The 144,179-nt window shown below is 33.7% G+C and overlaps 8 protein-coding genes across 28 annotated transcripts in view; 2 read left to right on the top strand and 6 right to left on the bottom strand.

The window, feature by feature from the left end:
* LOC105337166 (uncharacterized) overlaps positions 1 to 619 on the bottom strand; it is a 12,061-nt gene extending 11,442 nt beyond the window's left edge. Inside the window, exon 1 of the mRNA XM_011441793.4 lies at positions 212 to 619. The gene's annotated coding sequence lies outside the window, so the exon portion shown is untranslated. The remainder of the gene's footprint in view (positions 1 to 211) is intronic.
* Positions 620 to 17,499: 16,880 nt separating this feature from the next.
* On the top strand, positions 17,500 to 29,879 carry LOC105337163 (uncharacterized). 4 transcript variants are annotated; one of them, XM_011441788.4, is made up of 4 exons: positions 17,500 to 18,273; positions 27,216 to 27,556; positions 28,022 to 28,067; positions 28,433 to 29,879. In XM_011441788.4, the coding sequence occupies exons 1-4, from the start codon at positions 18,187 to 18,189 to the stop codon at positions 29,594 to 29,596; spliced, it is 1,638 nt and encodes a 545-aa protein (XP_011440090.3). In that variant the 5' UTR covers positions 17,500 to 18,186; the 3' UTR covers positions 29,597 to 29,879. The 4 variants fall into 4 exon arrangements, with proteins under 4 accessions (XP_011440090.3, XP_034326318.2, XP_065943594.1 ...); XM_034470427.2 differs by lacking the exon at positions 17,500 to 18,273 and adding an exon at positions 19,997 to 20,065; XM_066087522.1 differs by lacking the exon at positions 17,500 to 18,273 and adding an exon at positions 22,701 to 22,837.
* A 4,606-nt stretch (positions 29,880 to 34,485) lies between these two features.
* Positions 34,486 to 54,313, bottom strand: LOC105337162 (uncharacterized). 3 transcript variants are annotated; one of them, XM_011441787.4, is made up of 5 exons: positions 54,148 to 54,313; positions 43,360 to 43,439; positions 37,114 to 37,479; positions 36,500 to 36,602; positions 34,486 to 35,485 (listed from the first exon to the last, which is right to left on the bottom strand). In XM_011441787.4, the coding sequence occupies exons 3-5, from the start codon at positions 37,452 to 37,454 to the stop codon at positions 34,685 to 34,687; spliced, it is 1,245 nt and encodes a 414-aa protein (XP_011440089.3). In that variant the 5' UTR covers positions 37,455 to 37,479; positions 43,360 to 43,439; positions 54,148 to 54,313; the 3' UTR covers positions 34,486 to 34,684. The 3 variants fall into 3 exon arrangements, with proteins under 3 accessions (XP_011440089.3, XP_011440088.3, XP_065944672.1); XM_011441786.4 differs by lacking the exon at positions 54,148 to 54,313 and adding an exon at positions 48,845 to 49,300; XM_066088600.1 differs by lacking the exon at positions 54,148 to 54,313 and adding an exon at positions 46,070 to 46,218.
* Positions 54,314 to 58,871: 4,558 nt separating this feature from the next.
* Positions 58,872 to 82,746, bottom strand: LOC117689403 (serine/threonine-protein phosphatase 2A 56 kDa regulatory subunit delta isoform). Of its 10 annotated transcripts, none has more exons than XM_034470406.2 (17): positions 82,601 to 82,746; positions 82,358 to 82,426; positions 81,975 to 82,146; positions 78,378 to 78,577; positions 76,604 to 76,714; positions 74,376 to 74,468; positions 72,466 to 72,596; positions 72,293 to 72,352; positions 71,191 to 71,353; positions 70,900 to 70,950; positions 70,537 to 70,656; positions 70,093 to 70,217; positions 67,765 to 67,866; positions 66,593 to 66,665; positions 66,204 to 66,326; positions 65,025 to 65,033; positions 58,872 to 60,790 (listed from the first exon to the last, which is right to left on the bottom strand). In XM_034470406.2, exons 1-17 carry the CDS (start codon positions 82,628 to 82,630, stop codon positions 60,644 to 60,646), a joined length of 1,779 nt encoding a protein of 592 aa, XP_034326297.1. In that variant the 5' UTR covers positions 82,631 to 82,746; the 3' UTR covers positions 58,872 to 60,643. The 10 variants fall into 10 exon arrangements, with proteins under 10 accessions (XP_034326297.1, XP_034326296.1, XP_034326307.1 ...); XM_034470405.2 differs by lacking the exon at positions 70,093 to 70,217 and adding an exon at positions 69,603 to 69,727; XM_034470418.2 differs by lacking the exons at positions 65,025 to 65,033; positions 70,093 to 70,217 and adding exons at positions 65,352 to 65,381; positions 69,603 to 69,727 and having other exon boundaries at positions 60,576 to 60,790.
* An 8,300-nt stretch (positions 82,747 to 91,046) lies between these two features.
* Positions 91,047 to 109,308, bottom strand: LOC105344326 (atlastin-2). Of its 2 annotated transcripts, XM_066088764.1 has the most exons (14): positions 109,167 to 109,247; positions 107,131 to 107,142; positions 103,964 to 104,199; positions 103,547 to 103,681; positions 103,043 to 103,147; positions 102,701 to 102,751; positions 99,914 to 99,976; positions 98,609 to 98,701; positions 97,980 to 98,118; positions 97,511 to 97,638; positions 96,683 to 96,739; positions 95,850 to 95,921; positions 95,110 to 95,541; positions 91,047 to 94,690 (listed from the first exon to the last, which is right to left on the bottom strand). In XM_066088764.1, exons 1-14 carry the CDS (start codon positions 109,189 to 109,191, stop codon positions 94,592 to 94,594), a joined length of 1,647 nt encoding a protein of 548 aa, XP_065944836.1. In that variant the 5' UTR covers positions 109,192 to 109,247; the 3' UTR covers positions 91,047 to 94,591. The 2 variants fall into 2 exon arrangements, with proteins under 2 accessions (XP_065944836.1, XP_065944837.1); XM_066088765.1 differs by lacking the exon at positions 107,131 to 107,142 and having other exon boundaries at positions 109,167 to 109,308.
* A 197-nt stretch (positions 109,309 to 109,505) lies between these two features.
* On the top strand, positions 109,506 to 126,095 carry LOC105329522 (transcriptional-regulating factor 1). 5 transcript variants are annotated; one of them, XM_034470401.2, is made up of 20 exons: positions 109,506 to 109,634; positions 111,305 to 111,787; positions 112,007 to 112,232; positions 112,483 to 113,389; positions 113,513 to 113,590; positions 114,506 to 114,711; positions 115,009 to 115,111; positions 115,505 to 115,649; positions 119,110 to 119,207; positions 119,462 to 119,566; positions 119,657 to 121,245; positions 122,025 to 122,074; positions 122,196 to 122,282; positions 122,530 to 122,633; positions 123,292 to 123,367; positions 123,678 to 123,766; positions 124,123 to 124,386; positions 124,681 to 124,767; positions 125,127 to 125,347; positions 125,782 to 126,095. In XM_034470401.2, the coding sequence occupies exons 2-20, from the start codon at positions 111,361 to 111,363 to the stop codon at positions 125,915 to 125,917; spliced, it is 4,998 nt and encodes a 1,665-aa protein (XP_034326292.2). In that variant the 5' UTR covers positions 109,506 to 109,634; positions 111,305 to 111,360; the 3' UTR covers positions 125,918 to 126,095. The 5 variants fall into 5 exon arrangements, with proteins under 5 accessions (XP_034326292.2, XP_034326290.2, XP_034326288.2 ...); XM_034470399.2 differs by having other exon boundaries at positions 109,526 to 109,634; positions 111,050 to 111,781; XM_034470397.2 differs by having other exon boundaries at positions 109,526 to 109,634; positions 111,050 to 111,787.
* Positions 126,096 to 130,472: 4,377 nt separating this feature from the next.
* LOC136276353 (uncharacterized) lies at positions 130,473 to 132,106 on the bottom strand. Its single transcript, XM_066088226.1, has 3 exons — positions 131,963 to 132,106; positions 131,085 to 131,777; positions 130,473 to 130,550 (listed from the first exon to the last, which is right to left on the bottom strand). Exons 1-3 carry the CDS (start codon positions 132,104 to 132,106, stop codon positions 130,473 to 130,475), a joined length of 915 nt encoding a protein of 304 aa, XP_065944298.1.
* Positions 132,107 to 132,471: 365 nt separating this feature from the next.
* Positions 132,472 to 137,135, bottom strand: LOC105329521 (uncharacterized). Of its 2 annotated transcripts, none has more exons than XM_066088051.1 (12): positions 136,942 to 137,129; positions 136,608 to 136,719; positions 136,251 to 136,298; positions 135,611 to 135,819; positions 135,364 to 135,444; positions 135,062 to 135,117; positions 134,831 to 134,896; positions 134,388 to 134,550; positions 133,489 to 133,624; positions 132,982 to 133,101; positions 132,764 to 132,891; positions 132,472 to 132,612 (listed from the first exon to the last, which is right to left on the bottom strand). In XM_066088051.1, the coding sequence occupies exons 1-12, from the start codon at positions 136,990 to 136,992 to the stop codon at positions 132,472 to 132,474; spliced, it is 1,311 nt and encodes a 436-aa protein (XP_065944123.1). In that variant the 5' UTR covers positions 136,993 to 137,129. The 2 variants fall into 2 exon arrangements, with proteins under 2 accessions (XP_065944123.1, XP_065944124.1); XM_066088052.1 differs by having other exon boundaries at positions 132,485 to 132,607; positions 136,942 to 137,135.
* Positions 137,136 to 144,179: the final 7,044 nt, after the last annotated feature.

Raw genomic sequence — 144,179 nt, 5'->3', positions numbered from 1 at the left:
ACATTACAAGCATTACTTTGAAAACATGTAATGCATTGCAATGCATTACCATTACATTTAGCATTACCCCAAGCCTGGTCTGTAGTATAATTTTGTTGCATTAATACGCAATCTTCAGTATTAAATCAACGAATTGGTTATGAAAGATAATAAACTATTAAGAATTAAAATAGTTTACTATGATTTTCAAGGATTCGAATTTATATTATACCTGTGGTTTATCCAGCCAGTCTGCCCTTGAAACTAAAACGATTGGAAGAATAAAATGATCTTCCACTCTGGCCTGTTTTAAAGCCTCCTCTGCATCCGAAATATGAAGTCTAGTTCCTTCTCCATAGGATTCTGGCAAACTCCACTCTAAAAAGGCATCAATGTCTTCGTCACTTTTTGAAACAATAAACAGTTTCATTTTCGATTGTATCTTCCAACATCTTTCAGGTAAAGTTCTCGGGAAATTTATCTCCTTCATTTGTCCTCTGAATGCAGTAATTTCATTTGACAATTTTCTATTAATTTCGGTGATTGTTTTATCCACACAGTCAGGGATATCGAACTCCCTGCACACGCCTTCCATTCCAGCCATTTTCAAATCGGCTATTTTTAATCTGGGTTTTCCGAAAATCAAAAATAGTTCCACGTCATTGAAAATGCTGCAACTAGTACGACAGCATTTCCGTGCCGAATTTTTTTTAAATAAATTCTTTTATATTTTAATTCATTGTACAATTTAGTTTACTTTTAAATCGCTTGTTATGGAAGCAGTACGCTGACAGTGTCACATTGACACTTTTTTGATTTCACACTTTAATGTGTAGTCTAGAATACCACATTTTGCACATTAATCTATAAATTTTGCTCAAACACGCTTTCGTAGTTTTTACTATTATTGATTTTTTGTTCACGTCTACGATTTAGAGGTGAGGATTTCCCAAGTGGCATGTGTTAAAGGGGCATGGTCACGATTTTGGTGAAATATTTCTATGTTTTACAGGGCTCACAATTCTTTGTCATGTAAACAAGGCTCGGTCCTGTTTTTGTTTACATAGGTTCAATATACCAGTAAAAATCTTTTTCCAGCTTATTTATCTATCTTTTTATTTATTTTAAGCATAGATAAACAGTTCCTTACGTTTAACACGGTTTAAAACTGAAATTTTTACTTTTAACATTCAAAATGTAAACAAGCGCTTTGTTTACATAGCGAAGAATTTCAAGCTCTGTAACTCGCTTATAACTCAACAAATGACACTCAAATTTCGGTTGCCTATTTAAAATGCCTTTCTGAAGCATTGTAAATATTAAAATCGGAAATATAATTTTTGACCAAAATCGTGACCATGCCCCTTTAAAGAGTTGGTGAACCCATGAGTATTTGCCAGACCCAGACTAAATTGAGGAAGAAATTACAAATCATTTATAATTAGTATTTGTTAAAAAAAAAAAAATATTCTTACCTGTAAAACCTTAAAAAAAATAAAGTTTTACAATGGATTTTAAAAGTTATACAAACGATTTAACGTTAGATTCTATTCTTTAAAAAGTACGAGTGATTGTCTTCGTTTTACACACGACTTTATGAATTGTAAAAACTTAACGAGTTTGAAATCACACAATTGAATTTTTTAAATTTTACAAACCCTTTTTCATATTTTTTTTTTCCTGCTACAGGATACATTTCCTCCTTTTTTTTTTTTAAAAAAGTGTAGGATTTTTAAAACAAATTAAATGGAATAAACAACATTATTTTGACATCCTACATTTTTTTGTATATTTTGTCCATGTATGCCATTCAATGACAAACCACGTTGATGATTTTTCAAAACCTTTGCATAATTTTTTTCTTGAATAATTTTTTTTCACATAATTGGATTTAGGGAGATCAACAAGTAAATAGTTGATGCTGTGTTTGCATTATATAAACGTTAATAAGACGTCTGAAGATTAAATGAAAACATATATATATATATATATATATATATATATATATATATATATATATATATATATATATATATATATATATATATATATATATATATAAAAGAAAAAAAGCAACACTAACTGCTTTTTTTCTTTTATTATATTTTTACCGGACACTGAGAAAATACTTTTGTGATTTGGATATATATATATATATATATATATATATATATATATATATATATATATATATATATATATATATATATATATATATATATATATATATATATATTTGGCCGGAGGAGGATCGGAAATCGTATTTTTAATGCGTTCGCGTTGGAAAGAGCATGGGTTCACCAATGCAGCAAACTCTCTACCATAGTGTAGAAAAAAAGAAATGGGCTAGTAATATATGGTATAAGTACATTATTATCAGAACTCGTGACAATGTTCTTGTAATCCCTAATGGAGGAAACATGTATCGTGTTTTACGCTTGGCCATGATGTGACAAATCTCTCGGGTTCGGACTTCTCGACACAGGACGACGGAGGTAGGTATGCAGAAGAAACTTAAGACAAAATTTACGGTGAATTAATTTTTCCGACACCGCGCGAAAATTCTTAATCACCGATGAAACACATTTGCGCAGTAATGTTAAAAACATTTGTCTTATCCCTGGCTTTGTATTTATTACCAAAGGGGACAGTTTACTAATTAATTAGTTTTTACAAATGTTGTAACAAGAACAGGATTTGTGTTTGATAGCTGTAATTTTTCATCAAACAACATTTTTAAATAAAAACAAAAATTTTGAAGAAAAAAAAAATCGTTAATTACAAAATCCTTGTTTTCTAATAAAAATCGTCATATGTTTAGCAGTCTATTTGGTGCGAGGTTGACAGAAGAAGATTATGAAATTCCTGTTTATTTTATCCGGATTGGTTCTAACGGTCTGGGCCCAAACGGATATTTTCGGATGGATTCAAGGATATAATCTACTACCAGGTAAAAATATATATATATTACGAAATATTACCTTTATATGTATATGATTCTCTAAGGGTTTCTTTAAAAAGCTTGTTTAATAAGGGTTTTTTAGCATGTACAAATGTAAAATGTGCGTTTTGTGAGAGGATAATTTATTAAAAATAACATAGATGTTTTAGTAATAATTTCATAAGGAGATAGAAGCTGAATGATTACGATAAATGTTAATATGATTACACAGAAGTGGAAAATAAAATAAAACGATCAAATGTTGATATCAATGGAAATTTTCAATTCAATTTTTACATGATTGAAAATAAAGTTTTCCTATTTTATTGAAATAAAAGAAGCGAATTACAAATTACCTTTGATTGAAAGAATACAAATTTCATCTAAAAATATTTGAACTAATCAGGAGATACCTAGGAATGTTGAATTTATTTTTTGGCGTTCGGATGCAAGTAAACATCTCAAAAAATTGTCTGCATTATTGATTTTTTTACGGATGGGGATCTTATGTTTTTGGGCGGAAGTTTGGGGCTATTGTTGTGGTACATATTAGTGTCTCTTATAAGATTAATTAGGGGTCACTGATGCCAAAAGCACCTAACCCTGATTTTACATGTATATTTTGTCAAGAGACTTGAAAAAAAGCTTAACACATTGATGCAATTAAGGCTTGACAAAAAGAAGTTAATCTTTACATCCATAGTACTCTTTTCCATTGAATTTGTTTCGATGGTTTATGATAATAGTGCTTTAAAAATGCTGAAATTAAAGGTGTTATTTAATTGTTTTTTTTTTAATTTCAAAATTAATGTAATCAACAAACAGCTTTGCTAGAACCATTTTAACAAGAGCTTGGACTTTGGGTAATTGTGTTAAACAGCAAAGTGACGTAGGCCTGTCTATTTCATTATCAGCCGCTCAGCCATGGCTCTCTGAAATCAACAAGATTTGTCTGGCTTTTGAGCTAAGACTACGCAATCGGTGCATATGACGCTTGAAACCGCGTCATTTTTAACTTATTTTGACGCAAGAATTAGATAGCTACGTCCTACTGAAAGTCCAAGGTCTTGTTAGAATGGTTCTAATTTTCTATACCTTTTTAGCACGAATAAAGTTGCATAACTCTTTCTAGTATTATGTAATTCAAAATGAATATTCAAGAGATGATTTTCATTTGCAAAATACTTAAATAGCATTATTTTAGCTAGACATCTAATATTGATCATTTAATCTTTTTGAATCAACAAAAATTAAGAAAATTCATGATATTTACAAATTCCTAGGGAAAAAAAATGAAAAATTAATGAAAACAATGAAATTTTCTTTTCTTATTCTTTTTTAGGCGACTGTAGGCTACCAATGCGACCAGGATATTCTAAACTAAAATTCCAACAAGGAGAGACCAAGTGGTTCTTCAATATGACTTCCAAACAATGCGAACCGTTCGAATACTTCGGAAGAGGAGGTAACGGCAATCGCTTCCGGACCCCAATACATTGTCTGCGCAGGTGCGGTTGCAGGCAACAGCAAGATCCTGGTCACTGCACCAATTTTACTTTTCCTGTGATCCGATACGCCTACAACAGCATGTGGCGATTTTGCTCGGAGTTTGAGTACTATGGTTGCGGAGGCAACATGAACAATTTTGCAACTTTCTTTGAATGCCAGTTGGGTTGCGGAGGTGGATTTGAATTCTAAAACTTTTAATTTACTAAATATTTTGAGTTTCACATTTTGGAATTTGGTCCAAGACCGTTACGTTCTTTGTGAATTGTCCTTATTCTCTACAGTATTTGCCATGTTTTTGGAAATAAACAACGTTCTTTCTATTGCCCAAGAAGGTTAACTCGAGCATGAACCTAATACAAAAAAGAAAATATTGAAAATGTTTACAGTTGTCTTTCTTTAATTCACTTCAAATGCATTATTTATTAAGATAGGCGGACCAAAAAAAAACCGAAGATTTTTATATATGTGTTCTTGCGTCGCTTGGCTAGTGAGAGCGACTCATCGCTTTGTCAGATCTCTCTAAGTTGCCAAGTCTGTAATTTGATACTTGTATATTACTAAATCCGATTTGGTTTGACTTTACCGATCGCGTTGCGTTCAACTCTTTCAGCTACGTCATACATAAACAATACCCTATTGGTGGATTCAGCTTACCGCTGATTGGCTGCTGGTTAACTAAGACTAAATTATGCACGGACAGAACAACAACATATCTGAGAATGAAAATTTCACATGGGTACTCGTGACTGTCCAAATTGGGCTATTTTTCGAAAGTGTACACGTGATAAAACAATACATACGGTACATAACATATATAGCTGTAGCTCTATGTATAAATTTTGGGTTAGAAAATATAAAGCTACAGTGCATACAATACTTTATCTTACATGTACAAAAAAAACTTTACGGCAATTTGCCGCATATAAAAATAACGCTATTTGAAAAAAATAATAATTCTTCATTTAGTTTACTACTGTTAATAATTGTGTTTTATTTGCCCCAGACTTTCTCCTATTAAACAACCTTCTTCCGTACTCGGAGGCGGATCAAGAACTGTATTTTTTATGTATGTAAACAAACCATTGTTCACGTATGGAGCTGGTGATCGGCGGTTCAGAGACAGGTAAAATAAAGAAATCTGCAGTAAATGGTTTGTGGATATTTTAGTGTATATATATTACACCGAAAGTGATAGGGCAACAGAAGCGAAACGAATCGGACACTTGTCTAACGAAGACGCACATGTACAAACCCCCTTGCACTCTCCACTTCCGTCTCGTTCTTTCACACCATCGTTCAATTCTTTTATTGACTGTCGATTGCCGATCGAAAGGTGTAGAAATCGAGGAATTCATATCTATCACTTCGACTGGCAAGTTAGTAGGTAATACATGTGCATATTACACATTTACGGTATTTACATGAATTGAACGCTTAGCACATGCAACTTCTAAATATCATATTTTTTATAACGCCGTACTCTGGACCGTAGCTTGAGTTGAGGCTATGGTTTAACGCCCGTTTACAGAGACAGAGAGAGAGAGAGAGAGAGTTTTGCGCAGAATTTAAACATAGGGGATAGTCGATTTTGAATGAATAATATTGGGGGGAAATGAACTGTTCTGAGAAATCCTTCAGCTCTGGCATTGCATAAGCATGTACTGATAACTCCGCCTAACTCAACCAATCATAAAGTTTTCACAACGGCGGCGTGTATAATTTATGCATGACGTAGCTGACAGAAATGATCGTGACGCTATAGGAAAAGTCAAACCAAATCGGTTTTGATAATAACTTATTGAACAGTTCTTTATGTAAATTAAGTTTCAAAGTAATTGACACAAAGTGCTTTCTGAAAACAGAATGTTTCAAGTTAATATTTCTAACTAAAATTTGATTTCCATATTTGAATAATTCGTACGGAAGCCCATTTAGGACCTATCAAAAAATATTTTTGAATTTGATATAACGAATTCTTGAATTTGTTAAAACGAATTTAAATCGTTATAACGAATTGTTGAATCCGTTATAACGAATTAAATTTGTTATAACAAATTTTAGGAATTCGTTATAACGAATTTAATCTGTTATAACAAATTCGCTGAATTCGTTATTTCAAATTTTGAAATCTGTTTTAACAAATTAAATTTGAAATAACAAATTCTTGAATTCGTTATTTCAATGTTTTAATTCGTTATTTCGGTTTTTAAAATCGGTTATAACATATTTTCATCCAATTTGTGGTAACAAATTTCATGTTTTGGGGAACAAATTAAACGGGGCGGACTTCATTTGTCCCATATCGGCGTACGACGAAATGTGCCGATCAATTGATCGGCGATAAACGGCGAAATGGTAAATGAAGTGAACTGGCGTAAAAACAAAAGTGGAGGGACATATTGTCAAAGCTGTTGCTGTAACCATGGTAACAGATGTAACAAACCCAAAAGACACCTTACTTTATCGGCTTTGCTAGAATTCCTACATTGATAGAAACACAATATTTAAGAACTGCTATGTATTTTCACAAAAAATACCATGCAGGATATACAGATTTGTTTCGACGGGTTTCTGCTAAAAATTCCCCAAAATTGTTTAGTTAACGCGTTTAATCAATGAGTATGTTGATTTATTAAAGGGTACCTGCAGCCCAGCCAATGTTGAACTTATATGTCATAGAATTTATTTACCAGATTTAAATGCAAAAAACGCATCGAAATCGATGCAAAAATAATGGAGTTACGCCGCTTCAAAGTGCCTATTTTTACCTGCTTTTAGAAATAAAAACAAGAGAAAATGAAATTAGGCGATAACGAGGCTTCAGTGACGTCACGAGGTCAGCACGAGGGAAATTTCCGTATAAAGCTATGCAAAATAAATTCGATTTTACAGCAAAAATGATTGATAGAGGTCTGATGTTTTGACGTATCTAGTTATTTAATTTCTTTTTAAACGATTTTAAATTTGCTATTCTAATCGCCTTCTACCGATGAATACAATATCTTTAAACGCTTGCATGGGCAGATTTATGTTTGTTATTCATATTCATTTTGGTCAGTGCGTGTTCAAATCCAATAAAGCTTAAAGGGCTTTATGATAGATTTGATATGCACGCTCCGACAAAAATTATCATCTCATAATATTCAAAGAATTATGTCTTTTTGCTTATAAATCTTCATATTATTTTCAATTTTTACACTTCAAAACAACATTTTAAAACCAGGGTTTTTTTTTCATGCATAGCACATGTTATGTATTATTGCAGCAAATACTGTTTCACAGTTATGATGTAGGACACGCCCATTTTGTGTCGCTCATATTTTATGAAATTATTGGGCTATAGTTATCAAAATTGATTTGTAATGTTATCGCAGTAAAGGACACTTGAAAAATATAAATATGATATTTCATATGACAAAGCCAGGTATTATAACCAGGATGTGCGCATGGGAGAACCAACTTTCCATCGGGATTGGTAAACGTTTGGGAGGAAATCCGATAGCTTTCTGGAGGAACTTCGAACTGATGATAGGTGCCCCCCCCCCCCCCCCAAAAAAAAAACAAAATAACAACAAAACAAAAAAACCAACAAAACAAACCAAAAAACAAACAAAAAATCGCGTTTTTTATATCATATAGTCATTAAAAGTGATAGGAATCTTATGTACCTTTGGTTTACACTAAAAAAAGTTAGTTAAATATTTGCGAGGACAATAAAGGCAATGTTACAGGAACACAATAGACACGTAGCTTCAAACGGGTTGGAGGGTGGGGGTGGCAGGGAGGGGCCTGTCCCTATGCAGTTGCCTCCCTCCTTTCATAGCATTTTCGGAGCATGTAAAAAATTGAAAGTGACTGGGAGGAAATAAACAGTGAAAATTAAGTTAAAGGTAAACTTAGCATTTCTATAGTTACCCCCACGGTGTTCAATTTTCACGGTTTCAAAATATCACGGTTTCCTTAATATACCAGTAAGAAAGAATTGGGTTTATAGAAAAACCAATATTACTGTATCTCATACAAACACCTACGCTTAGATTCAATATGAAAAAATCCAAGGTTAGGAGGAGAGGGATAATTTATTTTGTTTTTCTTTTCTTTTCAGGGGTTATTGGGGAGGGGTAAGGGTGGTCAAACACCGACCCCATGTAGCTCTATCCATAACCCCTCTCCAAGGTCGATCTGTGTGCCCATCACCAGGGTCTGTATACCCATCACAATGGTAAGAATACATAATACCAGAGTCGGTGTACGTATCACCCGGTTCTGTATACACATAACCAGATTCATAATACCCATCATCAGGACACCAGGGTCTAAATACCTAACCCGAGGGTCAATGTGTCTTTGTGCTCATCACCAGGGTCTGTTTACCCATAGCCAGAAATCAACGAAACCATCACCAGGGTCCCAATGCCTATCAACAGGGTCAGTGTACGTTTCACCAGGGTCTTTATGCCTTACATCAGGGTCTGTATACCAGTATTTATTATTAGGGTCAGAGTGCACATTAGTAGCGTCTGTATACCCATATCCAGAATCAGTATACCCATCACCAGGGTCAGTTTACCTATAACCAAGGTTAGTGTACCCAATTACAAGTGTCTGTACATGTATACGCGTAACCAGAGTCAGCATACCCATCACCTGGGTCTCAAAACCTATAACAATATAAGTTTTGAGACCCTGGTAATGAGGACCAAGCCCCTGGTGATATGTATACTGACCTTGGTGATATGCATTAAGACCCTGGTGATGGGTCTACTACCTTGGTGATGGGCACACAGACCCTGGTGATACGTTCACTGACCCTGGTAATAGATATAGACATCCTGATAATCGTAATACTGACCCAGGTTATGGGTATACAAGCCCCGGTGATACGAACACTGACCCTGGTGATACGTACACTGACCCTGATGATACGTACACTGACCAAGGTTATTTGTATGCAGACCCAGGTGATGGGCACCCAGACACTGGTAATACGAACACTGACCCTGGTAAAAGATACAGACATTCTGATAATCGTAATACTGGCCCAGGTTATGGGTAAACAGACCCTAGTGATAGGAACACTGACCCTGGTGATATGTACACTATGCTATTAACACATTTAAAAATCCTGATCCGTGGGGGTAGGGGGTTTGGTGAACCTTTCACTTCAATTTTATAGTTTATATCCTCCCTTTCATTTCAGTTTTTACCTGGTCCCAAAAACATTTTGGGGGGAGGCAACTCTTTGTTAATTCACATTTTATATGTAAATTTAAGAAAAATGTTTGCTGCGAGAAAACGTGTGCTGAATGGGGTAGTCTCCCCTTGCCCCTGCTCCACTCCACACCCCCTCCCCCACTCCGATGCTAAGTGCCTGTTGTTTTCCTGTGACATTGCTCTTTATTGTTATCTCAAATACTAATATTTATTCAACATTTTGGTGTAAATCTAACGTACACAACATTCCTATCACTTTTAATGAACATTTATAATGTAAAAATCGAATTTTCCTATAGTTTTTTAAAATGTGCAAATATCACTTCCAAGTTCTTCCAAACAGCTTTCGAATTTTCTCCCAAACGTTTACCGAAAAGTTGGTACACGAATGCACACATCCTGGTTATATTGCCTGGTTATGTGTATCAATCAAAGTACTAAAGTACTGCCAGGAGTTGATTTTATCGATTATTATTTATTCTAATATCAACGATATGTTATTTTGCATGGCACGTAAATTCCTATAAGTATTTGAATTACGCACATTTTTTTAAAATATGAATTCTCTTACAGGAATTTCGTGAAAACCCAATATCAATCAAGTTGTGTAATATTCAAAGAATTATTCCATCAAATTACGTATCAGTAATCGAAATAGTTATGAGAAATTGTATGGATCCAAGCAAAATTGAACTCTAGCCTCGTTCAACCCGACTCTCAACTGTATCCGTTAATCTCCGACAAGCAAGAGAGATTCTCCGCATTCCGGAGATTTACGGAGACAGCCGAGCGTCTGGTTGGACGAAACTATATTGAACTCTGACGTAGGAATACATAAAATGGACGACTTCAAAAAATATCTAAATTGTTAGTACCATTTAAAATCTTACTATCTACAAGGTATCTCTAAATGATTTCCTTTAAAAACAGTGCTTATAAACTCATTACATCGAATTTATTGATTAGAACTAAACGTTGTAAGCGGTGTTGATTTGTGCTTAGGTCCAAACACTGTTTCACTTTCGGTTTGCCTGAATATCCTTTACTTTGATATCCCTGCACAATAATTTCATAAAAAAAAGCGACAAAAAATGGGCGTACTAGTAACCGAAAAACAGTATTGGCTGCGCTGCGTAATAATACATAGCATGTGTTTTGCATTAAAAAACATTGGTTTTAGAATGCTGTTTTAAAGTCTAGAAATTGGAAATAATATAAATATAAGTATTAAAGTAAAAAGGAATCATTCTTTAAACATTAGGAGTTGATAATTTCGGTCAGAGCGTGGTCAAATCTATCATAAAGCCCTTCGAGCTTTATTTGATTTGAACATGTCCCGGCCAAAATCACCTTAGACTAGTAATACACAAAGACTGATTCTCTATTCTTCAATTAATTCTATTCCAAACCGGTATTTCTTTTAAGTATGGCGTTATCTCACGGTTTGGTGATGAAATGAGATGAAAAATGCAGATATATGTTAATAAATCACCATGCTCATTGATTGATAGCATTAGTAAAACAAATTTTGGGAATTTTGCGCAGAAACCCGTCGAAACAAATCTGTATATCCTGCATGGTATTTTTTGTGAAAATACATAGTAGTTCTTAAATATTGTGTTTCTATCAATGTAGGAATTCTAGCAAAGCCGATAAAGTAAGGTGTCTTTTGGATTTGTTACATCTGTGACCATGGTTACAGCAACAGCTGTGACAATATCGGCACATTTCGTCGTACGCCGATATGGGAAAAATGAAGTCCGCCCCGTTTAATTTGTTTCCCAAAACATGAAATTTGTTACCACAAATTGGATGAAAATATGTTATAACCGATTTTAAAAACCGAAATAACGAATTAAAACATTGAAATAACGAATTCAAGAATTTGTTATTTCAAATTTAATTTGTTAAAACAGATTTCAAAATTTAAAATAACGAATTCAGCGAATTTGTTATAACAGATTAAATTCGTTATAACGAATTCCTAAAATTTGTTATAACAAATTTAATTCGTTATAACGGATTCAACAATTCGTTATAACGATTTAAATTCGTTTTAACAAATTCAAGAATTCGTTATATCAAATTCAAAAATATTTTTTGATAGGTCCTAAATGGGCTTCCGTAAATTCGCCTTTATTGTATAGTTTTGTGTATTTATACGAAAGCCTAGTGAGGTCAAATATGAATGTTAAAAAAAATAATAAAATGTCGTTATAACGAGATAAAAAGTCGTTATAACGAGATAAAAAGTCGTTATTACGAGATAAAATGTCGTTATAACGAGATAAAAAGTCGTTATAACGAGATAAAAAGTCGTTATTACGACTTTTTAAGTCGTTATAACGAGATAAAAAGTCGTATTAACGAGATAAAAAGTCGTTATTACGACTTTTAAAAGTCGTTATAACGAGTTAAAAAGTCGTTATTACGAGATAAAAAGTCGTTATAACGAGATAAAAAGTCGTTATTACGACTTTTTAAAATCGTTATAACGAGATAAAAAGTCGTATTAACGAGATAAAAAGTCGTTATTACGACTTTTTTTAAGTCGTTATAACGAGATAAAAAGTCGTTATAACGAGATAAAATGTCGTTATAACGAGATAAAAAGTCGTTATTACGACTTTTTTAAGTCGTTATAACGAGATTAAAAAGTCGTTATAACGAGATAAAATGTCGTTATAACAAGATTAAAAGTCGTTATTACGACTTTGAAAAGTCGTAATAACGAGTTAAAAAGTCGTAATAACGACTTTTTTTGTATATAATATGACAATTTGTGTATTTTATCCTCTTTATAAAGTAACGACTTTTATCTCGTTAAAACGACTTTTAAAAGTCGTAATAACGACTTTTTATCTCGTTATAACGACTTTTTATCTCGTAATAATGACTTTTAAACTCGTTATAACGACTTTTAAAAGTCGTAATAACGACTTTTTATCTCGTTATAACGACATTTTATCTCGTTATAACGACTTTTTATCTCGTAATAACGACTTAAAAAAGTCGTAATAACGACTTTTTATCTCGTTATAACGACCTTTTATCTCGTTATAACGACTTTTTATCTCGTTAAAACGACTTAAAAAGTCGTAATAACGACTTTTTATCTCGTTAATACGACTTTTTATCTCGTTATAACGACTTTAAAAAGTCGTAATAACGACTTTTTATCTCGTTATAACGACTTTTTAACTCGTTATAACGACTTTTTATCTCGTTATAACGACTTTTATCTCGTTATAACGACATTTTATTATTTTTTTTAACATTCATATTTGACCTCACTAGGCTTTCGTATATTTACACCCACCCAGTAAAAATTAAAGATATATAATATGACCCAGATCGCACCTTTAATCGACTTGTTTTGATTTTTTTTAAGGCGGTATTTCTGAAACAAGTAAAACATATTTAACATCAAATTGTAGGTGATGTCCGGAACAAACCTCTTGGTTTTTATTTTACATAGACTCTGCTGCCAATGAAAACCAACTAAACCGTTAATAAAAAAAGAGTATAAATACTTTGGACATTTTGTTTATGATAAAAATTATATACCATTTATTTAGAACAAATTGCTTAACGCACATGAATATGTGTTTTAGAATAGTTCAGATATTTTCTTGTTCTCTTTCAAATTTTATCATCAAGGCTGATAAATTTTTTAAATCGTATCTTAAAATTCGGATAAAATCGTAAAATGATGATGAAAAGAGTTTTTCACCGTTTAAAATTGTGCTGATGTGAAAAAGAAGTTTCGAAAATACAATTTTTCATGTTTCCAAAACAAATTTACTTTGCAACTTAGATTTGTTTAACGGATTAAATTACAAAACAAATTTTAAAGCTAGATCTCATTTTTAGATAGAACAGGTACATGCGTTGAATGCTTAAACTCAGTTAATAAAACGGGTTGAAAGCAGTCTTTTTAATATGTGCACTTTACATTACAATATTCAAATCAAGCAACGAGTTTTTATTTCTAGTTGGGTTTTTTTTTTTAAACAAACTGATAAGGTGCAAAGCAAAACTTTAAAAACAAAAAAAAAAATACACACACACATACACATATGTATTATTATATATCTTGAAACAATGCCTTGAATTGCCTTTGCGCAGTTCATCGGTACGGAAAGAAAAAACTTAAATATACTTTGCCTCGGTGTTTAACTATAATAATTAGAACCGGATATCGGGTTGCCCCGGAAAATGTCATTTTTAATTTTCGATTGATTTTATTTACAGCAGGCAATCTGCCTATTTGAGCCCTCTCCTTTATCAGTCAATTTGACAAACATTGATGGTACAATGTAACAATAGAATATAGTAGAGAAAAATAAAGGAAAAAATAAGTGGAATCAAAATGCTTGGTACCGGGTATTATTTATGTACAAAATGAAAAATAGTTGTAGAAAGCTAGCAGTTCAGCTGTTTGAGTGACACTGTGAATAATGCATTAAAACTTAAATCTTTTGGTAGCTAATATATAATTGATAATGGATATCATATCATGTATCAAGCATTCACACGTTAATGGATAGGATTTAAGATTATTCTATCTACATAAGATACATTCTTACGATTAAATTACACTCCAAGCTGAAATACTCAAGTTAAATTATGTGCATGTCTAAAATTTTGGAATTGAAATTTAAGAACCGATGCGTCTAGTTAAGGGAGGAATTAATGTAAAATAAAAATCTGGGCCATTTCGAAATTATTTTCTTAATATGACTCCTATATCTTCAAATGTCTTGCTATACACAGTGTGGCAGTAAGATTTTGTAACCTAAGTATATTTCGTGCTTACTAATTTTTTTTTTAATTTTCATTTTTAATTTTCATTTTTAACTTTCATTTTTTACAGATTTTGAAGCCAATCGTTACTTACGTTCCTTAGTATTGTCTCCGCAAGAAGACAGCGGGTCATATATATTAGTATTAAATAAAAAAATGAAGAACATAAAACACAGGACACAGGCACATAGAACCCTGGGTGGGGGGGGGGTGACAAGTGTATAAAAAAGCTATAGGGAAATGAACATAACAGAATCAAAGTTAAAATAAAGATAGAATTAAAATAGAACTGTGAGATACGAGATTTCTGCTACCCCCCCCCCCCCCCCGCTCCCCCAACGTTAAAAAAGCGACAACATTTCTATTCAACAAAAATATAATAAATAAGTAATTATATTTCTAAACGTCTATAACCCATAATGGGATCACCGCTGTAGCTCGTATTCTGTGTATCTGTAATGCATATCACACTGAATTATAGACTGGGTTTTTTTTTTTACTTTTGATAATTTCTGACGTCACACACTGCAAAATGTATAGGTAGGCCATAGGTGTCCTTTTTTGTGGGTGGGAGGGGAGGGGTCACATATGCTAATACAATCGGAATTTCTTGGGTCAGGAGAACATTCACTGCGCCCTACATGGGTCGTGTTATTGAGTATACACCGTGTCAGACGATTCCCAGTAGTAAAACATGCTATACATTTACTGTATCGCTAATTATATTACTCCGCCAATAAATGGATAAATGCGTCCATTAATTAATCATTCATGTCCATAACTACGCTAGTAATACACAATTCATTGCTGGATTACACCTATATAAAACTAGGTGTCAATGAATAAAATGGATGTAGGGTGTGTGAAGGCATCCGAAACACCTTCAGGTTTTTCCATGTACATTGTATTTTCGTTATAAACGTCCGAGGTATTCCAGAGTTTGTGAAGGCTCCAGGATCATGAATCTGTCTTGGACTTGCCTCAAAACTTGTACACTCTCTTATTTCTTTGTGGTTGAATACATTGAAAAAATAAAATGCTTTTAAAGTGTGTCTCTATATTATGTCGAAAGTTATGAATTCCAAACATAATTTTATGAGAAGCATTCATTTTATTAATGATTGAAATTTGGACTTAAGTCTGAAAATGCTTCATGATCCTGGGGCAAGGTCGTTAAGGGGTTATGACGTTAGATTTCTTAACAGTTAAAAAATGTCACAGACACAAGAGGCTTGTGACTATACATGCGATTTGCCTCATTAGATATTAAAACGGATTATCTGTCTGTCTGCAGGGTCAGACGAATATTGATTCTCTTGTCTGTCTTAATACTTAAACTTGGGATCGAAGAAAAATCGGAATTTTCATCTCTAAAGGGAAAAATAAAGAAACTCGTCTTTTACAAATTGGAAATCGATGAAAAATAAAAGAATAATAAAGATCTAGAAAACTTTCTCAGTATAAAAGGGATGAACATGCAGGTGTCGCATTACATTTCACTGAACCTTTTCCAATATCATTTTCCGTCGGTCCATAAAAAAAAAATTGGGATTTTTTTTCATCACTAGGAAAATGTGTATATGCATACAGTATAAATATCGATCTCTCTGTCTCGGTATGTGAATGCATACTGTATCCTAGGCTTATATATATGTTACTATTAACTTCAATGGTGATTCGATTTTGTTTGATGGTGAATAAAATATCAAAAGAATGCATTTCCCAGTAGAATTGGAACGCGTGACTCCGGAGTCAGGATATATGTACAAATTGTAGGTTCCAATATCAAGATGGAGTATTATTGCAATGGACGAATATAAATATGATTCGTGCATCAGTTACCACAGATGGCAAATATCAATTATGTTAGATTATGAAGGTTAAAAATACCAGCACATAAGACCAAAAAAATTGCGGGGCTCTGAATTATGAATGTTTCAGTGTACAGAGTAACTTTCTTCAGTATTTATTTTCAATACTTATAATTATTTAAAAGCTTGAGAATCGTTTTTTGTTTTAAATCTTAACCAAGGGCATTTTCCCCACTAAGTAAAAGTAATTCCAATATCCAGTTTTTAATTAATGTAAAATGCACGACAACGGCGGATCAAAGGGTCATTATGCTTAACACCTTACCCCCCCCCCCCCCGACATCACCCCCACCCCCATGTAGGTCAATTGAGAAGCAAGAGCGTCAGGTCAGAATGAAGAATATCACTAAAATCACATGTTCTTCAATATGAAATTTATATGATGGTCAACTAAACCATTTTTATCTCCGGCTCCACAAAGTTTTATTCTTTTAATGACCGAACGAGATGAAGAAATCTTCGACCGAAGCTTTTCACGTGTATTTGCTATTTTGATTTTTAACTTCATACGCTTGACCAAGCATTAATGATTTTGCTGTTCATTCAGAGATAGAAAAGCAACTGTCGGAGTCAGGATTAATAGAAAAAAGGAGGCATATGTTGTTTAATCTTTTGCACCGGATACCCCTTCTATGCCATGATGAAACCCAATTCCGAGACCATGCATTCTTGACTAGTTCCTTAAAATAGAGGTAATAAAAACCCATGACAAATATAACATCGTACGATCCCATAATGTCGCTCCTTACAAGCGGAAACCCAACCCTTTACATCGATTTCAGCTATTGTTACATTTCATTGAAAAATGTCATTTACAACGTGTAAGAGTCATATTTAAGTGCAAATCTTTAAACAGTGTGTGCACATGTTCGTCGTTGATAATTTTAAAAATTCACATCCCATTCACACCTTGAACTTCCGGGGGCACCTGTTCTTCTCCGAGACAGACGACAAACGTTCGTTGTATCGATTTTGATGAAAAGGTCGTGTGTGTGTGAGAATGCAGGTAAATGCCCTCGGGGAGCTTGTACCAACTTATAGATTGTCAAGATCAAAAAACCCCGACCATCATTACAGCTCTTACCTTAATTAATCGCATCTCTTGTCGTAATGTAATGCTTAAATATATATATCATTATACAGATTCGGGAGTGAGCCTCGTTTCCTAGGATTTTCTCGCTTCACACACTGTAGGATTTTTTAAATCGCTACATTTCTGTCCTCATCTTTGATCAAATTAAGAACAGTAACATATTTTGCTTTGAAGAATATGTTTTTAATATCAAATCTGGGATTAGATATGAATTATCTTACCACGCCCCAGTTATTGCGCTGTTTTGAGTGTTCCACGGCCGATAGGAAATTAGTTCGATAATCGGTAGTAGATAGCGGTCTTTCGCTGCAGTTGCAACATACGCGCTTGCAGAGAGCATCGCAGAAGACAGGGTGCAAATGACAGCGTCCGGATGAAATTGGAATTTGTACCCAGCCTAGAACAATCTGTGCATTATCGATCCGATTTGGAAAAAAACTAATTTATATGATTTTTTTTCGCCCGCTTCAAGTTAGGAGTGTCGCGTGTTCTGTGATTGGCGGAGGGAGGTTACTCTTTCACAAAGCGGGTATGTGTTGGCTTGTTCAGTAAATCCAGCAGAGAAGCGTTAATGGGAAACATAACATTAGCAAGTTTTTGTTTGGATTAAGCGTTCAAAGCAGGAATTGGGGAGAATGGAGGACTAATATTTTGTTAGCTTAAAGAACCTGCGCCTCCCGCCAAGAAAATCTGTGAATGAAAAAACCCGGGGAGCGTGCGTACAGCTCGTGAACGCGGGACCTTTATTTACATGCATTTCAAACAGTGATCTGATGGGATTCGATGACTTCATTTGTTCCATATGGACGTTATTAACCGTTGGATATTTCGTTCAAATCGTGGAATGCACACAAAACAGGGTATGTTATCATTTACTCCAAAAACCTCTGTTTACATTGGAGGCCATTTGGGGAATTTGTTTGCATTTGAGCTTTTATTGTTATCGAGATTAAATGATGTTGCTACCAAAGTTTATAATATTCGTACACACGCGCTTCCTTTTGCTGTGAAATTAAGGTGTTAAATTCACATCCACTTTTAGTCATATGATACCATGGTTTGAGTAAAAAAATCAATGTAGGTTTTTTATTTTGTAATTTGACCCCGTGATCCTATGTTAATTATGCAATATCATTAATAGGTAGAATTTTATCGTGGTTGAGAGAAAAACCCTTGTTCTCTGAAAGAAAGCTTTCATGTCGTAAATGTTTATTTTTAGCAACTTAATGGCTAGAAAAGGACTTTCAATTTTCCTCAAGCAATTTTATGTCGTTCTGCAATTATTTGACATCCGACCCATCCAGCTTAGTTATCTCGATGAACACACGAAGACACGATGTCGTAACGATGACATGCAGAAATTGCTCTGGTGAAGAAAAAAATTGCTCGATCGTTAATTGTAATTAACCATGGCTCATTAAATTTCACCTGTCTTTGTTGGGCGAACCAGGGTATCTATGCTGAAGTCAATTGATTGACTGATTGACTAGATAGGATAGACCCCCAAGTGGAAACTGGCATCGTCTATTATATTAAGTCAGTCGGAGGATTTGAAATTCTACAGAAAAGTCTCGTCAAACACTGACAGCAGGCGATGAAATCTCTTTCCCAAAAACATTCATATCTAGAGAAAGAAAGTCAAATCTTCCACGGCATTTTATTTTTATTCTGACGAGCATGTCATTTTAATTTTTTCTGCTCAAGAATAGAAATGCAATTTTTCTCACACTTTCAAACTTTTGTAATATTGTGTACGTTTACAAACAAATAGGATAGTGTGTTCTATTTTTTCTTCACACACACTTAATATTGTAGTCGGTGAACCTAGACCTCGACAAATGCGGATATTAATATGTGTGTGCATGAAGCATAGCTTTTGAAGAGTTCATCTTGGGGTTTAATTACAATGGACACAGTTCTGCGAACTTTTTAAGACGAAGTTTCACAGCCGGACTCTAAAATGAATGGCTACGTGCTGTTGTTGAAGATAGCAATCATTCTACGCGCATACTTTGTCGAAATCCCATCTTATCTTCCTCGTTTGAAAAGATTAACCTTTTGTGTTTGACTTGTTACTGGGGGTCATAAAAAGATACTACAGTTGCAGATAACGGCAAAGAGGTTTTATTTTAATTGTAACCGGGTTAATCCCAACCTCACCCTGACGTTTATCGAAAGGTTTAATAAGTAAATTTGTCTTACCATGTTTCAATTGTGTACCCAAATTTCGAGGCTAAAGGAAAATAAAAAGATGGGAGTATCAATTTATATGGCGAAAATCCTTATACATATATCCTAAGTATTGGTCAGAACTCATAGATGGACCAACCAATTTATTTGACTTTTATTGGAATATATATGTACTTCAAGTATGTAAACCGAAATGCTCCATGGCTTTGCGCCCCCCCCCCCTCGCCCCTCTCTCTCTCTCTCTCTCTCTCTCTCTCTCTCTCTCTCTCTCTCTCTCTCTCCAACAAATCTTTCTTGCATCCATAACTTTTCTTATCAAGTTCTGGCGACATAGTGATGGCCTCAATTCGGTTGCCAAGGTCACAATAACGCGCCATACTGTACAGCCATATACACATACACACCTTGTCTGACCCCGTTGGCAGCGTACGAAGCCCCGAGTGACCGAGCCGCCGAATGCCAGTAAGTAGCCTAGATAGAGTTATAAAACTAACCCTCCCCCATCGCTAGACAACGCTTGTTTTTGCCAGGTCACGTCTCTTATAATTGTCCAGAATTTTAATATTAGGCAAGAGGACAATGTAAGATCCTTGTAACAAAAAAAAAGGCCGGGGGGGGGGGGGTCCGGATCCAGCGGAAAAATAAAACCTATTAAATTCACTTCAAGATGAAAAGACCCCTCCCCTACAGGCAAACAAAATCATTCCTTGAATCTGCGAATGGGAGGGGAGGGGGTTGATTTTTTTATATACAATATATCAGAATTTTGGTCATGTTTACGGTTTCTTTTAGGAGACAAACATTGTGATTTGAAATACATGTATGTCAAGTGTCTGATAATGCGCCATTCATAGTCGAATCTCAGTTGTTCGTGTACATTTTTTTAAAAGAAGTTATCCTGATTCAATGACATCGCCGTTTCTCTCTTTTTTCGTTTTGATTCCGAAATGATCATTCCCGGTACGACGTGCAGTGGAATCAGCGTAGTAACTGGATCGCATGGGGAAAACTAATTAAATATTTTGTTACCCAGTAACTTATTTATTGCTCCCAGCCATAGGGGCTGCCCTTCATGGATATGGGCCGATTTCCTCCAAGTCTGATGTATAAAATTGGCATTCCGTTCCTGTTCTCTGTTATCGTTTCTTTTGTTTATTTAAAAGGCCAGCTGGATACGTCTGTCGATTTGTGCCTGAATACAATACAAAACCCCCAACTCCCCTTCCAACACCCCCCACCCCCCCCCCCCCCCCACCCCCACCACCACCACCACCAAAAAGATATGTATACACCAAAATCAAGGTTTGTCTTTTGACAGTCTCAACCCGCTCCACCCTTCAAAAAAGTAGTGCTGACAAAACTTGCAGAAGGGAATTGTCTATTGACAATCTCATTAGACATGCTTTGTTGATCGACAACGAAACGGTTTATGCATAGAAGCTTCAATCTTATCGTCGCACGTGCATTTTTATGTATGCATGCAGTGCACCACTAATGCAGAATGTGTTTGATATGACCCACATGTTAGATTGCAAGAATACAATGAATGCGAATGAACAGAGGGGGGGGGGGTGCAGCCAGTTTTCCAGCAGGTACAGCCTCGTCTTGCCATAATTTGCCAAGATAACATGTCGAAGGAATTGTCTTTTATGAATATACACATGTCTATTTTATTGATTCAGTGTGTCGGAAACATGATCAAAGGTAAAAGTAGCTTCGGGTCAGGTTTGACTTAATAACGATGCTTTTTCCACACGTGGTCCGTTTTATATTTGTATATCTGGCACTTATTTAGAGTTATTAGTACAGAGATAATATACTTAGTGTATAAGTCTGGGGTTAAAAGAGCTGTATAATTAACAACTCATCAACGCTCAATATCTTACATGTACTTCGTTTCTCCAGACATGCTTTACGAAAACGTCTCCTCATAATTTCCCATTTTCCACGTTTGGCTTTGAATTTCTATACGATTTTTGGAGCATGTGGTTATCTCTTACCGAATACATACCCAAAAATTTAAGAATCTCCATCCAGATCGATCAATATTTAGGGGACAATTATAAATTAAATTCAGGATAAGATGGAGGGAGCACCAGGCATGTCTAAATGCCAACGATGAAAACGTCCAAAGGATTTTAATGTCATAAAGACAAAGATAGTTCTAAATCTGTGCTTCTCGATTGATGCAAAATCATGTATGAATGGACTTTCTTCATGGAATTTTTTGGGTTTTTCTACCACGAATTCTGTCTGTACGTGAGTTTGGTCTGTATGATGATAGTATGATTATTGATTGGATGTTGTCTGCCGCAGTGATGATAAAGGATTTTTCCGAGATAGCATTTCGTGTATATGAAATGACATCACTGCTTTTGATCCGTGTTGCAATGATGCATACATAATTATATAGAAGACACTATATTGAATGTATGGAAACATACATAATTATACATATATATATATACATATATACTATTTAATTGTTCATGTCTGTCATAGTTCTTTAAATCATCCAGCTCTTTCCCTCTTGTATATGTTTATTGAATGTTTTATGTTCATTGGATGTTGTATGTCAACAGTCTTCATGTTGCCCCTTGAGGGCCCTTAATTGGTTAATAAAGAAATTGAAATATTATCAAAAAGAACCATCTCAATATCGAACGAACTATGAATATTCTTTCTTGTTCTTGATCTTATATCCTATAGATTCAATATATATTTCACAATTTTCTAATAGTGGAGCTGAGGGAATTCATGGTAAAAGAGAAGCAATTCAAATTATCTGATCTATTTTCCTCTTAATATTAACACAATTATAAATGTTAATTTTGTTGAAAATGATTGTAATTGATGTCCGCCGAAATGCAGACGACATGTACACTACAACAGACACAGGCGGCAGACGACATGTGTCTAGATGTTAGGACGACGTCCTGTCGTATGTTAGTCCTCATGAATCCTCGACAGCCACTACATCTGAATCAAAACGTTTCTTGGCCGCCAAACCCTAAGGCTTAATTTCAGCGAAGAACATCTGTTACCGGCGATGAAACATTGTAGAAATTTTTGCTTTCATGTCGTCATTGAATTACGAAAGATCAGCTCTTTTTGATCTGTGATGATACACTTGAATCTTGTCAGCATTGCGCTCTCCTTTTGATACATGTAATAACAATGGTTTTTACTATTTTCTCATGGAAATGAAGAGGACATGTACCTAGGATGCCAGAAGTAAGGGTTTTTTAATACGTTGAAGAGGAGTACCTTTAAAAAAAAACTATGGTACTTAAAAAAAACTTTGAAGATATTTGTAAAGAGCTCGAGCCATTTGAAGCTTCCTGGGAAAAACTTAATCTTCTTTTTGACGGGTTGTCTTTAACGGTCAGTGACTGGTCCAAATAATCAAGTGTTGGGTGCTTCTTCAATTTTTGCTGCCAAGTACATGTTTATGTAATGACGACTATAGTATATAAATAGTGCCTGTTTGGGAGGGTAACAGTTGAAATTGACACCCCGAGAAAACCATTGTCAACCGACGCGAAGCGGAGGTTGACAATGGTTTTCGAGGGGTGTCAATTTCAACTGTTATCCTCCCAAACAGGCACTATTTATTTTGTTATACTGAATGTCTTTTTTAAAATTTTTAAGAAAATTTTACTGCTTTTATATAGGAATAACGTGAATTCTACAGCGAACCGTACGCGCATAATTTTCGCGCATGTAACATTTTTTAATGTTACCCGTTGCCAAGTGCGTTGCTAACGCTGAGGGTAATAGTAAATATTATTAACTGCGTCTTAACCAATCAGATTTCAGTATTTAACATGAAAGTATAACAATACACTTTGCATCCCCTACGTGAACTCATTACAGGCTTGTTAACGTTAGGTTTGACAGACGATAAGCGTCAGACGTAATCTTCTTTTATCATGACGTATATACGCGTGTTATTGAGATTCCCTGGGATTAGACACGGTCTCTGTGAAATGTTAAAGCTTCTGCCGTCTGTCCCTATCCATCAACTGAGTGAAACATAGAGGAAATTCTGGTGAAATGTAACTGCCGAGGTGTCCGTTGGCATGCTCTGTAGAATTGCTTTTGTTTTGACAGCCATTGAGTCAGACGGTTGCTCTCTCTCTCTCTCTCTCTCTCTCTCTCTCTCTCATCATACTGCAGTAGTTATCTTTTATCTTTACTTCAATATGCTTCTCAGTGCACAGCATGATCTTCTTTAAGAAACCTGCATTATTTGAGAACTTATCTCATTTCATCGAATTCCAAGGAATTGAAAAACAACATAAACCTGTTGATTTTTGAAATGTACTCATCATCAATGCCGTATATCGGATTAGGTTTTGGCAATCGGTGCATTTCTGTATATATCTCCTACAGAAACCGCTTTGTATTGATAACACGAACTGCATGGTTTAACATCTTTTAATAAATAGGAATATATTACTTTTATCAAGAGAGAGAGAGAGAGAACAAGAGAGAGAGAGAGAGAGAGAGAGAGAACAAGAGAGAGAGAGAGAGAGAGGGGCAGGCTTGAAATGCACGGTACTTTTTTTTGCATATCACGATTGTGCATCTATGTTCTAATTAACGATAGATCTAAAGAATCTCTCCCAGCGTGTAATTCTAAATAGACCGGTTTCAAGTCGGCGATAAGGATTGAACTGGACCTACTTTATCACTGGCAGAAGTCATTAAGACGAGCAGGTGGGCACGATTCCATCTCAGCCTCTGTAAATATTTACACAAACCTCAACGTTATGATCGTGTGCCGAGTACAGCCGTGGCCCCGCATAACATGCGTGTCAAGACAGGATAATCCGTTATCTTGATACAGAGAAAATTCGGATAAGATATTTATAGCAACACTAAAAGATTCAGGGTTGATCTCAACTAATTTTGTATTTACACCCACATAGTAAATTTGATATTAAGGATATATGACATTAGGGTTTGGCTTGTATGCTAACGTTAGCGACGAATCTCGGGGTATAGATTTTAATTCACGCACGAATGTCAATGATATGAAAAAATATTAATAAATCATAGACATTTTCATTGAAGTGCGATCATAGTAGTGTTATATATGAGCACAGGGGAAATCTAAGAGCATTGACAAATCGAATCCGACTCGTTTAACATCCATTCAAACTTTTCATAATTTATCGATTATAAATATCTAAGGTGCGGGTAATCAATAGAAGGGCCGATGATTTCTGCAGATTAACACCTTAAATTTTCTGGTTGCACGTATGTAGGAAGACGACAAAGATTCATCTATTGTATCTCCTTTTTTTTTATGGTACAAAAAATTCGTACATCTGTCTGAAATATTGATCTATAAAAATAACACGTGATGTATTTCATATGTATGTGTTTAAGAGGGGTTTTGTGACTTATGAAACATATATTTTACTCAATTGCAGTTAAGTGAAATTGATGGTTTAGAGTAAACATATAAATTATTTAAAATGAAATTAGATTAAAGCCAATCCTCGTTTCTCAGAGAGAGAGAGAGAGAGAGAGAGAGAGAGAGAGAGAGAGAGAGAGAAAGAGAGAGAGACTAGGGAGAGAGAGAGAGAAAAAAAACTAGGATCAGAGAGAGAGAGAGAGAACTAGGGTCAGCAAACTTTTTAGAATGTGATACAAATAGAAACAGTTGAGTCACATTAGAATAATCGACGGCAAATAAAGACTTTCTAGATAATAGCACGTCGCTTCTGTTTCAAGCAGTAGACCACGAACTACAACGATGTATAAAGTGCACCTGCTTGTTGAGAGCGTTATTAATGGCGACCTTGACTTCCGCTTCCCAAATTTAAGAAGGAAATGGTGTCGAGGAGGTATATCGATTATATTGTTGTGTGCGGGGGATTCATTGTTCATTATATTGCACGCTGCTTCTTACATTTGCATAATTTGTATTTTCATCAAAGTAACTATGTTTAAATGAGTTTCTCGTTAACTTCCTGCTACTATTGAGATCTTCTCTACTTAGTTCTCTTCGTTGTTTTGGAGTGGGACTTGTAATGAAAAGCACATCGCAATCTTTGGGTGACGTAAGTTCATTTGTAAAGCTTAATTGTTTTTCATGCTAGTTTCATGCCTTCGTTTATGTATTTTGAATAACTAACGTTCATTAGGATATTTAATTTGTGTATTGAAATTGTCTGCAACATATTGAAAGCTTCCAAGTCATTCCATTTTGGGGGATTTTTATTTATTTGGTGGAAATTAAGGATATGATTTTAATTGGAAGATGGTTTATCTGTACATGTAACTGTTACAGTATTGTTCTGAATGAAATCATGCACTAATTAATTTTTTTTTCTGATTTAGGAGAATATTTCCGTATAGAATTTAGAATAGGCACTTTTATGAAGTCAATTTGTTGGTTTTCCTTAGATATTCATAATTTTTCTTCTCCTTTCTTCTCTTTTCTCCTATTGATACAGTGATTTCTCTTATCGGCCCTTTTTTAACCCAAAGATACGACTGATATTGCGGCTGACTCAGACAGTATTCGTTAAATTTCAGGGAAATAAATCTCTTCAGAAGACGATACGCATTGATTTTGTAATGTATTTTCCATTACTGACATTGACGATGCATTCAAGGAAAAAGATTTTTTCTTGTTATATGCAAAAATTTATCGAAACACTAGCGCCTATAATCTACACAAATCCCCGATGATTCTGTTTTCATATCCCTTTCGGCTTTTGTCTATGCTTTGGAAAAATCTCTTAATTCCTAGGCGAAAGCGATCAAAATCGTTCAAATATTATCAAGGGAATTCGGGGAAACATATCTTTTTTTTCCCATTGACATGCGAGTCATGGATTACCAGCACGTGCTTAGCATACGCCTCACAGAGCGAAAATGGATGCAATTATCGACATTATAGTCCATTTTCTTCGGTCTCCATGACAAGAAGTGTGCGATGGGGTATCGGGGGGTCCATCGATCCTTGTGGTCACTTTTAATCAGTGGGTGCATTAGTTTCCCCCCTTTACAACATCAATAATTGGCGGTAAACATTGTAATTCTCACAGCAGAGTTAAACACCCTTGATATAATGATATTTGGACTGCATTTTGAAGTACGCGTGTGTGAATTTGTCAACATGTTGCAGAGCACTGTAAATCTTAATGACTGAATGAAATCGAGGCGATATCCTACAAATCTCGCCCAGTAGCTGTTCTGCTCGGAGATAAAGGCCAGTGAGCGAGAAACAACACAGCATTCAATTCGAGCACCCTCCACTTGTAATCACTTGAATTTTCAGGGCGGGAATGTAAATTTCGGAAATTAATACAATCAAGGTTTTTATCAGACCCCCCCCCAAAAAAAAAAGATCCCTGTTAAACATTTTCATTTCACTATTGTTGTACGTTAGTTGTTGTATGAACAGCAAAACAACCATGTCGTTTCATTTATCAAATTGCAATTGGATGTCAGAAGGCAAAGTATGGCTCCGTAAATGTTATTGCTCTCCGGGTGATTAAGCACCATGTATAAAGGACGGATTATGATATGCATTTTAAGTTCTGCAATTGATTTTTTGAATTTATCGATTTTATTTTCATTTTTTACACAGTGTAATAAAAGTACAGATCGAGAATGCAGCGACGGCGAGTTTGTCACACATCTATATTCAAATCCAGATGCATTATGGGATACGTTTCCTTGCCCGCCTCCATGGAAACCAGAGCTGATTCTGGAGTTGCCATGGAAAGATCGCCTGGGTGAGGAAGATGGCGACAGGCTCCGTCAGAGACTGGCCAGCCGGTGTGGCCTTGACCTAGTCAAACTACAGGCAGTGGCGCTACAGGACTCTCTCATCTTCAGGGATTGTGATATCTATTGTTTTATAGGAATCCTTATTGGAATATTGACAGTATGTGTATCCATTGCCATGGTAACTGTCATCATACGAAGGTAATATTCAGCTTTTTCTTTATAAGACGTAATATTAAATGTGAATCGTTCGTATGTTCATGTATAAAGTTTTGTTCTATTGTTGTTGTACATGTAGGTTTGTATGTACAAAGATAAAATATCCGACAAAACAGATGCCACATTTGGTTTTTGCATCCTAAATACTTATCTAGTTTAATTCTTCTTGTAAATATGCATGTACATGTAACAACAACATCAACAAAAAACAGCTTCAAACGAGCAAGTTTAATTCCCATATTATGCTTACATCAAAGTGAACCTGTTTTATAACGTATTATAAATTAATCGATGATGCACTTTTAAACGACTTTGTCTTTTGCTAAAAGCGTACCTTAATGTCATCTGACTGATGAAAACTGCAAAGGTTACTGTAAATGATATAAACAGGCAATATTATATTTGAAAATGAACCTCATTTTGTCAACTTGTTGTGTATCTTTGCAGAAGAAAGAAATCCTCCAAAAAAGCAGATAGTAGAAAAGAGACTAGGGTACGTATTGAAAATAAACTGTTGTGTTCCAAATATTAATGTCTTGCGGCCTTTTTTTCTTTGAGAATAAATTCTAAATACGTATATTACATAACGTTAATCCAATTTGAAATATGATTTTCTTGAAGAACAAAAATAAGAAAATTGTAATTGGGTCCACACAAAAAAGTATACCAAAAAGGAAGTTTAATATAAGACTGAAAATAATTATAGTAGTGTACTTGTAGGAAATGAACCGTAAGAATCGTCTTTGTAAAATGTATCCCGATTTCAAATTACATGTAAGCATAGTATTAATTTATGATCATTGTAACAAATGACAATGTACCCATTCTTTTAATGAATATTTTTTTTTGTATATGTAGGTGTTTCTTACAACTGGCGGTGTTCAAACGAAATTGATAGACGGAGAAACCAGTCCGCCTGATCAGAGCGAGAAATGGACTATGGGCTTTTCTCGTTTTTGGCGGAAGTCTAATATTTATGAGTCTAATGAACCAAATGGTCACGTGAAAGATAGATCCGAAAACGAGTCTCTGACCTACAGTGGAGCAGACACATCGAACACTTACAGTTCTGTTAAAGATAGTGAAAACAGCTTTTCTTATCCGTTGTCAGATTTGACCTCCAGAAACCTACGTTTTGGTGAAGATATAATGTTAGAATTCAAGGAAAAGTACGGGCTTCGAAATTCTGAAACATCTAATGGTTATCAAACCAAGAAAGTTAGTTCTCCAGTGAGTAATATGTTGTATGACATCCGCAGTCCCAACCCTTCTGTCAGCAACGCCATGTACCAAAGTAACTGTCAATGTGGGTCTTGTTTTCTCCAGTCACCAAATCAAATCCCGCGTAGTTGTCCGTGCAATATTTGTAGCCAATCAAATTCCTCCATTCCATTTAGAGGACAGTTTGTGGATGCAAGACAAAATAGTGTTAGTGCATATCCTTCGTCTTGTCAGCAATGCAATTCTGAAAATGTTATCGGCTATTGTCGATCGGACCATTATGATTTCGAGAAATTTCCGTACGCAGACGACAGAATAAATTCAGGTGTTCAGAATCATTCCACAGCTTATATGGATCAAGAAAATGCTTCTCTCCGCGTAAATAGCGCTTGTAGTTGTAAACAATGTGTTCAACAGAAAATGATGGCGTCCGATGAAGACCATTCGACGTATTCTACAGGAAGTGACGTCTATGGCGTCCCGAAAACCGCCATGAATTATCCCAGAGATATAAAATGTAGTTGTCGACAATGTATGCGGATGATTCCCATAGCTGCTTATACCAAACGACTTTCAAGGACTGGGGAATATACAAGGGACGAAACAGATATGGAAATCATGCCGGCAGAAGACATCAATACCGATGGACCGGAACACAGAAAGCGCAAGCGCAGTAAACCAAGACCACCTATATCGTCGACAGCTTCCTCTTCAGATAACACGGGAAGTGAGAAGTCGTTTAGAAGTGGAAAACTAAAAACAAACGGTTCCCTTTTCAATTCAAAGTTAATCAACAGATAATGTCGCTAATAGTGATAGACATTAGATCATGCTAAATGACGGTGGATCAGGCGCAATGCATCCATAGAAATTACCAGACAAACTAAGACAAACGATGGGAACCCGCTTCCTTTATTAATGTCTGCTTATCTGCCTTAAAGCAGTGTTCTATTTCGGGAAAGTGCAATCAAAAAACATTTAAATCTTACAATTTAAATTATTGCTACGTGTATTGGGCTTTCGTTGTATTTTTTCAGCTGAAAGTCATTATGTATGTACATGTAATAAATTGTAAAATACAAAATGCCTAGATTTTGCTATCTTTTGTATACATTTATGCAGTTTTAAAGTAACATTTACACTTATGTTTAGCATACGACTGGTTGTTTTTAGCAGTGAAATTCACTCATCTACATAAAGTGTATTTTACTTAGGACTTTAGTGAGTAATTGAAGTTCTTGGTTAATTGTATTTTTGATGTACTAATGAGATTTATATTCTTGTCACTCACTTTATTATATACTAGTAATGTTCTGAACACATTGAAGGTTGCACTTTTTTACCTGAAACATATCACTTCTGTAATGTTCCGGATTACACAGGTGTCGGATAAGACAGGTTTTGCTGCCTGTGAATGAGTAATATTATCATTGCATGGCTAGCCAAGAGGCAATGCAAACAATAACGATTACCACAGCATGCTTTAATAATATGACGTAAACATATGGTCAGATTTGCACCGGATATTTAAGTTTCCTATAGAAAAGTATTTACTGCCAAAATTCCATGTGAAAATGGAATATCAATAATCTGGCTGAACAAACAAAATTCTGCCAAAGTATGTTGCCAAGAAAACTCAAAGTGATGATCTGATTATCGAATTTTCTCTTATTTATCACAATCTTTAAAACAAATATATTCAAACCCAATTACCTCAAGTGATTTCGAAAGAAAATAGCAAGAACCGGACCAAATAATGAGGATTATCTAGACGCGATACCGAATTGAATTGATTTTTTTTAATTGCTACAACAATTTGTCTAGACAATTAAACGTGCAAGGTCAATTTGCTCAACTCAAAGAGGAGCTTTCGGTCTGAAAACGAGCAACACTGTTTGAATTTTACTTGTATCGGAAACTGTTTGGGTGTAACCCTTGCTGGTTTATCGCTTAAAACGATTAACTTATCATCTAACTTGTTTTTTGTATCGAGAACCACAAATTAGAGGATATTTCTTTAAATTTAACGTTTCTTTAAAGATAAAAATCTCATTCCCTGAAAGTCGACCCTATTTGACCTTATCCGCAATAAGTGTGATAAAGATGTCCTGCTGAGGTCAGGCTGCAGAGATCTTCCTCTTTTAGGATTACTTGATGCAGATATAGTACTTTTCTAACCGTTCTAATTCCTGAACATTTATTGCAGGACTAAGTAAACGGGAGATTTCATTATTTTTCAGTGATTTTTTCCCCACAATTCAACCTCTAAAGAAAATACAATGATCTGGTTTTTCTTAAGCTTCTCAAACCCTAAATTCAGACTTGTGTTATGGATTCTTTACTGCATGGGATTATAATCATTAATAAAACATTTGAAGGACAGCTTGGCGAAATTTCAACTACACGATTCTACACGGAAACCGTTTTCTTCTTTCTCTGCAACAACAAAAAAAATAACGTGATAATCAGATTGATTTATCTACTAAACGCACAAAGAAAATAATTTTTTCTGATTTTTTTTCCATTTCTATCTTTCCTAAAAGTACATTCATTTAAAGATGTTGATGGAGGTGTTGATCAAGAGAATTTTTCTAAGAATTCCACCTTTTTGATATTTTTTACATTAGCAAAGAAAACAAATGTATTTTATTATATAAATCTCAATACAAGAATATTGCAAAGGCAAAATCTTGTTTGAAATAAAGACAAAGAAAATCCTAATCAAATAATTTGTGAGCCGGAATATAAGGCGAAATGTGAATAACAGATAAAGGATCACTACTGTGGTTCCTCTTTTATATTCAAATTCAATCATCAGTTTCATTCATTGTTGAAACGGAAGCCAATAAGTTGACGCGGCCATCTCTGTGCAAGCGTAACTTAGAAATCCTATCCTTAATCAGAATCCTTGACGAATGTTCGATGAATAAAATCTCTCTCTCTCTCTCTCTCTCTCTCTCTCTCTCTCTCTCTCTCTCTCTCTTGCTTTGTCGCATTTTACATGCACACGTTCTTATAACCCGCAGTAATAACCTTGCTAATGGGTTTTTACACATACGACACTAAGAAAGAAATACGTTCCCAAACCAGCAGTACATTTTGGAGTAAAGAAAGAGGAATAGGCAATATAAGGATGGCTCTGGGGAACATGCGAAACTCTTTTATGATAAATGCTTATACTCCTTAATTACCGCCCTAACACATCCCAAACCGTTGATGGTGCTATTTCCCTCCATAATGACTTCTACTTTTGGTCTTTTACCAGATGTCACGACGATGGCATTAACTGCAATGGAGTCTGGTCACACGGGATATTTACATTTATCAATCATACGGAATTGTTTTGTGTGGGAATGGACATTTTATTCAGGACCATATCAGATGATTGTCTCTTGCTATCGATCTCAGGGGGGTGAAATCAACTTTTAAGCTAGCGCTTTACGTGAAATAAAAGAATATTGGAGTTCGGTTGACAAATCATTGAATATTCTAGTCTGGTGCGCATCTCTTTTGGCAATGTTTCTATATTTTATTAAAGGATTTTTTTCCCTACCTGACATAAGCGTAGAGAGAGAGAGACAAAAATTTTAAAATTATGCTTGAACAAAACTATGTATACATCGACACATATTGAAGATACTTGAAGATATTTGAATTAATTTGGAAACAAGAAATCCCCCCGAAGAGGGAACAATGAAAAAATTAATTATAAGTGGAAGGTTGTGGTCATATTCGTCTCTTTTGGTAGAAGAGCTTTGTATAAAGATAAAGGAAAGTGTTCAAATTCTAAAGCTGAAATATTAGGAATTTCTCATTACTAAACAAGTGATTATGGCATAAAGAGTCATAAAAAAAATTAAGCTAGATTTGATGGTAAATTTGTTGACCATCTCGCCGCCTCAAGTTTACAATGATAGTGAGAATATACCGGTATGTGGTGTTTTGTGGTCAGGGTCAACACTAATTAAAACCAATTAATTAATGACCTTTAAGATCCATCGGGTGTCCTCTGTTGCTTCGGGGGTATATTGATTTTTTTTCACAGGTCTGGAAAGTTTGACCTTCTGACCTTATGATATCAATTTTAAGAGAAGGGGTGCAAATGTACTCAATTTATCGTCTGCCAAGAAAATTGCATTTTGCATAATACTAGTATTAAGTACAAAATATTTTTTATGGCAAGCCTAATGTGATTTTTGACCTTATGATCTTAAAAATCCGATGATGCTAGTAGGGTAACCAGAAAACATAGCTGGATGTCCGTCTCAAGATATCAGGCGAAACACGATATTTTGTATATACATGTATATATATTGTTTATATGTCCAGAGTAGTATCGCCTTTAATCGCTTTTTGACCTTGTGATCTCAAAATCAATAGGGGTCACCTACTTCAGTGCACAAAATTTAAAATTTAGACAGATTTTGACAAACCTATCAACCGACAGGTGCAAACCAATACATATATATCCCGGTTTGCTTTTTAAAAAGTGTTAAGTGTGCATAATTATGCAAAGAGCATGACACAGGAGGTAAAGCCCATTTTGAGCCCATACACTTTCTAGCCATGGTTACAAACTAAAAAATATATATATATTGTAGAGTTTGTGGTCAAACTGAGCTTTGTATCTTCATGAACGCATCCTATGTTTCCGTTTTCAATAAAAAAAATCCCATGAATTATCGTGACGACAGAGTGTCTCAAGATTAGCAGAGAACTAAATGTTCCTCCCTGCACCGGTTATATGGTTACTTCCCATCCGAGATTCCAGATGTCTTTTATTGACCATCATAAACAGAGGCACACGACTCCATGTTCAAGCCTTGAGAAGCAGACGATAGGGAGCAAGGAAGCAGACGATAAGGAGCAAGGAAGCAGATGTTCAGGAGGACAACCGTAAAACATGCTGACTATGTCCAAAAATTGCTCTAAATGAATGATCCTGATAGGGAAATATGTCATCTGACCTAGCCATGTGAAGCATACTGATAAAATTGCTTGAATTCAGTGTGCTTTGTTGATTGGATATTGATTAAACTTAAAAAATCAAACATTTTTGTTACTACAAAATTAATTGGGTTAAAAGCATACGATAATTAATTACTTCAAAAAATTGATTACATAAAATAAATAATAAATCCTTTCCTAAACAGTTTTGTCAAACTGACGGTATTCGGGTCTATATTGAGACAGGGCCCTGAAGTTATTAAGATACAATTATTGATATATTGGCAAATGGATTTTGCGTAAGAATGATGTGTTGTCAGACGCAACACACGGGAGACTGAAAGGGTGATTAACGAACCGACGGAATGTAAAACACACGAAACATGTTGTGATGGAAGTTCATTTTCATTCAATTGGACACGAACATTGCTTTCTTATACAGACTTAAATTAAAACATAAGTACGTGTAATTTGTTTCAGAACTGAGAGATGGTCTTAAGAACGTTTGTTCTGGATTATCTTAGAAGATCAGGTCAATAATTTGTTTCAGAACTGAGAGATGATTTTAAGAACATTTGTTCTGGATTATCTGAGAAAACCAGAGCGCTTAAGGAGAACAGATGTAGACTTGTGGGTCACAAAAAGCTGAGATTGGTTATAGATTGAATGTTTGATTCATGTAAACAAGAAATATTTAACCTCTCTTTCTCAGTTTCTGTTAAAAATGAAAACACAAACCGACGTTTGTTTTTGTTTTTGTATAGAATATATTTCATCTTTATGAATCAAGATGATTCTAAAAATATAAAACCACGAATATGGCACAATGGTAGAATGACTGTTGTTTGAATCACTTGATGTTCCGCTTACGCCGACAAAGTAACGTTAATATTTTCTTTTTAAGGCAATAAACAGGGATACATGTATTTTAATTGATCGAATTCACTTGAATGTCGAACAACGCGAATTTCTATCAGGAACCAAGAGTTCGACCGAGTCGTCGCTGAGAAACGAGAGATCGGTTCTATTCGATCCTGTTGAAGTCAATCGTTCGAACACGTGCTTTGTGTGCAGTCTTTGGAAATCTATTCCAGACGACCGGTCTTTATCGCGAATTAAACTCCCTTCACAATCAGAATCATCCGAATAAATCGATTTTAACGTACTACTTGTAAACGGTTCCTTCAGTAAACAAGGTCTACAATTCGCATCGAACACACTTTTTCTTATCGTTGCGTATATGTGGTTCGTCGAGCTGCTAAAGCTGTATGTAGAGTTGGATAGATTGACTTCATTGATCATCAAATCACAATCTATATCGTTATAATGATTTTCAGCATTTTCGTCGAAATCAGAATCCGAACGTTTCCCGGCACTTTTCGGACTTTCTTCAGAATTCATCGACGTCATTTCTATGTCGTCACTTCCGCAAGCATACGTCTCTTCCGTTTTCCGAGAATACGGTGACTCCGTGAAATCAATATCTTTACCGTAGTACTTTTTGAATGCTTTCCTTAACAAGGTGAATTCGTTGATTCGAGAATTATATTTCTTAAGGTCCTCATAATGCCCACTTCCCGTTTTTTCACATCGCACCGGCGCGATTTGTGAGTCGAACACATCCACACATGGAAATTTTCGGTAAGTGCTCTCTAATGGCTCGGAATGTTCCAGACTTTTTTTGCTTTGTCTCGCCATTGATCCAGTCTTTGTATATTTACCGGAACTAAACTGACAGTTTCCCTGAGGGAGAGAAGAAGAAACTATGAAAATATCCTCAATTTAAAAATTGTTAATCAATACAAGATTTGCTTCGGAATTTACAGGAGTGCCTCAATATTCAACTCTCGATTATAAGGACCATTAGACACTGCAAATAGATTTTGGGGCACTTTGGGTAGTAGGAGAATTCTGACATCTGATGTAAATTTAAAAATCTGCCATTTACAGTGTATTTCATAATTTTTAATGAATTAATTAAAGAGTTTGGAGCCTTAAAAAGGTTCCAGATAAAGTATAAAAAACTAAATTTTCATGCATTTTCGGGGGGGGGGGGTCACCATTTAATAAAGTTAAGTCAATTTTTAATCAATCAAAGTAGTTCTCTACATCAAGACTTATACTTTTCAAGACACTATGTCACACGATGACGATTTTATTTCTTTATGTCAACAGTATACCGGTATACGTCCCTTATATCAATCGATTTGGTTGAACATTATCATAGCTCAGGGGTTAAAGTATCGGGCTTGTAAACTGCTTATCACTTTTTCGGTTTTTGTTTAAATTAACTATATTAAAATTTTGAAAATCATTAGTTTTAATCCAAAATTGCATTTTTACTAATGGCGCGTTCATAATGTTGAAAGAAATTATGATAAATAAACTCAATACGCTATGGCAATTTAATGGATTCAAATTCTTAGGCCCTTTGATAAGAGGGATAACTCTTGCAGCGATTAATGACAAAATAATGTGGCTTCAACCCAACATGCACAGCACGGCTGAATTAATTTATTATTTTAGATCGCTTGATAAATCAATTTAATTGGAGCATTTCATAATGCATTGTATTTACTATAATAGTAGATGTAAGTAGAAAGTACATTCTACAAACTGAAAACATTTTCGTATAGTTAGAAACATAAAATTGTGCTTTTTTCCTTAAAAAAATATTATTGAATGTATAAAAAAAAATTTCGCCCAAACCTCTATTACGCTAGGATACCATTTCCGTCTCCTGAGATTTGTACTTACATTACAACCACTATATTTCTTCTCCCCGTCGAGCTGGATACAATGGCATCGCATCCGTGATCTGTTTGGCACCATGGATAAAGACTTGAATCGACTCTGGTTCCTGTCAGAGTAAAATTTGACATTTTTTTAAACATTACTTTATTTCCGCACAAAAAGAGAAGTCATTTCCTTCATTTAGTAACATAACGGTTTGGGTTTGGGTTTTTTTTTTTATTGGGGATGTTTTATGTCTTATTATTATTATTATCAATTTATAATGTTTATACTTAATTTATTTTACAATTTTTATACTGATTTTTTTTTTCTACATGAGCATATACATGTACATTTGTGTAATGAGAGACCGGTATTCAGTCAGTCAGCTCTGATGAGGCTGGATGGTCAAACATTTAAATATTATCAATTCTGTCTAAAAATCTAAGATATGATTTGTTTGGCTATAAACTATTATTAAGTAAAGAAAAACCCAACGTATTTCACCTTTTAACTTTGGATGTAATCCTAAATTTCTATATAGAGTTCTTCTTTTAAAGGAGATCAATACAGTCTAAAAATGGTTACGCTTAATCCAATCAAATATCAAATTTTGTTCAAACATTGATGATACTAACCTTGCTATGTATATAACTACAATCACCATCACAATAAAGAATATTAAACAAGAAAATACGATCGCGTTCACACAGTTAGAATCACAGTGAGTAAAGATGGCGTTCCCGCCAAGACGAGCAGGCGACGTCAGCATTTCCGGTACAGGAATGTCACAGCGCCTCGCTATCCTAAATATTATTCTCAACCCGTCGTCTTCACCTAGAAGTTGCCTGTAATCCACTTGAAACAGAATTTGAGGGTTCGAGGGCGGTGGGCAAGGAATTTTGTCCCAAAAGGAATATGGATCTTCCAATATGTCGCACAGCAATTTGTCTTTGACTTTGCAGACATTATTCATCATTCACAAAATTGAGAATGGAATCCACCTGAAATTTTAAAAGAAAAATTAAGGTTCTTAAAAAAAAATAATCTTGTGCCAAAAAAATTGCGAGTAACAAATTATGCCAAGAGCAGTAACTCTTGCTGAAATCATGCTTATATTGCAGGGCACAATTTATCGAACTTTTCTCTGAATTCACAATATTTGCAAACTAGTGATCAATTACAACGAACAATATGTTCACCAATGTTGAAGAAAAATCCCTATGCTCCAGAAATGTGTTTCTCTCCTTAAAACTCTTTCACTATCCATAAAACACTTTTCACAACAAGCACAGTAGGATACTTTTTAATCATACAATTGAAGAAAGTACAATAGAAGCTTTCTATGTCGACTTCACTATTATCATCAGGGTGAGATCAGCCATTGTAGGGTAGGTACGTAACATGGGAATGTTAAAATGTACATGTATTTAGAGTTTTTGTCGGGACACTGATATCAAGATAACAAGGCTTTATATGAGTTCGAGAAAACTGGAGAGAGAGAGAGAGAGAGAGAGAGAGAGCATATTGTTTTTTATTTCCTCCAAAACATATGTTAATAACAATTTCGTAGCATTGCAGGCAGGCATGCAAACTAAAAAATAAACCCCACATATATCTCTTCAATTGCTTCCGAAGGATTGGTGCAATCATACATTGAGGACCAAATTTAAAATTTCAAGTGGCCACTTCGATATAAGATTAACTCTTGCTTATGATTTTGATGAAACCACCAAAAAAAATATAATTCGTTTACTGCTTGATTCTACATATATAAAACAAAAAAGATTAAAAAAAAAATGCAACATTAAATGGGCTTTGTTATGGGGAGTTCGTGTCTTTATGCAGACACTGCTTTGGGAGCGAAACAAAAAAGGAGGCCTAACAAAACAAATTACACAACATAGCGCTATGACAGAATTCATAAAAGTTCAGTTCTAAGCTCAGATAAAACGCAAAGCTAATGAATTCCATGAGACATATCCTCATTATCCCGACAGATTCTAACAAAGGGAGAGTCTTTTGGATACGGAGATCAAACGATGTTTACTGTACGGACTTTTTGATAACGATGATAAATGAAAACGGTCGATGTGTGATCCCCTTATTATGAAATTAACAATATCATATGGAAAGCATAAAGTACTTACAAAGAGTACACAGAGAAAATAATGAATAGGAAAGAGAGAGAGAGAGAGAGAGAGAGAGAGAGAGAGAGAGAGAGAGAGAGAGAGAGTTGCATGGATACATGAATGGACAGAAGAATGAATGAAAAATTTGATGGAGTGGAGAATAGAAGAATATTAGTTTACAACTTAACTACAATTACTTGACTGAACTGTACTAATGAGATATAAGAATAACTCTAATTGCTCGTTTAGGAAAGACATGGATCTATCCTATCTATTTCTAACCTGTAGATTCACTGGGTTAATAAGGTACACCTGTGTTTTAATTTCATCAAAGACTCTTGGCGTTCAGGAAAATTATCTGGGTAAACGATTGTAAAATTGAATTCAGATGGTTGACTCGGTCCGCCATTATCATAAATCAGAAATGAATTCCATGTCCACGAAATCAATATCAAACAATACAGGTTTTTTTTCTTATCTCTGCTATTTTTTCATATCGTAGTGATTTTTTGTTCTTTCTTTCGTAACAGTACAAGACGAATTTAACTTATGTTACATAATGCGTTCTAACAATAGAAAAGAGGGAAGAATAAAATTGCAAAAAACGGATATTTTAGAAAGTTCTTAGATTCATTCTCTTTGATAATGAATATGCATTCATCAAGCAGATTTTTGAGACGTAGCATCATTACATAACATCTACAACACAACAAATATTTCTCGTCAATCAATTTAGTTGATGATATTTAATTATCAGAAAAAATTGCCATTTAAACAGACGAAGAACAGGCAAACTACGTAAAATATTTCAGAAACATCTTCTTGTAATTGTTATCATATAAAATCGAGATCAATTCAAAACTGTTACATACATTTAGCGAACATTTTACAAACTTTTGTCTGCTGTTATCTTCATTTGATAAATTATACATCATTGGCAATGCCAAAAAATGTCGCTTCCTAAATTCTTATGCTCTTCCTTTTTTTAAAAGTAAATCTCTCATACGTCCCTCACGTTAACAGTGAAAACAAGAGTAAAAATTCCATATATATATAGTTACAGCTGTAGCAACTGTCCGAAGACAAAAATAACCAAACGGCTGAACACAGCGGAAACTGAGAGAGTTGGACCTATTTGACATTAGCGGATGTATAACAAAACTTCATTTCCGGCCAATAATTCCTACTTCTGATTGATGAGGTCGGCGTTTGAATTGTTTTCGGGGGGGTTCAGAAGTTTACAGTACTAATGAAGTGTCATAGGATAGATGTTTTGATGTAACGATCTGCAAAAACTAGAACATCGATGTTTTATGGGGCTTTACCGTAACCTTTTTGTGTTGTATGCCTAGATTCATTTATTTTATAGTAATTTTTCTTCATACTGGTCTGATATCAGCTGCTTTTTTATGAATTGTATATATAAATACAATTTGAAAATTAAAAATTTCACTGGTGTTAATTTTAAAAAATCGATTGATTATTACTATTTAGATTTCAGTCCATTAAAAATTTCAACATGCTACTGTAGTTTAGTCTCCACTTCCTTCTCATCCTCTGATCATAATCAGGACATTTCACATATAATCTGTCCACTAATTTCTATGCGGGGAAAAATCACAATTAATGCTTATTTTTAGAATGTTTTACGATTAATACCACCCTCTGTTTAGTCATGAAAGAAACCTAACGTTGAGTCCGGTTAATTACATAATCTAGAGCAACTGCGTGTGCCTGCGTGTCTTTACAACCACAAGAGCCAACTTACAGACAAACTTATACTCAAGTGACGACGATACTTTTGAACCTCCCAGCAGGCAAAGCTCAGTCCCAGGGAGATGGCTGTGAAACAGACAAAAGCCTGCAGTCTGCAGCAAATTTCACACCTTTTGATCTTGACTTTCTTCTTCTGCAATAAGAGTGTTCATAATTCCCTGGACCGTGCCTGGCGCATTAGCGCCGTCTATGCCACACGAGTTGCAAATTAAGAAGAGGAGCCATCGCTTACTTTCTTCTTGTAGACAAGGGACTATTAATGTGTCGTTGAGATATTTCTATCATCTGACAGTATGTCTTTCATCTAGCTTTGATTGTGACTTCTTTGATGAATCTTTATGCACTGGAATTTAGAGATGCTTTACAGTATTCAAACTAAGAAGGACAAGAGAGGTTTTGAAGAATGATGATGATGATGATGATGATGATGATGATGATGATGATGATGATGATGATGATGATGATGATGATGATGATGATGATATCATGATGATATCATGATGATATGATGATGATGATGATGATGATGATGATGATGATGATGATGATGATGAAAAGAACGCTGAAGTATTGTGATCGTGGTTTATTTTCTGTTTTAAAATCTTTGGTTTATATTCATTCATAATCATTTTTTTAAAATGGTTTCCACAAGGAAGTAGTTTATGTGTTGGCATGATGGGCGACATTGCAACTAGTACTGGTCACCTGAGTCTCAAAGGTGAACTACGAATCTATTATAGAAACAAACACAATTTACCATCGAAAGGCAATCGTCTGGAATGCATTCTTATCTGATATGCTAAAATTGTCGGAGGATTTTCGTTATTCAATTGATAAAGTATCAAGAAACGTTTAGCCATGCATTTTTTTAGGTGATACAACGATAGTTAATCAAATTTAAAATAACTTCGAAACACGTGTTTTAATATCAGACACTTTCAGAAAGATACATACATATTGATCCTACCGTGCTGAAACGGATCATGGAATTCGAAACGTACAGTTGTAAATGTAAAGAATACCCATTATATATACGTGCAAAGCTCCTATTTTCTTCACTTTTCCTGATGATTAAGATAAACATATGCACGCAAATTAGCTTTTATGCATGATTATTGTCTTTATTCCGCCCCGATGCGATGAACCAAAAAACACACTTGAGATTAGATGGGTCATAAAGCGGTATAATAGTTGGTAGTGAAATTTACACTGTACTTCGGAAACCCTCGGGATGGTAGTTTCTACTGTACATGTATAACTATTCTTTACAGAAGAGATGCTTACGATAATAGATTATCATATAATCCATCTTGGGAGAAAAGGTGGGGTTTTTTCACATTAATGCTGAAATTTTAATCTAAAGATTTCATTTTCCTCTAGTTCAAAGGGTTTTTTAATCTTACTTTAAGATATCAAATATTTGTTTTTAAAAAAAATGTATTTGTAGATAAATCTTCATGTCTTCGAATCGATCACTTATTTAACCGTACATAATGTGTTTTGGGTGTGCACATAGATCAAAGATAGTATTTTTTTTACTCGTTCAATCGTTTTATCTTTTTTTTTTCATTAATGAATAAAACTAACAGTAATACTATCGATACAAAATCCCTTGCATTTTGTTGAACAAATATACATCTCTTCATTTCAATGTATCAATCTTTCGCTCGTGAGGTTTTTTCAAAAGACTTGTCTTACACCAGATCAATATGCATTTAAGAGGCTTTATAAGCATCTTGATTTTGTCACTTAGCTCATGTATATCGAGTCTAAAAGACCAGGTTCGATCAATGCATAAAACGCAATAGCTAACGAAGCAACCAGCGTCTAGATTGAAATTCTCAGCAGGTCTGATCCAAAGACTTCAAACGCTTATACATTGTAAAATGCATGCACTCTGTTCTATGCGCCATTTTAATGAATTAAGACTGGTTGCTTAATTAAAACGACCCGACCCGAGCGAAAATCATTTAATTAAATCAAAACATAAAGTAAAAATGAAATGCACATCAGGCACGTAGCATCGTTTTTGAAAGTGGGGGGGGCCAGACCCATCCAAAAAATTTTGACAAGCAAAAAAAAAAAAAAAACGGAAATTTAAAGTTTCCAAAAATCTTCAAAATCCTAATCCGTGGGGGGGGGGGGGGGTAAACTATACTTCCAAAAAATAAAAATTCTTCCCTACCAAAATTTTTTCCCTCCAAATTCCTCATCCGTGGGGGGGGGGGGGGGGAGAGAGGGAACTACAATTTGACTCCTCATTTCCTTATTTTCATTTCAATTTTTTACTTACTTCCAAAAAAGTGGGGGGGCCAACTCATTATAATTCATTTTTTTATATGTAAATTTTGAAAAAAATTGTTGCTGCGAGAAAAAGTGGGGGGGCCAGGCCCCCCCTGGCCCCCCCTGATGCTACGTGCCTGCACATCATGAAAATGATGGCTTTATACCATGCAACGACAAAGAGAATTTTCCCAATTTTCCTACACCCCCCCCCCCCTTCCACTTTCCGCCACTCAAATATCTGCTCAGCATATGTCTAAATCGAAAGATAGCATAATAGACATATGGCCCCTTTGAAAAAATTTTAAAAAATGAATTCCAAACCTTTTTTATTTCATTATAGGTGACACATAGTACAAGCTGTGGGTCTATTTTTTGTTTTGTTAGTTTCGTTTTGTACTGCCTAGTTTACATTATTTTTGATGATATTTAGGTTCTTATTGTGAGCATGAACTTTATCGCATATATTGTGAAGGATTAAACTGGCAATCTACAAATTAATACAATGCATTGCGCAACATTTTACAAAAAAAAATCTCTCTTTGAAAGTCGTCAGCAAAAAAGCTAGTATCCAGAATATATATATACGATACATAACGTTTTGTATTTTATATATGTAGCAGTTTACCAAATGTTTTCAAAAAATTGAAACCGTTTTTTTTTCAATAGTTAAAAAAAGCAAAGAATACTTACTTTGTTTTCGCGCTTGATTTTACCCAGTGTCTCCGAGAGAAAAAACAAACTGCACTTTCTGCCTGAACATATGTTTTTATCTGAAATGAAAGCGAAAAAAGAGAGGGAAGTGTATTATTAAGCCACACAGCGATATAACAGAGTCCGACATTAATTATCGCGTAATCAAATATTTTCTGGCACGCTATGTTTGTTTTAATAAATTAATCTAGCGAAAGGGGCGTGCGATAAGTAGGGTCTATCGATGGGATATGCATGTCAAAATACAAATCGCGCGTATACTGCGTCCGTATATACACACATGTATACTTGTACACCCAAATACTATTTATATTTTGCTAGCGATCCCCCACATAAAAATTTGGGCATTTTTAAGTATTATGGAATAAGAATATTTCTGTAAAAATTAATCCATGTAAAAATATATAAAAGAGAGAGAAAGAGAGAGAGAGATTGGCGCTCGCTCTCTCTCTCTCTCTCTCTCTCTCTCTCTCTCTCTCTCTCTTTCTCTCTCTCTGATCGAATCGAATGTGATTTTAGTACACATAAAAACGTATAGCATCGCCAAGTTCACTACCGCCGTAAAGGATAACTTTATATTAAAGGGTCGGCCATGACTTCACTGTGGGTGAACGATTCGGCAATATTAGCATCAAAGATATGGTGATACTGCATTAAATACTGACGTTTATGTATGTATTAAAACTTTGGCGGGAGAGAGCTATTCTTTTATCTTCCTTAATTCCTAGAATTACATTCCTTCATGGCTAAGAGAGGTGGTTTCATAGTTAGAATTGTGTGCACACCAATATTTGTCATAAATTCTTTTCGTGAGTTTCCCTCGAAATTTTCGTGAGTTTCCCGCCAAATGAAAAGGATATTTGCACGTATATTTAACTTGCAAGATATACACGCCAGAATTTGCATCAGTTGATGTCGTCGATATCTTTGTACACTTTTATTACCTTTTGTTACCTTTTTATCTCCCTGAGATTAATGTCCATACAGAGATTAATCAAAATCAGTGCATATTCAAATTCAAGTTTAAGAAATGATCAAGCTATGTTTTCAAATAAAGCTGCGTCCGATTCAGTAGTGAATGTTTCGATCAATAGGTAGATATATTGCATTGTGACCTTGACAATGACCTTGACCGACGTCTTAAATTCAAGTTACCTCAATATATAGTCTATAGCAATGATGATCGGTTCTCACGATATTCGCATTTTCTATTAGATTAGATTCATTCGACTGCGATCAAAATGTTACATAATAAAATTTTGTTTCTCTAATTTTGTTATGCCTGATGACAATTTATTCCAATTGAGAGGGATTAAACCATTTTTTCTTGTTCTTTAGATTAGCGTGCCCGATGACATTAGTCCTCTAAAGAGGAACGTCTCAAAATCATAGACTGTTTAATTCCATTTTGTATTACATGTACCCGAAAAATGAAGTTTTAAAAAAAACACCACAAGATGAAAGATTTAAACGGTAGCTATTTCCAATGGTTAGAATCGCGATATTATTTAAAAGAAAACACGTTGATTTCACTATCAACAGCCATGAGGAATTAGTATTAAAAAAAATCCGAAGGTAAATGAACATATCTCTCTTCGCCATGCATATTTCTCGGAGTTGTTGATGGACATTTTCCACTCAGAAGATATGCCTCATTTCTAGAAAGTTATGTTAATGGCGATTTTAAGAGGATGAAGAGGCAGAAAGATAACTTTAGCGGCCTTTTGTTGCATATACATCACCTATACGCGATAATTATCTAACACCGCGTTGCTGTGGATCTAAGCGGTCCCGATGAAAGGTTAATTACGATTCGCTGATGCTGTGAAAAAAAAGATGACGATGCGCAGTGTATTAGATATCTTTCTCGCGTAACGAGCACGTGTTAATTGAGTAACCTGCAGTGAAAAAGACAAAATAATTAAGCGGCGCGTTATCTTCTGATTAACAAAGTGTTAAGGTGTTTTTTTTTTAATGGGAAGGGGGGAGGGTTGAACCTTCATTCTTCAATATGTTGGTGGCGGAGGTCACGAATGAATTTCAAAGTATCAAATTCTTATTCATTCAATATTTATAATGCTCAGAGGGTTTCAATCACTTCTATATCCTCGTTTCCAACATCAAATTAAAACTTATAATAAACTTCCATTAAAGTTGTAGAATAGGCAAATTTTAAGTCATCGATTTCAGATTCGTGTTTTGAAATAAAAGTGCAAGTTTTGAGAACAACTATTTCACGGGCCATTTTAACACAGATATAAGTAATCGATATCAACTTCCAGGCTGATTGAACTGCAAATTTCTCAGACTAAGTCATATTGTAATTTTATAATTTAAACCACCCAGAATGGTGAAAATCTATGTACAACTAGATCGAGTGTATATCAGGTTGAATAGCCATTCATTGTTTGATCGTGCACTTTAAGTGCTAGGGTTTCGAAAATTGATGCTCAATCAAGTGTATATATATTATATATGCACACTACATCGTATTTATATCTTGATTGCGTCACGCACAGAAACACACGATAACTATCCAATTTCTCCAACAAGCCTTGATGCTAAGGAACGAAACACCCTTCACAATATTTTTTTCTTTTGAAGTTATGCTGCACATAAACATTATAGACCTACTCAAAATATGAAATATTTATATCACACTATATGTGAATTATATATCATACATTACCTATATCTGACGGGTGTCCCGTATATATTATCAGGGGATTCGCTTAGCCTTCGTCTGACATTTTCCCGTCTCGGGGAACATCACACAAAAATACATTGGATAAGAGTATGTAAATATTTCATCGATCCCTCCCTGGTGTGTGCATGAATCAAGATAAATATGTATTGTGATATATAATTCACAATTAGCTTAATGACCACTAATAGGTCGCGGGACTCTATAATTTACTCATCGTAACACGGAGACATATCCTCCATTGATTCTATATTAGGGAAGCCCGATCGTTAAGACCCCCTTCTCTCTCTCTCTCTCTCTCTCTCTCTCTCTCTCTCTCTCTCTCTCTCTCTCTCTCTCTCTCTTGGACTTTACGATATGCCTAAAGCCACTTTACAGACATCAGATCTCAACGGCTAAGTTTTGATGTAAGGACAAACAGAACGCGACTTTCAATTTAGAAGGGACTTATAAAAGGGAGCGTATAATGCATTTGCTCATTTAAGAGTATTTACACGAAAAAAATCGAAATTTACTATTCAGTACTAGCGGTAGTTTGTATAAAGAAAATGGCACATATATATATCTATAAAAAGAGTTAATTGAAAGCAAAAATGTTTTGCTGATAATGAACTCGGGGCCTATTACTTACACTCATTAGGTAGTTACTGATCTGAACAAATTATTGAGGCTTTAACCAATCTTATATATTGTGTGGCAAATCTCATTTGCTGGAGAGAGAGAGAGAGAGAGAGAGAGATGTTAGCACAATTTTAGCTTCTATTCGTATATTTTAACACATACTAGAGAGAGGTGTTAGCACAAAATTAGCTTCTATTCGTATATTTTAACACATACTAGAGTTGTGTAGTAGAAAACATGAAGAGTGACAATTATACACTATAAACTCTTGCATCTCTCCACACTTTTACTCCCACCCATATTTTATGCCAAAACCTAACAACCTATAAATAAGAGTTTATGGGACGACATCCGTCCAAATACTGGGTCGATTTTACAGTATGTGTCATAAAGTAAGTGACCAAATTGATCCTCATATTCACTCAATGAACACAGGGTCATAAACGAGCTAAATTAGACAAATGTCCAGCTGTTGCACTATCCGGCCATCTCTACATTGTATACAAAATACGACAAGGTTTTTCATTAATCGATGAAAAGTTCTAACAGAGACGTGAATTGCCAATCAATCAGTTTGAAATTATGGATTTTTGCTATCGTATGTACATCTCATTTTTAAAAAAAAAATATTGAAGTTGATGCGAAAAACATAGTAAAGTTTGGGACAGTAATACTAGTATAGAAATGAAATGTTTTCGTAAATTCATAATGTTATCGTAAATATATAATGAAAGGAACTTATTCTAATTATTTTAAGGGAGAAAAAAAAACACCCGCGAAATTCAACAATTAATGAAGAATGTTGAATGTACACAATTTCAGTGAAGACAAAAATAACATAACTCTGATATCAGACGTAATTTTTTTTTCTTATTTTAGACAGATTTTTTTTTTCTATGTGGTAAATGTCGCTTTGTTTCAGATGCGATGTTTTAAATGCCGTTTCTGTTTTCGTTTCCCTGTACTCAAGACTCAAGAGTGAACAATGCAAATAATTCAAATCTAAATTCAAAATCTAGGAGCAATTCATTTAGCAAGCGTACTTTCTCCATCTCGATCCCTTCAAAGATGCCTATCTCTAAAACTATCCAGAGAAGCAAAAGGTACACAGAATCCTCTCCAAGAAAGCAACCATTTCACATGTAATTTATTTAATCTCTAAATTGACTTAATGGCCTTTGACCCTTTTTTCCTTTTCTTCGTTGGGAGCCAAATAATCAAACAAATTAAGACTTCTTGTCTGTATCAATTTTGGGGTTCATGTGTTTTAGTCTGAAAAATATACAAACGCAGATTTCTTCATGGTGGCTGTTATAAATATTTTTTCAACCTGTAAAAAGGGGTAGAATGTTTCTTAGCGTATAGATAGAAAGAGAGAGAAAAAATCACACGAAGAATGTCTATTCTTAGCTGAACTGTCGTAAAAATGGCAGTAGACGTAAATCTTTCCAAAAAACATAAAGAACTTTGTCTATTGTTTTCATGATTTGAGAGAGAGAGAGAGAGAGAGAGAGAGAGAGAGATGGAGATGTATCAGGGGGGTCTTCTTAATGACAAATAATGAGACGTCGTGATGTTTTAGCCGGACAAATGCCCAGAACGAAACAAACCCAACTTGTTCAGGGGATACATTTCAAATGTCATAACGGTCGTTGCTTTTGAAGATGATGGCGTTTCTGGGCCGTCTGCTTTGCCATAATGGTAAATTGGGCGATTAGCGATGAAAGTGAACATGGAATCAGCAGGCGATAAATGTTGTCTTTTTCACTGACTGGCGAGGCTAATGAAATTTGATTAAGAAAATGACTATGTACTTGAAAGAATAAAAAGAATGAGTACCACTTAAAGCTATATTTTATAACCGAATAATCCAACTTTGTATCCACCATTAAATTAATTTTAAAAAACTTTCATATCTGATATTTGGAATTCAATTTTTCTCTAAAAATTTTTTAGCCTCCTTCTATCAAAGAGTACCCTAAGTTTTAGATGCATATCAATTTTCTGCATATCCAAGTTTCATTTTAATCATAAACATGATAAATTGTCTTATGGCGAGTGTGCAAAAATAAAACTTCTCAAACATTTATTTTACCAAAATATTTCAAAATAGCAAACGCAGTTCTTATGTTCACTTACCTTTGTGATATAAAAACTTCCTATGAGATAATTTAATTTCCTTTATGAATGTACTGTACAGAGAGCCTAGAACTGGAGTAAAAATATCCCTCAATCAAAGAGATGCATGTATATACTATCGATAGAATCCAATACAATGTATCAAATCATCTGCTGCTACCGATGAGTTCGGAACACTTCGGACGTTTTCAGCATCATCACTTGGTCTTTTCGTCAATGGCTATAGGTACAATGCAAAACATACACTATCTTACGAGGAACCATCTGCCCCGGAGAGTAAAGGAGTTAATCGTCCCGGTGTTTAATTTTCCCCCCTCTCACTACCGTGTATACATGTTTTTGTTAATCTTTGTTGTTTGCATGCAAGCAGGAGGGTGTTTTATACTTTGCGCATCTGTCGCAGCAGAAAATAAGCTGTTCTGTTTAGTGTTGAAACAAACCTGTTTTGATTTTTTTGTAGGACGATAATGATTTATAGATCTATAAACTTGCTAAATTGACCAAAAAAAAAAATGTTTGTTCTAAACTGGTCGTGCGTCGATTTAATAACTCGATTTAATAACTCCATCTAAAAGTGGGGATTCATATACAAATATTTGCCCAGTCGCTGAAACAACAGCAATCAACAGTTTTTCATACAAAAATGTCTTCACTTAAAACAAGATGTCATCAGGCTCCTTCAGAGATATTACCGTAGCTCCATGTGAATATATCGATGGCAGTTTCTTTGGAAGCTTTGATAATCCAATAGATTAATTGCCAAGAGACTTGGTAATCCAGGACTCTTTGCCAACAGTTGAACGAGCTAATTGCCGTGTCACCGACTAAAAGATGGACACCAAATGCATGTATAAAGCTGCAATTTTTGGTGGGAATGAGCCAATCATATTTTAATCAGCAGATGATCGGTGATTCTCTAATCGATATCGATCATACAAGAAGTTTTTGGTTGAAAATCTCAAACTAAATGCTGGATTCTATGGTAAATAGAAAAAGGTTATATAAATTGAATTTGATTTTGTATCTTTATTTGAATATTTTGATAACAATTTCTGTACTAAAGTTGAAACGAACTCACAATTACCTTACAAAAGATGCATACTGAAATAAAAAGATTCATAAACGTATATACTTAACTTTAAAGAAAAACCCACAATGTGCTTCGGTTATCACTGGTAAACATAGCTTTGAGATCTTAAAAGCTTTTGAAAAGGGAAAAAAAGTCTAATAATTGTTATGAAAGTCATGATTCACTTAATCACCTCTTGGTAGCATATCTTAGACAGGGACAATCCCACTTAATGTTACAAGAACAGATGCCAGGATCAAGTCCGCGGTCTTCGAGAAAAACGCTTCGAACATCACCAAAGTCGAACGAGGAAATCCTAGCGAGACATCGCTTGGAGGCAATTAACCACAAATTAGGAATCTCGTCTGAAGTACCTCTGAAGTACCTGTTTTCATTTGATGTTGATAATCGGGGTTCCTCGTTATAATTACGTATAGATAAAGGGGAAATCTACATCAAAACATGCAGCGCTGTTGTTATATTATCTAAGAAGGATGAGAGAGAGAAAGGAGATACACAAAGTGGGACAAAAATTTACGTAGAGAGCGATCACGTAGACAGTAATATACTAATAATTACAAAATGTTACAAGGTGACCCGGTCTATGTCTGATTGACCACCCGGATATGGAAACGTCCTTTTTGTTTTTCTGCGCGTGATACAACGTCAAAGGATTAACAACTACAAATATTCTGAAATTTCGTTTTATGAGATTTGTTTTCAGCTAGAATAATGATATAATACCAAGGATTAAATGATACATCTTAATGATACAAGTTTATTGAGTATATCCTGCAATAAACTTTTGTATTCATTTGATTTTTTTTTGGGGGGGGGGGGGTCAATGAAATCTGCGCCTACATGTATTTTATTTTCTAGAAACGCAACCAAAGCAAACTCAAAGTTTTGCAGTTATGTTCAGTTGAAGGGACTGCTTGCTACTTCTATGAATCTTGAAGTTGTACTGCAAACTAGTATAAAGAATTGAATCGTTTAGGACAGAAGAAAGCTGGTCTGGTCAGATACTTACAGATACTAACAGGGGAGACCAATGATCGACTTAGTGCGTGAGCTTTAGCCTATTCGCCGTGTAACAACCACACGACTCGGCGAAACAACATCTGGGGGAATTGTTATTTTACAAAATAATAGTTATGAAAAACCTAATCACCCATAATGATAATTCTATCGTAAATGTGAGGAAATTTCCTGGTTTATAACAACAATTACTGCATGCAATTGTACGAGAAAAATGCTATCATGTTCGCTTCGCGGCTGGTTTTCTCGTGGCGACGATCGAGCGAATTCTTGGATCTTGCAAACTGCAGGCTACTTTAAAAAACAGATGCTAGTACTTAATCTCGTAATCCTTAGCTAACTTTCGCTGGGTTCCATCGACAATAATCTGGGATCAGATTAATTGATAATGTGTATAACATCCAAGATCCTTTCCTCGAGTTTTAAGTCTATCTCTTTCCCGTAAAGATGTTTCAGTCTAAACGTTTATTCGTTACCGTTTAACAAGCATAAAAAAAAGTCTAGACAACTTTTGGCAATTCTTAAGCTATAGAATGCCTCTCAGTTTCAGCTTTATGAGATTTTATATAGTTAGGTACATCGGGAAAATATCGATCGCGCGTATATACATGTATACCAAAAACAAAGAAAATATTTTTCTCCTGTCAAGTTATTGATATACCAGTGTTTCGCATTATTATTTCGGAATAACTAGTTGCCATGCACTTGAAGCCCAAGAAGCCTCGAAATACTCATTAAAAAGTCACAGCGTGCGCAATTTTTAAAGAATTCATAGCGTTCGCAATTTAAGAATTCGGACAAAGCTCAATTCAACCTTCTGGCATGTTTCATCTTCTCCTTTTTTTTTGCGATAGACGAAGACACGATTCAATTTTCTGTTTTTAATTGTGTTTGTATGATGGTCAAGTGTTCTCAGGTGATGGGCAAACGAAAGAATTAACTTAAATGGGAGCGTCTGAGTAGATACTTATAGAAGCACTCCCCACGGGCAGTGAAAACAAACAGAGAGTTGAACTTTGGCAGCGGGGGCCCATTGCATGTTACAAAATAACGGACAGTTCCCATTTTCCAGATGAATGTGTTCAAACGGGGCAAGGTATTTAGAAACCATGCGTGATATTTTACGGCCATTTCTTCACCTACTGGTTAATTGTCTGGTGTGCTGATTCATTTTTCCCTTTCGATAGGTCCAGTAGTGGGGTTTTTTTTTTCTTTTTCATTATTATTTCCAGGCAAGGCGCGGTAGCCGCATAGACTGGAGGGTTATCGAAAGAATACTAGTGAATACGCGTAGATTATCTTTAGTTCTAGATCTATATTTTAATAAATTGGCGTCGAAATTGAATTCGTTCTACTGTGAAATGTGAGACACCATCACCATCACCACCACCCCCACCCCCCATCCAATAAAAAAAAAAATACAAACTTTTTCAAACTAAAATCCCTTTTTGCTTTAAGGTGGTTTCACGATATTGATCTCTGATATGTTTATGAACTACAACAGTTTGAACAAACTTTCACACAAAAGGGGTTTCCTTGGCATTCGATCTGAACCCATCAATTTACACTTTATAACTTATACATATGCAAAATGAACTAATTTTTTTGGCGATTTACTAGTTGGCCTGTGTACTACTTACATACAATTTCAATCAATCATCAATTTCATTCGCACGCGCAATGTCAGACAGCATCGTCAGTCGCCGGGTCGGGCGCACGTGACAAAGGTCAAGTCGGCCCACGCAGACGACATCTTCATCCACCGCCCTCATTCTTCATTGAGCGATGCGATGACGGACAGACGAGCAGCACCGAATGAATTTGATGGGCAATCATTAACACGGAGAGAAATCAGGGGTTAAGAATACAGTCACGAATTAAGCAATTTACCACAAAATAAAACAGTGCTTCATCAATTATATATTGTGGCTGCAATACATCTTCATTCCACAAGAGATAGAGAGAAGAGGCATTGATTCCGCAAGAGATAAAGAGAATGTTTCATCCCCATTAGATTCTATATTTATTTCATTCTATTTGCCATACATGCATTCCCATTAGATGTAACAGTTGTATAAAAAAAACTCTAATAATTCAATTTCCAGAGATTTTTCTATAAGATTTTTTTTTTGTTTTATAGAGTCATCGGAAAATTGTGTGTAATATTTATTTATTTCTCAGGAGCTTTGCTCTTGGAATTGTTTGAAACAAAATATGTCGCCACGAACAGTTGTCGTAAACTTCAAGATAACACTGTCAAATTTGTCCCCAACAGCGTAAATCGTGCGTCATTTGAGACCATACTTGTAAAAGAAAGAAAGAAATATTTAATTCATTAACTTTTATTTTTTTTCCACTGATTTATACCTCGGCTGATTAGTTCCTTCTGTTTATTGTTGATTTGTCCTAGCAATTTGATTTACGAGTCTGAGAAATATACAGAACAAATTGATTACTTTGAGCTTAATGTGAAAATTGGCTAATCACATATAAATTGCGATTAAATATGGCGAGCGCTGGAAAAGTTTATAAAGAGAATCATCAAGCAAAATTATGAAAAATGAGAAATTAATGAAGGAAAATGTTTCCATTACTCCAATCAGCTGGAACAATAATTGTTATTATGCTTTTATACATTCTAACGAGGAGAGAGAGAGAGAGAGAGAGAGAGAGAGAGAGAGAGAGAGAGAGAGAGAGAGAGAGAGCAAAACAGACTCAGGCTCAACATTTGCAACCATTTTGCGACAAGTCACAATGACAGGGTATTGAAGTTATCCGGTAAAGATACGATATTTGATATGTCAAGGAATCAATCATTTGCAACGAATTAAGAAGAATAGTAGGATGTTAACACATATCTTCACCATCTTCCCAGATGTCAGATACACGTGAACAATTACCAGGTACACATATGGAGAATCTCTATGTTCGTGTCCCAGTCATCAATATACGATCTTGATATCCTATGAACTAGCTCCTATTTCTCTAATTTTGATTCACTGTAGATTTATGTTATCAAAAAAAAACATCTTAATGTATACAAAGCATCTTTTTAACCTCTCTGATTGGAAGAAGAAGCACTTTCTTTTATATCACATTTGATAAATGCTTAATTATAAACTATACTATATAGTATTGAAAACATTACAGTTTTCCCTCATGAAATTTAAGAAGGAGAAACATATATACTACTTACCCGCTGAAAGACAATCCCAATGTTCACTTAAACAATAAGAGCGATGTCAAAATATGATACTAGTATGTCTCCAGATACCAATTAAGAATTCAAAACAATTCTTACAAATTCAAGAGGTACTTCCTAAAATGCGGGCGTCGCAGCTTAGGGCTTCTGGGAACGACGTCCCCGAAACTCTCCATGTGAACCTCCATGTTATTTTGTATGAATCGTATGCACTTAGTTAACATGTAATTTAATACTGGTGAAATTAATGGGGGTTTTGATATAATGTGCGGGTTTCATTCGTCCATTTTTTAAAAATCTGGGATCTTTGCAACTCCATGTTTTATCTGAGACAAAGGCGAGTGTAAAACAAGAAACATAATGAATCAATGTCACATGAAAGCATAATGAAACAAATGAATAAATATTAAAGAATAAAGCTTTATAAAAAGTATCGCAAACAGTCTTTCAACCAGGACGAAAACTAAAGAATAGTGAGGTCAAGGTTAAATAGAGAGGGTCAAGGTCAGTTAATCTAAAACAGATCACTTGCAATTACCAATACGTATCCTTAAAGATTCATGAAAATATACTAGTAATTTAGATGGAAATTCCAGAACAGTTGCTTTGAAATTGAATTGAGTGCAAAATATAAAAGGATTTCAAAACAAAATAATTGGAAAGGACAGGGTTAAAATAATTACACCGTTCAATAGTTTTATACATGTCTATCTTTGTTTAAAGTTTGATAAAAATAGAGGTAGTTTTCTCCCTTTTTTAAACGGACAAAGGACGCATGGTATTTAAGAGGACTTTGCTTTAACCTTAATTAAACTCTGATTTAGAAGAATCCAAGATCAATACCATTGCTTACCCTTTATCGAACACTTTATGGTTGAAGTTTAGGGTAAATAAGGAAAGGAAAAGAAGAGACAAATTGGTCCAGACCACTATCTTACGAAGAAGTTTGATACGACCTTGATAGTCGGTCTAGAATTACGACATACCCGTACCTACAATCACGACATACCCGTACCTACAATCCCTCTATGAGCATCTTCGCTAGCCAAGGGTTTTCGGTCCACTTTGCTCCCCATAAACCCTTGGCGGATTTCATTGCGAAAACTCGGTGACGAGCTCCGTTTTATGATTGGCTGCAGCTGCGAGTAGCTGATCCAATCGCAGTGCTTGTAAATATAAACTTTAAAAGAAAACACATGTGTGATCTTTGGTAAATAATAAATTGAGACACAAGTTCTCGAGAACAGCTAGTGCCTCGCCAACGATGGTCTAACCAGATCGCTTTAAAAACCTATATATTTTACTGGGATTGAACATAGTTCTACAAACTTGTCAAGGCTCGCGTGATAGCATGGGAAGTAAACATGGCGAATGTAGACGTTGCCCATCCCGTTAGTATATACGTTCCTGCTTATGGTTATTGCTTTTAAAGGTTCAATGAGATTTATTTTATTTAATATCTTTGGTTCACAATATTTACGACAACGATACCTGGTTTATGACATGAAAGCTTTCATATAAATCGGCGACTTTTTCACTCCTGGTACAGGTCCATACAAAACACTATGAATAAAACATTCCGTGCTTTCCCTAGTTTATAACTTAATTCGTATTTAATAGCATCGTTAATTATGTTCTAATATTCGGTAGTCAACATGTTTTCAAGTTGTATTAATGCCGTAGTGTGTATATAACCCGTTGTTTAATTCGATTAAAATGTAAATATGCAAGGGGCGCAACTCAAGTTGCTCGCTAGATAGCGCCACCACATCACCGAGTTTTCGCAATGAAATCCGCCAAGGGTTTATGGGGAGCAAAGTGGACCGAAAACCCTTGGCTAGCGAAGATGCTCTATGAGTGAAGTCTGAATAAATAACTTTTACCCAAAATCTAGAAACTTCACGGTCATTTCATAAACCCTTAATCATTCTTTTTTGTAAAGTAGGAACCATATAAAAGAGTCTTTCAAGAATTTTTCACAGAAGTTTGTGACCGTGACCCACCCAAAAACTTGGTAGTCACTGCACACCCATTTACAAAAAAAGGTACGAATGTAGCTGAAGTATGGCCCAGCTTAGTCTCAGGTAATGAAAATTATTATATATGCTCGGTAAAGTGGGGTCGAACGAGTGAATGGATTGAGGCACTACTCACTAAAAGACGCCAACACAGTGGAGTCAAAATAAAGTCAGTCATAGGAAAGGTCAAGGTCAGAAATTTATTGTTGAAAGCCGTAACTGCTCTCACCCATTATGACAATTTGAACAAATCTAAATGTATTGATCTGTACGTAGAGATAATTAGGGTACAAACTATGACCTAGCTAATTCACTCAACGAATATGTATGCAAGACATTTTTTTCGAAATTGAACTACGCTCAAAGAGAGATATATAGTGAATTCTAAGTCAATGAAAAAATTTAGGTATTAGAAAAATGGCTTCATATTTGAGACAACATTGATAAAACTGTTCTTGGAATTTTCTTTGTAGCTAAGCAATACTTAAATTGAAACAGACAGATTTAGAAGAATATGAATACAGAAAAACTTGTCTTATGCAGAGAATGATACAACAATATATAATGCTTCAATGCTTAATTGTCCGTGCCACCTGATGCTATAAGACAAAAGTATAACGATAGCTGGTACACCATGATTGGTTTCGGTATTTTGTTAGGTTTTTCTGCAATGATATCCTATACACCTAATGGATGTTAAAGGACGTTGGGATGCACAGTGTACGTAATAAGGGAGATAACTAAGAAAATCGCTGGAACTTTGTGTATACAAATAGAACATTTCTTGTTTTATCCTGCTTTGATTGAGAGATCTTATGGTGCCAACTAATCAACATAAATATAAATCATTATCATACACTTTCCTAATATTAATTAAATAACAAATGAATATTGCTAGCATACAAAATAAAAACAACATGAAGGTTATTTTTTGTTTATTTTATTTTTTTTTAAGAAAGGAAAAAAAAATTGAAGATTGATTTTTTTTTTGTGGACAACAGTTACACATAGCAGTCAGACAATGCTATACTCTCTGACTGATCCCCATACACACACACTCCTTTCTCTTTTTTGTTTTGTTCCTGATCAGACTATAGGTAGAGAGATATAGTATTAAAACAAATCACAGTTGATCCTTCCCATTTCTTGATAAATATAAGTAGGATAAATACAATGGAGTTCACAGTCGCATTCCTGTTTTGTCAATCACAAAACAAATTTCATTTTACAGTTACACAAAAAATGCATAATTATATGTTATAACAAGTATTATTTTTTCCTCTTTGTTTTGCAGACTTTAACACAGAACCTGTATTGTCAAAATTTATAGGTGTTTTTTTTTTTTAATTCATATTAAAAATAATAACAAAGATGAGGAGAAAACAAAAATGTTTAACATAGATGAACAGAAAAAAAAACATTCCCACCATTCAACATCTATTTTTTTTTCTTCGGAAAACTTTTCTCATTAGAAACCTTAACAGCTTCTCCATTTCTCAAATATTATTTATACAGGTAGGAAAACATGTTATGTTTTTTTTTTAGTTTTTTTTGCTACACAATGTATATCAATTCTTATGCTGCTAGAATCCTTCTCCCATTAACACACCAACCAACAAAATATAGATATACACCGGCATATAATTAAGAGAGAGAGAGAGAAAGGAATAACTATCTGTCCAATTTCTCATTCACTTCAACAAATAAGATAGTTCTATGCTAACTAAATGAGATCATACTATGCTCATTGTTAAAACTGCAGATACATCGTGTACAATTAATTCATTGTAAGTTTTCCAAATCAATTAGCACTAATACAAATCTTAATTATCAGAAGTGTTTTGTGAAAGTCAAAGTTAACTATACAAAGAAAAAAAAAAGTTTACATATATCAATTTTTAAAACAACAAAAAAAAAAATATTCTATGTGTACCACATCTTCAAATATTGTCTATTAATATATAAACCTGAATCAGGTTATACATAACACAAAAAAATCTCAATATTTTACTGCATTAACATAATCCAGGCACTCTCCCATTCATTACTTGCATTTATACACAATACTGTAATCACATTCTGAAAAGGGAGGAAATTGGAAATTATAATTAACATGACCCCTTTAATACAAATGAAAAAGTTGCCCTACATTGCAACTTTACCCCCCCCCCCCCCCCCCCCCCCCCCGCCAAAAAAAATTATAGTTAAATGATATGCAGATAACTTAAAGAAGTAGTTGTGCAAGTCCACAAGTGCAAATATAATGCACTGTTAAACGCAAAACCTGGTGGTCAAAAAACTTTCCCGCCATTTTCAAACTTTGATAATTTTCTTTTCTAAAAGCTCTAATGTCAATTATTTAACTAAAATATTCAGTTTAAAGCCAAACAAACTGACAAGCAAGAAAATGTCTCTTGCACAAAGTGTGTAATTGTTATTTCTCCAAGAGACGACAGTAAATCACCCAACCCTACGTCTGTAGCATGTACATATTGGCACTGGACAAAGTCAAACGACAAGAAGCAGATAGTGCACCTACATCTGAAATCAAATTTAAGGTACATTCCTACTACATTTAAACTACATATAGGGCTATATCTAATCATCATGAGAACAACACGCCAGTATATTGGACACTGCTCTTTATTTTAAAGCACGACTTTGTGATACCCATGAAAAAAAAATTTCATCCCTATTAAAGGGGGCATCAGCCCCCTTTTCCCCCTCCCCAAACCGATAACAGCAACAAATAGCTTGGTCTGTACATAACTAATGACTTATGAGAGAATATCCGTTCATGATTTGGAATGCTTTTGTGTCTAGCAGAGGAAAGCTTCATAACTATTTTCTTTTACATGTACATTTAATCACAGGTGTGACAGGCGACACAGAGATATGATGCAAAGTTGTTTTTTGTTTTTTTAACACAGTCAGCTTTGGTAAGAATTTCCAAACTACATTGACTTACACATATGACATTGTGAAAGCCCTATTTTCAGCAAAACACAAATCATAGACCCTCAGACTTTTTTAGTTTAAAGAAACTTTAGATATCCTCAGTAAGGTCAAAGGTAAAGGTCAAAGGTAACATGGCTTGAAGTCATTACAGTGATATGTTAGTTTATTTCTAAAAATAGCATTACAATTTTCACACTTTCAAGGTTTCCCTAACCTCTTTCACTATATGATAGGAATTAAGAAATAATTGGTAATTTTAAAGATATTGACAATTTATCAGGCCATTCCATTGTATCAACACAAAGCCATCACATGTCTTATCAATGCAATTAGACAATATCATGTACACAAAAAAAACATAAGATGACCAGATTGTATCACAGTTTTCTTGCTCAAGAACAATACACACAGGGAATAAATGAAGGAAAAAATCTATGTGGGATGTTTCTGGAATGCAACATTTATTAATAAGTACAAGTTTTTTTTTCACACTTAACTTCCCTTCTTTGATTAAAAAAATGTATACAATTAGGTAAAGTGAAAAAAAAATTTTTTTTTATAGTCTTGAACAAATCATGCAAGTTGTATACAATTTAAGGTCAACAATCGTAATGGGGAGGCTACTCTTGCTTATTAAACATGTCTTCTGTTTAAAAGACAAAATACACATTTCTATCATTCATCCACGGTCCCTCCATTCATTATTACCCTTATCTTTCACTGAAACCTCTTACAGATCACAAACACAGTTTATATCTAGATCAGAAATTTAAAAAAAAGAAAAGAAAATACTTATGTGCATAGTTAATTCAAGCACTACATATCTTTATCAATTTTAAAGGAAAAAAATATATTATTGGTCAAAAGACTCTTGCAGAGCAAAAAAGAAAAAAAGCAGGGGCAAGGGGAAATGGTCCTATCACAGTGTTACTATAAATAGACCCCATTTTCTGCAAAATGGGTGACACCAGAGTCAGGGCCTTGAGATATTCATCTCTTAAATACCGGTACCCCCATGACATACTGCCAGTCAGTGAAAGTTGTACATGTACTGCAAATCTCTGTTCCTGATTACTGCAGAATTACCTTTTACCAGAACTATCTGTCTTCTTTCCATGACAAGACAAGAACTTGTGTGTTCTCATCATTATGTCATGTTCCCTTAAACAGTCTTTAAAAAAAATCGACAACCAATGAAAATTAACATACACAACTATATACACCATAAAAATATCAAGAATATAGATAATTGTTATAAATATGTATCTCTGATAACTCATATTTTCCAATTTTTAATGTGGTCTACTACAAAATAAAAATTCATAACACTTGGTCACTTGCGCTCGCTAACAAACACACACACACACACATACATACACACACACCAGAGATAGAGGGGAAAACCCAAAACACAGCTATGTGATTGACTTGCAGTAATCAGGTACACTAATTGACCTCCATTTTTTTGTTGCATTATGGTCCTCAATATGGCATAAGGTCATGTGTTTTGTGTCTCAGTTTGCACTCTGACTCTCAGCAGAGGTAGACAGATATTCTTCACTGCGCTTGTGAGACTCCAACGCCCGTATCATGCTTATGTCATGTGGTAGTTCTGATTTTCGACGAAGAAGGGGCTTTTCTTTCCCTTTTTTCTTCGTTATCTGTAAAATAGAAAAAATGTAAAATTCAATTTATTTTGGTGAAGAGCATTGAATTAACTTTTTCTCATGGAATCATCAAATCACACATTTCTCAAATAGACAACAATCATAAATCAAATATAAATTCCTCTTGACAAAATGATGTTGTGGTTATTTTTTATGGGTGGACAGTATCTACACATGTACCGTACATTAACCACAAAACTATCACAGTGCCTCAAATAAAAGTGGGGTGCTCTAAAATGGTTTTGGAACATAACAATAAAGTACAACAAACCACCAATAAAAAATCAGTTTTTTCCAGTCCAAAAGAAAATCAATTACAACAGAAAATAAATAGATGCATTGTCATACTGGGTAAAAAAAAAAATAGGCATTTATTAAATTCCCCCATCTAATTCAACATCAGAGTCTTGCAACATGAACAGACTACATTTCAAATTTTGTAAGCATCTGTTGATCAAATCTAATGTGCACTTCAAAAATTTCTTTAATAATGCCTTGCATGTTTTCTTCGATTCTTTTACTTGAACATTTCAGAACATTCTCTTTTTAAAGTACAGTGTGCATAAAATTCTTTGTGAAGGAATTTTCTTTACAGACAAGCATTATAAACACTGGATAATCAGAAGGTTCACATGCAGCAGAGATAGTAAGCAAGTTCCTCATTTTAATACTACCCACCAATACTTCCCTTCACTGAATTTCGAGTTTGTAAGCTGCTTTATCATTGGTTCACTTCATACAAAGAAACTTGTACAATAGCAAGCAAGTGACAAGATCATGGCCAAAGCTGTTTAGATTCTAACAGCTGATTGGTTTACTTGTGAGCATAGATGTATGAGGATAATTACATTTAAGGCCATCCATTTTTTCCTTCTTTTTTTTTTTTTTGTCTATCGCTGCAATGTGAGGATTGTATTTTCACTTATTACTTTTCTATCTAAAAATATTTGGATAGTTTCAATAGAAAATATTTACATGTTTCAGTGTCTTTGCCTGTGATAACACTACGCATCGGTTTTGTACTATACAGTCCAATAAATTCAAATGACGTATGATTGGGGCACATGCAGGGTTTGCTTATTTACATTAAAATATTTAATCGTACAATTGCTGATATTTATATTAATATAAGTAATAATGATTTTTTGGGTCGGAGCATGATCAAATCTATCGTAAAGCTCTTCGGGCTTTATTAGATTTGATCACGCCCCGACAAAAATTATCACTTCATTATACATGTGTGTGTAATACAAAGATGATACCATATTCCTTAGATATATACTACCACTTTATTTACACACAAATGCATTCAATTGCATTTTGCATGCTATATTAATGAGGAAAATTCAAATTTTAATTGCTATAATATGGAAAATCCAAAATATTCAAACTCAAAAAATAGACTGGTTATGCATCTTGAATATTTTGGCATAAACAGGCAAATAAATGCGGATTAAATCTCCATGGGAATTCATCAAAAACTGATAAATGTCTTGAGCGTCCTCTAAATTAACAAACTTTCATGCAGAGGTCCTTTAAAAAGGGCTGTTAACAACTGGATTAGATTCAATTCCACGTAAAGAGAATTCCAACAACGTTTAATTTACAGTAAAACATGGTTATCATGAATCTTCAGCGACAATCAAAATTGTAATTTGTAATAACTAATTTGCAATAACTGTAATAAGTAATAACTGTAATTCATATTACCCAAAAGACACATACATCGACTTGTGTTTTGCTTTCTAGAATGGATAAAAGATTTATTACATTATAAGAATGTCTTTATTATTGCAATGATTAAAGAAAGTAAATTGAAACAAATCATTTTTAAGAAAGTCATAAACATTAGAAGCAACTTTAAAATAAAATTTCAACTTAGAAAATGAAGTTTAATGCTTTAAAACTAGAAAAAATTATATTTGTTAAAATTGTTTTGGTTGATATTCATTTGATCTTGTTTCCATAAAAAAGTTTATATTTATATAAGACCTTATTTTTATCCAGTGTGGATATTCTAAGCTCTTTTAAATTATTAAGGAAGGAGTCTTTTTATTATCAAACATACTTCTTATAATAAGAAATGCATGAAATTTTGACACAGTCAAACGGATCATATTACTTAATGATTCTATCAGTTTAATTAAATTTGACCTTTTTGTTTTCGGATAAAGGTCAGGTCAAGGTCACTACCTTTTCCTCAACGTAAATACTGATAAAAATAAGGGTAGCTCTTTATAGTTCTGTAGACATTTGTTTAAGATTTGAAGATTCAAATCTTCAATGAAATCATAGATTATGAGAGTGTCTATCAGCTTATACTACTAAATTGGAATAAATATTTATACTAAAATTGATATTGCTTAGCCCGCATTTCCTCTAATTTTCTTAAATTTTGAAGAAATTTTGATTATTTTTTTATGCTTCCAATAATAAAATATTTCTAATTTTTATGTATTATGAAGACTTTATATAAAAATATAAATTGACAGAAAAGCTAATATACTGACCGTTTCATAAGAGAGAAAAACTGATTTTAGTGATTTTTTCACAAAAATCAATGTATAGAATGGGCGCTTTAAAAAGCTTATAAAAATGTTATTTGATAGGCAAATCATATTTTAAAAACATATTCTGAAACCCAAGTATCATATTATTAGTTCACATTAGTAAAAAAAATCCAACATTATTGTTATTGTTTTTAAAATGCTAAAACAGACTCATTATATATATATAATCTGCAGCAATTCTGAATTGCGCAACATGTGATATTTTCCTACGCCAATATTACGCCAAAAATATAGTCCTTGTTCCATTCTAAACATTGATTACATTTTTCTATGCCAAGTTGTATGATAGTAAAAAAGAAAGAAAAATATACTATTTTAATTTCCTTTCATCTTGATTTAATGAACAAATAATCAAATTTACGTTTGACAAGTCGAAATCAGAAAAGACTCCTTCCTTAAAGCTACTACGACACTCAATGAAGTCTTGACAAGCTCTAATAGCGTTACAAATCATAGGAGATGCCATGCTGAATTGCAGTCAGAAGCAAAAGGGAGGGCACTTGTGTTAATCGGGTCTCTCTCGCTCTCAGACACAAGAACATTATTAGCTGTGTCACACTTTGGTTTATGTCGGGCAGGTGAATTAATTGGATAATCTGTTAACGAGTTTTGTGGTGTGTGTGGATTGTGGCAGACGGAGATCGAAGGACAAACCTGAACAGAGATTTTAGCATTTATCAATCAATGGCATTAGTCCACCCTCTGGGTCCCTACAATGAGATATTGCCATTTTTGTCTTTCATTTTTCAGATTATTACACTTTGGTCTAAACTATTCAAAATTTAACTTTAATAAACAAATATTTTGATCTAACCCTTTCACAAATGAACATGTACTACTATAATATGGTGAAAATCACAAAAAAGGTGAAATTTGAAAAATTATTAAAACATAAGATTGTGGCTAATGACTGTGTCTATATACACATAAATGCTCAAAATATTCATATGAATAGTGCCTTTTTTTATATGAAGTTGAAAATTCAGAATTATTTTTGATTACACTTGCATATATGTTCTAAAATTTGTTTTAAATTATTACATATTATACTTTTAACCTACTTAATATACTTATTGCACATTATGCTACATTCTTTGTCGAAAATATCTGCAACTTTTATAAAGTAAAATTTAATAATCAGACATATAAACATAGACAATGTTTCTTCAAGTTTAATCCAGATCAAATGAATATTGGTGTGTGAGTGAGAAAAACTGAAGACATTACTTGCATCTCTGAGGAGGTCAAATGATACACAGTAATAAACCATACAGAAAAAAAAATTATTTTCAATTTGTACATAGAAGGGTTTGCAATTTACACTATATATCAGAGCACAGCATTCATTTGTAACACTGAATATTGAACAAGTCACCCAGAATGATGTGAATAGAGCTATGGTGCAAAGAGAATTCAGGAATGAAGTGAATTTAATACACAGAATTTGTGTCAATTGACATCCCCCCCCTTCGTAGTAATCCAAAATATACTGCTTTGATATCTATTCACATTGTTCAGAATGCATAAAAACAAGAAATTATAACAGTAGAACGGTATTTCCTCAGAAATGTCAAAATAAATCATTCAGAGGATAAAAAAAAGAGAAGAAGGAATTTCTCGTTACATAAAGCACAAACGTAAAATAGAGTTCATCTTACCGAGGAGAGCTGCACAAACACCATACAAGAAAAAAGAAAAATGCCGATACATTAATCATTTCATTGTAACCAGAGCACATTTCTGAATATCCAAAAAAAAGTATTCTGGTCCAAAACACATCTATAATTGACTAACTATTTCTAATTGGGTAAAGGGGATCAAAAACATATATTATTTTAGAAATCTATTGTGTGTAACTATTTGTGCTGTTAAAAAAAAAATCGTAAAATCAATAAAAAAAAAAAAAATAATAATAAAAAGACAATGAGTCATTCAATATTTGGAAAGCTCCTATTGAGAACACGTAAAGCAGGCATTGTCCTTACCAGTCGTAACTATCTGCCAAGCATTGCTGGCTAAAAATGTGAAAATCCGGTTATAAACACCTGTTTTTCTGGTTATTTACCATTTTTATTCTTTTTTATCTTTCTTTTTTTTTGACACCAAACTTTTCCGAAAGTAAAAAAAATAATAATTACCTCACTGGTCTTAAGAATGAAAACATATTGACAATACAGCACAAATTACTCAAAAAAAAATTTTTCTTTAAAACTCTTTTCATGTTTGAAAGCAGAAAAAAATAAATTCAATGAAAATGTTCAAGTTTTCATTTACGTAATCTTTGACATTTTCTTCTTTTTTTGGCATAAAATTTTGGTAAGTGGAATAAAATTAAACAAAATGTGAAGATAAAAAAATCAGTTCCCATTTCCTTTAGTAAATAAGAGGGTTTTTTAATATAATTTAATTAAGCACCTATATATCATATATATGATATAGGTCATAATGTTTGCAAACGCAGATCAATTTTTAATCATCCGGGCAGAAATCAGGAATGGGGGAAAACCACTCTTCAAAGAGAACGCTTTTAACTTCATGCTATTAATCAATCAAATCAACTGCAGGGCGTAAAAAAAAAATATAGTAATCTGGTCAAGCCATCAAAAGGCAAATGTAGAACACTTACTTTACCTAAATTCAAAGCACTACTAAGTTGAGAGATTCGCTGCAGAAATAAAATTTACCATCCATGAGGATGCAAAATGTAGTGAAAAAAAAAAATCCATTTATATATATAGAGTGAGACAGAAAAAAAAAGTTAGATAACCCAAACCCATTATCATAAAATTAGAACGTCTAGTTACAGAGCAACACATACGTATTGACCAGAAACCCACCTCGCTTGCCTCTTTTTGTAACTTTTCAAAATTTGCCATTATGTCGCCGTCCAGGTCTTCTAAACTATTGGGAGTCCCAGGATTTCCTGATTTCTCCGATTTTACATAAGCAAACTGCTTAAACTACAGAATTTGGAAGAAGAAAAAAAAACCTCTTTTAATTCTCGGTCTTATTTCAGGTAAAAAAAAAAAAAGAATTATTATCTGAAGGAAATGAGGACTTGATTTGACAATGGGCTAGAAAATTGACATATCCTGAAGTAGAGAATATATCTTATTTTTTGCCCCAATTTAAGCTAGAGCTCTAAATCTAACCCCAAAAATATAAAGAAAATATCATTCCCATATTTCTTGGCTTCTAAATGCTGTGCTTCATTCTATATACTTACTTGCGGATTTCCCATAGCTAAATTTTGAACTTTACACCAGTTGTCTTCTCTTTGCTTGTTCTTTTCTTTTTCCCTACAATACAATGCATTATGACACATGTGCTTATATTTTCACCAATATTAACAGGTAAAATGAAGTCATGCAGAACATCGTCATGGTAACTTTTCTAAAAGAAATTAAGAAATGAACTCTCACTGTTTTCACCAATTACCACATATAAAATCAACTCAAGCTAAAAATGGCAATTTTTCCAAGAGGAAATTATTTTTCTGAAGTACTAAACTTACAAAACATTAAACAGGAATAAATAATTAAAAAATCTTTAATTTTTTGGAGGTATATTTCGTCGAAAGTAAACCTCGCATTTAAGAGACCTATTGAATAATCTCTGAAACTTACTGATAAGCACCATTTAATCCTATATAAATGTTATGAATCTTTTAAACACATTTGGTATTCTACAACTACTTGTAAATCAACAACTTGATGTCTAAAATTATTGTATCAAATTAGCAAGATATTGGCACTGAATTTTGTACATGAATAAACTAGGGATCCTCAAACTTATTTACCAAATCTGTTAAGAATTTGATGTTCATCAACTTCATAATTTATATCGTGGACAAAATATTAAGTTGAACAAAAGAAAAGATCCAATTACCAGTTTTTAAATGACAAAGAGAGAATTTTTCTTCAAAGCAATAACATACTGTAAACATATTTTATTTGGCTGTGAATTCTATTTAGCATTTTTGTCGGAAAACAGCTTATCCTAAATCAAGTACATCGCTAAATGCCATGCAAATATGTATAAGAACATGAGCATCCAGACATACCCACACCAATTTGTTGAAAAACCAATTTTTGCCAAATATCGTACACGCAAAATATGTATATGTTTTCAGTACTGTAAATTCCTAATTAAATGTGAGAAATTAATATCCGCGTAAAATCGCGATAAGCAAATCTTGCGGATTTTAGAATCTCTCTTTAATTTTTGTACAGTTGTAAACTATTTGGAATATGATAAAAATTTGGCGTTCGTGATTTTACATTTTCGCGATTTGATGCTACCGTTGTATTGCGTTATTAAGTACTCGGGTAAAATAAGTAAACTACAGCGTTCTGTCTATTGTTACAGTATATTCCATGCCTCATGCTCTATACATACTTTTGCCGTTCTGTCTTGTACTGTTGCGTGCAGTCATCAAACAATTTCTGATTCATCTCCATGAAAAGCTTCAAAGCATTGTAGATCAGCCCATGAATCGTTCTGAAGAAAAACACAAATTTGCAAAAACTCATCAGCATGTTCTTTTCCGCCCATAGAATCTGTTCAATAGCACTGATATAATTGTAAAATAAATATTTTAAATGGACTTATTCTTTTCCTCTATCAGGCAAATCATATTTTTATTTAAATAAATATCATTTATTGCAAACAACATTCTTACAAATTCTTGTGCTCAATTAAGTACATTTAAATAAAACATAAGATATATTTACATATATTATTTGTGCATGTACTGATATTTTCTCATGCTATTCATGTACAAACAAATGAAGTTCACATATCAAGTTCAATCAACTCATGCAAATTCAACAATTTATCAGGACATATAAAATGCAACATGTAAAATTAGCAGCATGATATTAATATAACACAAACAAATAAAAAATTTGAAGAGCAAACAATGAATTCTGATTACCTAACTTTTCATCTATTCATTTATTTCTTTTTTAGCATAAAGGGGAAGGAAATTAAAAATAGGTTGCATAATAAATCAATTAATTATCATCTACTATAATTGTAAATTGTATTTATTTTAAATAAAAAACAACGGAACAAAGAATAAACCAAGAAAATAGATCGCTTAATTTAAATTTTCCACTGCTATGGGAGCTGCAATTGAACTTTAATCTATGACGTCACACCATCTATTCTGGTTTGTTTTTATCAACATAGCATCAGCATTAGCAAATCATGATATTCACTCTACAAGTTCTGGAAAATTTGAAACAGTATCAATTTGAGACCGTTCTTTTTCCTTTGACTTTCCACTAAATTACAAACCAATGTTATACGGAGCATGTTCGTTGAAATCTAAAAGCGGAGATTAGTGTTGCGATGTCGGTGGAATCTCCACGTAATTGTGGAAATTGTCAACAGATGCCAAGTATCGTAGAAAATGTCTCCTGTCGTTATTTCAACATGGTAATTACAAATTTGGAGAATGTATATAAACCATCCCGTTTACAATTATAACATACTTATTCAGTTAGTGAAGAATTTGACTTGGAAAAAAAATTCACTCTAGGTCATTTTCAACTATAAATGATGGCAGATTAACAGCTGTCCTTTATTTTAAAAGAAAAATGCATATATTTATGCATACATGTATTTATTCTTTAGACATGTGAACTTAAACATCAATTTTATTCAGTCGAATCCTTGAGTAACAAAAAGGCATAACCAGCATTTTATTCAGAGCACTGTGAACACTGTATAGATATGTAAACCAAACCAGTATAGATGGTGCGACGTCAAAATAATCAATTTCTTTGGTTTTTGATACGAGAAAGACTTCTACATAATGTCAGCCTCCAGCAAATACGATTTTTCTAACTTTAAACGTGCATTTACCGGGTAAGCTTTATTTTGTTATCTATTTTCAAAACAGCATGTTTAAACCCCTTTGTTAATATAAAAAAAAATTATTTTTTTTACTTTTCTTCCCCTTTAAGGAATTTGATATACCGGTAGTATTCCAGACTTTTAAATGATGTTTTAAAATTGATTCCTGCCAAGAGTTTTTCAGCATATTGGATACAAACAAAATATAAATGAAAAGAAAAAGTTAAAATAAAGTTGCACCACATCCACCTGTCACAGTTTAACAGCAAGCTTTCATCCCAAATGGTTTTGCACAGGGTTGAAGGAAGGGGGGAATTTGAGGAGAGATTCGAGAAACAATTAAAGGAGAGGTTGGGAGAAGATGGTTTTCTTACTTGTTCCAATGTTCCTTGCTCTTATACAAAGCCGGAAACATGATTGGCAGGATTGTGGACGCGTTATCGCTAATCAGACTAAGGATGTACTCGTTATTCCAGAAATACAGAGCTCGCTCAGCCACCTGTTGGTTAAGTTACACAAAAAAAAAAAAAAATCGTAAAAAACCCAAAACAAGAACACTTACGCAACCAATCAATAAGCAAGCAGTCGTATAAACGTAACACAAGACAAAAAAAATTCTGGTTAGTTCAGCAACTTGTAAAAGAAAAAACAAAACTTTGTCTGGTTACTCGCTATATAATGGACTCTTACAAAAAAAAACAAAAAAAAACGTTACTCGATGCTAGTAACCAAACAAGTGGTTAGGAAAAGCAGCGCTGAAAAACGAAACAAAAAAGAGACAAATTCTTGTCGTATGAGCAGATCACATGATGCACATGATGAGTCCACAAAGCGAAACAGCTAAAATCTGGAGCAATGTCTTACTTATTCCAGTGCTGCTTGGTGCTATATAGAGCTGGGAACATGATAGGGAGGATAACGCTAATGTTATCACAGATAAGACTCAAGATGTACTCATTGTTCCAATAGTACAGCGCTCGTTCCGCTACCTAGAAAGTCACTCACAAGTGAGGTCACATGATCTCAATTCATTACAAATTGGAAATAAATATCATCTCCATCAGGAATGCACACGTACATATCATACTAGAACAATTTTTAATAGCATTCAATGGCATGTAAAGAAATCATTTTCAACAGGCAAAATAGGTTTTTCTTCTATACAAAAGCTTTTTTAACCTAATTTTATCATCACAAACATGTATATACATGTACATGTTCCAGTATTCAAATAAAATAATCATAAAAGAATACATTTTCCCTAAATTTCTAAACATATTTGACTCTGTTTATATAAAATATTCGTACCTGGAAGTGAGGACTGGATACACATTTCGCTAATTGTTTAAAGAGTGGAACCATGATCTTATTGAATTCTGCGGGCTCTATCACATCCAGAATTTCCTCCAGCTCATTCAGAAACATCACCTGCAACACACATTTACCAAAATATGATGTTAAATTATTGACAGAACTTCCAAAAGTCAGTGGTTTTCCTTAAATATCAACTTTTGATTCAATCTATTGTAAAACTTATGTAAAACAAACTAAAACATGCAATTTTATTTGTGCCCACAGCATTCATACAAAATTCTTTTATTTTTTAACAAAGACATTCAATCATACCTTACATAAACTAGAGAAGAAAAAAAAAAAACCATTAAAACATACCTCTTTAGGACTATGGACTTTTGGCCAAAACTTTAGAAGTCCCATGATGACCTGAAAGAAATAACAAAACGTAATAATTACGTAACTACGTAATAATAAAATGTAAAATTACCGATATCTTCCTGTGTGGATGTACATGTTACTTCTTTGATTTCCTTTTATAAATAATAAATACACTGTTTCATAATTCATTAAGAATGTAAACTTGTTGGGACAAGTAGTAGTACCAACAGAAACTGAGCCACCAACGGACATCACGGATTTTACATTAGCCCTGACCGCTACACCTACCGGTTCTGTTAGGCTGGGGTCCTTCTCCAGGAATTGTACCACACAGTAGGCCAGTTGTGGGTGGTAGACGCTGAGGGATTTGGCTTTGTGCAGGGGCAACAGAACCTTGAGTAAGAACACCTTGTGCTCTTCCTTCAAGGGTAGAGCAAACCCATTGATGATGCTACAACAGAGAAGATATCTCCGTCAGTTTCACAAATCCAACTCCTTCCCCATTGAAAATGACTCAAAGAAACTCTTCTTCCCATTAACCATTCATTTATTCAAATAGAGCAACATCAGATTTTAATCATCATAATTATATGTTAAGTAAAAATACACATTATTAAGTGCAAGGGACCAATAATTTTGATACTTTTAAGTGGAATTCCTTATAGAGGGCTGGATGGCCACTTTTAAACTAAAATAATTTCCTTGAAAAGAAGAGCTCTAAATAAAGATATAGGAAACTTCTTCAATTTTAAGATTAATTTATCTAAATAATGTTTCTTTACGTATTTTAAAAGAAGTTAAAAATGTTATGCTGTATACAGGGAAATATTCGCCCCCGTTTTATTTTCGCCCCTTTTGCCCACGTTGTCAGCAAGCAACTTTAAAACTGGACAAATTCCAATGTCTCAAATTATTTCTCCGTAAACACAACTTTGTCTACCCGAACTCAAGACGAGGCAAAACCGTTTGCAGTTGAAAAAGGGCAAAAATAACACAGGGCAAAAATAACATAGGGCAAAATTAACACAGGGAAAAAGTAACCCTGATTACAGTACCTAACATTTTACTGCAGATCTGACTTGCTGACTATTCAGCCTCCTTAAGTTAACAATTCCCTTTAAAACTACAGGGAATGAAGCAAATTTTATTCCAAATATGAAGTAAATCTAAATGTGTTCACTGTAAATGTGTTTTACTGTATCCTGAGAGTTAGAAATGCACTCCGTTTCAAAATACTGGGATTTTCCTTCGGGCCTATTCCATGTTTTCAGATTTAAACCAGCAGGCAGTGACAGCTTATTTGAACAAGGTGTAACAAAGGTATTTGTGAGACCTGAATCTGTCTATCATACCCCTCCTCTTCAGGTAAATTATATAAAGCGCCACCTACCTGCCTAATATTTCCAGAAGTTCTGCTATTCCATTGCAATGTTCAGTTTCATAAATAAACCTTAAAAAAGAAGAAAAAAAAGCCATTTTACCTACACACCTTCACAACACTGGATAAGAAATACCGGTAATTACTGATTGAATGAGATGAAAATGTTCAACACTAAAGTTTACCTATAAAACATATTGTTTATTTGTTTCCTAATATATGCTCTCAGTCCTAAAAATTTCCCATAAATCCGATGCAATATCGTCTTCAGAAAATCTCGTTCCCTGGGGTCTTCACTATCGAATAGCTCTAACAGCTGAAAAAGAGAGAAAATTTGAGTTCACAAGACAACTTGTTCTATACGCTATACAGAAACACGATGACAGAAGAAATTCAGTGAGTTATATTAACTAGCATTCACTCTAGCGATATTTTCTATAAACTTCCATTTGGACACAATGACTCTCAGCACAAGATTTATCAAGCTGCATGGAAACCATGAAATTAATTCTGTATAAGCTTTGACCTTGACCTTAACTTTTAAGTCACCTTGTATTAAAAGTTTGAGGAAGATGGACAAAATAAATATAGCCTTAGTTTTCCTTCTCAATGGCATAAAATTCAGTTTTCATGGCAATTCAATTCTGTTCAACCTAAAAATAACTCCATAAAGGATATTTATAGGGTATCTAAGCTAAACAGAAATGCCAACTGAAGCTTTTTTATCACTTTCAAGATAAGGATCTTTTTCAAGATAAAACAAACAAGTTTAATTTGACAAGCACATCTGGCATAGTTGTGAAACCTAGCCTTTCATTTTTTTTCTGATCAAATTTAGCTACTGTAGACTGTAAGAAAATTAAAAATGCAACACATTACAAATTACCCACTTACTTCTATTCAAACAATGTAGCTATTCTAGATCTATCTTAATTTTTTTTTTTCATTGAAATAAGATCACAGTAAATTATCTTTTTCATTGAGGAAAAACATAACAAAAACAACTTTGTATACTGTCAAAAACTACATGAAAAGACATGCATTAAACAGAATACAGATTAAAAGATCCATACAAATCATTTCCAGATTTCAAGAAACAAGACTATATAAAAAATAGTGTTTGAAAATAAGTATATACATCACGTTGCATACAATCTCAAATAAATAAGAGTAAATTCATTCTCCATGTCTATGGTAATGTCATGTCTATTTTAATTATCATGCCACGTCCATTTCAAATTTTATGTCATGTCTATTTCATGCTTAATTTCAACTCCCAGGCTCCAGCACATGAAGCGTTGCAACAAATTTAAAGTGTCATGACATTCCTAATTGATTTTAGTGTACTTGTAGCATGAAACTATTTCTGAGTAAAAATACCATAAATTAAATCATATTTCTGAGTAAATGTATCATTAATTAGCATGAACCTTTACCAGACGACTATTTTTGAGTATAAATGCATCATTAATTAATCATATTTCTGAGTAAATGAACCATTAAATAATCAAATTTCTGAGTAAATGTACCATTAATTAATCATATTTCTGAGTAAATATATCATTAATTAATCATTAACAAGTGCACTCATCTAATTCATCATGAGTGACACCAACCAATATTCACTGCCCAGTTTAATTAGGAAAATTTACTACAGTACTCCAAACTTCAGGGAAATAAGAAACTCAGTTTAAAATGAGGTCCTTCGAGAACACACAGAACTTCCTGTTCATATAAACCAAGTCTCTAACATTCGGTATTTCCTTCTAATTGCCATATAGCCTCACGCTGAAAAATTTCTGTGTAAATTGACATTCTTTTCCCTTTCAAGTTCCAATTCAACAAATAAAAGCACCGTGATATAAACAGAATATATAATGTTGATGATGGTGTCATATGATGCAGATTTAAAAAAAAAAAAAAACTTTATAGGAAAACAAGAGTCAAATTACTAGTGTGTGCTATATTTAAAAATTGTTAAAGTTATCAGTTTACTATGCAAATAAAACTGCTCATTTCTGTCTAATCCATGCGCTGATACTAAAACAGTGACCACACACTTACAGTACTAATACACCTGTTGCTTTTTTCTCACCTGTAGTACAAATCTCTGATCTATGTACTTTTTCCCCGTGTTAGGCTGGAAATCCGGCGACTCTAAAAACCGCAGGAAAAATTCATACACCAACTGTAAAACATAAAAAACTAGCTTTTAAAACAGTGTCAGTCAACATCTTCTACTTATTTTTTCTTTTGATTCTTGTCATCATTACTCTACAAAAGAAGTTAGATTTGCATGCATTCATGTTTGGAAGAAGAATCTATCTTATAATTCTTTTACATTCAACAAAGTATACATCAAATTTGTTTAATGTATTTCCCTTCCAAACAAATAATAACTACCATACATCCATCAAAACCCTTAATCTGATTTCTTATATAGTACTAAGAACTCATTAGCCAAAAAAAAGTATACAACATCATATTTACTTGAGAATAGTAACTGTTGTATTTTAACAGTATAAGGCCAAAAAAAAAGTATCCATGTTTCCTGACCAAAAATAAAATTAGGGTAAGTAGGTAGGGAAAAAAATTATTTTTAAAAATTATTTTATTTTCAAAATCATTTATTTTTAAAAAATTGAAGAATGTGTGTATTATGAGAGAAAGAAGTATATTCACGGTGTATTGTTCATTAATGAAGATTTAAAATTTCCAAAGGTCTTTGTGCTATTGATACATGTAATGTATATTGTTATACTTTCATGTTAAATACTGAAATCTGATTGGTTAAGACGCAGTTTATAATATTTACTATTACCCTCAGCGTTAGCAACGCACTTGGCAACGGGTAACATTAAAAAATATTACATGCGCGAAAATTATGCGCGTACGGTTCGCTGTAGAATTCACGTTATTCCTATATAAAAGCAGTAAATTTTTTTTAAAAATATTTTAAAAGACATTCAGTATAACAAAATAAATAGTGCCTGTTTGGGAGGATAACAGTTGAAATTGACACCCCTCGAAAACCATTGTCATCCTCCGCTTCGCGTCGGTTGACAATGGTTTTCGAGGGGTGTCAATTTCAACTGTTACCCTCCCAAACAGGCACTATTTATATAATGTTAGTCAGCAACAGGCAATGAAACAAACAGATTTCTTTAAATGAAAAATAAAAACCTATTAATCTAATTTAAATTTAACCTACATGTGTATGAATGTATTTATGCCTTTTATGAATAAATATTTTACCATGGGGGGGGGGATTATTTCAAATGAAAACTACATTGGGGAGAAAAGGGGAGAAAGGAAACTTTGATCAATTGAAAACATTTAACGAAGGCAATTGTTAATGAATGAGGGGGTGGAAGGAATAGATTTTTCGTAGTTGCTTCTTCTCTACCTGACACTAAATGAAACACGACACATGACAACCATACTAGTTATCTTGTAGCAACAACGGAGTTGAGCAGTCATACAACTTTGATGCATGCTGCTACAGAGCAAGGAAATCGACTTATAACCACAGAACAGTTACTCCAGCAAGCAATTTTCTGTTCTGTGATCAATGACTTTGCATTTTTTCTTTCCTCCCTCTCTCTATAATTACATCCAATTCCCCAACATCTCTTTATTGTTTATAAAGAGGTATTTAGTTATCTCCTGTTTTCAGAGAATAGAGTATATTGCTAGAGATTTGTCCCGGGTTCAGTCCATCTGAATCCAACTTTACAGACTATAAATACAGATTACAGAATCCTTATCTTGAGTCTATGTTTTGATTCTTTTTTTCTCAGAATAAAAGTTACATTTTCAATGACTCGTCTGATTTTCCCTTGCCTAATTTGTCCTTTTCGACAGCAGTTAAACATCAGAACAGACTGTGGGTAATTATGAACCCTATTGATTTCATGTTAATACACTCCCACTGTGTCATCAAAGCAAGCAAATTAATTTTCTTTCAAATCATCTTCAATAAGGTAGTGGAAACTTGATACAAAACCACAGAATTTTATTCTCTTCTATACTTATTAAGAATGGGTTTCTATATTTTTTAAATTCCATATTAAACATGGGCTATACCTCTCTCCTAGGTCAAAAAGTATGGTAATATTCATAAACATGATAAAATCAGATTTCTTCCTAAATTGTATCATCTTTTCCAAACACAGTGCAGGTACTTCGAAGAAATAAAATAAACGACAAACAACGAAATCAATGAAAATTGGTATTCAAAGAAAATAGATAGAACCTCAGTACACCTTGACCTTATATAGAGACAATTTATGTGACAAGATGGTAGCTTCTCACAATACACACCTGTAGATGGGGCCATGCGGCCTCCAATGTTGGCTCATCTTCCTCTGGGTCAAATTCTGCGCCGCTAGGGTTTGAGGAGGGCGGTAATGCTCGAAATAAGTTACATGAAAACTGAAATATATAAGAAAGAAAGCTTGAAAAGTGAAGTTTAAGAATACCTAATTTGTCATGGTATATATGTTTTAACTCAATACAACTTTAAATGAGATTCTATTGATTGACACAGGTGTGAATGCTAGGAGAAGCATTCTAAAGGAATTCAAAAATTTATGACTTAGTCTTAAGTTTATTCTTTTGTAAAACGCACATGTAGAAAATGGTTTCAAAGAACCAGATATTTTACCTTCAATCATAAAAATTTCAAACAAAAGCAAAAAATCTCAACCTGATTTGTTCGGCATCAAATATAATTTACATACAGATACATGGAGCAATTAGGGAAATCTGTTTAAAATAACGAACAAATACCATTGCTCCAAATCCTATTGAAACCACTTCTAAAGTTAAGGATCATGGTTCAGATGACACGAGTACCAATGTTTGTACTTATAGCAAACACTTCTAAAACCATGTCGCCAGAGTTTGAACAAATAATAATAGAACAGCAGGTTTCAAATGTGCACTTGAAAATGTACTTGATTTCATTTCCTGGTTGGGAAAATGAACAAGACCCTATTTGATGGTATTTAAGTACAGCACAAATGTACATGGTAATCAAAGCAGAAGTATTCATATGCATAGTTTCATAAAATGACACGGCATGATGTGATCTGAAAACTACTGAGCTTGGGATGCATGGTTCAAATTTTTTGAAAATTAACAGCTGATCAGTTTTTGGATTTTGAATTTTACGGTTCTCAAAATTAGCAAATGACATAACAAAATAAATGTTGCTGAACTCAAGCAAAGAGGTCTTCCATTAAAATCAATTTTCTTGTTACATCTAATGGTGTCCTGCAATACACTCCAATTACACAACCCTCTGAAGAGAGGTCCCTGTTACAGAGGTTAGCATTGATTTCCTGGTGTACACAATTGAACGTATTGGGACAGCGTTTCCCGGGAACATCACCCTGGGATCAATACCCTCTGAGCGGGATATGGGAGGTCATCGGGTGAAGAGCGTGAGACGCCAATTACATCATGAGACCTCTGCATCACAAGCATAATCCTGGACCGTGTATGTATGTATATATATGTAAAAACCTGTTTACCCTTCAGGGAACATGATGCAGAGTGAGATAGAGAAGGGGAAAAAAAGGATGATAAACATTCAGTTGACAGGTCAAAGATTTAGATGTAACTATTTCCGTTCGCCTTGCATCAAACACAGGAACGAAAACTGATTTGTACGTAAGCAGTAGGATTACAGACCTAAGACCAACTAGATTTTGGTTTAGCCTTGGGACAGAGCTCTGTAGATGAGGAAAAAAAAGATTGCTGGGAAGTAGGGCTGGGTTGGCAATAATAATAGGACTGTATAATCAATAATAGTCAATATGAATTTGCCCATGAAGAGATGTGTATTGTTGGCTTCAAATCAACACTGAAAAAATAACTTTATAAAAGTTGCACTTATATATTGTTGGGTTAATCTAACCCAATCGTAAATATATGAATACAACACTCTGCAGTTGAGGCTGCTATGTGTGTGTGTGTGTGTTGGGGGGGGAGGGGGGGGTTTCAAGTGAAGGGTGGGATTTCTTCAACAACTGTATATATACTCCATGTTGGTATCAAAACTACATGACTGCATCATCAATTTCAATAGTACCATTTGTATAGCTTCTGGATATATGGCATCTGTGACAACTCCCCGATTGTGGGTGACAAATTCCACCATTTCGTTTAAGCCTGCCCTTTTCACTTCCTTCCATTTCAAGTCACTTAGAGGATCTTGAACAAAGTCAAAAAGAACACAGCACTGTCTCAGTTTCTGAATGAACAGTTCCTCTCTTTCTGCGGGCGTTGCATCTAAAAAAAATAAATAAAAAGGAAAGGAATTAGAATTCAGTTTTCATCGTCTCCCCTTTCTCACTCACTTTCCATTTTCCTCATGCATCTCTCATGCCAATATTCTTTTCTTTTCTCCTCTTTATATTTGACCTCTTTTGTTTATGTAGTTCTTCATGAACAATTATTGACCTAGTATTAATTTCTTTCAATAGTTTATTGAATACTATTTACATTTACTACTACACGCTACGTTCAAAGAATTAACGATCTCTTGCTCGGCGTAGTGCAGAGTTACGCAAGTCTCTACCTCGTGTTTGTTTACACGAAACAATGCTAAAACGCACAGTCAACAGCAACCCGCTATTTCCCTTAGAAATTTATGTCCAGGTCGAATCTTAACTTCGTCATTCAATGGTCATTTAAATTATCAATACCCTCAATAAATGGTCAAACTTATAATCCCTAATAAGAGGTCCCTCAGGACTCGTGCCATTGCCAGTGTGCACCCACTCTAAGTACATATAGAGCTTTCTGTGAGGATAATTATGACTTGCAGAATATTACCTCTTGAGGACACGTATAAGATAAAAATATGATAACATCTGGAAACTCTAGTATCCTTCAGTCGTCTCCCATGGTTATAAACTCCTCTAAATGACACTTGGCCCTTTCTTTAAAATTTAGTTTACTGAAACCCTTTCAAATCTTTATAAATGAACATTGATTGCTTCATACGTATCAATATGAATTTAGAAGTATTTCGAAAGGAACAGAAAAATTTCCTAAAAGGAATTTGATTTATTTCTCCTTATTTGTAGCTTCTTCTCTTTATTCATAATTAAAATATCTTCACAAACCAATCAATCTATGCTATATTATTATCAAGCTTAGAACACATTATTATTGCCTTTTAAGACAGTAAATGATTATCTGTTGCCATGCCTGTGAAATAATTATCAAGATATGTGTGTACTAGTTTTGAATGATAAAAAATAAAAATATTGTTTTCAACGCATATATCACATTACATATATAATTACACTTGGATGACACATCAAACCACATACATTTAATAATGGAGATACAAATCTACATGTTGTACCAGGAATAAAATTCCAAAATGTGTGGAAATGAACAATGCAGTCTGCATTGGCAAATGCTTAGACTTCGTCAACATTAATTTGTAATGAGCTACATTCGTCAGAATTGAAAATCAAACAGGATATACTCAACATGCCTTTACGAAAATTGGGTTACATCATTAATTGGAAATGAGAAAAGAAATTTTTTTTTAAAATGCCTGCATATAAATAACAGTCTACTTTAAAAGCTTGGCCTGGTAAAGTTTTATGGCATTGTCATATCAATTATGTTTTCATCCAAGTTCAGAAGGATTTCTATTTTTGTTAATCATAAATCCAGATATTTCTTTCAATTTTCTTCGATATTTAGGAACTAAAATTCATCAGCAAAATTCAGGTGTGCTAAAGTACTGTTCCTATGGTACAAATTTAATCATGATGGTTTTTATTTCTTACTGGTTAGTACAGAAAAGTTATAAATAGAGGAACACTTTGCAAAGTATCACACACTTCTGTTATTTTGTCTTGGTCTAAAACCCCACAGAAAGTGGACATGCAATGAATTGAATTCAGTCTTAGGTCCTTGCAGAGAAATATATAAGCTAGATCTCAAATTCAAACTGAATAAAATACAACTGGATATTCATTCACATCCTGTGATCTATATGATGACAAAGTTAAGTGACTATTTCTCTTTCTAAAGTGACCATGCGCAGATACTTTCTGATCATCTTGAGGATGTCACAGCTTAAGAACATTGGCCTTTAGGTGACTGTGCTGAAATCATGGTCAGTGTCAGTCACTTTCAAGCCAAATTCACTATATCTACATCTTCTTGTAACAGAAAAATTGTTTCAGCATGTGTATACAAACTCACAAATATATTTCATAATTTTATTGCAGTGAATGCCAAGTTCATACAAAGGACATAAGATGAGTGTATGCAGACTGCAGTTGCATTAAAATAAGTCTTTAACTTGAATTATTATTTTTTTTTACTTTTAAACTTTTTAATCTAATACACGTACAGTATTAAATCAAGTATTTATATTTCTGTATTGCATGTTGCATATGGTAATACAACATTTGGGCAAACATTTCAAAGTGATCACCTACATATTTGTCATCATACAAATCATCCTCAGCCTGTGGATATCAAAACAATCAGTATTAGAATAGAGGACCCTGAAATGATCCATTTACTGGGAGGTTAGTATAATATGATCAATATTGTAAACATGTATAAATTGTGTGCTATTTTCATATGAACCATCTTATTCCACAGATAAAAAGACTTTTTTCAAGGAATCAATATCTTTAGTCACTGCTGGTACTTCTAAGAACAGATGCACTAGTGGACTACAAACTACCCTTATATATACATAAAAATTGGGGGGGTTTTATCTTCAGATGTTGATTGAGTTTGACATCTACAAAACATTGGACGAGTTTTCTTACTAATCTACAGAAAACTTGTGTAATTTTAGCAGCATTTATTTACTATGTTTAAATAAATAAATTTGTGTAATTTTTAAAATGTTCAATTATTACGTTTGTTATCTGACAAGAATAAACCCTGCATACTTTATGTCTATTATGCAATATAAAAAATTATGTTATTAAAACTGCAAAGTATTCTCTATTGTTCAATATTTTAAAAACAAATGGAAACCTGAATTTTGTATACATCGTCAATTGTAAAAAGGATCATGATTCATTAAAGGAAATCAATGAAAATTTAATTAAGGACCTTAAATTCATCAGGGAAATAATGTTCATCTCGGTACAGTGGATCTTAAACTGTCAAATATTCAAATAATTTCAATAACTTCTTTTCATATACATCACAACTCACAAGCAACTATTTAATTACCACCCAATTATTACCATTATTAAATTTCTTCTAAGCCTAATGGACTTTCTGTTATACATTATTGCTAACAGCCTTACATTTGAAGGTATTTCAAAATAACTTCTTTTATTGAATATATCATGAAAGAATGAAAAAAAAAACCTCAGCATTACTATGGCATGATAATGTTTCTGATATGGAATATGTTTCCTTCATCTACAAATTATATACATATTTTAGCTTGTTTTCAACCTAAACTCAGATAAGAGTCCTTTTTGTTCTATTTCCTATATCATTCCATAGTAATTTTACTTCCAACTTGAGGGTACTTTAAGACTAAAGTTTGTGAGGCTGTATAACCTTCAATACACATGTGAATCTACTGCTCAAAGGGCATAATTAATAATGTATGAATATGCAACACTACTGAACACATTCTTTGCAGAATTCATGCAATGTGCTGCTTCAGCGAAACTCTTACCTTTGAGAGGAGGAAGTTTTTGCAGTTCTCGATTTTTTGTAATGTTGAAGCGTGAAGAATTCTGTCGTTTGTCTTTCTTAATGTGAGGAGGGCCTGTGAATTTCAATTTTGATATTTGTGTTGGGGGTGGGTGTTCTGTTGTGTTATTTTGCGTCTGCGCTTTTTTCTTTGCCTGTCAAAATTCAAGTTCATTTTTTAAATTCATGAATTTGAAGAAAAGTAATTGCAATTAAACTTGACAACGTAAAGCCATAGGCAGTCAAAATATTTAATTTGACTTTATGAATGGTCGCCATGTTTTCAATATAACCATGTCAAATATGGCTGCCAAACTTGGCACTGACATTTCAAATAAAAATGAAGTAAATGGTTCATGATATTACCTCTGATTCTGCATTCTCCGTACTTTCTTTGGCACCTGTCTTTGCACTGCTTTTATTTTTCGTCACAGCCTGCATAATTATAACACAGGTAAACACGTTACAGACATCTTATCCTCATTGATTGGAGCGGCAAAATAAATAATCTTCTATGTCACAACAAGGAAACTTGTCGCGTAAAATAGAGAGCTCTTGATTGCGTCTGTGAAGACACTAAATAAAAAAATCGAGTCGAATAACTCTTACCGTTTCCTTTTTCGACTCCTTTTTTGGCATATCGTAAGAGAAATGTTCCCCTTACAAGAACCTTATATTCCCTTCCAACAAGAATACACTGTAGACTCCAATATACCAAACAAGCAACGTGATTGGTTAATTAAAATCACATGGGTATTTCGCAAGGCAGGTAATCGAATAATTAACGATAAGGCGTACAACAAAAACGAAACGAATTAATACATACACTTGACATCGAAAAACAATAACTATATATATATATAAAGGCCCGTTTCTTAGATATATATACTTTTTTAGATTATGGGATTTGTGGTGACTATTTCTGCCCCCCCCCCCCATACAAAATTTCTTGAAAATAGCAAATGCATTTTTTGGTTCCTTTTTTTTCCTTTTAAAAATAACTGTGTATTGACTCACATTTCCAATGTGTAACAGTATTAATTTCAGAATGCATGACCTGACATCATATAAGTATTCCAACATAGAATCTAAGCCAGTTGTTATTGCGGGGATAGCCTACTTTTTTTCAAACTCAATTTAAGGATATCTCTGAAAAAAAAATGAAGCTCTTTAAATTAAGATTGAGAAAAGTTAGTTAACTCGTTGTTTTTTATCCTCTAAAATATTTTATGCACAATGCTATATTTTGTCAAAAATATTATTAATAACACTTTAAATCTGAGTTTATCTTGTTTCCCCCGAGACATTTTGTAAAAAAAAAAGAAGGTAATATCTCTACTTTGGATAGTTTGTAAACAAATATAACACTCGAGCTTTGTTTAAAAAACAGTAAATTCCTACCTCTCGCTCGTAATTAAAGTTCTAACAATAAAAATTTGGTCAATCATTCAAAATGCACAAATAAACGATTTAATTTGAACCTATATAATAAAAACAAAATTGACAAAAAATCGGGTCTAATGTTCCTTTAATTTATTCAACCATGGTCTGAAAATTGCTTAAGTTGGCAATGTGATGTACACAATATTTCAATTATGAATATAATTCAATAATAATTATACATATGTACATATATTTCAAAGCTTGGTGCATGTTTTTCTACTGGCTCAAGGCGGACAAGATATATACACATAATACACGGACAAACCGGATGCAACCGGGAGCAAATGAATGCGGCAGACCCCCCCCCCCCAACCACACCCCATCACGCACCCCCACCAAAACCACACAAACAAATCGAGACAACAAACTTTAGACCTTGCGTTAATTCAAATGCATCGCCGTTCCCACTCATCATTATATCAATACCCCCCCCCCCCCTCCCATATTTTAGAGCTTATTTTTATTTCTATGGGACGGGACGCTTAAAATTTTGCAGTTTGATCATTGCAAACAATTATAAAACAATCTACATGTATTTAATTTATACGTATATGTAAAATAGAAAATAATGAAATACCGTATAACTTGAGAAATAACAATAATTCAAACACCCTTAAAAGTTATCTGATCAAACTGAATTTTAGGAAGAAAAACGGACTAAAACATATGTATGTATGGAACGCTGTTCTTCGTACATAAGGTGTTTTAAATGTTTTAAAAGTTTCTCCCCATATATTATTTATTGCATTCCTCCGTCGCTGATCCTGGTAAACAGGTATACTATAGGCTTCCCCGTGGTCGCCGGTATGTTCTTATTTAATCGAATCAATTAGTGCACAACAAATGTTGTGCCCCTTTCGATCTTAAGAATTTTCCTTTGAATCTTATTAAATGAGTTTCTCGGTTAGATAATACGTTGGGACCCAGGATGCATATTCAGGGAAACACTTTATCTAAACCAAGAAAGCGATAATAAAAACTTATTAGACATGCATGCATATGGAACGCCATGGCTGCCTTATGTTAGATGATTTTATTATATGCTGTGGGTCTATTATTATATGCTGTGGTTCTATAATTATATGCTGTGGGTCTATAATTATATGCTGTGGGTCTATTATTATATGCTATGGGTCTATTATTATATGCTGTGGTTCTATAATTATATGCTGTGGGTCTATTATTATATGCTGTGGTTTTATAATTATATGCTGTGGTTCTATTATTATATGCTATGGGTCTATTATTATATGCTGTGGTTCTATAATTATATGCTGTGGGTCTATTATTATATGCTGTGGTTTTATAATTATATGCTGTGGTTCTATAATTATATGCTGTGGTTCTATTATTATATGCTGTGGTTCAATAATTATATGCTGTGGGTCTATTATTATATGCTGTGGGTTCAATTATATGCTGTGGGTTCATAATTATATGCTGTGGGTCTATTATTATATGCTGTGGGTCTATTATTATATGCTGTGGGTTCATAATTATATGCTGTGGTTTCATTATTATATGCTGTGGTTTCATAATTATATGCTGTGGGTTCATTATTGTATGCTGTGGTTTCATTATTATATGCTGTGGTTTCATTATTATATGCTGTGGGTTCATAATTATATGCTGTGGTTTCATTATTATATGCTGTGGTTTCATTATTATATGCTGTGGGTTCATAATTATATGCTGTGGGTTCATTATTATATGCTGTGGGTTCATAATTATATGCTGTGGGTTCATAATTATATATGCTGTCGTTTATTCGAAACTAGCTATTCGAATTCGGATTTCTCGTTTTGGAGTTTACATTTACAAGCACTTTCAGCTGACACCAAGGACAATGGTCGTGTGACCTTGACTGAGACCCATATGCTAAAAATTGCTTTTCAGAACTTTGTTGTCGCCGGGCGCATAGTGTTTCACAAACACATCTTGTTTCAATTTATCAATATTATACTTTCAGACAAAGCAGAAAATGTGTTTGTGTTTTAAATCTTTTATACAATAAAAAATGATTAAAATACTGAGTATGCAAAATTGATTTCTTGTTTTATTTACTATTATCACCGGGGAAATTAAGGTGTTTCTATATATCCGGCGACAATAAAACTAAAATGCTTTAGATGGTAAAAAGCACTTTATTTGAACTTTAGGTCGGTATAGGTGATTTCTGGGAATCCAAAAACTACACCCGAACAATCCGAAACCTAATTCCTCTCCCCCGAAAATGGTGTATAACACAATATAAATAATAATTGAAAACAATAGAAATTAGCACTTAAGCACGAGTGACAAATGTCATAGAGTAAAACTTCAATATGAGTGAGTCAATTAATTCAAAGGTGAGGGTAAGAGTTAATAAAATAATTAAGCAATTATAACTGAAGTGAATTATTGTCTTGTACAAAGGGAAAGGTATATTTATGAATAGATAACAGTTACTCAAATTTCACTCCATGATACTATTATCAACTATAATAATTTAAGCTTTACTATTAATCGTTGATGTTTTAAAAGATTCTTTAAAGGGAGTGTGCTATTAAAAATCAAGTACAAGCTTGAGAATCTATACTGTCATTTGAGAGTACGTTACTGAAAGTCCAAGTAGCTCAAAAAATTCTATGTCTCGGCATCTCTCTTAGCGCAGCCGTACGTGTTTGCTCACGAATTCTATCAGGACACATTTTTATAGTGCGTTACCTTTTCTATACATGTACGCAATGTTGAAAACACTATCTTTTATTTGTCTGAGGAACTGAAGTAGAGATGTGCATTCAGCCTCGCCCAATGCCCGGAAATCCAACACAGATTCAATTTTGCGGTATTTTATGCCACTGTCATCGAAGATTTGGGGGTACATAGTTTTTCACAAACACATCTTGTATTTATTTTGGTTAACTTGGCTTTTTTCCCTTTGAAAAACTACTCATAATTCATTAAATGACATGAATTTAAGATCAGAATTTTCTCACTCTCTTAATAAATTTATGATGGCGGATCCATAAAAGAAATACAGTAACGGTGCATTTGGGGGGCAAACAAATTATCAAATTAAAATCAGATGCGTTTGTGAAACACTATGCGCCCGGCGGCAACAAATTTCAAAAAAGCAATTTTTTAGCATATAGGTCACAGTTAAGGTCACAAACTCATTATCCTAGGTGTCATTTAAAAGCACCTAATTAGTGAAGTATGCATACTAAATACGAAGTCTCTTTCTCCTATGGTTCAAAAGTTATGGCGAAGGTTAAAGTTGACAACAGACAGACAAACAGGACAAAAACAATATACGATTCGGACGCATAAAAATGTGTCCTGATAGAATTCGTGAGCAAACACGTACGGCTGCGCTAAGAGAGATGCCGAGACATAGAATTTTTTGAGCTACTTGGACTTTCAGTAACGTACTCTCAAATGACAGTATAGATTCTCAAGCTTGTACTTGATTTTTAATAGCACACTCCCTTTAAAGAATCTTTTAAAACATCAACGATTAATAGTAAAGCTTAAATTATTATAGTTGATAATAGTAAATAAAACAAGAAATCAATTTTGCATACTCAGTATTTTAATCATTTTTTATTGTATAAAAGATTTAAAACACAAACACATTTTCTGCTTTGTCTGAAAGTATAATATTGATAAATTGAAACAAGATGTGTTTGTGAAACACTATGCGCCCGGCGACAACAAAGTTCTGAAAAGCAATTTTTAGCATATGGGTCTCAGTCAAGGTCACACGACCATTGTCCTTGGTGTCAGCTGAAAGTGCTTGTAAATGTAAACTCCAAAACGAGAAATCCGAATTCGAATAGCTAGTTTCGAATAAACGACAGCATATATAATTATGAACCCACAGCATATAATTATGAACCCACAGCATATAATAATGAACCCACAGCATATAATTATGAACCCACAGCATATAATAATGAAACCACAGCATATAATAATGAAACCACAGCATATAATTATGAAACCACAGCATATAATAATGAAACCACAGCATATAATAATGAACCCACAGCATATAATTATGAAACCACAGCATATAATAATAGACCCACAGCATATAATTATGAACCCACAGCATATAATAATAGACCCACAACATATAATAATAGACCCACAGCATATAATTATGAACCCACAGCATATAATTGAACCCACAGCATATAATAATAGAACCACAGCATATAATTATAGAACCACAGCATATAATTATAAAACCACAGCATATAATAATAGACCCACAGCATATAATAATAGACCCACAGCATATAATAATAGACCCACAGCATATAATTATAGACCCACAGCATATAATTATAGAACCACAGCATATAATAATAGACCCACAGCATATAATAAAATCATCTAACATAAGGCAGCCATGGCGTTCCATACATGCAGGTTCAGTTGTATATAGTAGCTTGCCCCCTACCTCCACCACCAACATACTTAATATTACTTATATTGTATATAATATTGTATAACGTTAATACTAGTAGTGACATGTGCTTTTGTTTAGAGTTTAGGAATATGTTTATAATAATGTACATATGTTACAACATCAGTCTTATAATTCATATGAATTTTAGCAAATGAACAATACAATACCAAAAAAAAAATAATACTTATATAACATAAGGTCAGTTTACATGCAGTATGTCCTTATCATATTCAAGTATGTTAATAAATGCAAAAAATTTAAATGTTTATGTTATATATATTTTTCAATTTCATTATTATTACACGCAATCCAACAGAATCCGATAAATCCTTAACAAAGAAAAATTAGAAAACAAAATATATATATATCGTAAAAGAAAAATGAGGAAGGAAATGACATTTTTAGAAATAATTAGTGTCTTAATTATTATAATTAAAACTATAAATATTGTTTTTTCTAAATTCCGGGCACACGAGCTGATACAAGTTGAGAGATGACAATCGTCCCTTCGAAGGTTAAAACATAGTCCTGAGACAAAGCAAATTGAAAGTTTGGGGCTAGACTTCTCAGAAATCTTGACAGGCAAAACAACAACAAAAACAAACTTATGAATGAATTGAATTGAACATATTTTATTGATTAAATCAAATGGATTAGACACAAGTTCTAAATAACTTAGATAGTCTTCTCCTAATAATGAAATTTTATATAAATATTGCCAGTAATAACGTTAAATATGAATACACATAAATATACACGAATAAACAATCTACTACATATATAATATCACCTTATAAATTCAGACATTTTTTGAAAAGCGACCACATTCACTCAAAAAAACGTATGTTTATGTAAAACCGGTATGTAGTTATGTCTAACTTTGCAACAACAAAAAAGTGGGGGCTAAGCCCCCCCCCCCCCCCCCCTCCGTTCCGACGCCTATGAATTACCCAGCAAGGATCCGGAATTTTTTGTTTCCATCTTGTGGGTGGTCCAGTTTGGGATCGTTAAATCATGTTTTAATTAAACAAATTCCTTTTTATCCATGCATACTTCCTATTGCAGGACGGTAGTAGGAAGTATGCAGTAGGAAGTATGCATACTTCCTACTGCAGGACGGTAACGTAAGATGCATTTCTATGAATGATTGGACCCCTTAGTGATAATTAATTGTCTCGTTGTGATCCCAGTTATTTAACATCTGTTTTACTACCAATGATTTGCAATGTGATATTACAAATGTATACACGCAACATATATGACCACTTTTATCTGCACCATAAATATATAGAGGCTGATGAAGGTGAAGGGAGAGAATAGTGTCCTTCACAAAAATTTCGATTATCGGGAATCCAAATGTGTACGTGTCAAATTTTGATTCCCAATAATCCAATTTTTGGTAAACTACATAATTACGTAGTTTGGTATGCAAACTACTGAAGGGAGGGAGTATTTTAAATTCATCATTCGGTCCCACTTTCCTCCCTCCCCTCTTCTCTGCATCTTATAGGTTGACTCATTGCTTTTCGAATTCATTAAAAATGTAATCAGTAAAATTTTATTCACAAGGCTCTTATTTGAAAAAAAAAAATTGTTTGCCCTCTCCCGAGAGATTGATTGACGAAAAAAAGTCCAATTCAAGACATTAATTATCATAGGCGTCAGATCCAGGGGGGGGGGGGGGGGGGGGGGGGCACAACCCCTTTTTTTCCAAAGTTTGACATAACCATAATCATATTCCCTTTTTTCATTTGCTTGTCAAGATTTCTGATGTCTACCACCCCCCCCCCCATCCCCACCCACCACTTTCAATTCGCTTCCGACGCAATTGATTATTATCCTGCAGATCTAGATCCCGTCTTAAATAATTTTGCTTTCATATGAATTTTTTAGCGCAACTATGAAAAAAATTCTACTTTCCCTACCTACTGACCCAGAGTTTAAGCAAAGATCGAGTTGGCAATGGGAGAGGATTGGGTATTTTTCACAGATGACCAAATAACTGGTCACGTTTTGATTAGTATGATGAAGGGTAATATGTCTTAAAATATTCTTTAAATATTTGCTCTCTCTCTCTCTCCTCCCCCTCTCTCTCTCTCCCTCTCTCATGTCGCTTGCTACAAGAGACACAAACGAAATTAACGGTCAATAATCGGATCCCTTATCCATCGGTCACAAAGCCATCTTAATTTTCATCATAATTCTTCTCTCCAGTGCATATTTTTGTTGGTAATCAGGATTCTAATTTCACATGATACTTTTCCGACTCTTATTAGTCAGGAACAATTTATTTAATATTCTCCATTGCTGTTAGTTATTAGTGCTCTAGACTAATAAAGACATCTACGCTGGAACTCTTTCCAATGGAAGATGAATTTCAGAGTCATTCATCGTGTTCGAAGCGGAACCAGTGGGACGCAAGTTTTCGTCGATAATTAAGAGGCTTATGAGCCTTAATAGTCACCCGAACCAGCAGTAAGACATCTCTAAATGCAATGACAATTTTTCGGGGGGATTGTGTTGAGTATCTTTTCCAGAAGTAATTTAATAAGTGTGAATATTATGTATGCATTTTAATACATCTTATATACACATAGCATAAATACCAATGTGTAAATCCTCTTGTAATGTTATAATTGTGCCGACATATTTTGTCAAAAAGACGTGATTTTTTGTTTGTTTGAAACTTAGATGTACATGTATTTGCGTTGGTTTTTCGTCTCAAACTAATTGTCTTGTTCGATGACCATTGCAAGAAAATATTCTTTCATAAGTGACTGGTTTAATATAAATGTTGAATATTCATGAAACTTTTTTTCTCCAATCACATCAAATTCAGGTTGACAGTTTGTCAACCATATGTTTTTTTTTCTTTTTACAATGTTTTAAAATTTATTTTCCTTTGCATCAACATTCAATAGTTTCCTCCTCAAAATAAACCTTTTTTTTTTTTTTTTTACAAAGCATATCATGTATCTCTCTAGAATATGGTAAATCAATGGACTTGAGTTGGGGGTATATATCCCTGAGAAAATATAACTATCTCTCGTCTAGCGCATATAATGTGTATGAATATTCATTAACTCCCTTTGTCTTACACATAATAATGTGTATGAAAATTCATTGTGCAAAGAAAGAAAGAATTTGGCCAAATACAGGGGAAATGATGACTTTTATTCAACAACAAATGATATTATTGACAGTTGACACTACACAGTCTTACATACAAATGGCAACAATTCATACATGTACTCCTAAATGTAATGTGGTAAAAATTTGTCAAAATCAACATTCATTCACAAGTCAAAGTAGACTAGCAATAATCTTTGCATAATTAAGCAAATCTTAAATTATATTAGCCTCAGCTCATATCTATCAACTAGCTTATACAGTAGAAGTATAAGTGATAAGTTTCAGCTTTAATCCCATTGCAATTTTAATTTCTGGTAGGAAAAAATTAAATTATTGAGAAATACCATTTCATTCATCCAGCTCAAAAACCTGATAAGGTTCTCTTCAAATACAGTAATGACAAATCATATTCATACTGGCCTAAGTTTATTATTATAATACTGGGCAGTAGAGGATACCAGATTTTCTTTTTTGATATTTCAAAATGAGCCTTCAGATGATTGAAAAACTTTACATAAAATATTTGAAGCCATTAACAAAATAAAGGTAATGGGGTGTTATACTTTAGATGACCAAAAACCCCCCAAATTGCTATTATCAATTCTAACGTAACAATCTATATATTATTTAAAATACATTGTATTTCAAAAAACGTTTTTGGTTTTATTGTTGTATGCCAAAGAAATTTTCATAACAGGAAACTTTACATGTTGTTAAAATCAATTTTAATCAAATAATTTTTTAAGTTCTTTTCCTATGTTTAAATACGGTACACGACTGTATTAAACACTTCATATTACACAAAAATGAAACAAGCATTCACCCTTCTCTATGCCATTTTTTCTTCCATGTTTATGTTACCTGTAATTCTTCAAGAAAACAAATTGAGCTTTCAATTTCGTTAAATTGCAAAACACAATGTTACCCAGTATTCAACATGTATAAATATATGGTCATCCACAGAAAATGAAGTAACCTAACAAATAACACAGTTACGGTAATTAATAGAGCCGTACATAGCCGTGTATAAAACATTTCCCACCCTGCACCTCTGTAACAATTTCACAGTAAACACTTGTCATCATATACATGTGAATAACAGTGCAAAATCGTGATCTGTCGCATTCTTGCGTGATGTATAGGCGGAATATTCAACACATAGTGAAATCACACTCCTTATAACTGTCTACATGTTTAATCTGATATCTAACAGTGTTATGTTTCTCACTGCAAAATTGTGTATTACCGGTACATGTAATAGCAAGTGCAAATAACGCCAGAAAATAATTTGTTCGTAAAATCAAGCAACGTTTTTCCAATTTCAATTCAAGCACTAGGTGGTTGAATTTTTAAGCTACAAAAAAAAAAAAAACAAAAAAAATGGCACCACAACTCATTATGAGAAGATCAACATTATAATCTCGATTTTGACAGGTCTAAATTAATTAAGCACTTCATTTATCGTTAGATGGAAATCAATTCCCTAATAATTCTAATTTAAGCACAAAAAAAAAAATCCCTTCACACTTCTGTCATGGCAGAAAGTGTAGTGTAACACTGATTACGCTCAGATAATCACGGTTCATATTACAGTACATAGTACATTAGTACTATTGCTCTGATAGTCAGTAACTATAATCCTATTTTTTTTAAGAAAGTACTTGCAGTTGGACACAAGACAAGAACAAAAAATGAATTACCTAATATTACATTGTATTAAATTCTCAGAAATATTGTTGTCACAGAAAATCAATGGAAAAAAGAGAAGAAGAAACAACTAGAGTCAATAATTGATAAATAGTGTGAAAGTTCCATTTATAGCTTGGGTGGCTCTTATTTTACTACGGGTAATCTACCTCTTTTGATCAAACTGAGATGTTTTTGTGTCATACCAGCATCCCTGAATTACTGTTAGACTACATTTTTTACAAGAGTAATCAAATACATGTACTTGATACAGGTGAATGCATCAAATATAGTGTTCACAACTGGCATGGATTAAAAAGTTGCCAATTGCACATTTACAGTTAAATACTATTGCTAGCTTGCCCACTTAGCATTTTCCTTTTAATAATTACAATATCCATATGACTGCAGTACCTTATAACAGAAAAAGTGACTACGGGTACTGCAATTTTTGTACACGAAAATGTACATCATAAATAAATTAATAATTTAAAAGTTTCGTTTACAAAACTATAACAAATGTTCTTAAAAATAACATGCTATGATCAATGTGAAATAACAAGTTCAGTATGACATATGTCTTGCATGAAAACTTCATGAAAAAAAATAAAAAAATAATGACCAAACACCATCAACTTAACATGGATACAGAAAAACCAGACTACAATTCTGACATTTGTCATAAAGGACATTTGTAACTACTGTAAATTCCTAATTAAACATGAGTAATTTATATCTGTGTAAAATCGGGAGAAGCGCCCGTCGCAGATGTTAGAATCTCGCCTTTATTTTCTTAGAGTTGGGAACTAGTGGAAATATGGATTAATGTTCCGCGTTTGCAATTTTATAGTCTCGTGATTTGATACAAAACAGCGGGATCGCGGAATAAAGTACTCGCGTAATATAAGGAATTTACAGTAAGCAAGTGAAACCTATGCACAAATTCAATATTTAAAATAACAAATTCTCTGGAATCACTTGACATATCTTGGCACAAACAAAAACAAGCACTTACGATGCTTAAAGGCTCTTTGCATCAAAAGCTAACAGAAAACATCTTTGTAATTTCTATTTTCACATTTGAACACATACTAGTACTTCCAACTTAACGAAATGTTCAAAAAGAAAGAAATAATAAGTTTTAAAGTATTTTTTTTTCTCCTTGCAAATCTGTCCAATAGAAATTTAATACAAAAACATCTATATTTACATTAACTCTTGCATCCATTACAAAAATAATTTTTATATGCATTAAAAAATTTCATTCCCCATACCTGTATATGTAAATTGCAATACAAATATTCACCAAAACATTTTAGTAGTAGAAATACAAGGTAACAAAATTGTAAACCTCCATTTTTTTTTGTTAATGAATATTTGATTTTATGTATGTTAAATATTGAAACCTGAGTTTTTGTACCTATCGTAAAAAGGAGTACATCTCAAAAAATAAGATAAATTTCATGAAAAGGAAAAAAAAGTTTAAATTTTTTTTAGATAAAGGTCTTAACACAATCAAAATATGTTTCAATGACATCTTTGTAGACTAATTTTAAGTAAAATCAAACAAATGAATTAAATCTGAAAGAAAATTTAAGTGAAATGAGAGAAAAATGGTACCATAATAACCTAAAATCAATAGGCTTTCATATTCTCTTTAAATCTTTTTTTGATTTACTAAATTTACTAAATATGAAGCTAAGAAAATAAAAGAAATACATGTAATTTATCTTTAAATTACGTATGAAACAGAGGGAAAATCTGCAGTTTTTAAGGGGGAGGAGGCATCAGGATGAAGCCATTTGGTCAGAGTCTCGTTGGATATTGTGGAAATGCTGTACATTCCGTTGCAGGATGACACAACCGTCTACAGACAGTGTCTAGTCTGTTTTTGGCCTCGTCTTCTGTTGTGTTGTCTGATGTTTTAAAGCTTGCTGGACGCCTTTCTGCATCATCTGCATGTACACCTGACTAAGGCCCTGCAATTATATAAAAACATACACATTAATAATATAAATTACAATGTCTCCTCCCTTCCTACTTAATTGCATTTACACAAAAACTTTCACATGTAACTGCACTTTTTACAGTGTGAGTTTGAGAATATCTTCACAAACATGTCATAATAGAGGAAAAACATTATGAAAAGTGCACAAACCCTTTCAGCTAAACACATGTAGATGATGTACAGATACATATACTTTACATATAATAAACTATCCAAGCCAGATAATGCACAGGTACATCTTCTTTACATATAATAGACTATCCAAGCCTAATAACATGACCTGTGCCTGAAGGCTTAACCATATGAACATACTAGTACATAGGTAAACTCTGTATACATGTATTTGTACAAACCAGAGAAATTTGAAAGTTGGAAAATTAACTGACGAACCTTATCCCAGATGAACTCTGCGATCTGATCAATCTGCTGCCCTACTCCCACGTGTTCTCCACTGTACCTCACATAAATCCACATCACCAAAAGAATGAGGAAAAGTCCCAGGACCAAGTTCAGTAAATTGGCGAATGACTCGATTCCCACAATCCCAAACACACCGGACATGACATAACAGAAGGTCATGACCGTAAATAAAACTGCCGGCGTTCGGGCTGAGCTGAAAATGTTTTTGCCATCGTTGTGCTTTTTAAAGTTTTCGTACTGCTCGTCAATTTCTGCTTCGAGCCGTTCCAAGTACTGTTTGCTGAATTCCGCACCTCCCATTTTGCGCGTTGATTTGAAGACATCGATGGAACTCTGTTTACACCGAAGATGGTCCTCTTCCAGACGGTCTGGATGTAGATATGGCTTGTCACCTCCACACACCTTCATAAAAAAAAAATATTTAACCAAAGCACCTCTAAAAGGATTATCAACTAGATAAAATTATTCCCAATTTCAATCTTTGCTAAAAATGTTCATAAATCAATCAATGTTCAACCTAATAATAATAAGTCTGTTTCAATTGACAGACTTATTATGATGGCTAAAAAATTATACTGGATAAAGTTAATCAGAAAATTCTATCAATTTCGGTAAGAATAATTTGATAATCTTATATTTGATATAATGAGAATAGAAATTTTGCACATGTATGCACATTTAAGCTATAGGCCTAGGTTCGGTCAACTCACTGTCTCCATTCTCTTGGAATAATCTGACTTTGCTGTTGTCACTGCTGCCAAATTATTAGCTTCTGCTGTGGCCTATCAGGGTGAAGAAAAATAACCAATTATAAAGTAAATTTCTTGAGTCACATTGTACATGTGTTTTGTGATGCATGAAGTAATTATTGGAATATCAACAATTAATTAGAGTTATACATGTATCTGAATGTAGTTACAACTCTGTAGATTCTCTTAAATTCATAATTCAAATTTAAACTTAAGTTTAGTGATTATGTATTTCCTTAAAATTTACTTTGTCTCTAAAATCTACACTCCCTGTAACATGGACTTTGTCTCAATGATTACAATACCTGTAACATGCACTTTGTCTTAATGATTACACTACCTATAACATGGACTTTGTCTTATTGATTACAATACCTGTAATATGGACTTTGTCTTGATGATTATACTACCTGTAACATTGACTTTGTCTCAATGATTACACTACCTTTAACATTGACTTTGTCTTAACGATTACACTACCTATAACATGGACTTTGTCTTAACGATTACAATACCTGTAACATGGACTTTGTCTCAATGATTACAATACCTGTAATATGGCATTTGCCTTAACGATTACAATACCTGTAACATGGACTTTGTCTCAATGATTACAATACCTGTAACATGGACTTTGTCCCAATGATTACAATACCTGTAACATGCACTTTGTCTCAATGATTACAATACCTGTAACATTGACTTTGTCTTAATGATTACATTACCTGTAATATGGACTTTGTCTTAACAATTACAATACCTGTAATATGAATTTGTCTCAATGATTACAATACCTGTAACATGGACTTGGGCTCTGGTAACTCCTCTCCTTGGTATATTTTGATATATGCCTGTGGAAGCCAAACCAAACCACTGATTAAACATACATGTAATAATCAATTAATGTTACGCTTCATTTTTCTATTCTAACAAATTATTACAACATTTGATTGTCAAAAGATAATACAATCGCTAAAGGTGTTATTATCTTCTTTTTCATTACACAATTAGCACTTTATTGCTAGTACAATTAACAGTTACATACTGTAACATATGCAATACCATATATAAAAGATCTACCCATTTAAGCAAATAATAAAAATATTCTTGGCGAATCATATTGAGTGTTACAAATTCAATTAAATATCAAATAAAAGCACTATAAATAAATTATTTGCCTAAAAATTTTGCGAGGTTCATTGTACATGTATTTAACACTTCTGGCAGTCCTTCATTTTTGTTCATGATTATCTTTTACATAGGCTAAAATATTAAACACAGGTAAATCGCAAAAGAAAGTGGCAAATAAAATATTCTTTGCACCAGTGTTAACTTAATGAAAACCTCCAGGGAATGTTCTAATCTAAATGGTCAGTAACATCTTTATGTTGAAGTACTTCAAACATACTACATTTGGCTGTGTATTCTACTTAACGCTTTTGGAGGAATGCGGCTTCCACTAAATAAAGTACATCACTAAATGTCATGCGTACATGTATAAGAATGGTCACATTCAGAAATGTGCTAATTCAAATCCACGCCAACTTGTTCAAAAACTGATTTCCATCAAATATCATACACCCCAAGTATAATATGTTTACAGTAACAAATTGGTCACTTACTTTGAAATACTCCATCAGATCTCGACAGGTGACCTTGCTTCCGTTGATCTCCTTCACGATCAGATTATCAGGATCCAACAACAGAGGGATCAGCACCCTCAGCTGGTCCTTAAACTCACGCTCAATATCTGAAAGATTTGTTTACATTCCATTAAGATATCAACCAGGAAATGTTATCATTGGTAAAGTTTAACGTGGGCTCATTATAATTTGTAATGGGTCATTTTTTCACGGTTTTCCAAATTGAAATCCTCAACAAATTATAAAACACAGAATTTTTATTTTAAAATCATACAACCCCCCCCCCCCCCCCCCCCAAATCAAGTCCCAATCAACTCGTAAATTTGACAACCCCAAAAAGTTGGCCCCCACAATCCACAGCATTTTCCATTTGTTATGATATATTAAAATCCCTTCTTGTATCTCATGGAATCTGTAAACTAGCTGTAAAGCAGTGAAAAAAACTAACCTTTTAATTTTCCCTCAAAGTGGGGATTTGTGGCCACATTTAACCCAGGGTGGGGCAACAGGAAACAGCTGATTTCTTCAAAACAGGAACGAATGTGCTGTCTTATTTGTTTGAGTTCTTGGTGCTGTTTATCAGATATCTATACAAACAATATGGAAATAAAAAATCCAGTGTTGAGTTCTTGGTACAACAAACGTTAAAATAAAAGTTGTTCATCAAGCTAAATAACATTATTCATGTCTGATAATTTGGAAGATGCATGTAAAATAAGTGTGTTGAAATTAATGAAACTATGTGACAGCAATATCTTTGAACATTGAATCGCATACTGTATGAGGGTTATTTTCACCCTTCTGAATATGCAAATACTTTCGCTCCATCTTGAATTCGCCCAGACACAGTTGTTTAAAAGGATATAATTTGAGCCAATACATTTCGCCTAGTTATAAATTCGCCCATAGACAAGGAGGACGAAAGGGGCGAAAATAAAACAGATGCAAATATTTCCCTGTATACAGTAATTATAATATGATAGCCTTACTCATAACTGCATCAAATTGGGAAGAAAAACATCAAACCTATCAATAGTAGAAAATGAAGTATTTTAATCAGCTAGTGCTCCAGTTTACCTGCAGTCTCTTTTCCAGGACTTTTCTCCCTCCTGCGACTCCATACGGAGATTCGTACGGGAAACTCCAGTCCCTGACCAGGAACATCAGACACTGAAACAACAGGGGAAATAACTCAGTTAATGACGACAGCTTCTTTGATAGAACTTAATCAACTTATGTTCAAATTTACATGCCGATTTCATTTATAAAATATTTTACTTTCTAATTCAATACGTAGAATACTGTGGTTCATTAACATTTTTGTGCTCCAATTTTCCTGGATTTTAAGTAAAATTCAGTTTTGAGTGTACATAAATTTGTCAACATTACATTCTCCTATTGACAAAAAAATGTTGTCACATTTTGATAAACATACACAAATCAATAACAGTGATATCCACAAAAAATGGTGTTCAAACTGGAAAATATTTCATTTATGATAACTCTCTTTGGAAATGGTGGTGACATAATGTAAATTTTTCCCTCAGATATTCAGATGAAAAACAGTGTCATCAGATTTTCAATTCACTCTTTGGTCATGTTTCTTCTTTGAAAACAAACTTTTTTTTAAAGAATGTGATATTCCTTGACTTTCATGAATAAATCTAATTACAAATTACAGAGTTCTAATTTGATAAATTCCTAAAAGCTTCAAAATCCATAGTGTAACAAAATACATCCTTCATTTCTGTCATTAAAAAAAATCTGATGCTTCCTGATATAAAAGACTATTAGAAAAAAAAGAAGACCAAAACATTTTTGATCAAAGGACCTAAGATCCATCATTCAGAATAATTGAACATGGATTCCCTTCCTCACACCATGAGCATACAGGAAATTATATTGATTTAATGGGATATCCATTAGACTTTGTAGACAAAAGCTTATTTCCTGGTATGATTACATGCTAATTAATGTTTATGTAAATTCTAACCAATTTTTCTTCTTAATAGACTTGACTGAACAATTATAGCAGACTCTGACTGTATAGAGATGATATAAAACTACAAATCAATTTCTAACTCATGTTCAACAACCAGTTCTCTCTCTCTCCCCTCTCTCTCTCTCTTCCAAGGTAAAAATTTTGTTTTGAAGTAAATTTTCTCAAAGCTGTTATAATCACTTTATTGTATACAAATGTATTTGATTGTTCAACTTCAAATAAAAAAAAAAAAAAAAAAAATTCTAACCAATTTTCTGCTCTCTTCTGCTTGCCTTATACTGTTTTAGTAACAGAAAATATTTGTACGAATTTCAAAACTGTGAAATAGAAATAAAAAAAATAACACAGACTAAGTATTCCACACATGTCTATGTATTTACCTGGAATGGTTTGGACACATTGTCATTGTCTTCTAATGCTAACCTTCCATATTCTGTGAAGAGCTAGAAATAAATAAAAATCTACATAAAGAAGTTGACAGCACAAAATGAACTGCTTAATTAATCACTTTTTTAATGGGAAAGAAGGATCAATCAATATTGAAATTAAAGAAAAGTCAGTGTCCATTAAAACTTATAAGTTATAATCATTTACATGTACATAAAGAATGGACAGATTAAACTCAATGATTGGAATAAAAGACCACAGGCCCACCAGCCACATAACTCACATATTACCAACTATACATTATTTCCAACTTGTACTCTAGTTGAAAATGAGAATTCCTTCCAATTATCAAAAATATCATCAACAAAATTCAATCATAAACAAAATTTTGATATGATTGTATGTTATTCTAGCTATATTTGAAATAATGTCAAATCCCCACAAATATTATTTGGGTTGGTAATCATGGTAATCGACAAATTTTCATTCCCACAAAAATTACTATTTCAATAGTAATGTCAGAAGTTGTAACATCCATGTTCTTCCATAGATTTTTAAATGATTTATCTACACATAAATTTCTCTTTTTTTATGAACTTTGATCAGTGTGTATTTCCCCTTATGTTTGCATTGGAAATCTGTGACATTCAACTTTCAATACCAGGCCAAACCTGATCACGGCATATGAACACAAATAAACACGCATTTTAAATAGATTTATTATTGTAAGATCAAATGAGATATTCAAACCTACATAACCAATTGATATGTAACTAAGCAAAATCATGGTTAAATCATATCTATTTGTCAATAAAAAGCTCTTTTCACGTCAAAGTTTCGTGCACTAGGTTTTTAGCGGTGAAAGCAATCTAAATACTATGTTACATGGGTGTTCCATCTATTATTCATATCCCTGATAAAGAGAGTATATAATGACTTCAAAGCCACAATACACAAATATTTTATAAAAATATACATGAATATAAATATATAATGAATGCTTATTTTTGGATAATTATCATTGATCCTACAACACACCAGAACATGTTGACAAATCATCTATCTATCATCAACGCTAATGTTTTGTATTCAATTTGTCTCCACGGCCTGGTGTGTTATAGGATCGACGAAATCCAAAAATAAGCATTTGATTTTCGTCCAAAAATAAGCATTTGATGCCGAAACACACATGGGACCTCTTTCCTGAATATTGGCCAAACTCAAATCTGCTCTATATGAGAAAGCTTGGTTCATTAATATTTTTTATATAACTTGCAGATTGTTAAAATAGAATAAGATTTCTCTCAGACTCCACTTTTTTACTAATTCATTTATTTTTACATCACGAAAGGGCACCTTGACCTTCTTAAACATTCCAGAATGCTTTGATATAGGGTAACTTTTTTGGGAGACTGTGAATAATATTATAATTAGAGTTAACACACAGACAGACATGTGATCAGAAAAGCTCACTTAAAATTTTGGTTCAGGTATGCTAAAGGGAATGCTAAAAAGAATTCTTTAAATATTTCTGAAATATTTAAAACATTTCCTCAATTCCTCTTTAAATAATCAGTTTTTGTCCCAAATGCTGACAACATCCGGAAGTTTAATGTAAACATTAATTTCAGTGTCAGGATCAATCAGCATAAAAATGACATAATGCAGTTGGTCTTTTTTTGTACTGGCCAACATTCATATTACATAAATCATTTGGATAATTATTTTACATATTATTTACAAAAAGCTATTTCTGTGATCACTGATGTTAAACCTTTGTCAATTAATGTATTTACATACAATCAATTCTGTTACAATGCAAACATTTCAAACTGAGCCCTTGACTGAACTATCAGATTGTTATCCATAATAAAATTATGAATCAATTAGAAATGCTTTCAAAAAAGGCATTACATTTTCCTTATTGACATGCATGTTTAAATATGTACAGTACTTATTGACCCAATGCAGTTTACAATATTTCTGACATGTATTTATTGAAGGTATCACAACACATGTTTTGATCGAACACATGTTTACCTGGTGTTCGTTATGAAGACTACCAATTTGATTGGTCATTATATTTATAGAAAACCTGTTCTACAGGTATTCTCTTAAGGTATGCACGATTTAGTAGAGAACTGAGATTTAAGTCATTCGAAAGGCTCTCTCTCGGTGCAATCAGAAGTTTCACCACCCATCCGCCCTCACAAATAGTCATAAATGTTTGTTTTTTTTTTTAAAATATATATATTTTGCTAATATGTGTTGTTTTGTTTTTGTTGATAAAAAAGAGCTCAAGAAAATTGACTTATGTGATTTGTATACATGTAATTATTAAACTGCACTTCTGAGAGCGCTTCTGCATCTATAAACGTGTTGTTATTTTTTCCATAAATTATTTATGTTCGTTTGAGTGTTAGGGAATAAGACCATAATTTAAATATAATATCTACTGTTGATTTCAGACAACTAAATCTCAGTTGTTATGTAATGTATTGTTGAATCATATCTCAATCATGAACAACTGTTCTCAATGTTGAGAAACCATGACATACTCCAAAACTGCATGACTATGTTCTATTGAAATAATGTGGAAAAAAAAAAAGATTTCGCTAAAATTTTGCACACTGATAATCTTTTCAAGACTCTAAAAAGATCTTTGTTGTAAGCTCCTGTGTAAAGTCAAGCCTGTGTCTGCATTCCCTCCCATCCATGCCTTACTACTGTGTAATACTAACAGAGCATGCCTACCAGACCAGCTACAGGTAAGTACATACCTGTAGGTGTTGTAGGTCATCTTCCTGGATGTTATGAGTCAGATTGAAGACCTGTTAATGAAGACAAATGCTTTAGAATTGAGGACAGACTGTTAATATTCAATAATACAGTTGATTGGTAGAAATACAAGATCATTAATAATAATAAACTGAATCATTTTGAAAATTAAAGTCTTGTGTACTTATAAATAGTAGAAAACCTTATTATTATAATATATAAATTAACACGTTGCACAAATTATGTGCCTTATATCCAGCCAAAAGAATGTATACTTGGCAACTCTAAAGCATCTTCTTTTATAAGTGTACAAAATGCACAGTATCTCAGAAAGTAGGACTAACCTGAACAGAACTAAGCATGGTACTTAGAGCAAATATGGTGGCACAGTCCCTGACTGTAGACTCACTGTCAAAAGCTCCCTGTGTGTCCATTAACAGAACAGCAACCTGTGAAATTATGAAATCAAGGTACTGAAAGTACTGTAACACACACAGTATATTTACTGTTTATAAGATGCACATATGATAAAGGTATGCTTGTATTTCTTTGGTAAAAACAAACCTGGAATGACTTGTTTACACTAATACATTTCTGCTATATATTGTTTCTAATATTAATACAACACAAGCTGGCAAAAGTCAATCAATGAGTGAGTTACATCAATGGACATCAATGCAAATTATCGTAGAAAGATGTGAACTTGAAGTCACAGTATTTTTAACCAATGCAGCAATATATCTTGTATTCTTTGTAATTGACTATCCAATCTTATACATAACAACAATAAATCTATCGTAATATTGTTCCTTCAGCAAATGTCACTTCTTATTACAAAAGCAAAATACCTCTTCCCCTGAAGGAGTTTTGCAGATAAATGGTTCACTCCAGAGCAAGATTCCTGTCGTCTCTCGCTCCGACCCCCCTCTCCAGGTGAACCCTTCCAAAGGGGAGTCATCATCACCTAGCCAATCAGGCTGTCCCTGAAAGAAAAGCAAATAGAAATTGAAAACAGAGAAGCACATGGTATAACATATAGATTGTTTTTTTTATTTTTCAATCAAATACTGTAAATAATCCACCTAAAACATCCAAATAGTCATTTTATAACTTTGGTATCGTTTTCACCTAAGAAAAAAAAAAATTTAAAATAAAGCATAGTGTTAACTAGAGTTTAATTTTTTTCTTCAAATTTTAAACATGCAGTATGTGTAAACATTAAATAACAACCTTTGGGACCCAAATTGAATGGCTCAATTTCATACCTCTGCACTAAGATATCTCAGGAAGAAATCCAGCAGGAATGACTTGCCCTTCCTGAAGGCACCGGCCACAGACACAACCACCACTTTCTTCTCCTGAATCCTGGGATCCAGGAGGACTTTCTCCAGTTTCTCTTCATCGAGTTCAAAGACGTGTAGCGTCTTCTCCTCTTCTTCCTTGGTTGTGGCCCTGATGATTTGTAGTGGTTCCCCACTGAGTCGCAACCCGCTGGCCGACACTGTTGGGGGAAGAAACAAAAGGTCTGTAAAACTACATACCAACGTAGAAGGCAAATACGATATGACCCAGTTTACAGTATTCATTATGTATATGAGTTTTGCTATAGGTCCCATATTTCAATGCTAATAAGTAAACAAATGCTTACGATCAGACTTTAAAACAAAACCACAAGAACAAAAACAAAACACATTACACCTGTGAAAAACCAATGATTATAGTTATTATAGCAGTGAATTAAAATAGTAAAAATAGTATTTTTGCAATGTTTGATGATACACTAGGTAATTACTGTCACACTGCCCCATAAAACTTACAAAGCGAAAGTTGTTTTGTTGACAATATGTCTAATGCAAATCTAAGTCTCAAAACACTCAAATTTGTCTCCCATGAAAGTAAGAGATTTCAATTTATTTTTCTTAAGCCATCAGAACATGGATTTTCAAATATTTTAGTGCTTATCTACCGTAATTTAAATTTTACATCACTTACTAAGTAAAAAATTTACTTAATTGACAACTGAAACTGATTAGTAATATATAATTACCAATCATTTTAAATTTGAAATGTCCCTCATTCTCTATCTTTGAATAGAAATAATACTGTTAAATTTGTAATGAAATCAATATACAACAGTTTGTCACATTTTGATGTGCCTTTTTTTAAATTTGTGACCAGACCACTTTCCCTACTAATGTTCTTATTATAGGAATACTTAGTACTCAATCCTCTTACACATGTCCTCTCTGTGCATTCTTTTTTAACCTTATAAACCTGCATCATGCCATGAAAAGATGTCTTAAATGTACTAACATAATAAATGTAATACTATAAATGATGCTAATAATCTGATTACTTAGTTAATTAATTAATTAATTAAGTCTTGCTTTTGATCAGCATAACATGTACATCAGTATCAAGCACCACTGTCAAATAGTGAGTCCCAAATGTTGAATGTTGTGATATATATTGATATATATACATGTAATTATATACAAGTATACAGCATAACAGTTTTAAAAATTGCATACACACCAGATTAGAACAATTTTAACAAGACCCTGGACTTTCAGTAGGACTTAACTATCTTTTTCTTTTGTCAAAACAAGTTTGAAATGATGCTGGTTTCAAGCGAAATACTGTAAGAGCACATGTTTTTCGTTGGGTTAAAATTTTGTTGTTTTTCACCAAATAAAATTTCGTTGGCGTTTAATTTTGTCACATCGTTATTTCTAAAGTGTATCATGTATCGACTTATTTATTAATACCTTGGTTAAAAATTCGTCATGGATTTAATTTCGTTGATTTAAACTGACAAAGACAAGATATCTGTGAGCCAATGCTCACTAGTGATACCCCCGCTCTGATGTGAATATGCAAAATAAGCAAAGTCGACATTTAACAGAAAGCTGGCATCCGATTGGTACAGAAATATATCCCACAATATAGCATGCCTAAACAAACACTGTGTAAAAATTTCAAGCATCTCCGATAAATAGCTGCTGAGAAATCTTTGACGAAAATTTGTTTGAAAATTTTGGCAAAAAATAAACATTTTTTACAAAGTCATTATTTAACAGGAAGTTGACGTCCGATTGATACAAAAATATATCCCACAATATGGCATGCCAAAACAAATAGTGTGTTAAAATTTCAAGCATCTGCGATAAATAGCTGCTGAGAAATCTTTGACGAAAATTTGTTTGAAAATGTTGGCTAAAAATAAACAAAGTCGTCATTTAACAGGAAGTTGACACCCGATTGGTACAAAAATATATACCACGATATGGCATGCCTATACAAATATTGTGTTAAAATTTCAAGCATCTGCAATAAACAGTTGCTGAGAAATCTTTGACGAAAATTTGTTTGAAAATTTTGGCTAAAAAATAAGCAAAGTCGTCATTTAACAGGAAGTTGACATCTGATTGGTACAAAAATATATCCCACGATATGGCATGCCTTAACAAACACTGTGTTAAAATTTCAAGCATCTGCAATAAATAGTTGCTGAGAAATCTTTGACGAAAATTTGTTTGAAAATTTTGGTTAAAAAATAAGCAAAGTCGTCATTTAACAGGAAGTTGACGTCCGATTGGTACAAAAATATATCCCACGATATTGCATGCCTTAACAAACACTGTGTTAAAATTTCAAGCATCTGCGATAAATAGTTGCTGAGATAAATGTGACAGAAATTTTTGTTACGGACGGACAGACGGACAGACAGACACACAAGGGTAAAACAGTATACCCCCTCTCCTTCGGAGCGGGGGTATAAATATAACATAATTAAATCCTCAACGAATATTTCTGCTTCTACAGTATACACTGATTGTGTAATCTTAGTTCCAAAGCCAGACAAATCTTGTTGATTTCAAAGAGCCTTGGCTGAATGGCCAGCAATGAAATAGACAGGCTTACATCACAATGATGTTTGACACAACTACCCAAAGTTCAAGCTCTTGTTAAAATGGTTCTATCTTGAGAATAAGCTGACTTATTTTGAAATTAAATAGGGAGCTAAATGATTATTCTTTGGATTGGTTTAATTTTTTAAAAATCAGTTGACCCAAAATGACACTGCAAGAGAAGGTTTGTAAGTGTACCTTGTTTTGTTTTTTTCAAGATCAGCTTATGATCAAGATAATAATTGTATATATCGATCAGTATATAAAGAGAGAGAGAGAGAGAGAGAGAGAGAGAGAGAGAGAGAGAGAGAGAGAGAGAGAGAGAGAGAGAGAGAGAGAGAGAGAGAGAAAGAGAGAGATACTGTCTTTACAACTTAACAATTGAAACAAATAAATGAAATCAAAGCTTCATAATTTATGAAGAAAAGAAAAAGAGAAGGCAAAAACGGTTATTATTTTAACAGTTAATTAAGCTGAAACTCTTGAAAAGCCTAGAATGTTAACAAAGAAAAGTGTATTACCATTTTTTCTTCCTGAAGACAAAAAGAAAGAAAATGTCTAAATTCAGACAAAATTAATATATCAAAGATATTAAAATGTCAGAAATAATAGCAATTTCTAGCATAGCATACTATATACTTTGGTTTTATAAATATTCATGGGCATTAATTTTTTGGGGATTAACTGAAAATAACATTTTAAAGGATATATATATATATATGTAAATTTGTGGCAAATGATTGCATCTACCAGTATACAAAATGTTATTAGATATTGCACTTCAAGAAAATTGGTATGCTAGTTCTTTTGATTTGGTTATCCTGATTTTCCTTGGTTTAGTTAAATTCAGTTTTTGAAATTACCTAAATTCATGGGTTATGGACTTTGGTCTTATCAAATGCAAGTGACTTGATCAAACATGCTCACCTGTGCATCACGCACATAAAATAGAAATCATTATGATATCTATTAATAAGGTTAAAGACCGGATTGAGATTAAGAGAAATTTTCTCTTCTATTAATTAATAAACTTGTCAGGTATTTTTGGCTTAATTTTGTTTTGTTTTTATTATTTGAAAGTCAAATATGGACCTGAGAATATTTGTTCAGCTATTCATTCTCTCATAATATTGTAAGATCGTTTGGTCAGAACATAATGACACAAAATTGCAGCACAAAGGTTTAGGCCCCCAAATCTGCATGTGTTAGATATATTTAATTTATTTTAGTCCACATTATGTACAAGACTCTTAGTAATCATTTTGGGTATAGTAAAAGCTGAACATGAATTGTAACTGTGCAATGCAGCATATATGCCATGATACTGATTGATTTCTCATTTCCAGTATCAGCACATTTTAATTATTGGTACTGCATTCTTTATACCTGCTAACTGGCCAACTAAATATAATAATACATTAGACATTACGAAGGAATGGAAAAATGAAGATCAAAAAAATCACTCTGAAATAAAAACATTTTCACAGAAAATTTTTTTGCATGGACATATGGAAAAAAGGAAGTACCTGCAACAAGTTAACAATCCGTGATAGAAGATGCTCATACATGCCAAAAATATATCTAAAAGATGCCAAAAATCCATTGGTGTCTATTTTTTCAAATTTATGAAATGTCAATACACCATATATGCACATTTGATATTTTACCTTGCCAATACATGTACTGGCGTGCCACCAGTTCTCGCCGAGTGGCGAATACCATTTCTCGCCAGTACATTGTGACGTCATTTTATCAACACATAAAATTATATATGAAAAATGACGTCACAATGTACTGGCGTCTGGCGAGAAATGGTACTCGGCAAGAACTGGTTGCACGCCAGTAGTGTAAGTGTTTAGAAGACCAAAATTCCATGTTGTAGTCAAACATGATTGATGCAATTGCAATTATGTTGTATTTTATTTAATAAGCACAAGCAAACATTGCAAGCTTTCACAAAATCCCCTCGGCTCTTGACAATCATGACAACCAGTAGAAAATTCATTTTTTAAAAACTCATCCACTGAATATTCTTTTGAATGTTTATTTTTTCCCACAAGGCATCTTAAAAAGGCAAAGACGAGCAGAGTGAACCTCTAAATATATCATCACAGTCACCTCAATTGAGATATTATATATTTGTAAACTTTGAACAAGTGTATAGAGAATTTCAATCTCAATCACTGAAAAGCGTAAAAAGTCCAACTATTTTGTAATTTACCTTTTTAAGTCGAATCCTTTCGTGTTCGAGATAACAAGGTTTGACTGTGTTATTTCTGTTAATCAGAGTTCTATATATTTCAATTAAAAAGGAAGCTTAAATGTGAAATGGAAATTTTAACAATATAATCCGATTCTTTTCAAATATTCGAAACGTATGGAAATAAGGCCTATCGTGATGAAGTTCAACAGTAGCAAAATTTGGGTCACAGAAGCCAAAGGACAACTACAAAATCAATATTTTTTTCAAACTGACAATCATAATCATAAACAAGTCATTGACTTTCGCACAGATATGCGTATAATTGTAAAATCAAAACCCTGAGAGGAATACTACCTGGCGCTGAATTGTCGTTTGCCATTTGGTTTTGATTCCGATGGTAAAATGAATGATTTGTAACTTCCGCTCTGAAAGGTTAGAAATGAAAACACCAGAGACGTTCCGACTTCCGTAATTCTCGCGCACTGACTCGTGACGTCACGCACTATTTTTGCCATACGAACCAAAATATCATTGAGCAAGAAATTTTAAAAACTTTATTGAAGTTTATTTTTACTCTATCTTATGTATTTCATTTATATACTATCTTGAAGAATGAAAGAATATAACAAATTGAATGCTTGAGTATCTTTTCTCACAAAACGTAAATATTTAACTTAAGACCTATATCTTCTTGTACATGCTTCCGCCCTATAAATAAGCAATAGGGCACAAGTAAATACGTTCAGCAACTTGGAAAAATTATGACATCTTCATATTCAACGATGCAGAATAAACATGTATAAGGATTAAATGAGTACGCAGGTTAGCAAAACAAAGGTTGATGTTGGTAACCATAAGTTGGCAAGATATAAGTTGCAATTGCATAGAAATACATTGCTAATTTCCAACCGAAACTTCATGACCATTTGTTTCTTGAAATCATATGTTGCTCTCCCCCAGGGAGCATGCTTTTAGTTATCATCGCTTGATGCACTTGTTATCGCGTGAAGTTTTTAACAATGATATGAGATGCATTGAATAATGTGAACAATTTTGATAGAATATCCTGTTTAAGACAGAGAACCGGTGAAATAATATGCAACATGCAACAGATAGTTTATACGTTGTGGTTATGGTGGTTGTTAACTCATTTCCTAGTTATTAAAAATAAACACGCTGTAACAGTGAAATATTTCAGAAAGAAATACACTTAAAAGACGTGTAGATGATATTTAGAGTAGATATTTTAAAACAAAATATTTATCATGGTCACATGTTTCCTAGGGAAATGCTATATTAAATTAATACAGTAACAGTCTTGGTGACTATATTCATTTAAAAGCACTCCAAAATATACTTTCTGGCATAGTAACACAATATTTTCATTCAAAGTAAAGAATTGTGTATATCCTTCATTATCATTGATATGATGATGAGCTATCAATGTGTTTCCTACAATAACGATGACATAAGATGTAAAAATATGCACACAGTTGTGGTGACATCACAAATAATATTTAATTCAAGATATATTTGATAGATATATGGATTAAATTTGATAACTTACTGAAAATTAAGAGTGCTTGATTAAATTTTACTTTTATTAAATTGTCATTTCTGTCTTTATTAATTTCTGCATGTTTTTTTTTACTTTAATAACTTTTATAGTTAAGCATTTAGTTATTTCCTATGTATTGTAAATGTGTAGTAACACCCTACACAATTTTACATAGATATTATTTTAAAAGCCAGAAGTACATTCTTAACACATTGATACTTTTTATTTGCTGCTTTGACAAGAATTTTTTATACATGTACTACATAGAATTTGTTCAATCTGCATTTTTACCAGTCAGGAAAAAATGTAGTATTTTGTGTAGTTTAGTTTAATACCTATTAACATTGGAACAATGAAAGCAGATTAAACAAATCAAAATTATGGCTTAATAATGTTTGATTTATATTCACACAATCATCCCCATGAAACATTCTTGATTTTTAAAGCTTAAAATTTTTAAATTTTTACTTTTATAACATAAAGTCAAATTTAAAGTACCGGTACGATGTTATCAAAGTTGCAAAATAAGAGTAAACTATGCTGGCAATAATATAAAAAAATTATACTGGCATTGTTTACTGGGGATGATAGAAATGTTGAATGTAATGATTTTAATTTTGCATGTGTGATTTTCATTTATTTTATCCCTTTCTTTTCTTTTTCTCTCTTTTTTGATTAGGTTAGCATCATTTTGATCACCATGTTGTATTGAAAGCATCCTCTTCCTTCCTCGTGGACCGTTCCAAAGTCTTCAGAATGTGTCCACATCTACTACTCTCAATCTAACAAACTCATCTCTGCCACATCATCCACATTTCCACTATGAATCCACATCACCACATATCTACTCCCGGTTTCTTTATGCCAGATAAGGGGATCTCTCCCCGCCAGGCTGGAAACTCTGCCATTAACTACCCACCTAATTCTATTTTAGGGGGATACTCCCTAACAGATAGTCCGTATAACATTCGATTACCCATCAAAGAAGAAATGGGTGAACCAAAGCACGACAGTGCCAAAGTGGATTTATATTCCATGGCGGATGACAAGGGAAGCTTAGGGGTCATGAACTCCTTCCCGGAGGCCAATGATCAGACAAGCCCTATAACGCCTGTTTCACAATCCACGTCTCACCTTCATCCATACCGTCCATCTGCTAATTCCGGCGACGCTATGCTCAGTGCCATTAATTATCACAATGAAAATGAGATATTGCAAGATGGACCCTTTGATGTGTCCGTGGCAGGGACACTTCCTAATCTGGATGATGGAATGATTCTGCCCAATATGGGACCGCAGGATTTGTTCGACGGAGAGGGAAACATGGATGAACCCTACGATATGGATGAGGCCTTTGGAGACCCAACACTGGAAGGCAATTTGGGTTCAGTCATGGATGCTGATAGTTTGGGTATAGGTAAACCATTCAGTTGTATAGAAATTTAATCAAAATTAAGTCACTGACTTAAGTTTGAATTATTTTCATTTTTCTTAGAAGGATATTAAGACCTGATTGTATTGAATATGAATATGGTTGATAAGATTGCGGTTTTATGTTTATCGTGCTGTGGAGATGTATGACCACTGAATGCATGTTCAAGTTCATGAATTCATAATTGACCTTTTATGTTAATAGACCCAAGACTTGGTGAGGGAGGGGGTAAGAAGAAAATGAAAGGCAAAGGGATCAGGACTCCTCCCCATGGATCTCCAGCCAGAAACTCAAACTCGCTGATGTGTACAACATGCAACAAGTCGTTCAATAACACTAGTGCCTTGGCTAAACACAGGCTCACTCACAGTGATGAGCGGAAGTATGTCTGTAACCTCTGTCAGAAAGCCTTTAAGAGACAAGATCATCTGTGAGTATATTTCTGTACCAGATAGCATGAATTGCACAAATGAAAATACTTGGAAACTCTTTGCAAGTTTTTTTGAAGTTTTCTTTTAGTATATGGAAGCAAGCTTGTTAAAATTTGAGCTTATTTGAACTTTAATTACATTATCCTCCAAATATTAAGTTTTTCTCTGAATTTGAGAAACACTTATCTCCAATGCAGAATATTTCAAGGTTTTTTGGCTTTTATTGATTAACTTTTGTTTCTATTCCAGTAATGGTCATCTGATGACACATCGAGAAAAGAAGCCTTACGAATGCACCGTTGAGAATTGTCAGAAGAGCTACTGTGATGCTAGGTCTCTGAGGCGCCACTTGGAAAACCACCACAACCAGTCACCAGAGCAGATCCAGGAAGCCATCGCAAAAGTTGCACAAAATGCTGCTGCTGTCATTGCTGCTGCAGCAGCTTCCAACTCTGCCTCCATCAAAGCTGGGACGACATCCACTCAAGCCAGTCCAGGGAGTGGCAGTGCATCCTCTGCCATGTCTGGAAGCTCGGTGGGGAATCACAGTTCTCATAGTGATGCCACTCTACCGGCCATTGAAGGGGGAGGGTACGGGTCACAGTATGCCAGTGAAAGTTCAACTCCGGTGACAAGTCCCACTTATGGTGCACAGCATGCACCGTCTAACGCTTTTCAGTATGAACAGCAACAGTCACAGATGGGACAAGGTGGCCAGCAACGGGGTATGGGAGACCTGATGCAACCAGCTCAGGTGTCTCAACATGCTGTTCACGAGTGGCAACTTAAGTTGCAACAAGAGCAAGAGCAACAGGCAGCAGCCCAGGCTTTAAAAGAATTTCAGATGAAGTTGCAGCAACAACAACAACAACAGCAGTTCTCCCAGCAACCTATCCCTCAAGATTCGTCCATTTTTGGGATCCTGGAGGCTGAACAGCAACATGCAGATCAGCAAGCTGTCCATGATCTGCAACTTAAACTGCAGCAGCACCAACAGGCTGCCCAGCAGGCTCAAATTCAACAGCAACAACAGGTTACTCTTTCTTCCCAGTTGCAACAATCGCAACAAGCACAAATGCACCAGGCTTCCCAGATGCAGCCACATCAGGCTCAAGAGCTACACCAACTACAGATAGGATTGCAACAACAATTACAGGTAAATGCTTTTGTACAAGACAATTGGAAGCCATTTTAAAAGGTTTTTAGATGAATGGTGTCTGTTTGATAAACCTTTCTATTCGATGAGAATTTTTTAAAATTCAAATTCTCTTTTTTTCAGCCTGTTGCACAAAATAAAGATGTGGTTGTTTCACCAGGGATGCAGCAACCATTGGCATACCATGGACAAACTTGGCAGGTCTGTCTCTTTTTACAATTTATTCACAGTTACTTTTAATCCAATTTCATGAGAATATTATGTTCTTAAGGTTTTGGTTTTTTTTTTGGTTGGGGTACATAATTGTGTATTTTTAATGCTGTCATGAATTCTGTTAATTATCCCCTCGCCCAACTTGTTGCGAAGGGGATATAGCATCGCTACCGTGCGTGTGTGTGTTCGTATGTGTGTATGTATGTATGTATGTATGTATGTATTTATGTATGTGTGTGTGTGCACTCCATCTCAATATTGTAGTAAATTAAAAAAAAACTTCCAATGGAATTTCCTTAACCTTTGCACAAGTATGCCTCATTGTAAAAGATTCAAACAAATGCAATGTCATAATTGGTCAATTTTTAATGCAAAAACTTAGATAAAATTACACCATTGTAAAGGAGGGGGGGGGGGGGGGGGCATACATTATGACAAAATTCGTTCAAAACTAAAAATAATTATCATAGATTGCACACTTCTGTAAAATAACAAATAAAAAATGCATGTGCCCTTAAAACAATTAATACTATTACAAATTATTATTTCATTAAATCAATGTCATAACCAACTTTGTATACGAGTTATCAATTGAACTTTCTGGGTAAGAGTTATCAATTTTCCGCTTCACTTCTTTGAAACCAAAGTGAAAGTAAGGAGTTCAAATCAACAACTTGATATTTTATGGATTTAGATCGAGTACAGGTAAAGAAAATGTAGTTTTTGCAGTAATGTAGGGATAGTAGAATGTGGTCTTATCATTACCATAACTGTATATTCCTAAATAATACATCCCTACAAACAATAACTTGTGTCGCGAGGGGATGCTCCGCTTAGTGGTGCCCTTGTTTATGTTATTTTGATTTGACTTTTTGAAAAGTTGAAACTGTAAACAATTAACAGGCTACTTCAATGAACCCTGGTGTGAAGCAAGAGACCCACCCCCTCAGTTCTGCCCCAGCTGATGAGACGTCCGCCAATTACCTTGGACAGGTCAGCCCAATAAGTCCCGCTCCTAACCAACTGCCTAACGCAGCCCGCCTGCTAAACGCATTGGGTGGCGTTTTACCTCAGTCCTTTCAACCAAATGGAAATGACCAGAAGTTGATGTAAGTTTTTGACTGACTTGTTTCTCTAAACTTGTAAACATGTAAATTAAAGATTGACAAAAAATAGTCCTTGTGTCCCAGTTTATCCCCAGTTAATCACAAAATAAAGTCTCGTGAAGAAAAGATGGTTTACAGTACGTAAAACTCATGGCCAATTATCCTATCAATACAGTATGCTATAAGAATGAACATTTTAATTTCATGGATCATCAACAAAATCGACGAAAATTAAAATTGGTGTGCAACAAATAATTATGAAAATATATACTTCATTTGATAAAACTTTCTTCATAACAGGGATGATTCCAAACCTGTAGTCTGCAACATTTGTGATCGAAAGTTTAAAAACATTCAGGCATTGAATGGACATATGAGGTTACATGGTGGATACTTTAAGAAAGTAAGTAAAATGAAAGAAAATACCTGTGGACATGTGGAAATACCTGTGGACAACCCAGCAGAGATAATAAAGCTTCCTTTTTCTGGATCATTGTAATCTAAAAACCCTAAATTGTATTTTTTTTAGCATGATGGTAATGTAGGCTAATTTTAGAAGCTCATCCGATTTAGTCCCTTATTCAATTTGCATCTGCTCACAAAATAATTGGTTTGCCATGTGAGGAATTTGATGTATGCAATATAAGTGAAATAGCTGTACCTTTGCACTTGCAAGTTGTTGAATTTTACAGCCACTCTAGATAGCTTGTTTGACAGGTTTTCATACATTCTTGATCTTTTATGATTTCCACCCAAACATACTCAGATGTAATGCAGTGTGTTAATTTTATCTTAGGAAGTTAAAGATGACAAGAAGGGTAAGAAGATGAACCCCTTGATGGCCCCTCCTTCTCCTGTGGGTCAAAAACCAGGGATCCTGGGGCAAGCATTCCCTGCAACTATGGACCAAGTGGGATCCTCCCCAAATCCTCACAATCCAAGTAAGGTTGAAGTGATTCCTTACATAGGGATTAAAGGGATTATATATACCAGTTATGGTTGTCTTTAGATAATGTAAACACGATTGATTTTTTCTGTTTTCAAATTAAAATATTTTGCTTCGATACCTACTGATTTTTAACTCACCGAGACGAAGTCAGGGGAGCTTATGCTATACCGTCATTGTCCGGACCTTGTTTGAACAAAGAGCCAACACCTTTTGAATTATACCAATGTTTTGTTTTGTATTAAGATCAGAGTTGGGGTCAATTACTTTGAAAAGTAATTAATTACTTTCAAATACATTGACAATTCTATCAATTACTTGCAATTACAATTACATTGATTTTTTAAAATGTAATTAATTACTCTCAATTACTTTGATAGATGTAATTAATTACATTTCAAATACTTTAGTTTTATTTTTTCAAATCTTGAGAACATATACATATATTAACAGCATTAATTAAGATATACAGAGCTTTATGTACGGTTATGTTTTTAAAGGTTGTACAGTTCAGTTCAGATCAGATTTCTTACAAATTTCTAGAAAAATTTTCTTTAACATTAAATTCATTCAGTACCATTGAGTTCATTTTTGGTTCTGAATAATATTTTCTCTATAGTGAATTAATTTTTATTCACATATTAAAACTATGTTTATTCAGAAAGTACAACTTCCGGCAGTACAGCGTATCAGTATACAAATAATAATTGCTATAATTCACAAGAAAGAGATATTTTGACTCCCTTAAGTCTAAAATCAATGGGGGTTCTTGGGTATTAGAGGAGTTCACACCTCCACAAAATTAGATCTTTACCTATTGCCCTGGGCAGTGTGTTATGCTGTATAAACATATGAAAAATTATGGGACATTTAATTATTGTATAAACAAAAGTCCATGCCAAACATGTATAAAATCTTTTTATCATTATAAGACACCTATTTTATATTTCAAACTTGGAAAAAAAGTAATTGAGATGTAATTGAAAAGTAATTGAAAATACACAATATTTTTGGAATGTATTTAACTCTTTACCCCTTAATGCCACCTTTTGACGCATAGGCCATATCCTTAACACTCTACCCTGGGCTACCCTTAGACTGTTTTCAGATAAACTGAAAACAGCTGGTGTGTGTTTTTGAATATACTTATTACAGGTCTTAGCAATTCAAACACATAGAAAATTATATATCAATGGATTTGTAATGAATTAAGTTTTCAACATTCATTGAAAAAAAATTTATTTAAGTCACTAATAAAACAATACAGGTGCTAACAGGTATATGAAAATAAAACTGAGTGTTCTACATTGAAGCTTTATTAAGAATAATTTCACTACAGATACTTGATAAACATATGTCAAACTGTGTGTATTACAAATAATTATTTAATAATTTTTATAGAAAGATTCCAATGTCATTACAGAATTCGTTTTTTGATTGTAAATAATTAAATCTACCTGTGGTTGACTTTTCAATTCATGTCTATCGTTTTCAGACTTATATTTACGATTTTTTCCAATAAATGCATACTTGCCAACTCACCCGATTTCGTCGGGTCACACCCGATTTTTCAACCCTTCACCCGATTATCTTTTATGACGCGGCGGGTCATGCTTTTCACCTGATTTTTGTTGAACAACCCGAAAATCTCCCGATTTCCGGGTTTGGTTCGTAAATTACGTTGCGCGTTTGACTTCCAGTTAGGAACCCAAGCTGAGCTTTATGTACATGTAAACAATGCCGATGGCTGTAACAGACACATTAAGTGTAATTATTATCGTGAGTTGTTTTGACTAAGCGAAGGTTTAAATCACTAAGTGTGATGGCTTCCAATAAGAAAAGGTCTTCATCGGGGCCAGCGGAATCAAAACCAACAAAAAGAAAACGATATTTTTGTACCTATCAACATATCTGGGAAAATGAATTCCGTTAGGTAAAACAAAGTAATCGAGTACAAAACCAGGCTTTTGTGTTCTATGTAACGCACATTTGAATATTGGATTTTGTGCCCAAAATGATCTGCCTAAACATTCAAAAACGCTAAGTCGTGTATAGAATGCTTTTTAATACACAAAAGTCTTCCAAGTCACTTACAACTTTCATGCCATCATTTACAGAGTTCAAAAGCAAGGTTATTGTAGCAGACACTCTTTTTGCATTTTTTTTTGCGGAACACAACCTACCTTTTTCTGTGTCAGATCACTTTTCAAAATTCAAAATCAGCAACTGTTAGTTAAAAGCTTCTTTGCAATAAAGTATTACACATAAGTTTTAACACATATTTCTAATGTATGTACCTATGAAACGCATGGTAAATATGTCGTTAATGTCGTTAGGCGCGATGACACGATTTTTTACTTTACAAATCTGGTCATGACCAGATTTTCACATGTTGGAGGTTGGCAAGTATGTAAATGGTGTAAGAGGATTTGATAAATCTAACATGTTAACAAAATAAGTGTGTTAACTTTTTGAAAAAATTCAAATTTACCGGTATATTCGTGTATTTAGGGGTTGCAGGTAATGCACACCTTGTGTTCCGTTTTCTGTAACTACACAGATTTTTCCACAAAATTTTGCATGAATTTGACATCTGGCTTTCATTATTCTATCTCACTACCAATAAATCTAGAAAATTCTGCCTCTAAACTTGATTATAAACAAAAATTGAAAACATGTGCGATGTCCACATCGTAGTCCGCCATCTTTGTTTATTGTAGTAATGCATCATGCCACCATACACAGGTAAATCACGTGATATCTTTATTTAGAATGAGTGAACAACCATCCGTATACATGGCCAGGTGTATACCAGTCAATGTTTATAATAAACAACAGGTGTTGAGGGGTCTAATTAAGAGCTGTATATAGGGTGCGTCAAAGGTCGTCATTAAGGATATGGCCAGGGTCGTCAAAACGCGTCATTAAGGGTTAAAGGATAGAAACCTCTAAGGGGAAAAGAGTTAAATACATTCAGTTACTTGTAATTAAAGACAGACTCAATTACAAATTACTATCAATTACTTTGAAAAATGTAATTAATTACACTCAATTACAAATACTTTTTTCAATTACCCCATCCCTGATTAAGATGTAGTTTTTGCAGATTCCTTATTTTATGCGAGTACTCAATTCCGCGTCCCAACTATTTTGCACCATATCACTAGAATGTAAAATCGCAAATGACTCTTTTTATTATAGGAAAGTTCCATTAAGTTTACATCTATCCGCAAAATATATAAGTGAGATTTTAATATCTGTGAGGCTTGCATCTCGCAATTTCTTGCGAATATTAATTTCCAGCGATTAATTTGGAATCTATAGTACATGTAATTTATGGATACTACATATTACAATGAAACAATTTTGAGAAAAACACAAAAAAATTTTGTTATGATTTGACATTAGATATTTGTGTCGTGATTCGTGGCATAACATCTGTATGATATTTGCAGTGCAATTTGCCATACAATCACCAGTACCTCCCGACTCACCCATGACCGAGTCACCAGGCATGTTCAAACCGGCCCAACCCCCTCAGGCACAGTACTGGGTAAGAACATTTCTTCCATTTATGGCCTTTTTCTTTAAGGCAAAGTTGGTAGATTTTCTTTTAAGAAGTGTGTATAAGCATCTGTTGAAAATTGTTTACTGTTTGGTATTGATATTAAATGAATATTATCTTGAAATATTATTGCTTGCAAAGTTTAATGAAATCATGGTAAAATTTTAAATTAGATGTGTATTAAATTTATGTGTGTATTTGTTAATGTGTACCAAATATATAATGTGTGACCAATATTTTAGGATCAACTGCAGGAGCAACAGATTCAGCAACTTCTGCAACAAGATCACACTCAGCAACAAATTCCAAACAGCCTGGAGCAACAGCAAGACCATTTGCAGAAAATGGTAAATTCTTTTTTTGGGGTGGTAAAGTAAAACTTTTTGACCAAGGAAAACATTTGATGTCAACCTTTGAATATAATTTTTTTCTTCCAGCAAATATCTCACCAAGTTCTTCACCCCCAGCGCTCGATTGAATCAGGCGAGTTTAATTACGACAATGTGAGACCACCTGTGACTCAGATGCGAGTGCAGACCACTCAGCACCAAACAGCGAGTTCAGTGGAGACTCAGGAATATCCCAGCAACCTGGCAGCTCAGATACAGCAGCAGCTTGCTCAGCAACAGATCCAGCAACAGCAACAAGTTGCCCAACAGCAACAAAGAACTATAGACAGTTTTAGTTCACAGATTCCAAACACTCACATTAATTTGAATTCCTTACCCATCCCCATGAACCCAACAAATGTGCCGTCTACATCGAGTCCTCATCCCCCCAAATTTGCTCAAAGTATCCCCTCCCCATATGGGTCTCAACAAGTGAAACCCGAAGTTGGGGCATCGGTAGCTGACCCACTTTCTCAACTTGTCTCCAGTCATGTGACCTTAGTTTCAACGTCTAAAAATCAAGGAATGACAGTTGCTCAGCTGCTGAACAGCATGGAGACTGCTGAAGGGCTGAAACAGTTTGAATTAGTTGATTCTCTTCCTGTATCATCAGAAAAAGCAGGAAATAGAACTGTGAACGTTGGAAAAGGTGGTATTTTACACACTGCAGTGACTAGTAGTGCTTCTTCAAGTTTGTATCCAGGAATGGAACATTCAAACCCAACTGATTTTGTGAAAGATATGGATTACAATTCAGCTTTGGATGATATTAATAACACTATAGCCAAACATGAAATGTTGGACCGCAGGCATAGTGCAGAAGCAGTGGAAGTGAACCCCTTTTCGTTTCCTACAGTGAATTTCTCAAACAATGGAAGAGAAAAGGTAGAAAGTAAAGAGCCTAAGAAAATCGACGAAGGTGATAGACACAAAGAGTTGAAGCGTAGACTTTCAGGAAGTGACTATGAAAAACCAAAGACGATGGTGAACTTCTCTAACCAAAATTATTCAGCCAAAGAGGAGCCATTTGTTAAACCATCTCCGTCCATCTGTAGCCCGGAAGCAAGACAGCGAATGAGAAGCAAATCGGGAGATGACTTCAAACTTCTGCGGTCAATAAGTGTAGACAATACGTTCATGAGGCCAAGGAGCAGAACAGAGGCATCGCTACACAAGTATAAATCTCATGACGGCAACTGGGACTCAACAAAACTGTCCAAGTCGGACGGAGCTGGTCAATTCAGGAACCCAAATTCACTGGGAACATTAAAAATGAAGAGAAAGCACCGCCCATCTCCTCTGTTTATTCCCAGTTACCTGAACAACTCTGGATTTCAAAGTCGGCTTAGATCTCCTCGGATTCTACAGGGAGAATCTCGCACTGGAAATACCCCACCCCCATACACCCCTCCCCCCATGTTGAGCCCCATACGCAGTGGCCCTGGACTTTTCTGTTCTCTGTCAGGGTATCCACACGTACCCATCACCCCAAAGTCGGCCCCGCTGACTCCCAGGAATTCTCTGCTGATGTCAGCTCGAAGTTGTTCCATCAAGTCGGACATTGGAGATATAGCTGAGGAGGAGGAACCACAACCCGAGGAAGCATCTGAACCACCCCCAGAAACTGACGTTCTACCGTAAGTATTTTTATAAAGTTTTCTCAACTGGATTTTTTGCCTGTGGGTTCAACTTTTTTTGTGTGATGATCTTAAAATTATTTATTGTGCTATTTATTTTTTGCATAATCGGAACTGACCAGTCTAAATTTGATATTGGTTATTTTGAGTTTGAGAAGATGATGACACAAATGTAGCAAAAAAACAAGCACCCAACAGAAAAATCCAGTTAAACGTGTATGTCAGTCTGGTGAAAGAGACAACTGTCGATGAGTGTAGGTGACTATCTGTAGCACTGCAACAACAAATTGTCAAGTTTAAGAATGATTCATGTCAAATTTTGCCTTGCACCGCGGAATAAAATCGAAAACAGTTTAGATCTCATTTAGCTTATAAGCATGATTTATTAGAATTAAGACATACTAGAGAACTAAAGAGTTGAACCTTAAAGTCTACTTTATCAAGTAAATGGATTTAATAAATTGGCGCCAATTTATTGTATTGCCTTAAGCAGCACGCTACTGTGTTTAAGTTTGTTGTTCTTTCTGTTTGAAGAGCACAATTACTATTTAAACCCTGTCATTGATTTTTCTCTGTAAACGATGATAAACCAATAATCATTGTTGCTCATGGTATTTGACGTGTTACACCTGTGGCGAATATTCTTAGATTTATATTGGTGCAATACTAACAATTAGCCTGATGAATAATGTATTTATAACGTCTTGCACACTGTACGGCATTATCACTTTTTTTTTTGGACAAAATTATTAATAACAAGACTTGCTAACTTTTTACAGGCATGTGAATATTGGAAGCCAGTATCAAGCAGAAATACCCCCATACAATGGTAAAGCGCCTTTTGATAATGTCGAATTAAACTTAACCATGTAACTACGATGAAGAACAACCATATTTGAAGGCATATCATGAAAGATAAGTGATTCAACAAGCAATGATTCTTTTTGCAGAGAACAGATCAGAGGTCATGAAAGTCGTCTGTAAAGAAGACCTGGTCTGGGCCCCGTCCTCCGTTGGAGATAACTCAGAGGAAGATGGTGTGTACAGCCAGTCAAGATGCTTAAGAGGGCTCAATGGTCGTGGCCATTATTAGAGTATTTCAATCTCCTTAAGAAGAAGAGCTCTTTATAAAGATATATTGCTGCATTTAAATGTTATCCAAGACTTCCCCCCATGCATATTTTTTTATTCTACCAGTTTGTTCATTTCCTGCTTTGTTTTAATGTTATTCTTGACAGTAAACATGTACAGTACATGTATTTTTTTTTTATCCTCCCATTTCAGTGCAATATTATCAGGAATTCAGTTGTAGTGCTGCTGTGTCAGGAAATGGATGCAATGTGGAATATGCTCTGCATGTCCTTCACCTTCTCAAGGGCAATATCAAGGTAACTGATCAAGGGCAATATTAAGGTAACTGATCAAGGGCAATATTAAGGTAACTGATCAGTAGCAAGGTAACTGATCAATAGCAAGGTAACTGATCAAGGGCAATATCAAGGTAACTGATCAAGGGCAATATCAAGGTAACTGATCAAGGGCAATATCAAGGTAACTGATCAAGGGCAATATTAAGGTAACTGATCAATAGCAAGGTAACTGATCAAGGGCAATATCAAGGTAACTGATCAAGGTAACTGATCAATATCAAGGTAACTGATCAAGGGCAATATCAAGGTAACTGATCAAGGGCAATATTAAGGTAACTGATCAATATCAAGGTAACTGATCAAGGGAAATATTAAGGTAACTGATCAATAGCAAGGTAACTGATCAAGGGCAATATTAGGTGTTTGATCAGGTCTGTTATCAAAGTGCTTGATTAATTAAGAACAGTATCAAGGAGTTTGATTATAGGCAATGTGTAATTGTAGGTAAATTGTTGAAGCACAGTATTTGAGAATTTGATCATGGGAAATACACTATCATGTTTAATATATTTTATTTTAAAGTAGATTTGAATACCCATGTAGTTATTGTACAGTGTTAAAGTACTGTAATATATGTAAATATAGATTGTCTTAGTTTCTTAATACTTTGTTGTAGGATGCCATGTTAAAACTAATGGAAGGAGCGATCTCATTACCCAGTAAACATACTTTGTTAGATTACAAGTATCAAGGTAAGGAGTCCCATTAGGGAGGGGGTGGGGTGTAATATCCTCAGTATTATCAATTGTAAAATTATCAAATTGTGAATGAATACTGGTACTCTGGTGGCTCTCCATTCACAATAGCAGTTCATTTTGCATTTGTTATAAATCAAGTTTAAAGTGCATCAGTTAAACTGTTTTTGAGAGATTTCTTTGAAAACATTTATATTAAAATTGCTATTTTTCTAAAGTAATAACAATATATGTATTGAGCATGTGCAGCAAATGTAAAACATGAGTTTTACTTAATTTTAGAATTACCTGTAAATTTCTTTTTCAGAAACTGACCAGTGGACCTCAGACGAAATAGAAAAGTACCAACAAGCTTTATGGAAATGTGATAAGGATTTCTTTGCAATATCAAAAGAGGTAAACTGGTATTTTGATGACATTATACCAACACACGCACAAAAAAAACCCAACCATAAAGCTGCCAAAGCCTTTTCCTTCAAAGTATGCTGGAAAAAGTCTGAATCCATATTGTTGTTTGTTTTACCATGCAGCAAAGTTTCTCATTTTACCTTCAAGTCATTTCTAACAAGTTTCAATACATCTAAGCTGTTACAAGTATAAAAAATTATGTGCATGTAAATAATGAAACATTTTAAATGATGTTAAAATGCTTTTGAAAATTGGAATGATTGCATGAGAATTTTTTGGGATATTGAAAAAATGCAAGTAGTTGATAAAAGAATTTTACATTTGAAAATACACTGTAATTACAGATTGGAACAAAAACCACCAAAGAGTGTCTTCATTTCTACTATCTGTGGAAGAAAGTTTGCCCCGACGAACATAAGAGATTACGGATCATCCGTCGCAAACGAGAGCACGACCGTCTGTATAACCTACGATCTCAACAAGCCGCGACTCAGCCCCAGAACCAACAGGCAACCACAGATAATTCAAGCTTTGCGAAACCTGAAGAAAATGATTTAATGGAGTCAGACTCAGAATCCATTGAATCCATGGAGACAGACAATCAAACTGTAAGCATGAAGTTTCTTGATTTTTTCATTTGATTGCAAATTTTGCATATGTGAAAAAGATTCTGCAAATTAGAGGAATGTAACTATACTTGTATTTATATTTCCCCCCATTAGTTGTAAATGAACTAAACTATGTTATAAATTAGCCAAACTTTTTCTCAAATGGAAATGTTTTTAATTTCACATACATGAACATCAAATGTATGTTGTGAAATGTGTCGTATTGTATTTGTGTTTGCCAAAACACTAAGAAAAATGAAAAGATTTTTTTATCACTCATAATTAATTTGACAGGACAAAGATGACACCCAATCAGTTTCCTCATCAGTCAGTGCCTCACCTGTGCCTACCTATACTTGTGATTACCCAGACTGCATGGCTGTAAGATACTCCATTGGCTCCATTATTATTTAAATTTTTTTTATTGTGATTAACACTCAAATAATGCAAAATTTTCCTGGATAAAAAACTTAACTTTTGAAATGATTACTAATAATATTTTAGAATGATGAATTATTAATATTTTAGAATGATGAAAACACAGCTTTGCAAACATCCTGCCTTTGCTAGCTTTGCTAGCCCCTACTTGTGAATGAATGATAAACTTGCCACTTAGAAATAAGTGGCGTCTGATCAACTTTTCTTTGATAGTTAAAAAAAATGTAATAGAAAGGACAAGGTATCTATTAACAGTTTATTTACAAATTTACACAAAAAATAAATGCTTTCTCTTTACACAGAGTTTTACTTCAAAGCAAGGACTGAATGGTCACATTCGTATTCATGGAGGAGGGTTGTCAACAAAGGGAACCCCAAGCGAAAGTGGTGGACCCCAAGACGGTAGAGGGGTGTCCCATGAGGCACGAGGGCCAGGACGGCCGTCCACCAAACCCCCCGCAAATAAACCCTCCCCCAACAGGGACGAGTCAACGGAAGTGTTTCCTTGTAAACTCTGTGGAAGGTAGGGTCTTGCACTAATTATTGCTTATCCAATCATTAGATACAAGGATCTGTAAATGGGGGGGGGGGGAGTAGTGTGTTAAACTAATTATGTCATGTTTTGCCATGAAGTATTCACTACTTATGCAACTTAATGATATGGACGCACGTATAAGAATACATATTTTGATATCATGGTTCATTGCATTCTACAGGTAATGTTGGCATAAATGTAGAAAAAAAATATTACCACCTCTTAAAAGCATAAACTTTGTTCAATGTGTTCATCTTTTGTCTTTTATAATGTAATTTCACATTTATTTGCAAGTCATGTGATAATTTTGAAAAAGTTTTGAATTGCTTTATTGTAAATGATATATCTTATAAAGTTTTATATTCAGATGCAATTTCTAGTATTCTTAAAAGGTTTGCAAGTATGTTTCTTTGAATTTGTAGAGTGTTTGCTAAAGTGAAGAGTAGAAGTGCTCACATGAAAAGCCATCGAATGGCGGAGAACGAGAAAAACAAGATGAAACAGAACAACAATGTAGACATATCTGTGAACTCAATACAGGGGTCGCCGTTTCGGTGAGTTCCCCCCGTGCTGAATGATTCCTGGTGCTTTAATCAGAAAGTGACCTATTGAACATGGCAGTCTACCACTACAAATTAAGGCAGCTTCTTTTGTTTTCAAGAGGAAATGGGAAAACATCGTCGTTTTATTATATGTATACACGATATTGGACCACGAGTGGATAGAAAGAACGAAACAGGGTATAAGCAAGAACAGGAAAAGGAAGGATACCGGAGAGAAAGAAAGCGTGTGGAATCTCTACAATTACGGGTGTGTTGTAAGCTTGTCCTGTGATTTTGAGAACTTGGGAGAGGATCTGCGTCGACAAACTTGGCATTATTAGCAGAATTTGGAGCTGTTCATTTACTTTCTGAAAGTCGGAGATTTTTATTTACTTATAAGATTACTGTCTTATTAAGGTTTTGTTATCACACTGTCATGTGCATTTTGCATTTTGGGAACTTGCAGTGAATTTGTGTCATAAAAAGTAGGGGTCATTTGTTTAATTCTTTTTTTTTTTACCCCACGAATTTGTTAAAAGTCATTTGATCTCTATATATAGTATGTTAGTGTCTTGAAGTACAATGTGGACACCATTGAAGCATGTTAATTTTTAGGCTTTGCCATCATTTCATTGAAACAAAATGTAATAGGAATTGAGAGAATAGGGTGATAAGCATGAAGAGTAAAAAAAATAAAGTATGGGAGGCATTTAGTAGACTGTACTTATTGGCAGTGATGACATCCGGTGATTGGGAGTTGGAGGCTGGGTTTGTGATGGCAGATTCTTTGTGAGCGATTTGGTAGAAAGGGTCCAATGCTTTGTCTGTGATTTTGTTACGTGATTTGGACCTTCACTGGTCTTCATGTGTTATTGGCATTCCATGAGAGCATACACTTTATGTACAAATTGAGGAATTTTTTTTCCATTCATTTATCCCAATCGTTTTTTTAACAAAGAAAATTGGAGTTGTGAAATAATAGGATACTATGTGTACTTATTGGTAGTGTTTCGGAAATCTAGCACATTCTTTTAAAATGAATGATAATGTCATTGCACAAGAACAAACAAGTGCTGACATCTGTACTTTGTTATTAATTTGTCATATATGTGTACCAAGAATGAGCTAAACAATTGTTATGTGAGGATCTAGAGGGGATGTCAGGGGGGTCCAGACCCCTCCCCTCTGCAAAATACAAATTTTTAAAAATTACATTATAAAATTACCAAAAATTTCCTCAAACCAACCCACACACCCCACCCCCGGCGAACTCAAATATAACCGTCGGATCCACCCCCATGGAAAAATTTTCTGGATCCACACATGATTGTAGTACACATATATTCAGAGGCAGCTCATTAGTGCCTGCTATGTTACATGTATGTTGAATTGTTAAAGTAACACTAAAAATAAGTACACATCAGTTTTGGAGTTGGAGGTGAGATTGAATTTAACTTGAACTGCAAAAAGTTTTTTTTTTTGGGGGGGGGGGGGGGGGGAGGGGGGGTTATAGTGATAAAAAAAAGAAAAGAAGGACCATATGGTATCTTAACAAAAATTTTTGATGATGAAATTTTGCCAGGTTTACAGATTTCGTAAATATACATATATCTAGGTAATTTCCATGTGTACATGTACCTGGGACTACTTTGCTTTCATTGAATGTCAACAAAAAATTAGTGCTTGTATTAAATACCATGCCTGTAATGTGTGTGTGTATGTAATGTGATTAGGTTGTTCCTTTATTATTATTGTTAAATATTATTATCATTTATGTGTTTTACAGCCATATGTTTTGAATTGTGCTTTCATATTACATGTATTTTTTGTTATTGTCTCACGTCATAAATTCTATTTACTTGTTACTAAAGCTTGTCAATTTGTGAATTAGATTCTAATTAAGAAATGAAATATATAGGATTGAAACTTGACTTGTTTTTTTTAACCAAAGAAACAGTTTTTAGGGACATGGAATCGAGGACTGTTTTGTTTAACTCATCAGTACTTAATTATTTAGTTTGTAATGTGGAATGTTACAATGCAAATATCAGTCTTGTGCAATTCTCTAATGAGAAATTTGTCATGGTTACGTGTTTTAAAAAATCTGTTTTGCAGTTAAAACAATCTCTGAACATATATATGTGTGCAATATTAGAATCATCCACATGTTATATATATATATATTTTTTCCTCTTCCATAGACCTTGTGCAAGTGTTGAGTTATTTCATAGTTATAGAGTGAACACTATACGCATTTAGCCAACACCTTTTTTTAAATGTTAAAACTTCTCTGTTTTATCTTTAATAGTTTTACTTTTTAAACACATACATGCTTAATTAGGATAGATGAAAAAAAAAAAATTGAGATTTTTTTTTGGAGACTTTTCTTAGTGCGATTTTTTTTTAAGCAACAAAGGTCATTCTTGACTGTTATAAGCTAGGTTCCTTGAGGAGATTATACATATCAATTTCTGTTTTATCTTCAAGTCACAGAGCGTGTTCATATTTTCAGTGAAAATCACGGTATCGTTAAAAGTAATGACAATTTTTTTTTTTTTTTAGCAAACCACTTTTATTTTTGTGCTAATTTTGAATGTTGTTTTTACAAAAGCATTATTAAAGGTTTTATATAGGCTCAAATTGGAAAAAAAAAAAATCCCGTGGTCATGAATCCTCATTATTTGTTAGGTTAGGTCATCTCTGAATAGATTTCTTAATGTAAAAATATTACTTTTATTTCCTGATTGCATTCAGGTTAACATATTTTGGGTTACCTATATTTTGTAATACATGTGTAATTATTAATGAATTAATTAATAATTATTCTAAACTACATTATGTAGATCTCTTTAATTTTAACTAGTTATCATTGTGTGTGGTTGTTTACTTTTAATCAGACATTTCTGTACATATTCACCTACTAGTGCTGTAAATATTTAAAACAATTTTTTTTTCAAATCATGTGAAAAAGCTGTTCTTATGTTCCATTAATTTTTACTATATTTTTGTTTGTTTGTTTGTTACCATAAGTCAGCCAATGCTCAATTTGTTAAACGTATGTTCTTAAAATCATGTTTTAAATATCAAATTTATTATAAACGTTGAGATTTTACAGAAAGCATGGCATTCATTTTTAATTGTTATTTCTCATGGCTAAATCTATCATTTATTGTTTTGTAAATCATTATGTCTGAGAGAATCATTAGCACAGTCTTAAATAGAGATGTTGTTAGGGGATTTTTCTGTAAGCTTACACTTGTATGTCTATATCAAAAAGCTACAGTGCTACTTTTCCCAAAAATTTTTTTTTTTTAATCATCTGATAAATACTGTACTAGATTATGATACATGGTATTGAAAATTATCAAAAAGTAATGAAAACTTTAAAAACTGGCCACTATTTGTTTTTGTTTTTAAATACCTATTTGAAGTCCCAGCCACAGAAGTATTGACCACTGTTGTAACTGATATTAGTAAATGATGATTTTTAACCTTCCACCCCAGAGAAATTGTATTTTCATAAAATTAATATGTCCCCTCCAAAAATTGTATTTCCATGAAATTATGTCCCAACGAGTCTTTAAACGCAAGGCAACACATGAAATTAGTGTCCATTGATAAGAGTAAGTTAAAGTCTTTACAATTCTATTTGTGTCTGTATTGGTGCATTACTACACAACTGTACTCCCTCCATTGTTTTCGTCATCAGATTTCATTAGGAAGGTTCTCATTCATTTTTATTCATATTCATGTTTGTTATGATGATGATGATGTGACATATTAATAATATTGACCTACTGCTTTGCTTCATGTGTGTTTATTTCATTTCTTCATGTGACAACTATAATATTTAAATGTAACCTAGGGCTTCTTATAGGACTTTCTCCTCTCAGTATTTTTTTTTTTGGTCAAGTCCATGTCATGTTTATATATTATATACTATGGAGTGTGCCCTTAGTGGGATAAAACGTACTATGTTTATAATGAAACAAATTATATATATACATATTGCATATATCATATGAAAATGTATGGAATACATTAAAAAATATTTTTAATATTTTTTCACCTTGGGACATTCATGTTGAAAAAAAAAAGATTTGATGAATTATTGTACAGATGAAAAAAGATGAATTTCCACATTAAACTTACAAAGATAATAAAAAGAAAGAAATCATTTTAACGTTTTGACTTATTTCTGGGATATTCATCCACATTCGGTTTTTTTTTGTAAGATGAAAATGTAAAGAAGCAACTTTTATTTGCGAACACTATTTTGTTATTAACAAGAGGTACCAGCAAACTGGTTCACAGTGATAAATTCTTTAATTATGTTATCTGGAAAATAAAATACAAGAGATACTTGATAACTGGTTTGCTGCTAGATATTCGCAATGATGAGGCTCTATGAAACATTACGAAAATTTCTTGCACGCAAATAGATGTCGGTTTATAAAAAGTAAATTAAAATAAGACAAGTACCGGGTACAAGAATTTATTGCACAGATGATTGAATATCACAGTCAAATGAACAATTTATAAATCTTTAATGACCAAGTTATTATACCATTTTATTCATCACTGAACCAGTCCCTCATCTCCAACAGAGCTTCATCTAACCAGGCTTCCATCTTCTCACGAGTTTTACTCTGTTAACATAAATACATCGATAATGTACATGTATTAGCAAATGTTGTGTATAAACTGTAAATTCCTTATATTACACGAGTACTTAATTCCGCGAATCCGTTTTGTTTAAAAATCGCGAGAATATAAAACCACGATCACCATTTCTTTGTTATAATATCCTATAGTTCAAAACTGTCTGAAAAATAAAAGCAAGATTTTAAAACCGCGAGGGTTGCTTCTCGCGATTTTACGTGGAAATTATTTCCTCCCATTTAATTAGGAATCTACAGTATTTCAGACAAATATGTGCAGTAAATATAAAATTTTAAAAAAGACGAAAAAAACTTTATAAGTCTTACTTGTCACTTAACCAACCCATTTCAATTTTTTTTTTTTTAAAAAGATTAAAAAAGAAGAAAAATTGACAACAATAAAAATGAAATAATGCGATATCATGTATCCAGTAATTTTTGCATTTTCGCAAATTTTGTGATGGGGGGGGGGGGAACCCTGGAAAAACAATATCATGTTAATTACAAGTTTACTCAATATACCGTGTCGGTAGCAGTAGTTCCCACGCCGTTTGAATGGAAACTTCCATGGAGTAGACTGTTGGTTCTCTTAAGAGGCTCTCGGTCTTCCTCCTCGTCATTTGTTTCGTTGAAATCTTGAACATGTTCAATTTCCTCCAGTTCACTCAGCTCACAGTTGGATTCTTTACCATGAGATGCTCCAAACCCCATATCTTTAGAATTCAAGATGTCTTCTGCTTCCATTATTGTATGGAAATGATTCTCCTCTTCCACACTAGAATGCTTTTTATTGTATTCAGTGTTTAGACAAGTAAAAACATTGCTTTCTCCACTTTGAATGATTAATGTATTCTCTGGATATTCAAGTTCCTGTTCTTGCATATTTTCCCTTTCTTCATTAATTTTGTAATTACAATTGGCCTTGGAATTTTGGTCGTCTACAGTATGGGAACTGGCCTCTTGAGAAGCAAACATGGTACATGTACTATTACTCTCTTCCAATATATTGTCTATGAAGTTCAGTACATGTGTTTTCCTGCATGTTTCAGTTGAATTATCTTGATTAGCTTTCTTTGGTTGCTGGAGCCAATCTAACCCTTCTAGCTCACCTTCATGGAAGTGCATCTTACGGCCACCTGCAGTCTCATTTTCAAAATTCTGAAGTTCTGACTGACTCTCTTGTTCTACATTTTGATTCTTCTCAAGAGTTGGACCCTATAAATCAAGAAAAATAGAACATTATTTTGTTAACTACCTTCATAAATAAATATATAATTCCATAAGTAGATATGGAAATGATAAATGTATTAACTGGTAGCTGATTGATGAAAACTCATATATATACATGTATATATATTTCAGTAGGTAAAATTGTCAATTAAAGGATTTTAAGGTTCTACCACAGTTTCTAGAACATCAGCTGGCCTGTAAATTCCCATGGATTCAGTAATGCTCCACAGTTTTCGGCTAACAGCCTGTTGGACAGAGCCATTGTGATCGTCTGTCTGTTTAACATACAAATGTGCAACCAAAATCAGGTGCATCCTTTAGTATGCAATATTTACATTACGGTTATTTGTCAAAATGCATTTACTCTGATTTGGAAAACAGTACCGGTACTTAATTTTGTTATTTTATACATCTTTTGCAATGTCATATTTATTTGGAGCATCAGTGTATTTTTTGTAAGTTAAGGGTATTTTTAAAACAACCAAAAATAATTTGAGGCCTAGTTAAATTAAATTTGGTTGAGGAAGGGTTAAATAGTTTACCGTAATTGACAAAAGATATGTTTGACAAACATTATACATTTTTTGTAATACTGCTTAAGAGTAATAATAAATCAGTTAAATTTTATGAATGGAATATAGATCTGTATCAATATAAAGACTAGACATTATTTTCCCTGTTAAAGTTCTGTGTTTAAAGAAGTTAATACCTCCACCAATTGGCTACACTTTCTACGAAACTGTTCACACGGCGATCTCAACACAACATTCGATATGGACTTTGAAATGCTGGCAATTGCTTGACTGTACTGAAAACTGATCTTGAAAAACAAATTGTTAAGAAGTGCTTCAATAATTAAGCATACCAATTTTAAAAAAAAATGGTATTAAAATTCAATATTTCTAATATGAATTATCTCCCTTGTCAGTAGAGCATTGAACTATAAATACATGCAAGTAGAGTTCACATACCCTATCTTCTTCCGTAGTTCTCTGGGGTTTTAAAGTTTGTTCAAGTACACTTTCAAGTGATACCTCAATTTTTTCTTTATAGGTGTCCATCCATTTGTGTTTGTACTTTCTCAACCAAGAAAGTGCATCTGCAGAATATAACATGTATGCGTTTGTTAATATCTCTCAGAAGATGGATTTTATATTGTAATACTTGAGCAAAATTCGAACTTTCATACCTATTTTCTTCTCTGCATTTTCTTGACTAGTGATATTTAGATATACATAGAGTGTCAGTACAAAACAGCAGGCTCCTCTCAGGGATATCAGGCTAACTGACTCGTGACATGGTTGGTGCCCTGTTTTTCAGAAGAAGAAGAAAATGTTAATGCTCTTTAGATCAACATACAGTTGAATTTTGATATCTCGAACACTGGTATCTCGAATACAGTGGATATGTCGAAGTGATTTATAAGTCTAAACCACTTATTTTTTTTAAGTATTTTACCCTAAATATTTCGAATACTTGGATATCTCGAAGTATTCAAGCATCCCTTTTAGTTTCAATTGAGATAACAAAGTTTGACTGTATATATATAATTCATCAGTGAACAAATAACAAATTGTATTTTCTATTTCTTTTAATTCATTTAGATAAGATTTCATTGTATTAATTGTAATAATCCTGGTGAAGGCACCAATTTCAATAAACAATCTTGTTAAACTGAAAAAAAGCATTTAATTACCTTTACATTGCTTAGAGTTTTCTAAAGGTAACGTCATTCCATACTTTTCCCAATCCACAAAACTCAAAGTTTCCATTTCAGATTTTGTGTCGGCAGTGTCAAAAAGTGGAATGTTTCCTGGACCATACCAAGAGAGCTGTTAAACAATGATTTGAATATACTGTATACAGGATTATTTTTACCCAGTGTAATTTTTGAAACTTGCAAAAAGTTTTGATCGGTCTTGAATTTGCCCACACAAATTATGTTTAAGGTCAAGATCTTGTAAATGGAAGGTGCCTACAGGTTTGTGAAATTCAAGATATAAATTCTTTCAATGATGCTTCATAATAATAGCTTTGTTTTAAAGAGTGTACTGGGGCTTAAATTTTTTTGTAAACACAATGAAAAATCATGTTTTAAACAACCATTTTCTAGAAAATATGAAAGATAAATTAAAGTAACAAGTCCCGGAGTTTTGTCCATTTTTCACTACTGAAATATATCTAGAATGCCTATAGTCTCTCCAAAAATGACATTAAACAAGCTCTTGACCTCCTCTTTAAAATGATGTCAAATTGAATATAAGTACCTGATTACTTTTCCCATGATTTAACATAAAATGCCAAGAAGTTGTTTAATTTTCTACATAATTCCTTTAAAGCTGTTAAGTACGGGAAAAAGATTCTTCAAATCAATTATGACGTCATAATGGTTCTAGCACCAAAAAGACACTCTGGAATCATTAGCTAGATCAAAATCTAGTAAATGATTCCAGAGTGTCTTTTTGGTGCTTACAAAAGATACATCAATTTACAAATTGAATTTCTGAATTTTGAAATCTCGAATGTAGAGAAAAAAAACAATTTTTTTTTTCAAAATAAAAGAATAGGATAATAATGCATACTGCAAATATTTACCATAACCAAAGATGGTGTATCTGGTTGAATTTTACAAATTGTTTTCAACCCTACTGTGACAAGTTGGAAAGTCACATCAGACAAATCTGGGATGATTGCTAGCTCCTCTACAGTACTGCTTACAGTCTTGCCAAGAACTGTTAATGGATTGTATTGTGTTTCACTGAAAGAAAATGCCATTTTTACCAGCAATTTCACTGTAGAAAATATTCTGCCTTATAGGTATAATTCAGTAGACATTATGGTACAAATAAATAATAAAAGACATCTTCTGTTTTTGATTTAGTGTACAAAGGAATGAAGTTTATTTTTCAATTAGATATTATACACGTAATAGGATAGTAGAATAATTGACAAGAGTTCAGGTATACATTAATACATGTATCTTCCAGAAGACTAGATCCTGGATGTGAACCTAGAAAAAATTTAGTAAAAATTTTCACCTTAGTAAATACTCTGTATTTGTTGAAACTGGAAATATTGCTGTTGGAAAGTCCTCCCTACATGGTCTTCAGTGTATCAACCAAAAAAATTAAATGAATTAGTTTGTTTTGTAATTTAATTTAAATGCTCTTCAATTTTTTTCTGTCTTGAATGGCGACAATAATGCATCATTAGTTGATATAAAGATCGATATAATTATAGCCACTCCTTACATGTATAAAATAAAGTACCTGATGTCAAAATGGCAGTCATTTTCTTGAACTGTTAGAGAAAGACCAAGGGAAACCTGCAAAAATTATCACCCACATACTTCTTGAAATAGAATATTTCAAAAATAGGGTATCTTCAAATACTGTGGGAGATTTATACATGTATGTCATCTAAGATTTTAAAAAATTAGAAGTGCATTAATTCAGTAGCTGCAGGTTCTTCGCCAATTGATAGACATTAGTGACTTGGAATTTTTTTTACATGTATTGTATAAGACTTGATCTTCAATTTAGGTTTTAGCAACTTCAAGAATTCTATTCACCTTAGAACACAAACTGATCTGTTTCAGATGATGATAGAGTTTCTTCCCTTGCAGCATCATCATATGCTTATTTTGAAACATCTGGAAAGCAATATGGTTTAACCAATATCAAAATTTATTTGATTTTTGACGGTATATGTATAGTTACATGTATATGCAATTAGAGTATTCATGAGGCTGTTTGTTTCAAAAATTAGCTAGATCAAAGTTTGTTTACAATTTTCATGTACAGTTTTCAATATTTTACCCTTATATGCAAAACTGTGTCAGTTGAATTTGTGCCAGGTTTCGACTTGTGCTTGGTACTTTTGAGCCTATAATGACCATTTTCAGACTCCAGAAAGTAACTCTTCCCGACTCGTTCACCATTTTCACTGAAACTGAGGTTAATATGGCTCTCGATCTCCATAGTCTGCATTTTAATAATGAAACTGGAAAACTTCTGAAGATGATTTCCTGATAAAAAAAATGTAAAAATAATGTATTTCAAATAGACATTTAATAAGACCAATAATTAAAGGAAATACAGTAACATTAAATCCACCTAAATTAAAGCTTTCAATGTCTGTTACTGGTAAGTGGTAAGTATTCTAACATTTCTTCAGATATTGTTTGAAATCAGTACCAGTACGCTCTGGGTCTGCTACCCAACTAACAGAGTGGGCAAAAGGTCAGAGTATTCTCTCCGTACAAGGAAATTTAAATGCTTTAACCCCTTTTTGCCAATAATTAGACAAAAAATTCAATATGTGTAAATAATTATTCTATTCTGTTGGAGCAAATTCAAATCAAGACAAAATGTTTAATATTTGTGATTAGGCAAAAATAACAAGGGTTATTACAATAACACTGTATATAATCAAGAGAATGTATTTGGTGCTACTTACCATATTTAGTGAAGAAAGTTTCAATACAGAAGTGCCTGTTGCTAGTAACTAGAAGAACACAAATACATGTTCATACGATAAATTCAGATTTGCAAATATAAGACACAGGCTTGTATACACATGTACCAGTATCTATATTTATAAATATTCAAGAATAAATCGATACTTAGATATATAGATATACATGTATGCATGGCACTTTAACATTGATAAAATAATCACTTAAATTGGATGAAAAATCTTTCAGAGTATTTGTCCCAAGCAATTTCTATCAGTGCATTTAACAATTATAATTTCAGTGTACTTGTGTATTTGACTTATGTATAATATGAATATTATGAATAATGTGAAGCTTACCCTTGACCAGAAATATCATATCATTGTCAAGGTGATCAGCTGTTGATCGAATCTGAACATCCAGAAAGATGTCAGCTGAATCTTGCAAGTGGAATAGCAGCAATTCTATTATCTGTTAAAGAATATAAAGAAAGATGCAGAATACGTGTGAATTTTTTTTAACAGTTGCTCTTGTGTTGATATTCGAAAATTTTTGATGAATCCTATACTACAGGTCAATGTATTTCATCAAAAAGTGAAAACATTGTAATTATCTACTGCAAAAGCAGACACACTTCGAAATATAGATATTTACATGTGTACAATACATTGAGTAATTTACTTTGTATAGTACCTCGGCTAATCCTTCTGCACAACTTGTGTTCCGAGCGACATCCTTATCCATGTGGTTTATCCTCAACACAGTAGAACTTTATATAAAAGTCCCACTTTACCAGTTTCCTCTGACTAAGATTTGTCAGGCGATTTGTTGACATTCATCTTTTCCCGCAACCAAAACATTTTACAATCTCGATCCCGATGTTTTTAACAATTTCTGCCGTTCGGCCCGAGAAGTTGCGATTGACCTTTTCCTAAGTTAAATACACATTTTGGTCCATTATCAATTTTATTTAAAACTTGTATTTGCTTTTTAAAAAAGTGTTTTTTAAGAACAGTCATAGTTTGTCTGAAAACGTGAAGAAACGGTACACGTCGATCTGTTTATATACCAGTAAATTGAAATTGTCTACGATTCGGGCTGTTTAGAGAGGACCCCCCCCCCCCCCCCCCGGTATTTGGGGGGCTTTATATTACTAGTGCGATACCTTAATAAATATGATTTCAAGAGAAAAATTTTACTTTTACCTAAACCGACGTCTGTAAGAAAAGGATAGGAAAATCATATTTACAATTTTAAATGGAACTTATAATACATAGGTAAGTTGAATGTGCAGAGGTTAAGCCTCCGATCCTGATTAAGATCTTTGTCTTTATTAATATAAAGAATTCAGATGGAATGTGCATGTTTAAAATAAGTTAGTTTAATTTATTACATCTTGCTGGAATCAAGCAAGAGTTTGAATTACCGTATAAATGCAGTTACATGTACAATTTAATACAGAAGGGCCGGATGTTTATTTCTGAATAAGAATCCAAATAAAACAAAATATTACAGAACAATTAACACACTTTATTTTTAATCAGTGGCGCAGTTGATTTCATCAGGTAATTGCATTGTATAATTTAAATTGTGTAAAAATAATATTGAATTTCGATTGCGTATATTTACTATACGTCTTTCATGAAATATTAGATTAATTTATTTTTTCATCAACGAACGGCGCATGCACTTCCCCTACTCCAAAATATTTGACGTTTGCCTGGTTTTTATAGAAAGCCATACTGAGTTTGATACGTTTTCCTGGCACGTTATAAAAATATCTAATTCGAATTCGTCAGATTCGTTCAAATGCGCGGATCGGGGGATTCGGGTTGGTCCAGAATCACTCTAGACCCCCCCCCCCCCCACCCCCGAAAAAATCAAATCTATTCAATTTACATGCTGTAGTTCAATTACCAAAAATATGCCCCCTAGCAAACTTAAATACTCCCCCCCCCCGGACATGAAAAATTTTCTGGATCCGCACACACATCCAATTTGCGCATAGACGATTGATTGATCAGCTTTTTGTGACAGAATTTAATTATGAACTAGTAATACATGTTTATATTTTGTTTGTTGTTCATCTTGGTTGCAACAACAGAAAAGTTGTTTATGTTATTAACCCTTTCGCTGCCACGTCAAAAAAGACGTTATTACGCTTCAGTGCCAAGCATGACGTTATCAAATTCATGTTTTGACGTAACAATCTGACACAACGCGCCGTACCATTTTTTAGCGTTGCGGGATGCAGTTTTGTGTTTAATCAATAATTTCTAATGTTATTATCGAAAACAGTGGCTTTTTATCTTTTTCTCTGTCATTTCAAATAAGACGTTACGCCATTCTTTTTTTTTTCTTTCTTTTTAAGCGTCGCCAAATGAAAAAGAAATGTAAAGAAAACCACGTCTTTCAAAAAATATGAATTACTTCATTAATGATGCATGTTCCCAATCTTTAACAAATACGTGCAGTTTTTAAAATAATCACGTTCTTATCCTGTCAATCTTAATTATAATCCACGCATACATGTGAATTTTTTATCATTGAAATTACATGTAGTTCTATAAGATATACACATATATGTTTGCACATATATGAGACATAAATTTCACGATAAAAAAGCTATCTTATTCCTGAGAGAGAGAGAGAGAGAGAGAGAGAGAGAGAGAGAGAGAGAGAGAGAGAGAGAGAGAGAGAGAGAGAGAGAGAGAGAGAGAGAGAGAGAGAGAGTGTGTTTAAGTAGGTTGACTTAAAAAAATCATAAATTATCGGATTTCTTTTTGATAACCTAATGACATGCAATGCAAACTTAATCATGTTTTTCACACCAGAAATTCCCTCAAATTGTGAAAAATGGAACTGATGGGGCGGGATTATCACGAAAGTATATGGTCTAAATAGCAATAACTAAGTTTTTCCCACGAGTAATTTGGACATTTATTTTTAAAACATCTTCATTCGGCCTCACACCGTATGGGATTTACTGACCATGTACAAACCATATTAGATTAACATTAAACTATATGTGTAATTAAGCAAAGCACCAAATGTTTTAAAGCGATTTTATATAACCAACTTACATTGTTTTAGAGCCTGTATGCATCATTAATACGATATTTTTGTAACAATCATTGTCATTAATAGCGGATAATTTTCAAAAACTAATTAATTAGTATAACGCAAATATGTTAGTGGTCAAGAGGCAGGTATTGCTGGCTGCAGCTGTAAAGGTTTATCATGATGCAGTTTAAGAAATTCGCAAAAGGAATTGGTTTTTACTGTGTGTTAGATATGCAGACAGACAGACAAAGAATGACAGTGCTAGATTGGTAAGCAATTCCTTGTTCGTTTTAATAATCATTTCTATGAAATCGCGCAAGCATAAACGTCCATCCAAGTTTATGCTCGTAAAGTCATTTGGGGGAAATTTCGAATCACCCCGCGTTCCGTGTTTTAGAAAGTGTGGTGTATCGCACTGCAATGTACAAAACACGAACAAATGAAACTCTCCAACAGTCACCACCTGCAATGTAATTTACATAGGCGTCGGAATCGGACGGGGGAGGGCTAAGGGGGGCTTAGCACCCACCCCACCATTTTTGCAAAGTTAGACCTAACCATTAGGCACATAGCATCATAGAAGGTTAGCCTCCCCCCCCCCCCCCCCCCCACTCTTTCTCGCAGGAAACATATTTGTTCCTAAATTTACCTTGAAATGATTAAATTATTGAGAAGTTGAAGTCATAGGCATACTATTCCCCCCCCCCCCAACCCCCCAACCCCCCCCCCCCCCCCCCCGGATTAGGAATTTCATGATGTGGGAATTTTTTTTATTTTGGTAGGTAAGATTTTTTTGGAAGTATAGGTATAGTACTACCCCCCCCCCCCCCACGGATATTTTGGGAATTAGTTTTTTATCATTTTTTTTGCTTGTCAATATTTTTTAGGATTAGTCTAGCCCCCCCCCCCCCCCCCCCACTCACTTTCAAATTGCTTCCAACGCCATGCAGTGATTTATATATAGAGAGTTTAAAGAAGAAATGACATACATTAATAAATTATTTCGTTATTAAAATATTCTCGCTAACCTCAGTAAAGAGAATTTATGTGATGAAAACGCTGCTCAATATTCATTTCTCATTACACTGTATGCTATTGCTTTATTCAGCGAGAAAATTGATATATTGTATGTTTGTTACAGCATGCGCGGATCCAGAAAACATTTCCAGGGGGTGTCCGAGGGATAATTTTGTTTTCCAATGTTGGAGAGGGGTTTTGAGGCCTATTTCGGGAATTTTGCTATATAATCTTTTTAATTTGATTTCCCAAGAGGTGGAAGGAATAGTCCATGCACCCCCTTCTAGGTCCGCACATGAACGAGTATGATCTTTCTGTTGGACCAAAACAACGAACTGTATTAAACATGCGTATTTACACATATTTTACAATCAAGTTGAACAAAAACTGTTATTCAAAATACCCCAAATGACTTTAATGATTTCGTAAATAGAATAATATATAGGCTTATCGTGAAATTTTTAAAGCTGCTATGTTCGATTTTATACGATGGCTATGCTAAGTATGAGTATCATAATAGACATTGCAGTAGTTTTCCAGGTACATTAAGCCATATTTTATTGAAAAAGTGATGTACACAATTTATTTACAAAAACAAACGACATAAATTGTATTGATTTCTTTCGTCTCATAATAAAATTCGCTGCTGAGGTCAAGGCGGGTATGGTTGTATTACGACTTTGAAAAAAATTCAAATCAAAAATAAACGTCGGTACATTTTATTCACTAATATTTGGGGAAGTGTTTTGTATACATGTACAATCGATACATCACATGCGGGTTGAATAAACCCAATCATTCGGGAACAAAACCAAGCGGTTCCCGTTTCTAAACATTCCCAAGATGGGGTTGGTTTGTTTTGTTTTTTGTTTTCTCATACAGAAATTTTTTATGTACTTTAAATAATACAAACTTTGAAAGGACGCGGATTTTGTTTGTGTAAATAGGCATTTGTCTAATAAATTTGGTCTGTATAGAAAAATATTTGATACTCCCATAGCCAAAAAAAATCGGACTATGTAGCTTTAAATTATCTGTATGTTTTAAAATCTTCCTTTTCTCGGACAGGTGAACACTATCTTAACTTTTACATTTTATTCCATACAAAGTAAAAACTTTTACCACATCATACGTGTAAAATTGACAATCACGATCGTCAGTTGTAAACGTTTGAACTCTCGGAAAAAGATGTATAATTTTGTTCTTAATGTTCTCTAATATCTTAGCTTATTTATCGATACAACTACGATTGTGATTTATATTATAGTTCTAATATTCAAAGAATAAAAAACAATATAGACCTAAGAAAGTTAACGATTACACATAGTTCATCATCATACGATGAAATATAACAGTTATGAAATGCAAAACATTTACGATTCTATATCTCGATTAGATCTAAGAAGTTTTTTTTACCAACTTGTGGTCTTACAGTTTGTTTTAGTGATTAAATCCGCTTGACCAACTGAGTTGTCTAAAATATAATAATGATAAAATTTTGTGATTAAATATTTTCATGAAGTATATTACAGTCCTAGAAATCTTTCCTTCTTTTACCGCTATATTTGCACCTTTACACAGAGTAGATGCTCTTTATGACCATAAAACAGGTAATGAAAGTCCGTGCGGTCAGAACCATCCATGTGAAAATTAAATGTATATGATATGCGGTATCCAATTTTAGAGACACGGTTGAAATTTAGTTTCAAGAAAGAATGTCTCTGTTTGAAATGCTCTGAAGAAGGAGACAGAAGATACGAAAAAGGTATCAATAGGACTTGAAGCGCGTACGCAGGGGGGATGGGGGGGGGGGGGGGGGGGTCGGGCACTAAAGTCTTAATCTCGAACACGGTCGAAGCATCACCATTATCTCCAAATAAGTTATTACATGCAGTTCTTGTTTTTCTGTCCAAAGATTCAGTATTGTTCTTTTACATGCATGAAAACTACAGTAAAATGTCACCAGATGGAATTTTTTTTAATGTTGATCATCTGGCTAAAATTTTGTTCTAGGATCATATCAAAGTAATTTTTTCAGTGCCCCATTCCTCCTTATTTGGCATATCGCAGTTTATATTGCCGTTCATTAATTAACTCTGAATAAAAATAATACATATAAAGTACATGCTTCCTTTGGTGCTTAATATTCTCTCGATTTCTTGCAAATTATACAATACCAGAGAACGATGCTGTATGTAGTAGCTTTTTACCCGATTAAAAAAAAACCGCATTGATATTACCGATGTGTTTTATTTGATTTTTTTAATCAGCACTAACGGCAGCATGAAAATAAAAAAGTCGCGCACACTCGAATTATACTCGGCCTTCGGTGGTGGACTAAAGTATTAGCTCTCGCCATGTTAAAGTTGGACTTAAGACCTGTATTTTGACAGTATTTAAGATTATCCTATTAAGATATGACAAATTTATGAGCTATGGTGAGATCTTATGAAAAATATTTGGTCTTTTAAGATAGATTTTAGTCAAAAGTCGGTTCTATGTTAAACGAGCCCAGGGTTTATATGGCAGAGTAGGAAAAAGTAAGATTGGTCGTGCTCTTGTGGGGGAGGGGGCATTTCCTTTGGTCCAGGTTGTGCATTAGGACAGATATTATTTTCCCGTTCTGACGGAAAAGTCCTGGGGATGTATTCACAAAAACCATACGCCAGCCATGGTAAAACGCAGACAACGAGTTTGCGCTGTGTGACGTAGTGACGTCATGATTAAGATGTCATTTTTAACGTTGTGACGTTATCAGCAGTATTTCACTAAACACATAGATCATACGATGTATATTGATACAAATTTTAAAAAATCAATAATGAAAAACAGAACCTGAATGTATTTAATATTTATTTTTATTTTAATGTATATTTTTTCATATTGCCATAGGCCCAAATAGGCCCTGTGGCACTTAACGTAGATATTCAAATAGGCCCAAATAGGCCCTGTGGCACAGAAATGGTTAACTAATCCAATATAGATATGGGGTAGAATTTCAAAAATTGATAAGATAATAACATTTAAACAAAAAAAAAAGGGTAAATACTTATTTGAAGTCTTCATAATAATGTTTACGCAAAATGTTCATTTAAATATATCTGTGCTAAAACAATATTATACAAATATTGACTGGGGTTGAGGGCAACATTGATTATATTAGCCCCCGAGGGACGAAATATTGCCCGACGCGAAGCGGAGGGCAATATTTTCGTCCCAAGGGGGCTAATATAATCAATGTTGCCCGAAAACACAGTCAACATTTGTTTTGTTATATGAAGAAACAAACAAAAATTTAAGAAAGTAACTGAAAACAGATCGCCGTAATTTTCTCAGCTCAACAAAGAATTCACGAATTCAATTTTGTGCAAAGTTCATTCCCAAAATATCCTCAGCATCAAACGGTCACTGGTGATATTCCGCCGACCATAAGAATTAACATACAGATGTTCTACCTTATTTTACTTCACAGTAATTCGCAAATCCTTATATCTGTTATGATAGCAAACCGTCGCATTGCGCGTCCGTTGTTTACTTGCCTTGACTGACTGTCTATTATGACGTCACCTTGTTTTGGAGTCGCGAAGAGTTATTTACGTCATCGTTTACGAATCAACAAATCAGAGGCGATTATTTGAAATAGAGGGAATGTTCTCTAGATATTATTCCTAGCCGGTCAATATCAAAAAAATATTGACCGGTCAATATTTTTCGGACGAGCAAATATTACAGTTATTGCCTATTTGTCTATATAGAGTTATATAGTGAGAATATACTACTGAATATAACAAAAATATATATCATTGTTTACAGTATTTCCTTATCACCAGAAAAGATGACTAAGTCAGGTG

This window comes from Magallana gigas, chromosome 6 (assembly GCF_963853765.1).
Source record: "Magallana gigas chromosome 6, xbMagGiga1.1, whole genome shotgun sequence".
NCBI classification, from domain to species: domain Eukaryota; kingdom Metazoa; phylum Mollusca; class Bivalvia; order Ostreida; family Ostreidae; genus Magallana; species Magallana gigas.
This window is presented reverse-complemented; position numbering and strand designations above follow the sequence as displayed.

Coding starts and splice junctions, on each gene's coding strand:
- LOC105337163 (XM_011441788.4), top strand. CDS start 18,187: ATGGGATTCGATGACTTCATTTGTTCCATATGGACGTTATTAACCGTT. Junction 18,274..27,215: donor TGGAATGCACACAAAACAGG/GTATGTTATCAT, acceptor TTTTTTACACAG/TGTAATAAAAGTACAGATCG. Junction 28,068..28,432: donor ATAGTAGAAAAGAGACTAGG/GTACGTATTGAA, acceptor TTGTATATGTAG/GTGTTTCTTACAACTGGCGG.
- LOC105337162 (XM_011441787.4), bottom strand. CDS start 37,454: ATGATGAATAATGTCTGCAAAGTCAAAGACAAATTGCTGTGCGACATA. Junction 36,603..37,113: donor GTAGTTATATACATAGCAAG/GTTAGTATCATC, acceptor TTACTCTGACAG/GAACCAGAGTCGATTCAAGT. Junction 35,486..36,499: donor AGAAATATAGTGGTTGTAAT/GTAAGTACAAAT, acceptor TCTCTCCCTCAG/GGAAACTGTCAGTTTAGTTC.
- LOC117689403 (XM_034470406.2), bottom strand. CDS start 82,630: ATGCCAAAAAAGGAGTCGAAAAAGGAAACG. Junction 78,578..81,974: donor AAAACTTCCTCCTCTCAAAG/GTAAGAGTTTCG, acceptor TATTTTTTTTAG/ATGCAACGCCCGCAGAAAGA. Junction 76,715..78,377: donor ATCCAGAAGCTATACAAATG/GTACTATTGAAA, acceptor TATATATTTCAG/TTTTCATGTAACTTATTTCG.
- LOC105344326 (XM_066088764.1), bottom strand. CDS start 109,191: ATGGCAAACGACAATTCAGCGCCAG. Junction 98,702..99,913: donor ATGTGTCCAAACCATTCCAG/GTAAATACATAG, acceptor CTGTTGTTTCAG/TGTCTGATGTTCCTGGTCAG. Junction 97,639..97,979: donor CTTTGAGGGAAAATTAAAAG/GTTAGTTTTTTT, acceptor CAAATCTTTCAG/ATATTGAGCGTGAGTTTAAG.
- LOC105329522 (XM_034470397.2), top strand. CDS start 111,193: ATGAATCCACATCACCACATATCTACTCCCGGTTTCTTTATGCCAGAT. Junction 119,208..119,461: donor CCCCTCAGGCACAGTACTGG/GTAAGAACATTT, acceptor CCAATATTTTAG/GATCAACTGCAGGAGCAACA. Junction 124,387..124,680: donor TGGAGACAGACAATCAAACT/GTAAGCATGAAG, acceptor TTAATTTGACAG/GACAAAGATGACACCCAATC.
- LOC136276353 (XM_066088226.1), bottom strand. CDS start 132,106: ATGCACCTGATTTTGGTTGCACATTTGTATGTTAAACAGACAGACGAT. Junction 131,778..131,962: donor CTGATGTTCTAGAAACTGTG/GTAGAACCTTAA, acceptor CTTGATTTATAG/GGTCCAACTCTTGAGAAGAA. Junction 130,551..131,084: donor GAACTACTGCTACCGACACG/GTATATTGAGTA, acceptor TTATGTTAACAG/AGTAAAACTCGTGAGAAGAT.
- LOC105329521 (XM_066088051.1), bottom strand. CDS start 136,992: ATGGATAAGGATGTCGCTCGGAACACAAGTTGTGCAGAAGGATTAGCC. Junction 133,625..134,387: donor ATACACCATCTTTGGTTATG/GTAAATATTTGC, acceptor ATTGTTTAACAG/CTCTCTTGGTATGGTCCAGG. Junction 133,102..133,488: donor AAACTCTAAGCAATGTAAAG/GTAATTAAATGC, acceptor TCTGAAAAACAG/GGCACCAACCATGTCACGAG.